Raw genomic sequence first — 124771 nt, forward strand, 5'->3', positions numbered from 1 at the left:
TAATCCTCATTTTGTACCTGTTACTTCAATCACTGCAGCATTACCCTTAGCACTTGTTATTGTACTTCTGTGCAACTTCAGTTTATTATTATTAAATGTTTTCCACAAATGTTTCATTGTAATTCTATTTAAATGAGTTCTGTCCTTTAGATAGCACTTAGTACAGCGCTTCACTCCATAACTGCTCAGTACATATTTTGTGGTCATGAGAAACATCTCTAAAAGAAAAGTTTCTGCAAATGTAGTTTATAAAGCCAGTAATCATGGTATCAGCAGGCCACCGTGCTGAGGAATTTAACTTGGTTAAAAGTCTATCCAGCTTGTTCAAAGTTTAGTAACATGAGTCTTCTGGTTTCAGGAGATTTCTCTTTCCCAATTTATATGATAAGAATGTATGTAAATTACTAAGTTAGCCCAGGATAAATTATTGCTTCGAGGTTTTGAGGGTTTTCAAACTCCTAAGGACAAAAGGAAACTGTTTGTATATGAGGTAATCATAGGTGAGGTTTCTCTGTAAACTGTGCTTTGGAGGCAGCTCATGAGAAGCCATGGCTGGGGCCAGGACTCAGGTTTGTTTTTTTTTTTTGTAATGGAATTTTTTTTTCTTTTGGCTATGCCACGCGACTTGCAGGATCTTAGTTCCCCGAACAGGGATTGAACCCGGGCCCTTGGCAGTGAAAGTGTGGAGTCCTAACCACCGGACTGCCAGGGAATTCCCCAGGACTCAGGTCTTGATGATTCCTAGAAGAGTCAGAGCTATGCTGAATGTCTCAGCGATCATACATGCCAGTTACCCTGATTTTCATAGAGGTGTTAAATGGCTTGCACTTTTCAGAGTAGCAAATCCACTATTAAAAGCAACCAGGACATGGGCTTCCCTGGTGGCGCAGTGGTTGAGAGTCCGCCTGCCGATGCGGGGGACACGGGTTCGTGCCCTGGTCCGGGAAGATCCCACATGCCACGGAGCGGCTGGGCCCGTGAGCCATGACCGCTGAGCCTGTGTGTCCGGAGCCTGTGCTCCACAACGGGAGAGGCCACAACAGAGGCCCACGTACCGCAAAAAAAAAAAAAAAAAAAAAAAAAAAGCAACCAGGACATAGTTCAGGCTTAGTAGCAGACTTGCCTTCTGAACCCTTAGAAGCTGTCTGAAACCAAAAATGAAATGATAAACATTAGCTCTTACCATTTTCAGTGCTTGTTATGTGCCAAACATCGTGCTCGGGGCCTGCCCCCGGGGTGGCCAGGAAGTCTCACAATCACAGAGCCCTTCCTTTGCATTTAGACTTGTGACAAGGCCAAATGAGACGACATAAATACATTCACAACTGAGAGACATACAATAATTAACTTACAGTCCCCTGCTGGGGAGAGACGCCCGCTGGGGGAAGCGCAGGGCAGGGGCCCCGTCCTCCCCAAAGCTTGGGTCTGCAGCTAAGTGGGTACGCGTCGCCTCCTGTCCATGTCTGTTTCCCCACTTGCACCAGAAAATACTACAGTACTGCACCATCTCTGGATGGCTGAATCTGAAGATGTGGAACCACAGACAAGGAGGAACTACATATAGGAGGGATGACTGTGAAGTTACACAGGGATTTCCCATGGCAGGGAGGGTTGGCCCCTAAACGCCCTCCCCACACCATGTTCAAGGGTCAACTGTGTATCAGACTTTTCCTTTATTGTTAGCACGTTGTGCATCCAGTTGAAGACGTCTTTCCTGCTCCTGGATTATAAAGGTATTTTCCTGGGTTGTCGTCCTACAGTGGCCTTTCCCGTTTAGGCTTTCAGTCCACCTGGACTTGACTTCTGAATATGGTGTGAGGTGGGGGGCAAGTCTCATTTGTCTGTCTGTCAAACCGTCCCAGCACCAGATTAACTTTTCAGTTACATCAGCAACTAATTGCTTTATTTTAAAAAGTAATAGAAAAAAAAAGTAATAGAAACACTCCTACTAAAGTTAGTGAAGTACAAACCACTTCTTTCTTATCTATAGGCAATGTGAAGATTTTTGTTTTTTTTGTTGTTAGGGAAAGAAACCATTATAAAAAAACATTTACACTACTTTATTTCACTTAAACATTCGTGTGTCAGGATATTTTTATTTCATCATAAATGATTACTTAAATCACTGGCATAAACATTCCTGAATTTTGAATCACTTTAATTATAAATACTAAATATAAACTTTAAAAAGCTAGAAAGACAATTTCAACACGTTTTACATGAAAAACTTAAAACATGCGGTCTTTATTTTCTTTCCGTTCTTACTTTTCCTGGATGTTCTCAAATAAAGATAAGCAAATGACTTAAAAAAAAACAAAACTTGCAGTCCACTAAGGATCACATTTAAAGGAAACTTGGTAATTAGCTTATTAACTTTATCATTGCATTTACATTGTGTTATGTTCTGCTTTCCCCAGTGAAGAGTTTAGAAAATCTACAAATATTTAAATATTGCCACAATTTTTAATGTGGGATCCTCTAAGAACAGTGATTTGTACCCCTCTCAAGCTCTTAGGAGACCCTAACTGCTAAATGTATCTATTATAGGCACTATATGTTTATTCCTCACAACTGCCATATAAGGTAGGGACTATTATTGTTTTAAAGACTACGAATTTTAAGTAGTGGTTGACAAATCACACAGCTAATAAATGACGGCCTGGACACAAATCTAGGACTAACTCAGTCCACCATTTTATTCACCACCATATAATGCCTGCTGTATTGGCCTGGCCTTTTTAGTTAGGACTAATGATAACGTGACAGGTTTAAAGGCAACTCCTTAAGCAGAATTTGTACACCCAAGCGAGTAGTGTCTCATCTTTCAAAGCAATCATCATGGAGAATGATACTTTTACTCCAGTGACACTAATGTTGCTTAGAGCTCTTTTGAGACTCTTATTTGTTCATTTGTTCCACAAATATTTGGTGCCTACAAAAGGTACTTTATCAGGGCCTGGAAATAAAATGGTAAGCAAAACCAGCAACAGTCCCTGCGCTCATGGACCAAAGAGGCTAGTATGGAGACAAAAGAAGAAATATAAAATTGCAAATGTGACAAAGTGCTGGAAGGAAGGGTACAAGAAGACCTGTAGATGATGTGTTGTGGTCAAATAAAGCTTCCCTAAGAAAGTGATGCTGAAGGTAAGATCTGTAAGATGATCAGGAGTTACCAAGGTAAAAGAAGAGGGAACACAGAGGTCACTGAGTGTGCAAAGGCCCTGTGGAGTAAGGAGCAGGATGGAGAAATTGTAGGGGAGGCTAGATCATGCCTGGCTGTGTAGGTCTTGTAAGAGAGTTCTGAAATTGTCCCGAGAGCCGTAAGACTTCAGATGGGGATAACGTGACCAGTCCTGTGTTCTAAGAGTATCGCTCTGGCTGCATCTGAGGAGAGCTGAGTGGATACTGGGAGATAAGTCCCGAAATGACTGCTGTGTTCCAGGCTAGTGATGATGGCAGCTGGGCTAAGAGTACTGGTGATAGTGTAGATGGAGAGAAGTGCATGAATTCAAGGGAAAAAAATTTTAATTGGCAAGTTGTTTTGTAGATTCTCAACGGTAGCAAGTGAATCTGGTTTTTGGAACTAACAGTAATTCAGAACCAAATCTGCGCTAACACCTGATGTGCTTGCTTGCTCGCTCAATCTGGCTTTGATAGTTTTCTTTGGAGCTCCAAAAATGTGTTAGGCAGTGGCAGCATCATTTAAATGAATGTACAGCTGACCCCAAATGACTACTTTGAATTATATAGATTTCTTCTTCCTTACACAAAAATAAAATTCAAATATATTCTTAGGCACAGTTCTTGCCATCAACACATGATGGCACTGAAAGACACGGACAATGCTTAATTAAATATGTGCAAAACCATGTATAATTTATTTTATTTTATTATTTTTTTAACGTCTTTATTGGAGTATAATTGCTTTACAATGACGAGGTATAATTTAAGTGTGACCAGTTAGCCTTAAGAAATGTAAAAAATGCTTACCTAAGTCTAGGCAGAATATATTAAAAAATAAACCCTTGGGCTTCCCTGGTGGCGCAGTGGCTGAGAGTCTGCCTGCCGATGCAGGGGACACGGGTTCGTGCCCCGGTCCGGGAAGATCCCACGTGCCGCAGAGCGGCTGGGCCCGTAAGCCATGGCCGCTGAGCCTGTGCGTCCGGAGCCTGTGCTCCGCAACGGGAGAGGCCACAACGGTGAGAGGCCCGTGTACCGCAAAAAAATAAAAATAAACCCTTCTCTAGGTCTATATAGTAAGCCAAGTAACTTACTTGCTTAGTGTTTTCCACAGTGATGGGAAAAACAACCCTAATGATATTTTAATTCAAAATGACTTGGTAATTAATCGGTACCGTTTTTCCTAAAAATATAATTTAGTGGAAATGATAATTTTTAAAAACTTTTTAAATGGAATACTTATCAACTTGTATTAATTAAATGAAAATGTAGATCATATTAATTTTCATAGATCAATTTATTTAGAATTACAAATATTAAGAATAAAAGATTTATGCATTTCTTAATTAACATAACAGTTTAGCTAAATATAAACTCTGCACTAAAGTTCTGCAGTGGCACAATACCAACAAAGAATATGGAAGCATTTTTAAACTATACAAAAATTTCAAATGGAAAATAATCTTGTTTCAGTTTTATTATACATTAACATATAAAAAGTCTCATTTTATGAGACATCTAAAAGAATCAAAGCCACTTCTACAGCTATATCTTAAACTCCAAATCTGAAAACAATTCATTTTATTTTGACTTTATAATATTCTATATTAAAACAGAGAAAATTCCAAATACACACTTTTTACAAGATTAACATCTTAGGCAGGGTTTTCCTTAAAAAACCAAAAACCAAAAAAGCCCACAACCAAATACAAACCTTTTTCTCTTCTTCCTAGCACTGGCTATTACATTTGTTTTCCTTATAAAATCTTTTTACTTTAAAAATTGTGTAACTGTTGGATTTTAACCAGTAATCTGGTTCAAGAGTTGTGCAAATAAACAAAAAATATGAAAATAGTGTGTTATCAGTCTTTTTCTTTTAAAAAATAAATCCCATAACAACAGCACATCTTCCCCTGAATTGACGGGAAGAGACATGCCAAATCCATTTGCTGAAATTAAGCATCTAGCAGTAATGTTTCTTTCCTGCTCCTTCATTTTCTTTCAACAGACAAACAACAAAGGTCTCTTTTATAAATTATGATAAATTAAAATATTTATTATTATAAAATGATCTATAGAACCATGTCACATTGCAAGTATATATCATATATACTTGTAAAGTCCATATTTCCCACCTATATTCCAGTGGCTTCCTAAAAATGAGGACTTCCCATATCTCATGATGTTATCTTTTGAAGACTGAGGTGGTGATCAACTAAATGAACTGGAGTTGTAATTTTCTAGATGGAATTTCCACATTGCCATGCATAATGCACAAAAAGACCATGTTTCTTCACGTTCTCCATTGTAGTAGTTGTCTGCATGGGTTGGGTTGAATTCATGCACGTTAAAAAGATGGTCAACATATTCTTCCATGAAATTATATTATGTTCAGACATTTTCAGTTTAAAAGTACTTGCTAATAAACATATGTAACATAAGCAGTGCTACTGCAGCTGAATAATAAAAGAAAAATAAATATAATGCTGGTCAGCAATGCTGGTTTAAGAAGCAGTACAGTATATTAAAATGCCTTATTTGGAGATTTAAATTTCCCTTGTTTTCCAGCAGTTAGGTTATTTGGTGTTGGAAGCCTATATAAAGGAAGAGAACTTCTCAAAAACAATGTCCTATGCAGTTGGAATAATTAAATCTTCTATTCAGTCTCTGTTGGTGTTATTTGCTGCAAAGGCATGTAAGTTTCCCATCTGGCTCAGGCCACTCTGAATATGTGCAACATGAATTTCTACATTATTCTGAAAGCAACTAAAGAAAGAAGAAACATGGTTAACTACATTATCTCACAAAATGAAGAAAAACAATTTTTAAAAAAGGTAGAGCTGAATTGCTGTTAGGAAATAGCTAAGATAATGACCCCAGGTAAGTAAGAAATCTTCCCTTTACATTAGCCATAATTCTACTTCAGTAGTAATTGAAAAAGTATATTTGAAAGAAGCAAAGAAGCCACAGGAGTACTGGAAAGAGAGGACGAATCTCTCTTTGGGGAAGACTTCTAAGTTGAAATCCATGCTAAACCCAAACCTAAATATTATATGTCTTCTGATTCCTTTGTATAAAAAAATCCATCTGAAAATTCTACTCTGTCAATAGACTGGATATAACCGAAAAGCTCGTTTACAATTTATTTCAAGGATAAAAATCATATGAATACTTCATAAATATGTAAAAGTCTTAAAGCTTATACTGGAAATCACTATGAATTTAATATAAAAATAATTAGAATACATCTAATGAATTACCTGATATTAGAAGCATCTATTGTACTCTTGATATCATTTAATGAATCTGTAAGTGATTTAAATTCAAAGGAATTCAGGTCTCCTCCTTCTGCCAGACACTAAAGGAAAAAATATTTCAAAATTTAATTGAATTATAGTTCAGATACAGACAAACACCCTGCTCTAATATACAGTTTAATTTTTTAGCAACAAATTAGCATAGTTTGTTTAAGTGTCAAAATTAAGAAAATATTCTTAATATTTTCTCCGAAAAGTTCTCCGAAATTTACCTTAATTTGTAATAAAATAGCTGTAAGCCTGGAGATTAAGTCTGTCAGATTTTCATTTTCAACACAGGGCTGCCCTGTAGAGGAATTTGCATGCCGAACAATTTCCTGTGCTTCTTCCTCACACCTTCGTCTCATATCTGTCGGCTGATCTGCAGGCTGGAGCCCTTGGTCTGGAGCAAGCTGAATACAGATGATTAAAACATAAAATGTACATTCATAAGGCCATGATAATTTCTGTGTGTTTGTGCCCTGTTTTCAGGTTAAGATTTTTATAAATCTAGCATTTATAACAAAAATGATGCTCACTCTTTCCTTAGAGGTTTTTTCTCCTCTAACTGTATTTTTTTTCTGATTTGTTTTATATTTTTGGTAACTTTTAATTTTGAGATACTTTAAAACTTCTAAAAAAGAATAGAACAAAAACTCTTGATAACCTTTTACCCAGATTCACTAACTGCTTATGGTTTACTGTTTGACTTAACATTTGATCTTTCTCTGTCTGTATATAATTTTTTTTCTCTTAACTATTTGAGAATAAGTTGCAAACACTGTGCCTCTTTACCCCTAAATACTCCAGTTTGTATTTCCTAAGTCCAAGGATATTCTCTTACATAACCACAGTGCAGTGATCACAATCAGGAATTTAGCACTATTTATAATGCCATTTTCTAACAGTCTATATTCAGATTTCATCAACTGTCCCAACACATAGCTAGTTTTCCCCCTGAAAACGTTTGGTTGTCCTGTTTCTCTAGACTTCTTTACTCTGGAACAGTTCCTCGGTCTTTCATGACCTTGATATTTTTGAACAGCACCAGCCAATTATTTTGCATAATATCCCTCAGTGTGGGTCTGTCTGTTTCCTTTTGATTAGACTAAGGTTATACACCTTTGGCAGGAACACCACGAAAGTGATGTTGAGTTCTTGTCAGTGCATGGTGATCAGGAGGCGCACGATGTTTATCTGTGCCACTACTGCTGCTGGTATCTCTGGTCACCTCGGTTAAGGTAGCCATGTGCCTCCTAATCATCCCAGAGAGCTTCCTTGATCATTCTTAGAGCAGCACACTGCTCCACCATGGGACGTGCCATAAGTTTAGCCAACTCCCTATGTATGGGCATTTAGGTTTTTCTAATATTTTGCGATTATCAGTAACACTGCAGTGAAGAACCTTGTCTTCTAACACTTAAAAGTTTTTTTTAAAATTGAAGTATACATAAACATATAAAAGGATACAAATCCTAAAGTGTATGGGTTAATGAATTTTCACAGATCAAACATGAGAAATCAGCATCGAGATTAAAATGGAACATCACCAGCCCCTCAGGGACCAACTGTCATCTTCCAATATAATACTCCAAGGGTAACCACCATCCTGACTTCTAGTATTGTATGTTGGCTTTTGCTGGCTTTTGACTTTTACATAAATGGAATCATGCATTATATATTCTTTTGTGTCTGACTTTATCTGTTCAATATTTACATATGAATAAATATGTTCACATATGTGTGAGTTCATCCATAGTGTTGTGAGTAGTTGAGTTCATTCATTCATTTTTTTTCTAAGATTTTTTTTTGATGTGGACTATTTTTTTAAAGAAGTCTTTATTGAGTCTGTTACAGTATTGCTTTTGTTTTATGTTGCTTTGGTTTTTTGGCTGCAAGGCACGTGGGATCTTAGCTCCCTGACCAGGGGTCGAACCTGCACCCCCTGCACTGGAAGGCAAAGTCTTAACCACTGGACCGCCAGGGAAGTCCCAGAGTTCATTCATTCTTATTGCTGAGAATTCCATTGTATATTATATGTCAGTTTACTGATTCATTCTAGTATTGATGGGTATTTGGGTAATTACTAATTTCTGGCTATAATGAACAGTGATGCTATGTATATTCTAGTGTATATCTTTTGGTAAATACATGTTCACATATATTTGGTATATATTTAGAAGTAGACTTGCTTGTTCTTATTTTAAAATCAATATTGTACTTCTGTAAGAACTTTGTGAAAATTAAATCATTTTACTCCATTAGGAAATGAGCCTATCACATATGGCCTTGCGTACATAATGAGATACAAAAAGACTGGTGAGCAATCCACTTCTGCATGTTTTGTTATATGTTATCTTGGACTGCTTGGTTTGCACCTCTTGTGGATGGTTGCTAGTCCATGGGGAGAACTCTATTTGCTAGGACACACATATTGCTATGTAGGTAAATGACAATTACCCGGAAAATAAAAATAAATGATAATGGATGGCTAAAGGAATGAGCAAAATATACTCAGAGTTTAGATACAGGTAATCACAGTTCATTTCCCTCAGTTCTATTCAAGTGGATTGATAACATCACCAATGGCAGATCTCTGGGACTTATCTATGAGGCTAGTGTCATAAAAAACTATTTAAGAATCTGATATCACAAATAGAGATGGCTTTAAATAAACCCATGCACTTATGGTCAATTAATTTACAACAAAGAGGCAAGAATATACAATCGAGAAAAGGCAGTCTCTTCAATAAATGGTGCTGGGAAAAATGGACAGCTACATGTAAAATAACGAAATTAGAACATTCTCTAACACCATATACAAAAATAAACTCAAAATGAATTAAAGACCTAAAGGTAAGACCAGATACTATAAAACTCCTAGAGGAAAACATAGGCAGAACACTCTTTGACATAAATTGCAGCAAGATTTTTTTGGATCCTCCTACAGTAATGGAAACAAAAGCAAAATAAACAAATGGGACCTAATTAAACTTAAGAGCTTTTGCACAGCAAAAGAAACTAAATAAAACAAAAAGACAACCTACTGAATGGGAGAAAATATTTGCAAACAATGCAACCAACAAGGGATTAATTTCCGAAATACACAAACAGCTTATACAGCTCAATATCAAAAAGCAAACAACCCAATAAAAACATGGGCAGAAGATCTAAAGAGACATTTCTCCAAAGACGACATTCAGGTGGCCAACAGGAACATGAAAAGATGCTCCATATTTCTAATTATTAGAGAAATGCAAATCAAAACTACAATGAGGTATCACCTCACACTGGTCAGAATGGCCATCATCAAAAATTCTATAAATAATAAGTGCTGGAGCGGGTGTGGAGAAAGGGGTACCCTCAGACACTGTTGGTGAGAATATAAATTGGTACAGCTAGTATGGAGAATGGTATGGAGGTTCCTTAAAAAACTAAAAATAGAGTTACCATTTTGATCCAGCAATCCCACTCCTGGGCATATATCCAGAAAAGATGAAAACTCTAATTCAAAAAGATACATGCACCCCAATGTTCACAGCAGCACTATTTACAACAGCCAAGACATGGAAACAACCTAAATGTCCATCAGCAGATGAATGGATAAAGAAGATGTGGTATAATATAAGAAAAAAACAAAACAGAACAAAACAAGAAGATGTGGTACATACATACAATGGAATATAACTCAGCCATAAAAAAGAATGCAATAATGCCATTTGCAGCAACATGGATGGACCTAGAGATAATCATAAGTGAAGTAAGTCAGACAGATAAAGACAAAGATCATATGATATCACTTAAACATGGAATCTAAAAAAATGATACCAAAAAAAGATTAAAAAATGATATAAATAAACTTATTTACAAAACAGAAATAGACTCACAGACACAGAAAAGGGGACATATAAAGGGTTACCAAAGGGTTTCCCAAGGGGTGGGGGAAGGATAAATTAGGAATTTGGGATTAATAGATATACACTACCATATATAAAACAGATAAACAGTAAGGACCTACTGTATAGCACAGGGAACTACAGTCAATATCTTGTAATAACCTATAATGGAAAAGAATCTGAAAAAGAATATATATAATTATATATATAATATATATATAAAATTCAGATACATATATATATGTATCTGAATTACTTTGCTGTACACCTGAAACATTGTAAATCAACTATACTTGAAAAAAAAAATAAGAGTGGCTTTATTGGAAACATACAGCCTCTAAGAAAGCAAATGCAGGAGCACACTAAACTCATCACAATCATCTAATTCTTACCTTTCAGTAAGAAACTAAATTTTAGGTGAACTTGTTGAACCACCTTCATATATATAATTATATGTGCATGATAATGATAACAATAATGATAATTCACAAATAACCCTATAATCTATGTGACTGAACTTCAAGAATCTATAGTTCAATGTAAAGTTTATTTTTTTAATTTTTATTTATTTTTTAAATTGTTTTGGCCACGCCGCATGGCTTGCGGGATCTTAGTTCCCTGACCAGGGATTGAACCTGGGCCCTCGGCAGTGAAAACACGGAGTTTGAACCAGGGAATTCCCAAATATAAAGTTTAAAAAGGACCAAACAAAATTATATACACAGCATGATCATAACTTTGTGAGAAAAAGCATGTATGGTAAAAAAAAAAAATTAGGAGGAAGTAAACCAAAATATAGTCTTTGGGGTAGTGGAATTAAAAGAAATTATTTTTCTGGATGTTTCTAAATTTCAGGAGAGTTATAATATAATAATTTGTAATTCAAACAAACAGAAAACCAACAGAATTGATAGCTCACTGTGTATAAAGCACTCTTCAATACTGATGCTGTAAGGAATAGAAATATATATAAAATATGGTTCTGCTACAGGATCTTGGCTTAATTTGGATTTTCTAAAATGTGATGTAACAGTATTAAGCTTCAGATAAGAGTGGAAAACAAAAAAAAAAAGACTGGAGGTCACAATCCCCTCAAGGGAAATTCATACAAATTACCTACCTCATAGCAGTACTGTTGAACTTTATGCAAAACTTTGTTTAGGTCCTTGTTCAGTTGTTCAAGCTCTAGAACAATTGTTGCATATCTCCGCTGAAATTCAATGCCAATGGGCATGGAATATGATTTCTGAGAAGAAAAAAAAAAGTCAGATTTTGATAAATTTTTTTTTAACAATGTGATTTCAATTTCTAACAGGACATTGGACTTACTCAAAATAGACTAAAAGTAATTAAAACAGTCTGTACTCAATGTTATACTTCTTAAATGTGATAATGGTATATTGCTATTTAGGAGATGGTTCTTAGGAGTGTCATGATGCCTGTCATTTACTCTTTTTTTTAAAAAATATATTTATTTATTTATTTTTGGCTGCGTTGGGTCCTTGTTGCTGTGCGCAGGCTTTCTCTAATTGCGGCGAGCGGGGGCTACTCTTTGTTGTGGTGCGCGGGCTTCTCACTGCAGTGGCTTCTCTTGTTGCGGAGCATGGGCTCTAGGCGTGCAGGCTTCAGTAGTTGTGGCATGCAGGCTCAGTAGTTGTGGCACAAGGGCTTAGTTGCCCCGCGGCGTGTGGGATCTTCCCAGACCAGGGATCAAATCCGTGTTCCCTGCATTGGCAGGTGGATTCTTAACCACTGTGCCACCAGGGAAGTCCCTGTCATTTACCTTTTAAAAAACAGAGATCGTGTGTGTGTGTGTGTGTGTGTGTGTGTGTGTGTGTGTGTGTGTGTCTATACATATATATATATATATATATAGAGAGAGAGAGAGAGAGAGCGAGCACGAGAGAGATTAAATGAAGCAAAATTGTTGAATCTATATATGTTATATAAATCTTTCAACTTTTTATAACTTTATCATTTTTAAAAATAAAAAGTTGGTAAAAAATTATATATATTCATTTGAAGTGTTCTAGTTACTAAATCTCAATTGATTCTCCACCTGGAATCAATTCAATATAGCACAATGGATAAAAGCATGGGTGCTAGAATCAGATTATATGTTCAAATTCCAACTCCATTATGTACTAGCTGTGTGACCTTAAGCAAGTTCCTTAATTTCTCTGTGCCCCTGTTTCCTCATCTTCAAAACGGGGATACAAGAACATCTACCTAATGAGATTATGGTAAAGATTAAATGAAATAATATATGCCAGTATATTGCCTTCCACATAGAAAATGTTCAGTAAATATTAACTCTTATCATCACTGCTATCATTTCATATTTGCTTCCTACCAGTAAGTGTAAATGGACTTGGATTCCATTTCCTTTCCTCTCTTCATAACACCTCCAATAAACTACACTATCCATTCTGCTCCAGCTACAAATGCTGCAATGAGACGTCTTCAGTCAAGCCAAGTTTAACTACACCTTTTTTCAGAGGATTTCTGAGAAAGCAGATCATCACGTACCAGGGAAACAAGTACAGTTAAGAAGGGAAAAGTATACCTAGACTGATAGGGATAAATTACTTACACTAGCACTAAATCACAGTATTATAATTGTTTAAGCTAACAGAAACCTTAGAGATCATCTTGTTCAGCCTTGTCATTTTACAGATGAGAAAACTGAAGTCCAGGAAAGTTAAATGCTTTGCTTAACAGCACACACTATTAATAATGTACCAGGCACTGTTCTAGTGTTTAACAGAATCTCAATGAATCCTTACAACCATCCCATGAGAAGGGTACTATAATTATTCCCATTTTACATATGGAGGAATCTGACGTCCATGTACCACAGCCAATAAGTGGTAAGCACACTGGATCTGAAGCTAGACTGCATCAGTCAGAATTCCTCCGGCACTTCTCTAAGAGGTGGGTCAAAAAGGATCTTGCTGTGATTTATGTCAGTGTTCTGCCTATGTTTTCCTCTAATAGTTTGATAGTTTCTGGCCTTACATTTAGGGCTTTAATCCATTTTGAGCTTATTTTTGTGTATGGTGCTAGGGAGTGTTCTAATCTCATACTTTTACATGTAGCTGTCCAGTTTTCCCAGCACCACTTATTGAAGAGGCTGTCTTTTCTCCACTGCATATTCTTGCCTCCTTTATCAAAGGTAAGGTGACCATATGTGCGTGGGTTTATCTCTGGGCTTTCTATCCTGTTCCATTGATCTATATTTCTGTTTTTGTGCCAGTACCACTGTCCTGATTACTGTAGCTTTGCAGTATAGAAGTGGAAATAAAAACAAAGATAAACAAATGGGACCTAATGAAACTTAAAAGCTTTTGCACAGCAAAGGAAACCATAAACAAGACCAAAAGACAACCCTCAGAATGGGAGAAAATATTTGAAAATGAGCAACTGACAAAGGATTAATCTTCAAAATTTACAAGCAGCTCATGCAGCTCAATAACAAAAAAACAAACAACCCAATCCAAAAATGGGCAGAAGACCTAAATAGACATTTCTCCAAAGAAGATATACAGACCGCCAACAAACACATGAAAGAATGCTCAACATCACTAATCATTAGAGAAATGCAAATCAAAACTACAATGAGAGGGCTTCCCTGGTGGCGCAGTGGTTGAGAGTCCACCTGCCAACGCAGGGGAAACGGGTTTGTGCCTTATTCTGGGAAGATCCCACATGCCGCGGAGCGGCTAGGCCCGTGAGCCATGGCCGCTGAGCCTGCGCGTCCGGAGCCTGTGCTCTGCAACGGGAGAGGCCACGACAGTGAGAGGCCCGCGTACCGCAAAATAAATAAATAAATAAATAAACTACAATGAGATATCATCGCACACCAGTCAGAATGGCCATCATCAAAAAATCTAGAAACAATAAATGCTGGAGAGGATGTGGAGAAAAGGGAACACTCTTGCACTGCTGGTGGGGATGTGAATTGGTACAGCCACTATGGAGAACAGTATGGAGGTTCCTAAAAAACTACAAATAGAACTACCATACGACCCAGCAACCCCACTACTGGGCATATACCCTGAGAAAACCATAATTCAAAAAGACTAATGTACCACAATGTTCACTGCAGCTCTATTTACAATAGCCAGGAGATGGAAGCAACCTAAGTGTCCATCATTGGATGAATGCATAAAGAAGATGTGGCACATATATACAATGGAATATTACTCAGCCATAAAAAGAAACGAAATTGAGTTATTTGTAGTGAGGTGGATGGATGTAGAGACTTTCATGCAGAGTGAACTAAGTCAGAAAGAGAAAGACAAATACCGTATGCTAACACATATATATGGAATCTAAGAAAAACAAATGTCATGAAGAACCTAGGGGTAAGACAGGAATAAAGACACAGACCTACTAGAGAATGGACTTGAGGATATGGGGAGGGGCAAGGGTAAGCTGTGACAAAGTGAGAGAGTGGCATGGACATATATACACTACCAAACATAAAATAGATAGCTAGTGGGAAGCAGCCGTATAGCACAGGGAGATCAGCTCAGTGCTTTGTGACCACCTAGAGGGGTGGGACAGGGAGGGTGGGAGGGAGGGAGACACAAGAGGGAAGAGATATGGGAACATATGTATATGTATAACTGATTCACTTTGTTATAAAGCAGAAACTAACACACCATTGTAAAGCAATTATACTGCAAAAAAGATGTTAAAAAAAAAAAACAAAAAACAATTCCTCCGCCACTGGGTCTGATGCAGTGGAAGAGAAGGAAGGGAAAGAATGTCAGAAGGAGATTAGGGAAGGGATAAGTCATTTAAAAAATTAATTATTTTGGGGGCTTCCCTGGTGGTGCAGTGGTTGGGAGTCCGCCTGCCGATGCAGGGGACATGGGTTCGTGCCCTGGTCCAGGAAGATCCCACATGCCGCAGAGCGGCTGGGCTCGTGAGCCATGGCCGCTGAGCCTGTGCGTTTGGAGCCTGTGCTCCGCGACAGGAGAGGCCACAACAGTGAGAGGCCCGCGTACCGCAAAAAAAGAAAAAAAATTATTTTTTATTTTGTAATTATTTTTTAAGCTGAGGTACAATTGACATACAACATTCTATTAGTTTCATGTGTACAACATAACGATTCTATATTTGTATATATTGCAAAATGATCACTACAATAAGTCAGTTAGCATCCATCACCAGTTACAGAATTTTTTTCTTGTGATGAGAACTTTTAAGATTTACTCTCTTAGCAACTTTCTAATGTGCAGTACAGTATTATTAATAGTTTGGTCTGCAGCTTTCCAGTCACTTTCTCAAGGCATTTTATACACATATATGTATAGCTTTTTTTTGTTTTTGTTTTTGTTTTACGGTACGCGGGCTTCTCACTGTTGTGGCCTCTCCCGTTGTGGAGCACAGGCTCTGGACGCGCAGGGTCAGCGGCCATGGCTCACGGGCCCAGCCGCTCCGTGGCATGTGGGATCTTCCGAGACCGGGGCAAGAACTCGTGTCCCCTGCATCGGCGGGCAGACTCTCAACTGCTCTACCACCAGGGAAGCCCTGTATAGCTTTTTATAAAAATGAGATCCTACTATAAATATTATTCCACAATTTGTCCAATTACTTAATGTGTCTTAGAGAGTTTTCCATGTTGATATAGACAGATCTAGCTTGTTGCTTTTAAGAACTACATAGTGTGGGACTTCCCTGGTGGTGCAGTGGTTAAGAATCCGTCTGCCAATGCATGGGACACGGGTTCGAGCCCTGGTCCAGGAAGATCCCACATGCCATGGAGCAACTAAGCCCGTGTGCCACAACTACTGAGCCTGTGCTCTAGAGCTCGCGAACCAAAACTACTGAACCCGCATGCCACAACTACTGCAGCCTGCATGCCTAGAGCCTGTGCTCACAACAAAGAGAAGCCACCGCAATGGGAAGCCCGCACACTGCAACAAAGAGTAGCCTCTGTTCGCTGCAACTAGAGAAAGCCTGTGCATGGCAACGAAGACCCAACACAGCCAAAAAATAAATAAATAAATTTATTAAAAAAAAAAAAAAAACTACATAGTGCTCCAGAAGAATGGCTGTCCCATGATTTATTTAACCACTCCTGTTTAGATGGACATATTGTTTCTACCTTTTTTTTTTTTTTTGCTATTACAAGCAATGCTGCAATAAACATTCTTGTATGCACACCTTTGTGCATATGCACATGAATGTTCATTTGCAATAACTAAAAACAGTAAACAATCCAAATGTCCATTGACGGATAAACAAATTGTGCTACAGCCATACAATGAGATACTACTTAGCAATAAAAAGGAACAATATTGTGCGAACTTTGAAACGTGCAACCAAGAGGGTGAATCAAAACTCATTATACTGATTGAAAAGAGCCAGGCAAAAAAAGAGTACATATTGTATGATTCCATTTATATAAAATTCTAGAAAATACAAATGAATTTATAATGATAGAAATTAGATCAGTAGTTGCTGGAGCCTGAAGTAGAGGGAGGGATGGATTACAAAGGGCTTGGGAAATTTGGTGGGGGGAAGGGAGAAGATAGAAATATTTGTTATCTAGCTTGTGGTGATGGTTCCATGGACGCATATGTCTATGTATACACACACAAATATATCCCATCAAATTGTACATTTTAAACAGGTATAGTTTATTGTACATCAGTGATACCTCAACAAAATGATAATGGGAAAAAGCTACCCAGATCCAACAATGGAACATTGCTAGCACCCCAGAAGCCCTCCATGTGTCACCTTACAATCAATTCTCTTTCATCTCTCTCCAAAGTAACCATTATCCTGACATCAAACATTATAGTTGAGTTTTTGAACTTTATATAAAATACAATCATACAATATATGCAGTCTTTTGTTACTGGCTTCTTTCGGTTAACATTAAGTTTGTGACATTCATCCACACTGTTGTGTGTATCTGTAGTTAGTTCATTCATTGCTGTATATTATACCTTTGTAGAAATATGATATATTCACCCATTCTACTGTTCTATTTGTTGTTGGGCATTTGGCCTGCTTCTAGGTTTTGGCCAATGTGAACAGTGCAGCTATGACATTTTGTACTTTGTTCAATTTTAGTAGATAGATCTAAATAGTTTCCCAAAGTGATGGAATAGGAAAGTTCTGGCTGCTTCATATCTTCACCAATCTTTAATACTGTAGTCTTTGAATATTAGCCACTTCAGAGGGTGTGAGTGGTATCTCACTGTGGTATTAATCTGCATTTCTCTGATTACTACTGAGGTTACTACTTTTCAAAAAATTTTTTGCTAATTTGAATATCCTCTTTTTAAAAATATCTGTTCAATTTTCTTTCCTGTCTTCTATTGGGCTGCATATATTTTTCTTATTGACTTAGAGTTCTTTATATATTCTGGATACAAGCTTTTTATCAATTATATGTGCTGTAAATATTTTCTTCCATTTTGTGGCTTGCCTTTTCTTGTAGTTGTATCTTTCGATGAACAAAGGTTTTTAATTTTAATGTAGTTCAATTTATCAATCTTTTCTTTTACGGTTATTGTTTTCTATATATTTCATTAAAAAAATTCTTATCCCAAGGTCTTAAAAATATTCCCCTATAGGGCTTCCCTGGTGGCGCAGTGGTTGAGAGTCCACCTGCCGATGCAGGGGACACAGGTTCGTGCCCCGGTCCGGGAAGATCCCACATGCCTCAGAGAAGCTGGGCCCGTGAGCCATGGCCGCTGGGCCTGCACGTCTGGAGCCTGTGCTCCACAACGGGAGAGGCCACAACAGTGAGAGGCCCGCGTACCGCAAAAATAAATAAATAAATTAAAAAAAAAATATTCCCCTATATTATCTCTAGAAGCTTTATAGTTTTGCCTTTCACATTTAGATCTAAAATGCCAGTTGTCTGGCTATGTTATGAGATTTACCCCCTCCCCATACTGATAACCAACTGATCCAGCACCATATTTCAAAGGCCTTTCTTTCTTCACTGTTCTGCAGAACCACCTTTGTCATAGATCAAGTGTCTGTACACGTGCAAGTCTATAACTGGGCTCTGTATTCTGTTCCATGGTCTTTTTGCCCATGTTGCGCCAGTAGCACACAGTCTTCAATAACTCTAGTTTTGTAATAAGTCTTGATATCCAAGAGTAAGTCATCCTACCTTATTGCAGTTCCACATAAATTTTAGAATCAGCTTGTCAATTTGAACGCACTTATACACACACACACACACACACACACACACACACAGGTGGGATTCTGATTGAGATTACATTCAATCTATGGATAAATTTGGTGGAAAATGACCCCTTTACAAAAGATAGTGTCTGAAATCATGAATATGAATATCTTGCTTTTTATTTAGGTCTTCTTTAATTTCTCTCAACATTTAATAGTTTTCTATATAGAAGTTTAATATATCTTACGCTATATTTATATCAAGGTATGTAGTTTTAAATGGTATTTTTGAAATTTCATTTTATAACTGCTTATTGCTGATATATAGAAACACAACTGCTTAAATAAAAAAACTGACCTTGAATGTAGCAACTTTGCTAAACTCACTTATTAATTCTAATAATTTATCTGCAGATTCTTTTACATTTTCTAGGTACATAACCACATTATCTGTGGATAAAACGGTTTTATTTCTTCCTTTCCAATCTTTATAGCTCTTACTTCATTTTCTTGCTTTGTTACACTGGCTAGACCCTCCTGTGTACTACTGAATAAAAACTGCGATAGTAGGCCTCCTTATCTCATTCCCAATCTTAAAGAGAAGGTTTTAACACTCACTAATAAGTATGATATTGGGAATTCCCTGGTGGTGCAGTGGTTAAGAATCTGCCTGCTAATGCAGGGGACACAGGTTCGAGCCCTGGTCCGGGAAGATCCCACGCGCTGCAGAGCAACTAAGCCCATGCACCACAACTTCTGAGCCTGTGCTCTAGACTTGCGAGCCATAACTACTGAAGCTCGCGTGCCTAGAGCCCGTGCTCCGCAACAAGAGAAGCCACCGCAACGAAAAGCCTGCACACCACAACGAAGAGTAGCCCCTGCTCGCCACAACTAGAGAAAGCCCGCGAGCAGCAACACAGATCGAACAGCCAAACAAACAAACAAACAAACAAAAACCCTGTACCTGAATGTTCATAGTCACCTTATTCATAATAGCCAGTGTGGAAGCAATCCAAATGTCCCTCAATGATGAATAAATAAATAAAATGTGGTATATCCATACAATGTAACATTATTTGGTAATAAAAAGAAGTACTGGGAATTCCCTGGTCATCCAGTGGTTAGGACTTCATGCTTCCACTGTCAGGAGCTGGGTTCGATCCCTGGTTAGAGAACTAAGATCCCACCCACAAGCTGCACAGCCAATAAAAAAAAAAAAGTACTAATACATGTTACAACATGGATGAGCCTTCAAAACATTATGCTATGTAAAAGAATACAGTCACAAATGATCACATTTACATTAAATGTCCAGAATAGGGGGACAGAAATTAGATTAGTGATTGCCTAGGTTTGGGGTGGGGGGTGGTTAGAGGTGAAATGAGGAAAAAATACAGGGTTTCGTTTTTGGGATAATGAAAATGTTTTTAAATTGATTATGATGATGCCTGCACAACCTGTGAACTGAACTGTAAACTAAACACCACGGAACTGTCCACTTACTGTAAATGGGTGAATTGTATGGTATGTGAATAATACCTCAATAAGGCTGTTATTTTAAAAACCTGCCCTTTTAAATAAGTTACTATAATTAAGCGTGGTTTCCTAACAATCCCTCCTATATAATCAGCTAATGTGCTTTAGGTCAGGGGTCCCCAACCCCCAGGCCATGGACTGGTACTGGTCCGTGGCCTGTTAGGAACCAGGCTGCACAGCAGTGGTGAGTGGCAGGCAAGCGAGCCAAGCTTCATCTATATTTACAGCCGCTCCCTATTGCTCACATTACCGCCTGAGCTCCGCCTCCTGTCAGATCAGTGGCAGTGTTAGATTCTCATAGGAGTGCGAACCCTGCTGTGAACTGTGTGTGCAAGGGATCTAGGTTGCACACTGCTTATGAGAATCTAATGCCTGATGATCCGAGGTGGAGCTGAGGTGGTGATGCCAGTGCTGGGGAGCGGCTGCAAATACAGATCATCATTAGCAGAGAGGTTTGACTGCACAGAGACCATAATAAATCAATTGCTTGCAGACTCATATCAAAACCCTATCAGTGAGTGGCAAGTGAAATCAAGCTCAGGGCTCCCATTGATTCTGCATTATGGTGAGCTGTATAATTATTTAATTATCTATTACAATGTAATAATAATAGAAAAAGTGTACAATAAATGTAACGTGCTTGAATCATCCTGGGACCATCCCCCGCCCCCCACCCCTGGTCCAGGGAAAAACTGTCTTCCACAAAACCAGTCCCTGGTGCCAAAAAGGTTGGGGACCGCTGCTTTAGGCTGTCACATACAGGTTGAATGTGGCACACAAAATGGACTTTTTTTTTTTTTCTTGGATGTATTCTACTTTCAGGACTAGTTAACTAGTAAGGAGATTTCTGCAGAGATGCATAATCTCAAAAATAAAAGAGGACTAACAAACATGATATGACAATTCTGACAACACATTCAGGGCAAGAAAACACCAACTTTCACAGTGGTGGATGGAGAGAGGGAAGGAGTACAGAGAACACAGTATTCAGAGTTTTCCAAAGCCACTAATACATGGTTTTAAAAATGGTTAAGACAGAACTCTCAGGGATATCCCCTTTTCCACTCTTGAATTATTATTAATGTCCATGTATGACAAGTCAAATTTCCAAAGTGGAAAAGCAATTATTAGAGACTGAGACTGCTAGTTCAATATCTAATAGTGTTGAGGCAATTCAAATCTATTTTAATAAATTCCACATGCACTATTAATTTCTATGTGGATGCTTTGTATATGTATTTTTAAAATATTTTAATAATCCAAAATAGAAAAGGCATATTGAAGTCAATAAGCTTAGACAAACTTTCACTGACTTTAACATACTACGTAATCTGGACAAGAAAAGGTAGTACAAAGCTTTAACTCTGAATGAACTTGATAAAAACTTCTCAGGTGTATGGCTGAGAAATTTGTCCTTGCTGTATCATAAAAGTGACTAAAGTATTTTAAAATCATTTTCCTCCCTTTGCTTTACAAATTGAAAGTCTGAACATCTAATTTCATATTTTGACAACTGTGGCTGTAGTTTGCTTTTGCTGAGTAAAGTATTAGATAAACAATTAAGTTTTCCAAAATTAAAGGAGACTTTATCAGACCAATGTTCCATTTTTTAAATAAATTCCATCAGAAAATATACTGGACAAAGTAGTATGTCCAGTTCTTTGAGATGAAAAATAGTGAACTACTCAGGTCATTTTGGTAAAAACAGAACAGAAATTAGCTATCAGCTTCAAAATTAAGTTAAATTAATTGAATAAAATTAAATATTTGTTAGGGCAGAGGCTGGGTAGGGATAGGGTAGATAAAATTACTCCTAGTCAGTGCTAAAATCACTTGGGATTAATGTAGATATTAAATTAGTTCAATGTCACTAACCTGATGTGTCACAGAAAATTAGGAAAAAATGTATACCAAGAAAATCTGTAATCCATAAATATGACAGAATTGCTATACTTCTGAAGGTTTTTTAAAATAATAGTTCTGGATATATTAAAAACAAAATCTCCTTACAATACCTGGAGTCTTTCTTCTGCAAAGAAGGAATTAAACTAATTGAATAATCTGTATTTGTCCCTGAAATACTCTGCAAAATTCCAACTCACAAATAATATACAAAACAGAATAAATAATAGGTCTGTTAAGATTAAAGGATATAACTTGATTTTTACTACCTCTACAAGGCTGTACATATATTACATCAACATAATAGAAATGGCATAGTCTCTGAAGATACTTTCCACACTTTATTTACTTTTTAAAACTAATCTCAAATCACATACCATACACCTATTTCCTTTTTGATGATTCCACTTAAACTTAAGGGTACGGTTTGTTAAAGCTTATGAACAAAATAATTATCATGTTTATTGCATGTTATACAAAGGAGCTACTCTGAATAGAAATCCATCCTTCTCCACCATTTGTTTTGTTTTGTTTTGTTTTTTTGCGTTACGCGGGCCTCTCACTGTTGTGGCCTCTCCCGTTGCGGAGCACAGGCTCCGGACGCGCAGGCTCAGCAGCCATGGCTCACGGGCCCAGCCGCTCCGCGGCATGTGGGATCTTCCCGGACCGGGGCACGAACCCGTGTCCCCTGCATTGGCAGGCGGACTCTCAACCACTGCGCCACCAGGGAAGCCCCACCATTTGTTTTTAATGAATACAGGTATCAAACAATCCTGAACATACTTCTGATACTACTAGCAGTTAGCAACTCTTCAAAAATCAACACAATTAGCAACAGCATTCATTTTACCTGCTACCTTAAACAATTTAAATTTCAACTCTTTTGCCAAGGAAGCATGTGATTTAGGCTTTTTCTTCTTTTGGAAACAGTTTTATTCTAAAGCATTCTGATACGTCTTCCCTTGATCTTATCCTGTAAACCTGAATTCCAGGTTTATGTTTAAATGACAGTGCCTGGATATGAGAAAAAAAATAGAGTGGTACATTTTCCTCCTGTTGTCTGAAAACATAATGAGTGTACATGTTTTAAATATTTTATTAGCAATGAATGACCATATCATGTTTACCAGTTGGAATAGTTTTATTAAATGTTTGAGTGCTTTGCACTGTAATAATGAAGACAGTAAGCTGGAGATCCTCTAAAATCAATTGTTGTCTGTTTGTTCTATGGATGTCTGTGGAAGTTTCATATTTTCTTTGGACATCATTAGACTTCCTAGTTCTTGAAGTAATGTTTTAATGCTATATGAATTATGACATTTTGCTTAACACTGGTATGTTCTGTGAATCTACCATCCCAATGGAAATATTCTATCCATATTAAATTTTCTTGTAAATCTAACTAATGGAGAGTTTCTGGATATCTAGGTCATTCTAGCTTCCAGGCTTTATATTCTGTTTTCATAATTTGTCTGTGGAGACCATCATCATCTTCGGTGGCTCTAGACTTCAGTTATTTATTTCTGAATGTTAAACTCGCCTTGCATTCCTGGAATAAATCTATTGGCTGTGATGATGTACCTTTTTGTTTTTGTTTTTGTTTTGTTATTGCAGTATGCGGGCCTCTCACTGTTGTGGCCTCTCCCGTTGCGGAGCACAGGCTCCAAGACGCGCAGGCTCAGTGGCCATGGCTCACGGGCCCAGCCGCTCCGCGGCATGTGGGATCTTCCCGGACCGGGGCACAAACCCGTGTCCCCTGCATCGGCAGGCGGACTCTCAACCACTGCGCCACCAGGGAAGCCCTGATGTACCTTTTTAAACATACTAACAAATTCCCATTTTTAAATATTTTGTTTAGGATTCTGTCACCTACATTCATGAATGAGATTGGCTAGTAGTTATTCTTTTGTCGTATCTTTGTTAAGTTCTGATATCAAATTATTCAAGCATTACAAAATGGATTGGAAAAGGCTTCTTGTTTTTTCCTATTCTCTAGAAAAAGTTTTTGAAAGTTGATGGTAATGGTAAACACCTGGTTGAATTCACTGGTATGGAAGAATTCATTTGGGGTTGTAGGATCTTTGTGGTCAAGTTTTAAATTACAGATTCATTTATAAGGTAGTGATAGGCTTATTCAGACTTTCTAGTTTTTATTATATCAATGTTAGCAAGTTGTATTTTTCTAGGAATTTGTCTCCATCTCAATTTTCAAACATATTTACAGGTACCTGTTTATAATATGTATTAGTCTGCTCAGGCTGCTATAACAGAACACCATGGACTGGGTAGCTTAAGTAACAGAAATAAATTTTTTTGTAGTTCTGAAGGCTGTAAGTTCAAGGTCAAGGTGCTGGCAGGGATGGTGTCTGATGAGAACTTTCTTCCTGGCTTGTAGATGGCTGTTTTCTCATTGTGCCCTCAGATGGCCTTCCTTCTGTGCACACATGAGAAATCTCTGGTGTCTCTTCCCTTCTTCTTATAAGGACACCAGTCCTATTAATCTGAGCCCCAACCTATGGCCTCATTTAACCCAAATTACCTCCTTAAAGGCCCTATCTCTAAATACAGTCATATTGGGCTTAAGGCATCAACTTCTGAATTTGGAGGGGACAAAATTCAATCACACAAAATTCAATAACACAGTATCCTCTCAAGATCTTATTCATGTCTGTAGGTGATATTGTGATGTCCCCTCTTTCTTTCTTCCGTTTTTTTTTAAAAAATAATTTATTTATTTTTGGCTGCGCTGGGTCTTCGTTTGCTGTGTGCGGGCTTTTCTCTAGTTGTGGCGAGCGCGGGCTACTCTTCGTTGCGGTGTGCAGGCTTCTCATTGTGGTAGCTTCTCTTGCTGCGGAGCATGGGCTCTAAGTGCATGGGCTTCAATAGTTGTGGCTCGCGGGCTCTAGAGCGCAGGCTCAGTAGTTGTGGCGCACGGGCTTAGTTGCTCTGCTGCATGTGGGATCTTCCTGGACCAGGGCTCAAACCCATGTCCCCTGCATTGGCAGGTGGATTCTTAACCACTGCAACACCAGGGAAGTCCAGTCCTATTTTAGATTTGTTTTCCTTTTTCTTAAAAAAAATTTATTTATTTATTTTTGGCTGTGTTGCGTCTTTGTTGCTGCATGTGGGCTTTCTCTAGTTGCAGCAAGCGGGCTTTCTCTAGTTGGAGTGAGCGGGGGCTACTCTTCGTTGCGGTGAGCAGGCTTCTCATTGCGGTGGCTTCTCTTGTTGTGGAGCATGGGCTCTAGGCACGTGGGCTTCAGTAGTTGTGGCATGCGGGCTCAGTACTTGTGACTTGCAGGCTCTAGAGCACAGGCTCAGTAGTTGTGGCACACGGGCTTAGCTGCTCTGCGGCATCTTCCCAGACCAGGGATTGAACCCGTGTCCCCTGCATTGGCAGGAGAAATAACCACTGTACCACCAGGGAAGTCCCTAGGTTTGTTTTCTATTTCATTATTTTTCTCTTTGGATTTAATTTGTTGTTCTTATTCTAACGTCTTGAGATAGGTGCTTAACTTACTGATTTTCCAGTCTTTCTTCAATTTAAACATGTTTTTTATTCTAAAATAGTCATGGCTGCATACGAAGATTTTGATATATAATTTTCAATACCACTAAATTAAAAACATTTTCTATTTCCTGATAATTCATTCTCTGATCTATGGTTTATTTAGCACTGCATTCTGTAATTTTCAAGCATGAGTTTTTTCTTGGTATCCTTTTGTTATTAACTTCTAAGCTTATTTGCACTGTGATCAGAGAACTTATTCGGGCGAATTCTAATCATTTTGCAATTTGTTGAAATTTGATTTAGGACCAGAATACAATTAATTTTCTTTTTTTTTTTTTTTTTTTTTTTGCTGTACGCGGGCCTCTCACTGTCATGGCCTCTCCCGTTGTGGAGCACAGGCTCCGGACGTGCAGGCTCAGCGGCCATGGCTCATGCACCCAGCCACTCCACGGCATGTGGGATCTTCCTGGACCGGGGCACGAACCCACGTCCCCTGCATCGGCAGGCGGACTCTCAACCACTGCGCCACAAGGGAAGCCCTACAATTAATTTTTGTAAATATTCCATGTGGGCTTGAAAATAATAGGTATCCTGAAGTTGGCAGGTATAATTGTCTATATATGCTAATGAGATCAAGTTTGTTAACTGTGTTTTTCAAGTCTATGTTCTTTTTAAAAAATTTTTATTTATTTTATTTTTGGCTATGTTGGGTCTTCGTTGCTGTGTGCGGGCTTTCTCTAGTTGTGGTGAATGGGGGTTACTCTTTGTTGTGGTGCGCAGGCTTCTCACTGCGGTGGCTTCTGTTGTTGCAGAGCACAGGCTCTAGGCACACGGGCCTCAGTAGTTGTGGCACGCAGGCTCAGTCGCTGCGGCACATGGGCTTAGTTGCTCCGCAGCATGTGACATGTAATATTCCAAGTAATATTCCACTGTGCGTGTGTGTGCGCCAAGTAATATTCCATTGTGCGTGTGTGTGTGCACGCGCACGTATATGTGTACACACATACATACAGACTACATCTTCTTTATCCATTCATCTGTTGATGGACACTTAGGTTGCTTCTGTATCTTGGTTATTGCAAATAATGCTGCTATGAACATTGGAATGCATGTATCTTTTTGAATTATTGTTTTTGTTTTCTTCGAATATATAACCAGGAGTGGAATTGCTGGATCATATGGTAGGAGTTGGGTTTTATTTTTCCTCCAGTCTGGCAATCTTTGCCTTTTATTCAGGAAATTTAGTCTACTTATACTCAATACTATTTATCAATATATTTAGACTTAAATCTATTTTCCTTCTATATGTCCCACCTGTTAGGTGTCATTTTTTTCTTTCTTTCCTTGCCTTCTCTTAGACTGAATGAACATTTTATTGTTCCATTCCCTCACCCACCTTCTCCTGATTAGTTTGGTAGTTATTCAACTTTTACTATTATTTTAATAGGTACCTTAGAGATTAAAATGTACATCCTTGATTTATCAAAGTCTATGTGTATACACACCCCTTACTCTGACCAAAAGACAACTGTTGTACTTTTAAACCTTTATATTTTAAATGCCACAAGATACTATTTTATCATTTTATATGGTGTCACTTAGACTAATCTACATATTTATCCTTTTTGTTGTTTCTCATTCCTTTTTGAAACTTCAAGTATCTTAAAAAAATAAGTTTTTCTTTCCTGCTTGAAGAAAACCTTTATTATTTTCTTAAGTATAGGTATTCTGGTAACAAATTCTATAATTTGTCTGCAAATGTCCTTATATTAACTTTACCCTTAAAGGAATTTTCACTGGATATAGAACTAGGTTGGCAGTAATTTTGTTTCTGCCCTATAAAGATGTCATTCCATTCTCTTCCATCCTCTGTGGTTTCTATGGAGAAGTCACCTGTCAAACAAATTGTTACTCTTTTGAAGGTACTTCCTCTCTTCCATTCTACTCTGGGTACTTTAAATACTTTTCACTTTGTGTTTAGTTTTCAGCAGTTTTACTATGATGTGTCTAGGAGTCATTACCTTTTTATTTATCCCATTAGGATTCATGGGGGGTTCTTGAATTTGTGGCCTGTTGTCTTTCAACAGTTTTGGAATGTTCTCAGCTCTTAAAATATTCCTTCTGTCCCATTCTCTTTCTCTTCTCCTTCTGTTACTCTAGTAGACATATTAGACTCCCCACTATATCCCTTATTTATCTTATCCTCTCTTCTGAATTTCCTATCCATCTTTCTCTCCTTGCTTAAGTCTGGATATTTTCTTCTGATCTGTTTTCAATTACTAGTTCTCTCTTCAGCTGTTCCTAATCTGCTGTGGTTATATCTACTGAGTTTTTTTTTTTTTTTTAAGATGCTGGGGGTAGGAGTTTAGTACTTTATGTATTTATTTTTGCTGTGTTGGGTCTTCGTTTCTGCGCGAGGGCTTTCTCTAGTTGTGGCAAGCGGGGGCCACTATTCATCACGGCGCGCAGGCCTCTATCACCACCTCTCTTGTTGCGGAGCACAGGCTCCAGATGCGCAGGCTCAGTAGTTGTGGCTCACGGGCCTAGTTGCTCCGCGGCATGTGGGATCCTCCCAGACCAGGGCTCGAACCCATGTCCACTGCATTAGCAGGCAGATTCTCAACCACTGCGCCACCAGGGAAGCCCCAACTGAGTTCTTAATTTTGATTATTGTAGTTTATATCTAGAGTTTCATTTGGTCCTTTTTGTTGTTGTTGTTTCCAGTTCTCTTCTAAAATTCTCCATTTTGTCTCATCTCTTTAAACAGAACAAGCATTTAATCTATGTCTAAAAATACCAATCTCTGTAATTTGCCCACTGTTCATATTTTCTTTTGATTTTTGTTAGAGTTATCTTGTCTCCTATTGTGTCTGGGATTTAAAATTGAGTATTAGACACTGTATGTTAAAAACTGTAGAAATAATTTCAGGTCTAGTATGATATTATATTCCTCTAAGAGGATTTATATTTACTTCTAGTGGGCTGCTTGGGGTCCTAGTGTTCCATAATCATCTTAATTCAATTTCAAAGGTAAGATTATTTGAAGCTGGGCCAGTGTACACTTTTGGGGTTCCAACCCAGAACATGGAAGGTTCACCAGCTTCCCTCAACGCTTGCTAGTTCTCTGGACTCTAATTTTTGTCCTTCCCACCCTTGTAAGACTTTTGAGAACACCACTCAGTTTCTCAGCCACCTTTTCTGCAACTTGCAGAAGCCCCTAAGGAAAAAGGAATCCTAAATGACAGGTCCCCCCTTCTGAGTTTACTTCTTTTCCTAGATTCTATCCCTATAATTCTTTAATACCTTACTAATGCTCCAGTTTCTTCAAACAGCTTATTTTCATATTTTATTACAGAGGAAATAGCTATTCTCAACTATCTGGATTAGGAAGACTAATCCAAATTATCTAGTCTACCATTATCAAAAGCAGAAGCAGCATTAACTTTTCCCAAGCAGTATGCTGAAATTCTTTAGAGAAGTGTCTGTTACTTTCTCTCCCTTTAACTTGGGTAAATACCACATTTACATTCTGTCATTGGGATGAAGAGGGGAATGTGGAAACAGAAATGGAATGAATTCATTTTAAAGTACTGCATCTCACTTTTGAATTCCTCTATCATATTTGCAACTATTGGCCTGGAGTCTCTTCAGGGTTCCAACATGCAGACTCTTTTAGCCAAGGTTTTTATTTCATCCAACAACATATAAGAAAAATTTTAAAAATCTTTCAGACATTGTTAAGCAGTCTGTTTCCATGTATTCTATCTACTTTTTTTTGTACTTCTTATTTTACATGGAATTGTAAGGGATGGGAAGAAAACACATGTTCACTCTACCATCCTAAATCAGAAGTACAATTAAATCTTTAAAATGCTCATACATTTTGACCCTGCCATTGTACTTTCTAAGAATTTATCTATTTTTTTAATTTTTAAGTTTTATTTTTTTATACAGCAGGTTCTTATTAGTCATCAGTTTTATACATATCAGTGTATATATGTCAATCCCAATCACCCAATTCATCACATCACCACCACCACCACCCTGCTGCTTTCCCCCCTTGGTGTCCATACGTTTGTTCTCTACATCTGTGTCTCAATTTCTGCCCTGCAAACTGTTTCATCTGTACCATTTTTCTAGGTTCCACATATATGCATTAATATACGATATTTGTTTTTCTCTTTCTGACTTACTTCACTCTGTATGACAGTCTCTACATCCACCCACATCTGAACAATGACCCAATTTCATTCCTTTTTATGGCTGAGTAATATTCCATTGTAAATACATACCACACCTTCTTTATCCATTCATCTGTCAATGGGCATTTAGGTTGCTTCCATGACCTGGCTATAGTAAATAGTGCTGCAATGAACATTGAGATGCATGTGTCTTTTTGAATTATGGTTTTCTCTGGGTATATGTCCAGTAGTGGGATTGCTGGATCATATGATAATTCTATTTTTAGTTCTTTAAGGAACCTCCATACTGTTCTCCATAGTGGCTGTATCAATTTACATTCCCATCAACAGTGCAAGAGGGTTCCCTTTTCTCCACACCCTCTCCAGCATTTGTTGTTTGTAGATTTTCTGATGATGCCCATTCTAACTGGTGTGAGGTGATACCTCATTGTAGTTTTGATTTGCATTTCTCTAATAATTAGTGATGTTGAGCAGCTTTTCATGGGCTTCGTGGCCATCTGTATGTCTTCTTTGGAGAAATGTCTATTTAGGTCTTCTGCCCATTTTTGGATTGGGTTGTTTTTTTAATATTGAGATGCATGAGCTGTTTATATATTTTGGGGATTAATCTTTTGTCCGTTGATTCGTTTGCAAATATTTTCTCCCATTCTGAGGGTTGTCTTTTCGTCTTGTTTATGGTTTCCTTTGCTGTGACAAAACCGTTTAAGTTTCATTAGGTCCCATTTGTTTATTTTTGTTTTTATTTCCATTACTCTAGGAGGTGGACCAAAAAAGATCTTGCTGTGATTTATGTCAAAGAGTGCTCTTCCTATGTTTTCCTCTAAGAGTTTTATAGTGTCTGGTCTTACATTTAGGTCTCTAATCCATTTTGAGTTTATATTTGTGTATGGTGTTAGGGAGCATTCTAATTTCATTCTTTTACATGTAGCCGTCCACTTTTCCCAGCACCACTTATTGAAGAGACTGTCTCTTCTCCACTGTAGTTCCTTGACTCCTTTCTTATAGATTAGTTGACCATAGGGGTGTGGGTTTATCTCTGGGCTTTCTATCTTGTTCCATTGATCTATATTTCTGTTTTTGTGCCAGTACCATATTGTCTCGATTACTGTAGCTTTGTAATATAGTCTGAAGCCAGGGAGTCTGATTCCTCCAGCTCCGTTTTTTCCCCTGAAGACTGCTTTGGCTATTTGGGGTATTCTGTGTCTCCATACAAATTTTAAGATTTTTTGTTGTAGTTCCGTAAAAAATGCCATTGGTAATTTGATAGGGATTGCATCGAATCTGTAGATTGCTTTGGGTAGTAGAGTCATTTTCACAATATTGATTCTTCGAATCCAAGAATATGGTATATCTCTCCATCTGTTGGTATCATTTTTAATTTCTTTCATCAGTGTCTTATAGCTTTCTGCATATAGGTCTTTTGTCTCCCTAGGTAGGTTTTTTCCTAGGTATTTTATACTTTTTGTTGCAGTGGTAAATGGGAGTGTTGCCTTAATTTCTCTTTCAGATTTTTCATCATTAGTGTATAGGAATGCAAGAGATTTCTGTGCATTAATTTTGTATCCTGCAGCTTTACCAAATTCATTGATTAGCTCTAGTAGCTTTCTGGTGGCATTTTTAGGATTCTCTATGTATAGTATCATGTCATCTGCAAACAGTGATAGTTTTACTTCTTCTTTTCCAATTTGTATTCCTTTTATTTCTTTTTCTTCTCTGATTGCCGTGGCTGGGACTTCCAAAACTATGTTGAATAATAGTGGTGAGAGTGGACATCCTTGCCTTGTTCCTGATCTTAGAGGAAATGCTTTCAGTTTTTCACTACTGAGAATGATGTTTGCTGTGGGTTTGTCGTATATGGCCTTTATTATGTTGAAGTAGGTGCCCTCTATGCCCACTTTCTGGAGAGTTTTTAGCATAAATGGGTGTTGAATTTTGTCAAAAGCCTTTTCTGCATCTATTGAGATGATCATATGGTTTTTATTCTTCAATTTGTTAATATGGTGCACATTGATTGATTTGCATATATTGAAGAATGCTTGCATCCCTGGGATAAATCCCACTTGATCGTGGTGTATCAACCTTTTAATGTGTTGTTTGATTCTGTTTGCTAGTATTTTGTTGAGGATTTTTGCATCTATATTCATCAGTGATATTGGTCTGTAATTTTCTTTTTTTGTAGTATCTTGGTCTGGTTTTGGTATCAGGGTGATGGTGGCCTCACAGAATGAGTTTGGGAGTGTTCCTTCCTCTGCAATTTTTTGGAAGAGTTTGAGAAGGATGGGTGTTAGCTCTTCGCTAAATGTTTGATAGAATTCACCTGTGAAGCCATCTGGTCCTGGACTTTTGTTTGTTGGAAGATTTTTAATCACAGTTTCAATTTCATTACTTGTAATTGGTCTGTTCTATTTCTTCCTGGTTCTATTTCTTTTTCCATTTCTTCCTGGTTCAGTCTTGGAAGGTTATACCTTTCTAAAAATTTGTCCATTTCTTCCAGATTGCCCATTTTATTGTCATAGAGTTGCTTGCAGTAGTATCTTAGGATGCTTTGTATTTCTGCAGTGTCTGTTGTAACTTCTCCTTTTTCATTTCTAATTTTATTGATTTGAGTCCTCTCCCTCTTTTTCTTGATGAGTCTGGCTAATGGTTTATCAATTTTGTTCATCTTCTCAAAGAACCAGCTTTTAGTTTTACTGATCTTTACTATTGTTTTCTTTGTTTCTGTTTCATTTATTTCTGCTCTGATCTTTATGATTTCTTTCCTTCTGCTAACTTTGGGTTTTGTTTGGTCTTCTTTCTCTAGTTCCTTTAGGTGTAAGGTTAGATTGTTTATTTGAGATTTTTCTTGTTTCTTGAGGTAGGCTTGTATAGCTATAAACTTCCCTCTTAGAACTGCTTTTGCTGCATCCCATAGGCTTTGGATCATTGTGTTTTCATTGTCATTTGTCTCTAGGTATTCTTTGATTTCCTCTTTAATTTCTTCAGTGATCTCTTGGTTATTTAGTAACATATTGTTTATCCTCCATGTGTTTGTGTTTTTTACGTTTTTTCCCCTGTAATTGACTTCTAATCTCATAGCATTGTGGTCAGAAAAGATGCTTGATATGATTTCAATTTTCTTAAATTTACTGAGGCTTGATTTGTGACCCAAGATGTGATCTATCCTGGAGAATGCTCTGTGTGCACTTGAGAAGAAAGTGTAATCTGCTGTCTTTGGATGGAATGTCCTATAAATATCAATTAAATCTATCTGGTCTATTGTGTCACGTAAAGCTTCTGTTTCCTTATTTATTTTCATTTTGGATGATCTGTCCATTGGTGTTAAGTGAGGTGTTAAAGTCTCCCACTATTATTGTGTTACTGTCAATTTCCTCTTTTATAGCTGTTAGCAGTTGCCTTATGTATTGAGGTCTCCTATGTTGGGTGCAAATATATTTATAATTGTTATATCTTCTTCTTGGATTGATCCCTTGATCATTATGTAGTGTCCTTCCTTGTCTCTTGTAACATTCTTTATTTTAAAGTCTATTTTATCTGATATGAGTATAGCTACTCCAGCCTTCTTTTGATTTCCATTTGCATGGAATATCTTTTTCCATCCCCTCACTTTCAGTTTGTATGTGTGCCTAGGTCTCTTGTACACAGCATATATATGGGTCTTGTTTTTGTATCCATTCAGCAAGCCTGTGTCTTTTGGTTGGAGCATTTAATTCATTCACATTTGAGATAATTATACATATGTATGTTCCTATGACCATTTTCTTAATTGTTTTGGGTTTGTTTTTGTAGGTCCTTTTCTTCTCTTGTGTTTCCCACTTAGAGAAGTTCCTTTAGCATTTGTTGTAGACCTGGTTTGGTGGTGCTGAATCCTCTTAGCTTTTGCTTGTCTGTAAAGCTTTAGATTTCTCCATCGAATCTGAATGAGATCCTTGCATGGTAGAGTAATCTTGGTTGTAGGTTCTTCCTTTTCATTACTTTAAGTATATCATGCCACTCGCTTCTGGCTTGTAGAGTTTCTGCTGAGAAAGCAGCTGTTAACCTTATGGGTGTTCCCCTGTATGTTATTTGTCATTTTTCCCTTGCTGCTTTCCATAATTTTTCTTTGTCTTTAACTTTTGCCAATTTGATTACTATGTGTATCGGTGTGTTTCTCCTTGGGTTTATCCTGTATGGGACTCTCTGTGCTTCCCGGACTTCGGTGGCTATTTCCTTTCCCTTGTTAGGGAAGTTTTCGACTATAATCTCTTCAAGTGTTTTCTCTGGCCCTTTCTCTCTCTCTTTTCCTTCTGGGACCCCTATAATGCAAATGTTGGTGCATTTAATGTTGTCCCAGAGGTCTCTTAGGCTGTCTTCATTTCTCTTCATTCTTTGTTCTTTATTCTGTTCTGCAGCAGTGAATTCCACCATTCTGTCTTCCAGGTCACTTATCCGTTCTTCTGCCTCAGTTATTCTGCTATTGATTCTTTCTAGTGTAGTTTTCATTTCAGTTATTGTATTGTTCATCTCTGTTTGTTTGTTCTTTAATTCTTCCAGGTCTTCGTTAAACATTTCTTGCATCTTCTCTATCTTTGCCTCCATTCTTTTTCTGAGGTCCTGGATCCTCTTCACTGTCATTATTCTGAATTCTTTTTCTGGAAGGTTGCCTATCTCCACTTCATTGAGTTGTTTTTCTGGGGTTTTAACTTGTTCCTTCATCTGGTACATAGCCCTCTGCCTTTTCATCTTGTCTATCTTTCTGTGAATGTGGTTTTTGTTCCACAGGCTGCAGGACTGTAGTTCTTCTTGCTTCTGCTCTCTGCCCTCTGGTGGATGAGGCTATCTAAGAGGCTTGTGCAAGTTTCCTGATGGGAGGGACTGGTGGTGGGTAGATCTGACTCCATGAATTTATCTTACAAATAGACACAAACAAATGCACAAAACTATACAAACAAGGACATTTACTGTAGCAGTATTTTAGTATAATCATGGAAATAACTTAAATATCAATTAATAGATTATTTAAATTATGGTATAATACAGAAAATTTAAGAGACTGAGATAAGTTAATATATAATGATATAATTTCATTTTTGTTAGAAAATAATTTTCAAAGCAACTCGGAAACAGACTCTGACCTGTCAGGGTGGCAATGGCCACTGAGCAGGGAGGAAGTTCTGCCTCGCACTCTGCGTGCAGGCTTTAGCTCCTCCAACAGCAGTCACACTTCCTATCAAGGTGACAGTGGCCAGTACACCCTCAGGAAAGATGTGGCTGTCATCCACATAAAATTTAGCCTTGAAACCAAAGACACTGGGCACATGCAGTCTACAAAGGGACACTCCCACATAAAAACACCCCTTCAAGACCACAATAGATAACCATTTCACCCAAATTCACAGAGACAGAGAAAGTAAAATGAAAAGGCAAAGGAACTACTCTCAATTGAAAAAGCAAGAGAAAACCCCTGAAAAAAAAATAATGAAACAGAGATAATCAGTCTATCAGACAATGAACTAAACAATTTGGTAATATGGGAATTCCCTGGCGGTCCAGTGGTTAGGACTTGGCGTTCTCACTGCCAGGGGCCCAGGTTCCATCCCTGGTAAGGGAACTAAGATCCTGCAAGAATGGGATCTTAGTTTGCGTGGTGTGGCCAAAAAAAAAAAAAAATTTGGTAATAAAAATGCTAACTGAATTAAGAGAAATGATCTATAAGCACAGATCATTTTAACAAGGAACTAGAAACTATAAATAAGACCCAATCAAAAATAGGTCATTCAATTCCTGAGATAAAAGCACTCTAGAAGCAATGAATAGCAGACTAAATGACAGAACACATAAGTGATATGGAAGACAGAATAATGGAAATCACCCAATCAGAACAGCAGACAGAAAGACAAATGAAAATAAACAAACCAAAAAACAAACAAACAAACAAAAAAAAACAAAAGCAACATGTGAGATCTTTGGGATAATATAAAACGCGCCAACATTCACATTATGGGGTTTTCAGAGGGAGAAGATAGAGAGAAACTGTATTTAAAGAAATTACGGCTGGAAATTTCCCAAATCTAAAGAAGTAAACAGATATCCAGGTACAGGAAGCACATAGGGCCCCAAACGAGGTGAATCCAAACAGACCCACACCAAAACATATCATAATTAAAATGGCAAAAGTTAAAGATAAATAGAAAATTCTAAAGGCAGCAAGAGAAAAACAGAATCATATATAAGGGAATGTCTAAAAGCCTATCAACTGATTTCTCTGCAGAAATTCTGAAGGCCAGAAGGGAGTGGCATGATATATTCAAAGTCCTAACAGGGAAAAACCTGCAACCTAGGATACTCTACCCAGCAAGATTATCATTTAGAATAGAAGGAGAGATAAAGAACTTCTCAGACAAGCAAAAACTAAAAGAATTCACCATTACTAAACCTAGCCTAAAAGAAATGTTGGAGGGTCTTCTCTAAATGGAAAAGAAGTTAACAGTCTATAGGAAAGGGGAAATCCCAACAGAAAAGGCAAATAGTTAGGATTGAAGATCACTTAAATAAGACAGTATCTAGATTAAAAAAAAATTATAAAAGCAACTATAACTACAATAAACAGTAAAGGGATAAGCATGAATGTAAAATATGACATCAAAAAACAATATATGAAGGGGAGTTCCCTGGTGGTCCAGTGGTTAGGACTCAGTGCTCTCACTGCCAGGGCCCCAGGTTTGATCCCTGGTCAGGGTACTAAGATCCCACAACCCGTGCAGTGTGTGTGTGTGGGAAAAAAAAAAATATATATATATATGTATTTATATATGACATATATTTTTTTATATATATATATATATATATATGTGAAGGAGGGGAGTGAAAACTGTAGGACTTTTCAGAATGTGTTTGAACTTAAATGTTTATCAGTTTAAAGCAAGTAGACATAATTATAGGTCAACATATATGAACCCCATTGTAACTACAAATCAAAAACCTACAGTAGATACACAAAAACCAAAAAGAAAGGAACTCAAGCATACTAAAAAAGAAAATCATCAAACCAGTACAGGAGAAACAAAAAGAAGAAATGAATGAAGAAGAACTACAAAAACAACTGGAAAACAAGGATTAAAATGGCAATGAGTACATACTTATCAATAATTACTTTAAATGCCAATGGACTAAACCCTCCAAAAGACAGCGTGGCTGACTGGATTAAAAAAACAAAACCCTTCAATAAACTGCCTAATAAACTCACTTCAGGGTAAAAGACACATACAGACTGAAAGTGAGTGGATAAAAAAATATTTCATGCAAACAAAAATGACAAGAAAGCAGGGGCAGCAATACTTATATCAGACAAAATAGACTTTCAAAGTTTATAACAAAAGGTAGCAAAGGGCATTATATAATGATAAAGGGATCAAAACAAGACAGGATATAACATTTGTGAACATACATGCACCTAATATAGGCGCACCTAAATATATAAAGCAAATATTAACAGACATAAAGGGAGAAATTGACAAAAATATAATAACAGTAGGGGACTTTAACATCCCATTTACATCGATGGACAGATAATCCAGACAGAAAATCAACAGGCAAACAGTAGTCTTAATTGACACATTAGACCAGTTGGACTTAATTGATAGCTACAGGAAATAACATCCAAAAATAGCAGAATACATATACATTCTTTTCAAGGGTACATGGAACGTTCTCCAGGATAGATCACATACTAGGTCATAAAACAAGTCTCAAGAAATGTAAGAGGATAGAAATTATATCAAGCATTTCTCCCAAGCACAACAGTATGAAACTATAAATGAACTACAGAAAGAAAACTAGGAAAGAACAAACACACTGAGACTAAACAATATGCTACTAAAAAAAAAAAGGGTCAATGATGAAATCAAAAAGGAAATTAGAAAATACCTCAGGACAAATGAAGATGAAAACACAGTTTTCCAAAATCTATGGGATACAGCAAAAATAGTTCTAAGAGAGAAGTTCATAGTGATAGAGGCCTTCCTCAAGAATAAGAAAAATCTCAAACAACCTAACGTACCATCTAAAAGAATTAGAAAAAGAAAAACAAAGTCCAAAGTCAGCAGAAGGAAGGAAATAAAAAAGATCAGAGAGAATAAATAAAATAGAGACCAAAAAATCAACAGAGAAGATCAATGAAACCAAGACCTGGTTATTTATAAAGACAAATAAAATTGATAAACTTTAGCCAGGCTCTCACTAAGAAGAAAAGAGAGAGGACCCAAATAAACACAGTACTATAGAGAAACAAACAAACAAAATGACAGAGAATACTATGAATAGTTATATGCCAACAAACTGGATAACCTAGATGACATAGACAAATTTCTAGAAAGATAGAGCTTGCCAAGACTGAGTCAAGAAGAAACAGATAATTTGAAGACTAATCACTAGGAGTGAAATTGAATCTACAATTAAAATACTCCCAGCAAACAAAAGTCCAGGACCAGACAACCAAACATGTAAAGAAGAACTTATACCTATCCTTCTCAAACTATTCCAAAAATCTGAAGAGGGGGGAACGCTCCCAAATTCATTTTATGAGGCCCCACCATTACCCTGATACCAAAATCACACAAAGACTCTACAAAAAAGAAAAATTACAGGCCAATATCTTTGTTTAATAGAGATGCAAAAATCCTCAACAAAATATAAGCAAACCTAATCCAATGATGCATAAAATGGATCATACACCATGATCAAGTTGGATTTATCCCAGGGTCACAGGATGGTTCAACATACGCAAATTAGCCAATGTGACATACCACTTAAACAAACAAAAAATGAAAATCACATGATTATCTCAACAGACGCAGAAAATGCATTTGAGAAATTCAACATCCATTCATGATAAAAATGTTCATCAAAGTGGGTATAGAGGGAACAAATCTCAACATATATGACAAACCCACAGCCAACATAATACTCAAAAGTGAAATGCTGAAAGCCTTCCCGCTAAATTCAGGAAATAGTACTGGAAGTCCTAGACACAGCAATCAAAAACAAAAGGAAATAAGGTACACAAATTGCAAGTGAAGAGCTAAAACTGTCATTATCTGCAGATGACATGATACTCTATAGAGAACCCTAAAGTCTAGGCCCAAAAACTATTAGAACTAATAGATGAATTCAGAAAGGCTGCAGGATACAAGACTAATATACAGAAATATGCTGCGGTTCTATATACTAATAATGAAATATCAGAAAGTAAAAAACAATCCTGTTTAAAATTGCACCAAAAACAAACAAATAAACTCTAGGAATAAACTTCACCAAGGAGGTGAAAGACCTATACTCTGAAAACTATAAAACATTGAGGAAGATGATTCGAAGAAATGGAAAAATATTCCATGCTACTGGGTTGGAAGAATTAACATTATTAAAATGGACATATTAGCCAAATCAATCTACAGATTTAATGCAATCCCTATCAAAATACCCAGGACATTTTTCACAGAACTAGAACAAATTATCCTAAAATTTATATGAAGCCACAAAAGACCCTTAATTGCCAGAGCAATCCTGAGAAAAAGGAACAAAGCTGGATGTATAACCCTCCCAGATGTCACACTATACTAAACTATAGTAAGCAGAACTGCATGGTATTGGCACAAAAATAGACACATAGATCAATGGAACAGAATACAGTCCAGAAATAAACCCAAGCACCTGCGATAAATTAATCTACGACAAAAGAGGTAAGCCTATACAATGGAGAAAAGACAGTGTCTTCAACAAGTAGTGCTAGGAAAATGGACAGCCACATGTAAAACAGTAAGAGTAGAACATTCCCTTTCACACCATATACACAAAAACAAAACAAAACAAAACAAAACAAACCCTTAAAACAGTTTAAATGTAAGCCCCAAAACCATAACACTCCTAGAAGAGAACAGAGGCAGAGCACTCTTTGACAGAAATTGTAGCAATATTTTCTTAGATCAGCCTCCTAAGGTGAAAGAAATAAGAGCAAAAATAAACAAATGGGGCCTAATTAAACTTAAAGATTTGCATAGCAAAAGAAACCACTGACAAAAGAAAAAGACGAACTATGGAATGGAAGAAAATATTGGCAAATGATGCGGCTGACAAGGGGTTCATATCCAAAATATATGAACAGCTCATACAACTGAGTATCAAAAAAAAACAAGCAAACAATTCAATCCAAAAGTGGGCATAGGATCTGAATAGACATTTTCCCAAAGAAGACATGCAGTTGGCTAACAGGCACGTGAAAAGATGCTCAACATCACTAATTATTAGAGAAATGCAAATCAAAAGCACAATGAGGTATCACATCACACCGGTCAGAATAGTTATCATCAAAAAGTCTACAAAAGACAAATGTTAGAGAGGATGTGGAGAAAAGGGAACCCTCATACACTGTTGGTGGGCATGTAAATTGGTGGGCATGTAAATACTCCACAAATGGAGTATTAGTTGGTCATAAAAAACAATGAAAAAAAGCCATTTGCAGAAACATGGATGGACCTAGAGAATGTTATGCTTAGTGAAATAAGTCAGACAGAGGAAGACAAATACTGTATAATATCACTTATACGTGGAATCTAAAATGCAATACAAATGAATGTGTATGCAAAACAGAAATAGACTCACAGATATAGAAAACAAAATAGGGGTTACCGAAGGGGAGAGGAAAGCAGGAAGGGATAAATTAGGGACATGGGATTAACAGATACAAATTATCATATAAAAAGTAGATAAGCAACAAGAATACACTGTATAGCACTGGGAATTATGCCCAGTATCTTGTAATAACCTATAACGGAATACAATCTGACAAAAATACTAAATCAATATGCTGTATACCTGAAACTAAGACAAAACTGTAAATCAACTGTACTTCAAAAAACAAAACATATGAAAGTATATGCATAGAAGAAGAAATCCATATGCTAAGCATAAAAACGTATTTATATCATATACTAAACTAAATAGTTTTACAGTATTTCAATTTTTATAATGGTAATTATTTCTAATCATAAATAAATTATACAGCCTATCAAGCCAGTTAGATTTCTACAGAGATCCCACATACCAAGAAGTCAAACCAACATCAAAACAGGCCTTTTTTAAAAAGTACGTAACGCTAACTAGGCTAAGGCAAGTCCAGTACTTTAAGGTGTGAAACCTAGATACAGGGAAAGGTCCTAGCTAGTGATATGAAAGTTAAATAATTTGATTATGCACCAAGGTGGAAGAGATGATAAAATGATCAGAGGAAATGTAGTGGGGGAGCATTGAAAAGGCATAGAATAAAGGGCAGAAGTAGAACTGATGGAAACCAAGATAAGAATTAGAGTCCAGTAGGAAAGAAGCAAACACATAATATTTTTACATTTAGGATATATAATGGCAATATGTTACGGCTATTTTTTTTCAATCTTTGATAGGCTGTGTATTTGACAATACTAATTTTATATCATGCCTAAATGAGTTAAACTGGAACTAAGAAGCCTGTTCTGGTACCTGTACTACTAAATAGCAGCATAATCTTAGTCCAAAATCCCTTGATATCTTTGGTCTTCAGTTTTCAATTCCATAAAAATGATGGGTTCAAATTAGATAATTCAAAGTCATGTTCAGATTAAAAAATTCCATAATCCTAAAAGGATTGTTCCTCATTCAGTTAGGTAACTACTTGTCCAGCTATTTACCCACACCTACCCCTCACACCATTCCATACAAGAGATGACTAATGTTACGACAACTCCTTATTCCTGCATTCATGACAGACATTGGTAATTAGCTACAGCCCTTGGCTCCCAAGCCCAATCACGGAGCTCTCTCTTACTTTCATACATCCTTGCAACCATTTTCAATCAATTGGAGATGGTACTTGAGATAAAATCTATTCACCATCCTATAAATCCACAAGCAAGTTATGACTTTCAATACAATTAAAAAACTTCCTTAGTATTTTCTACATTTTAAGAAACTCTGATAATTCTCTCCTATGAATAAAATTGACTCATATTTTTGTACTCATTAGATTAATAAAATAGGATATAAGCTCCATCAAGATAACCTGAAGATACCAGCCTATGTATTTCCTGATTTATTTATTCTGAATCACTTTTAATGACCGCTGCTAATATGACTTCCTTAGTCAGAGGCACCAGTGCTAGGAATTCTACACTCACGCAAACTGTCAAAGAACCTAATATATATCCATTAATCCTATTCAATGGCATAAGGAGGTCTGGGGTAATGAACTGTATTGCATTGCTAATTTACTTAGCGTATGTTCAGTATAACAAGAGATAGCGAGAGCAAATCAGGATTTAAAAGTAACATTTATCTCAAGGTTTTCTTCCACAAAATATTTTAAAATCTTTAGATATAGAAGCTGCCCACCATTTTAAAATGAGACAAACAAACAAAGAAAAAAAATATCCTTACCAGTTTTTCTGCTTCTGTGTTCATTTCCCTTAATTTCTTGATATGTTCCTTTTTAATCATGAGAATTTTTGATAATCTGGTCTATAGACAATGAAGAAGAGATGTTTTGGAATAAACACAGGCACTTAAGTATATCATGTAGATGTCAAATTTCTAAGTTTTCACCAAGATATTTTAGCAGATTTTAGTGTTTCAATATAAATATAGCACAGACACTATTTTATAAGTCAGACTGGCTGAGAAGAAGATATTTTAAAATCCACTGTAACCAGGATATGTCAAAACGATTAAGGAGTCAACCTGAATAAGCTTTCACTGGTCCAATATGGAACAATGTGTGGACCAATCATAATAATAACTACAGTTAACTGAAGCACAAATACATTAAAATCCATGAGTTCAGACTGATACTTAAACAAAATTAACCATTGTTGGAGAATACTAGTGACCATACTCATAAACTGGAAAACAAAGACAAAGAGTCAAGCATTTATCCTGCCTATACTGTACAAACTATATGCCATTAGGTAACCAAATAATAGATTAGGGGAAGTTTTTCCTTACAGAACTATTTCAGCTACTAAACAAAGAACAAGAATAGCACCATTTTGCAATCCTAATGAATGAATTGACCTACGCAGTGATAATTAGTACCAGCCAACATTATATAAAAAAAGGGATAAAATAATATGGGTATCCTATTAGAACACAAAACCACACATAAAAGTAGTCACATAAAAGCAAGTACACCAATCAAATAAAAAACCCAAATCAAATCAAACCTTTATATTCAATGAGCAATTTACATGAAATATAAAAGACAAAAGAATATGTTGGATGTTATCACAAGGATTCAGTCAGCAAAATCCAGACTGTGGGAGACTCTATGGACAAATAATCTAGTTTCTTCAACAAATAAGTTAATGGGGAAAAAGTACAGTCAACATTTAAGAGACAACTGGAGAACTGGAATGCTGACTGGATATGTGACGATATTAAGACTTTTTTGTTAACTTTTTAGATGTAATAATGATAATATAGTTATGTCTCTTAAAAAAAAAAGGGCCCTTACCACTTAAAGGTATATAACGAAATATTTACAGATAAATGATATGACGTCTGATTTCTCAAAACAGAGAATGTGAGTGGGAGTATAGCTGAAACTGAACTGGCCAGGAGTTGTTGATAACTGTTATAGCTAGATAATGGGTACCTAGAGGTGCATTATACAACTGTCTGCTTTTTTCTTTTCTAATTAATTAATTAATTAATTTTATTTATTTCTGTGTTGGGTCTTTGTTGTTACACACGGGCTTTCTCTAGCTGTGGCGAGTGGGGGTTGCTCTTCGTTGCAGTGCATAGGCTTCTCATTGCGGTGGCTTCTCTAGTTGTGGAGCACGGGCTCTAGGTGCACGGGCTTCAGTAGTTGTGGCACGTGGGCTCAGTAGATGTGGCTCACGGGCTCTAGAGCACAGGCTCAGTAGTTGTGGTGCACGGGCTTAGCTGCTCTGTGGCATGTGGGATCTTCCTGGACCAGGGCTCGAGCCCGTGAACCCTGCATTGACAGGTGGATTCTTAACCACTGTGCCACCAGGGAAGGCCCCTGTCTGATTTTATATGCATTAAACTTTTGATAATTAAAAAAAATCTAAAAACTTGACCTAAGTTGATAGAGGCAGAGGGAGAGCCTGGTGAGATATGTTACATACTTATTCACACAGACCCTCATTAGTATCTCCAGAGCTCTGGACTGGTGCCCTGTCTCTAGTTGTTGGGGTTTTATGGAAATTTGTGTGATTCTTCAGAGTTAGAAGCAATAAAAGATGGGATGAAGGCAACAGTCTCTCTCCCATTTTCAGTTCTGTGTTTCTTCTTTTTTTAAAAATTAATTAATTAATTAATTTTTGGCTGCCTTGGGTCTTCGTTGCTGTGCGCGGGCTTTCTCTAGTTGTGGTGAGCGGGGCTACTCATTGTTGCAGTGCGTGGGCTTCTCATTGTGGTAGCTTCTCTTTGTTGTGGAGCACAGGCTCTAGGTGCTCAGGCTTCAGTAATTGTGGCTCACGGGCTCAGCAGTTGTGGCTCATGGGCTCTAGACCACAGGCTCAGTAGTTGTGGCACACGGGCTTAGCTGTTCCGCGGCATGTGGGATCTTCCCGGATCACGGCTCGAACCCGTGTCCCCTGCATTGGCAGGCGGACTCTTAACCACTGCGCCACCAGGGAAGTCCCTTCTTGCTTGTTTTTGATAGAAAATCACGCTGTTTCCTTTTCATTCTTTTCAAAACTGAGTCCTCTCTAAAAAGTGGATCAGTCTTTTAGATTCCTCAAAATCCCTAACCCCAGGAAAGAAAAAGTTTCCTCACTAAGAAAATTCATTGTAAACTATGAATTATAAAACTTGCAAAAAAATGTTTATTTTGTTATAAGAAAGAAAACAGTAATAGAAAAAGACAAAAACATATCTCACAGCTTAACAAGAGCAAATCTGAGTTTCATAAAACTTTACATATTACAAAAGACAAGTACATAAAAGGACTTTTATTTTTATCAGCTAGATAGCTTAAAAAATGAAAGCAGTGTTTTAACTAGGCTTTTACACATAGATTTTGAAGTTAAAATTAAGCACTGCAATCAAACATCTAAGCATCAATAAAAACATCAATACTTTAGAAGTAGCGTACTAGTATTTAGCCCCTGACTCCCTCTGCTGGTGTATCGATGGATCTCTCTCTCCCTCTCTCTCTCTCTCTCTCCCCAGCCCCTCTCTCCCACTCCCTGACCCCCTGGTTCTTCCCCCCATCTCCCCCTACACACACTTGCCCATATATGACATATTAGCTCTGTTTTTACTTCCACTATTTAAAAGAAAGAATTTCTTTAAAACAGAAGTGTCCTATGTGTGAAAATGATAAGCCTTGGCTCTTTTCATATTTTTAACTTTTCATATAAAAGTATCTTATCTACCTTTGGAAGTTAAAAGGTGTAATTCTGTATTCCAAGGATAATTAACAACATACAAGTAAGGAATAAAAAATGCTATACACATACACACAAATGACAAGACTTTTCCTCAAAATAACATTGATTGTAAAAGGTAACACTGTGAATATTTTAATGGATTACGCTATAAACGTTTTTATTTATAAAGACTCCATCCCAAGCCAAGTAGTTTTTCTTTTCAAACAAAAAGAAAAGAAACAAATCAAACATTATTAGACTATGATTCAAACTAAATAAAAGAAAATAAAAAGGAAATAAAACACTAAATTACTGATAAAAAAACAAACTAAATATTTAATCTAATTTTCAAAACAACAGCACATTATATTCTTAAGAGTCAGGCTATTCAAGAAAATTGTTCTATATAATAATTCTATACTTGTTTCGATTTAGCCTTAGATTTCTTTGTGCCTAATCAATAAGTACTTAGCAAATGAAAAGCTATTCCTAGTCTCAGAAAAGAAAGAAAGTTCCTCCTAACCAGAGAGCTGGCCAACACATCACAATTGCTGAGGTGACTGATAATGGCAGGATGCACTGAGATTACTAAATAAAAACCTTTATACTTATACAATTTATGAACAGTTAACCATTCAGTTTCACAGAGCATATACTAGAAGGTTAGAGTCCTTAACACAGAAAAATAATAAGAACCAAACCCGAGAAAAGCCCAACAAAAATAGATCTGTAAGTCTTTTTTTGCTATTATAACTTATTTTCAAGCTTGTTGGAAAATAACAGAGTTCTTAAAACTAACACAATGATTTTTAAAAGTATAAAAATATTTGGTCCTAGAAAAATTTTCAACTTTAATAACACAAAAGTCATTGAGTTTTTTTTAACAAATAAACAAAATATTCAGAGCAATTCTTACCACTTGGATAAGGAACTCTACTGGAAAACCACCTAACGTTTCTGTGTCAGAGCCAGAAATTTTACTTCTCCAAGGTGACTGTCCTAATAAGGGGTCATTATCCTGTGGGAATAAAAGGGAATTATTTAACCATTGACTTTTCAAAAGGAAGTATCTATTTTTTTAACTAATTAATTAATTAATTTATTTTTGGCTGTGTTGGGTCTTCGTTGCTGCGTGCAGGCCTTCTCTAGTTGCGGCGAGCGGGGGTTGCTTTTCGTTGTGGTGTGCAGGCTTCTCATTGTGGTGGCTTCTCTTGCTGCGGAGCACAGGCCCTAGGTGCGCGGGCTTCAGTAGTTGTGGCACGCGCGCTCAGTAGTTGTGGCTTGCCAGCTCTAGAGCGCAGGCTCAGTAGTTGTGGTGCACAGGCTTAGGTGCTCCGTGGCATGTGGGATCTTCCCGGACCAGGGAACGAACCTGTGTCCCCTGCATTGGCAGGTGGATTCTTAACCACTGTGCCACCAGGGAGGTCCCAGAAGTATCCTTTTTTTAAAAAAATTTATTTTATTGAAGTATATTTGATTTACAATGTTGTGCTAATTTCTGCTGTACAGCAAAGTGATTCAGTTATGCATATATATACTTTTTTTTCATATTCTTTTCCATTACGGTTTATCACAGGATATTGAATATAGTTCTCTGTGCTATACAGTAGGAAGGAAGTATCTTATTCTTAAATAAAGAACAAATTCTATTATAATTACTACTCTATTAAAAATCCTACAAAAAGGAAAATATTTCCAGAGTTGAAGCAACTATTTTATTTACTTTATTACTTTTTATTTAATATCTGATAACTCAAAATAATGTGGGCACCTCCTGAAGTTATTGTAATAGATGTGTATTTCATAAGAACATAGTTTACATTCATAATAATCATTTAAACTACTGGTGACATCTAAAAAATATTACTTACTGTAATTGGTGACTGGAGAGGAGGAGTATAATGTAACCGTGGTGGAGTCATAAAAAATCGAGAAGGTCGCTGTTTTTGTCCAAAGGCAGCAATAGGCATCGTCTCATGAGGCTCATTACTCTTTGGGAAAAGAAAATAGTCCCCAAAACTTGAAGAACTTTACCAATCATTTTAGCTTTATAACAGTTCTATTTTATCATAAAATATATTAACCTACAAAGATCAAAGGGCTAGAACTTCAGTCAGAGTATGGATACTACTCTGTTACTAAGAGGTTGAGTTCATAAAACAGAAGAAAGTGATCTCTTGAAAGAAAGGAAAGTGATCTATGGCCACCCTTGGTTGTCTCTGTGTTAAAGACTATCTGAATATTACCCACTGTAATTAAAGGCAATTCTTATCTGGCCAGGGAGAAATGTTTGGGTGATCTCATAAAGGAAATTACATTAATGAAACAGAAAAGTAATTTTTCTTTTTTGAAATGGGAGGTTTAAAGATTTCCTCCTTTAATGAAAAAAACTAAGACTGGTATACCTTGCTCTACACTTAGTCCAAATTTCCTTTCTCTCCTACTCCTCTCTAAAAGTACATTTGATAAGGAAACCCTTACAATAAGCAGAGAGTCACAGTTTTTTAAAAAGTATAGATCAGAAAAAAAAGATTCTTCTATTTTTGCACTAAGGAGATAAAGTAATTTTGATTTTTAATTGTAAGTTCACAACCCTTAAAAATCAAGTTTATAACAAAGAAATGGAAAAAGGGGAGGCTAAATGTGAACAATTTAATTTCCATAATGCTTAGAGGCAAACAGTTTTGTTATAAAAAGTTCATTACTCATTAAAAAAAACTATTAGAGTTATATTTATCCTTTATATTTTAACTTATTAGAAAGGTATATAATTTCCATGACATTGCTAAATCAAGCATGATCATGAAATAATGGTCCAGTAGTTTAATGGACTGTATCAGAAGTTCAAACGATGTGGATTCCAGTCTCAATAGGGCAAGAATCCAGCTTGAAAGCCTTGAATAAATTACCTAACATACTTATGTCTCAATTTCATCATGCAAAAAGTGGGGGTAATTAACAACCACCCTGCATACTCTGAGGATAAAATAGGAACATATAAAAATATATATTTTAGGGGCTTCCCTGGTGGCGCAGTGGTTGAGAGTCTGCCTGCCGATGCAGGGGACACGGGTTTGTGCCCCGGTCCGGGAGGATCCCACATGCTGCGGAGCGGCTGGGCCCGTGAGCCATGGCCGCTGAGCCTGCGCGTCTGGAGCCTGTGCTCCGCGGCGGGAGAGGCCACAACAGTGAGAGGCCCGTGTACCGCAAAAAAAAAAATATATATATATATATATATATATATATATATTTTTTTTTTGAAGTGCAAGATGTTAACATACTTTTAAAGTCATTTTGCAAGAGGACTATACCAACAGCTGAAATGAAAGTGTTGTGTAGCTTATTCCCTAAGATTAGTTAGTCAAGAGTGATCAGTTGTGTCACACTAAATTAGGTAGACAGATGCTAGCTTCTGGAAAATGTGGAAGACTTTAGTTCTGCTCCAGGAGTCTAGTAAGCAGGGCTGGAAACCCCTCAAGATCTCTTCCTCTGTGACGTGAAATTCTGATTCTATCATAAATACAACCCCTAAGAAAACTCTACAACACATATTTAATAGGCATAAAACACGTGTATTATGAAACAATACTTACAAGAACTTCATAGTCAGGGATAGTATGAGTTCCAAGCCCTGCCCTATCAAAAGTTACTCTATAAGTAGCATTAAGAGTATCCACAGCATCTATCTGTCCAGTGAACAGACCATCATGAACACCACGTAATCGTGCTGAAAAAAGAAACAAAAAGGCATTATGATATTTAGGAGATACAAAAAACTGTTACATACAAAACTGCTCCAAGCATGTAATTCAAAGTGGAGAAAGTATAGTACTGTTGTCTATTAAAGTTTCAAAAAAAGCATGTACTTTATTTTAGGCTTAAAGGAACAACAAAAAAATTTTTTGAAACAGAGAACAAAACTATAAATGGTGATCCCTAATTTGATATATGAATGAAATCATATATCTACTAAACTAAGGGGAAAATACTTTAACATCATATCATTGCTTTAAACCTCGAATTGCAAAAAAAAAAAAAAGTCAACAAATTTGGTCATTATACTCATGAATGAAACACTAGTAGTTCAACTGAAAAACAAAAAGAAAAAAGAAAAGAAAGACAAAGGTGCTATGCAGAAAAGATTTACTAGGTTTCAGACTGCTAACCTTAGAAAGGGTTGCCTATAATGTTGACTTCCGGGTACTTGAATTTTGGGAGTGTTCCCATTGTTCGCATACTAAGAAAGAGTGGTTTACTGTGCCTAGACTGTGCAAACAATGTGGTTACCTGCTTTCCAATTCTTGTATGTGTTGGGCAGAAGGTGCCTACGTAACCGGCCCCCTGTAAAAACCTTGGGCATTGAGTTTCTAATGAGTTTCCCTGGTACACAACATTTCACAAGTGCTGCTACAACTTGCTGCTGAAGGAATTATGCAAGTCTTGTGTGACACTACAGGGAGGGGACTCTTGGAAGCTTGCACCTGTTTTCCTCTGGACTTTGGCTCCATGTACTTTTCCCTTTGCTTATTTTGCTTTATATCCTTTTCTGAGATAAGCCATGGCCATGAGTACAACTATGTGCCAAGTACTCTGAGTCTTTCTAGTGAATCACCAAACCAAACCTGGGGGTGGTCTTGGGGATCCCTCACACAGATGAATTCTTGTGTCACTATTTAAATCCAGTCTGAAGTAACATAAGGAAAATCCAAGCAAACATCCAGCATGAGTGAAAAATATAAGAGCAGTAGCATTTAAGGCATTAAACTAGGCAAAGTGACACATTTTATACACACAAAAACGTATAAAGATAGTATTTATCTTTTAATTTTTTTTGGCCATAGTGTGTGCCATGTGGGATCTTAGTTCCCCAACCAGGGATCGAACCTGTGCCCCTGCATTGGAAATGTGGAGTCTTAACCACTGGACCGCCAGGAAAGTCCCAATGATATCATTTAAATAAAATACAAATATTCAATGCAAAACTGTTTAAAAGGATCAACTGATAAAAACTCAATTGTAGAAGACTGAAATATCATTCTCTTATGGTTACCAGGGGGGAAGGGTGGAGGGAAGGGATAGTTAGGGAGTTTGGGATTGACATGTACACATGGCTATATTTAAAATGGATAAGCAACAAGGACCCACTGTATAGCACAGGGAACTCTGCTCAATGTTATGTGGCAGCCTGGATAGGAGGGGAGTCTGAGGGAGAATGGATACATGTATATGTATGGCTGAGTTGCTTTGCTGTGCACCTGAAACTGTCACAACATCGTTAATCAGCTATACTCCAATAAAAAATAAAAAGTTAAAAAAAATATCATTCTCAGTCTTTGACAGACCAATTAAAGGAAAAGTAAACAGGTATACAGAAGATACGAGTAATAAAGTTGAATAAACAAACGTAAATATAGAAAAGGACCTCCAGTTATGGCAGCGTGAAGAGGTTGGTGATTCTTCTCTGCAAAAGACTTGTATAAACCTGTACAAGATTGTCAAAGACAACCATTTCAGGGTACTAGAAATGGGCCAAATGCAGAAAACAATTAAGAAATGATTACTGTTGAAAAGCTGCTAGAGCTTCAGTTAAGGACAAGTGAACTCAGTGGCCTTTCTGCAAGAGGCTATTCACACTCTACCACCACCAATAGCTTGGCTGGTAAAAAGAGTTTTTCTAGTGTATGGTTGGTCATGGAAACAGTGTTGTTTGTTGCCAGAGGGGCAGACAGGATGTGGACCAGTGGGTAAAAACCCGTGACTGTGCTAGTTAAGAGTGGAAAACTCGATCAGGAAGAATAAGAAAACCCCACAACTCTGCAAGCCTAAGAGGTAGTCCTGTCTGAGGTGACTGGCAGAATAGCTAGGAATTTAACAGGGAGATCCTGGAAACTAGAAAGCCATAAAAAGACTGAAATAAACTCTCCATAAATTCTTGCCTAAGTGGAAAACTATGTGATTGGGTGGGAAAGACCTAAGAAAGTCTGGTAAAAAGTAAAAGCTAAGGATGACCTGAAAACGGACAGCAACTTTGTATGTGTTTCCCAAGTCCACACAGAGATCAGTCTGAGGCCTTTCTGGATTAAGATGTTTGAGTACAATCTCTGCCTAAGTCACTGGTTGGCCACTAAGTTATGCAGACACAGGAACATTCCCTAGGAAGCAAGCTTAAAAATAAATAAAAGAGTAAAAAAAACTGAGCAGAGACATCAGTGGTTGCATAGGAAGTTACTAAAGTAAAAACAATTCTCAAAAAAATTACAGAGTTGCTACAATATATTATCTAAAATATCTAGTTTTCAACCAAAAATTACTAGATATGTAATGAAATAAAAAAGCATGATTCTTACTCAGGATAAAAGTACAGTAAGTAGAAACTGACACAGATGATACATTAGCAAAGTCTTCAAAAGTAGATTTTATAAATATGTTCAGAGAATTAAAGACAATGACTCAACAGGGAATTTCAAGAAACTATACAAAAGAACCAAATAGAAACTTTAGAGTTAAAGAGAAGATTTGAAGAAAAGAATCAGGGAATATTTTAGATAATATATTGTAGCAAGTCTGGATTCTGATCTATTAAAGAGAGATCAGGGCTTCCCTGGTGGCGCAGTGGTTGAGAGTCCGCCTGCCAATGCAGGGGACGCGGGTTCGTGACCCGGTCCGGGAAGATCCCACATGCCGCGGAGCGGCTGGGTGGGCCTGTGAGCCATGGCCGCTGAGCCTGTGCTCCACAACGGGAGAGGCCACAACAGTGAGAGACCCGCATACCGCAAAAAAAAAAAAAAAAGAGAGAGAGAGAGATCAACAGAAATTATCCAATCCAAAGAACACAGAGAACAAAAGATTGAAGAAAAATGAAGGGAGCCTCAGAGAGCTGTAGGAAGATGTCAAGTGCACCAACATATTTGTAACGAGAGACCCAAAGGAAGGAGAGAGAGAAGGTGAAAAGGAAATTGGAAGAAATTATGGCTAAAAATCTCTCATATTTGATTTAAAAAATTAAGCTACTAACCCATGAAACTCAATAAACCCCAAATAGGATAAATATAAAGAGTATCAAACCTAGACACATCATAGTGAAATTTCCAAAATCCAAGGATAAAGAGAGAATATTCAAGAGAAAAGCTTCCAGAGAAAAATGACTCATCACATGTAGGAGAAGAGCAACACAATTAACAGGTACATCTCATCAGAAACAATGAAGGTCAGAAGGCAACAGAGTGACATATTCAATGTGCTAACACGAAAAAAACATCAAGCAAGAATTCTATATCCTGTGAAATTATTTTTCACAAATGCAGGAGAAATGGAAACATTCTCAGATAAAAACAGAGAGGATCTGTTGCTACTAGACACGTTAGGAAGAAATACTAAAACACATTCTTTGTGATAAAAGGAAATAATACCAGACAGTAACTAAAATCCACAGCAAGAAAAGAAAAACACCAGAAATGGTAAATATGTGGGTGCATATAAAAAACGGTGTGTACAAAATACACACACACACACACACTTTTTTTTCTATTCTCTTCATTTCATTTTTAAAAAGTAAGATTACTTAAAGCAATAATTATAATACTATATTCTCAGGTTTATCATAGATATTAATGTAACACGTTTGATGACAGTAAAAAGGAAGTAGGAGAAAATGGAGCTATATTGGAGTAATTCTGCTATATTTTATCAGAATTAATTCAGTATTAATCTTAATTAGATTATGATATGTTAAAACTGCATATTGTACTTCCCAGAGCAACTAACACACACATACACACAAAACCCTCAAAAATACGTAAAAATAACAGAGAAATTAAAATTGTATACTACATTTGTATACTAATATACAAATACTAACTATATAACTATAATAAGTAAAATTTGTATACTAATTGTATCCTAAACAGTATTTGTTTAACACAAAAGAATGCAGGAAAGGAGGTAAAGGAAAATAACGGATATGAGACATATTGTAAACAAATAGCACAACGACAGGCATAAATGCAAGCATATCAATTATTACATAAAATGTGAATAGACTAACCACTAATCAAAAAGCAGAGGGTGAAAGGGGTCAAAAGGTACAAACTTCTAGTTATAAAATAAGTAAGTCTATATAAAATACATAACCAATAAGGACCTACTGTACAGCATAGAGAACTACACTCAATATCTTGTAATAACCTGTAATGGAGAAGTATATGTATATACACACACACATGCACACACACACACATATACACATATAACTGAATCACTCTGCTGTACACCTGAAACTAACACATTGTAAATCAACTATATTTCAATAAAAAATTTTTTTTAAAATTGTAAATGTACAATAAACAAACAAAAAAAGTCATGGGGAGGTAATGTACAACATGGTGACTATAGTTAATAATATTGAATCCTGTATCTGAAAGTTGCTAAAAAAGTAGATCTTAAAAGTTGTAACATTTTTGGTAACTATGTGTGGTAATGGATATTAACGAGACTTACTGTGGTGATCATTTCACAATATATACAAATATTGAATCATTATGTTGTACTGCTGAAACTAATACGATGTTAATGTCAATTATACCTCAATAAAAAAATACAATTAGATAAAAATTCCTTAAATTTTTAAAAAGGCAGAGGTTTGCAGACTGACTTCAATAGAACAAGACTCATCTATAAGCTGTTTATATATTTCTACATGTGTCTGAGACACACTTTAGATTCATAGATTCAAATAGGTTGAAAGTAAAGGATGGAAAAAGATTTACCACAGTAACAACAGAGTACTGGAATGGCTATATTAATGAAAATTTAAAATAAGGGATACTACTGGAAACAAAGAGGGACATTTCACAATGATAACAGGGTCAATGTATCAGGAAAATATGACAAATATAAATATATATGCACCTTAACAGAGCACCAAAATACCTGAAGCAAAATCTGATGAAATGGTAAAGAGTTCAACAATTATAGTTAGAGATTTTAATATTAATCTTTCAGTAATTGATACAACAATAAAACAGAAAATCAATAAGAATATGGAAGACATGTACAACACTATCAACCAATTTGACCTAACTAACATATACACAATGCTCAACCCAACAGCAAAATACAGTCTTTTGAAACATACATGGGGCATTCTCTAAGACAGACCAAATGTTAGGTCATAAAACAAGTCTCAACAACTTTAAAAGAAGTAAAATCATACAAAGTGCTTTCTCCAACCGCAACAAAATGAAATCAGAAATCAGTGAGTCTTCACCAAGCAGGCCTGGTTATGCAAAATAAACTGAGAGAATACTTATAATACGAAAAGTATAAGAACTCAAATATAATTTGGAGGGAGGAACATCTTATGTTCTGGCATATACTGTATACTTACATACATCAAACTTTAGAGGGAGATTTATAAAACTTTAGGGGAAACTCACTTTCTACACTTCTGTGTTTTTTTCTTCTTCTTTTTTTGAGAATGCATTGCCTTTATAAATCAAGAAAAGAAGATATTTCCATATTTTTATATGGATGTCATTTATGTCCCTCTACCACAGATCAATATTTGAAGTCAGGCTCCCCTATTATTACAGGAGTATCTATCTGTTCAAGTGATGGCTACATTCTATCCAGTTTTACTTAACTGGCTCAAAGACTTTTAAAAATACTTAAACTTTTGTCTCTAAGGCAGCCCTCTCCTTAACAGCCATTTCCAGATTACTGGTGCTGACAATGCAAAGCTAAAAAAACAAAAGCAGCAACCTAAGTTAGTATACATGGTCACTAAGGGATGAAAAGCAGATTCTCGGTCAGAATGCCAAGTTCAGGAAAGTAAGAAAAAAAATGCTGTTGCGGTTATCAGCATTATCCTAAGGCTCTGAGAATATTTTACAATAAGAAAAAAATTCAGAAACATCCTTTAGGTAGGGTAAATCCTATCAATCCATAAATCCTATTAGCTGATTATCTCAGGACAATGTCCATTTACACCTGTTATCCTACTTCAGTTATTAACAGCACCTCCTATTCTACTTTCAGAAGATGCTTACTTGGGTGATAAATTATATGGTCACTCTACTTCTTTGACCGTTTATAAGGTCAAATACGCAATGCAAAAAAAGACAATTTTTCAAGCACAACAGAAGGTTTGCTGGGAATCTGGTGAACATACCTAATGGCATCCAAAAATCCAAGTTTAGAAAGTAATTTCATTATAAACAAACATCAAGGGACAACTTTAAATATTATTGGTCAGAGCCTCAGCTTTGGGCCAGGATTCAGAATTTGGGTTAACCAGCAGCTGTCAAATCTTAACTCTACATTTACTTCTATAAATCACATCTTCCATATCTTCCAAATCACATCTTCCATATTGTCCTTGATGACTTCCTTTCCCATAACCCTTTGACTTAGATAAACTACTTAGATAAACTACATTACTTTTAGGACAGTTCTGAATTTTACAATTTCTTAACAAACCAATGATTTTAAAATCTCTTTTTATACCCTGACTTCTCTGACTACACAGAGTTCTAGAACTATTCACAGCAATGGACACCTGATGAACAACTTCCTGTACAATGTGGTTTAAGTATCATGTCCAGACGTTTCCCCAAGACTTTTCCACTATTCAAATTTTCCATCATTTTGGTGTTTGTCAAAACACTTGCGTTCTTAACTCTGTAACTAAGAATCACTTGTCGTCACTTTACCTGTCTTCTTTGAGCCTACTGCAAAATCTTAAATATAGTTACTTAAAAAATTCCTTTGTTGTTGTTATTGAGGAAAAGTCTACTACTCCTTCTTTACTAAAAAATTTCTTCCCAGAAAGGAATGTGGAATTTTGTTTGTTTATATACTTTTCTTTTCTAGGTAAAATTTACATACAGTAAAGTGAAAATGTAAGTGTATAATCCTGTAAGTTTTGACAAATGAAATCATCCATCTTTAAAGTCACGGAATATTCTTACTATCCCAGAAAGTTCCCCCTTCCTAGGCAATCCTTTCTTCAGGAGCAACCTCTTTTCTGATGATATTTTTCTACCATAAATTAATTTTGCCTATTCTACAACTTCATATAAACGGAACCATACAATATGCATTCATTAGTTTTCAGCTTCTTTTGCTCGTCATACTATCTGAAGTTAATCTATATGTCAGTAGTTAGCTCCTTTTTATTGTCAATTTATATCCCAATGTAAGAAAATATCATGTTATGTTTATCCATTCGCCTGTTGTTGGGTTGATTCCAGGTTCTGACTATAAAATTAAAACAAAGATGCCATAAACATTCTTGTATATATCCTTCTGTGAACAGCAATTTTCATTTCTCTTACTTAAATATCTTGGAGCAGAACTGCTGGATCACAGGACAGACATAAGTTTAATTTTATTAAAAACTGTCAAAGTGGTATACCATCCTATCAACAATGTATATGAATTATGGTAGCTCCACATCCTTGTCAACATTTGATGTTATCAGTAGTTTCAATTTTAGCCATTCTGGTGTGTGTAGTGGTATTTCATTATGATTTTAATTTGCACTTCTTTGATGACTACTGATGTTGAGTGCTTTTTCATGTGCTTATTGGTCATTCATACATCTTCCTCTGGGAAGTCTCTACTCAAGTGTTTTGTCTATTTTTTGAATTGGATTACTTATGTTTTTATGACTAAATAATAGAGTTCTTTATGTTTTCTAGATATAGTCCCTTTTCAGATATATGATTTGGAAATATTTTTTTCCCAGTATATGGCTTGCCTATTTATTTTCTTAATGTTGGCTTTTAGTGGGCAGAAGTTTTAAATTTAAGTTAAACCTAAAAATCACCTTTATTTTTCTTTTTTGATAATTAATTTTTTTGTCAGATCCAAGAAATCTCTGCCTACTTACAGATCACAAGATATTTTCCTGTGTTTACTTATAGAAGCTTTATAGTTTTGGCTTTTATGTTTAGCCCTTTGGTCCATCTTAGATTAAGTTTTTTGTATAGCATGAGGAAAGGTCAAGGTTCATTTTATTTCCAAATATATACCTAGTTGATCAATCATTATTTATTGAAATGCCCTTCCTTTCCATTGAAATGCTTTGGTACCTTCAGAAAGTCAACTGGACATATGTGTGGATCTATTTCTGGATTAAACTATCCTTCCCATTTTCACAGACATTAGAATAAGCACAACAATTTCAAAAAGAAAAAAGGAAAAGAATAGAAAAAGAGAAAGAAAAAGAAAAGGGCTGCTGTGATTTAGACTGTTTACCTCTAAGATCAGTCTTGGCAGAGCTGACATTTTTAACAATACTGAGTTTTCCAATCCATGACATGTTTTATCTCTCTAATTATTTAGGTTTTTTATGCTATTGTCAATAGTGTCATTTTTTAAAATGTCATTTTCCAGTTGTTGCCTTATTATACAGAAATACAACTAATTTTCATATTGATTTTATATCCAAAGACCTTGCAAAAAAATTCATCTCATTAATTCTAGTCCTTGATTTGTGGATTCCTTAGGATTTTCATATGGGTAATCATGTCATCTGTGAAAAGAGACAGTTTTATTTCTTCCAAACTTTATGATTTCTATTTTTTTTCTTGTATTATTTCACTGTATCTAGCAGAATACTGTATACAGATCCTAAGTGTATCCTTGCATTGTTCCCCGTCTTAGTGGCAAAGCATTCAAAATTTCACCATTAAGTATGTAGTTGCACATAGATTTTTTTCATATATTAACTTTGTCAGGTTGAGGAAGTTCCCTAGTTTTTGAGAGTTTTATCATGAGTGGGCATTAATACTGTCAAATGACTTTTTGTTATCTATTGATAGGACCATGTGGTTTTTCCACTTTATGCTACTAAATATGGGGAATTACATTAGTTGATTTTTAAAAACAGACTTTCTTTTTAGGAGCAGTTTTAAACACAAAGCAAAATTTAGAGGAAACTACAGAGTTCCCATACATGCCCTACCTTTACTCTCCCTAAGAGCTTCCCCTACTATCAACCCATATAGCTCCTGCCTGACACACCCAACAGGCTCTCCCACTATCAACATCCCACACCAGAGTGGTACATTTTGTTAGCTGATGAACCTACACTGAAACATTATTATCACCCAAAGTTTATAGTTTACATTAGGGTTCACTCTTGGCGTTGCACGTTCTATAAGTTTTGACAAACGTATAAGGGCATGTACCTGCCCATCATTACAGTATCACTCAGAGCAGTCCCACTGCCCTAGAAAACCTCTGTGCTCCACTTATTAATCCCTCTTCCCACTAGCCCCTGGTAATAACTCATCTTTCAACTGTCTCCATAGTTTTACCTTTTCTAAAATATCATACAGTTGGAATCATTCAGTATGTAACCTTTTCAGATTGGCTTCATTCGCCTAGTAATACGCACTTCAGGTTCCTCCGTCTCTTTTCATGGAATTTTGTTATTATTATTATTTTTAGGCCATGCCACACAGCCTGTGGGATCTTAGTTACCCAACCAGGGATCGAACCCAGGCCCCCAGCAGTGGAAGCGCAGAGTACTAACTACTTGACCACCAGGGAATTCCCTCTCATTTCATTTTAGCTTCAAATAATATTCCATGTCTGGATGTATCAGTTTATTCATCTAATGAAGGACATAGTGGTTCCTTCCAACTTTTGGCAATTATGAATAAAGCTGCTATAAACATCCATGTGCAGGTTTTTGTGAAGAAGTAAGTTTTGAACTCATTTGGGTAAACACCAAGGAGTGTGACTGATGGACTGTGTGGTAAGAATATGTTTAATTTTGTAAAAAATTGCCAAACTGTTTTCCAAAGTGGCCATACCATCTTGCATTCCCACCAGTAATATATAAGTTCCTGTGCTCCACATTCTCGTTTGGTGTTGTCAAGTTCTTGATTTTGGCTATTCTAATAGGTGTATAATGGTATTTCATTGTTTTAATTTGCATTTCCCTGATGACATATGATGTGGCATATCTTTTCATGTGCCTATTTGCCATTTGTATATCTTTTCTTTTTTTAAAAACTGAAGTGACATTAATTTATAAGATCATATAAGTTTCAGGTGTACATTATATTTTGACTTCTATATATATTACAGCATGCTCATCACCAAAAGTTTAGTTTCCATCCGTCACCATGCAACAGACGCCCTTTACTCATTTTGCCCTTCTCCCAACTTCTTCTACTCTGGTAACCATACTACTCTGTTCTCTGTATTTATGTTTGTTTTCATTTTGTTTATTAATATTCTACATACGAGTGAAATCATATGATATTTGTCTTTCTTTTTTTGTCTTTTCTTTTTCTATTTGTCTTTCTATTTCACTTTGCATAATACCCTCAAGATCCATCCATATTCTCACAAATGGCAAGATTTCATTTTTTCATGGCTGAGTAGTATTCCACTGTATATTTTATACACACACACACACCCCCCACATCTTTATCCATTTATCCAACAATGGGCACTTAGGTTGTTTCCATATCTTGGCTATTATAAATAATGCTGTGATGAACATAGGGGTGTATGTAACTTTTTGATTTGGTGTTTTTGTATTCTTTGAACAAATACTCAAAAGTTAAATAGCTGGATCATATGATAGTTCTTTTTTGTGTGTGTGTTATAGTTCTATTCTTAATTTTTTCAGGAATCTCTGTACTTTTTGCCATAGTGGCTGCACCAGTTTATATTCCCACCAACAGTATGAGAGTATATCTTCTTTGGTGAGGTACCTGGTCAGATCATTTCTCCATTTTTTAATCAGGTTGTTAGCTTTCCTATTTATTAAGTTTTAAGAGTCCTTTGCATATTCTGGATAACAGTCCTTTATCAGATATGTCCTTTGCATATATTTTGCCCCAGTCTGTGGCTTCTCTTCTCAGTCTCTTGACATTGATTATTTTTTCAATTATTTTGTTGTAGTAAAATACACTAAAAAGTTATCATCTTAACCATTCTTAAGTGTAGAGTTCAGTGGTATTAAATATTAATAACATTGTTCAATCATCACTCATATCTATAACCCTTTTCATCTTGTAAAACTGAAACTCTACACCCATTACAGTAACTCCCCATTCATCCCTCCCCCCCAGCCCCTGGCAACCACCATTCTACTTTCTGTCTCTACGACTATTTCTATTGTAAGCAGCTCATATAAGTGGAATCACAGGGTACTTGTTTTTTTCTGACATTTCACTTATCAATGCCCTCAAGATTCATCCATGTTGTTGCAAATGGTAGGATTTTCTCCTTTTTTATGGCCAAATAATATTCCATTGTATATACAGTTGACCCTTAAACAGCACAAGTTTGAACTTCAGGGGTCCACTTACACACAGATTTTTTTCAGTTGTAAATACTACTGTACTGCATGATCCATGGTTGGTTGAACCTGCAGATATGTAACTGCAGATATGGAGGGCTGAATGTTTGTGAATTTTAGACTGCACGGGAGATCAGCACCCCTACTCCCCGCATTGTTCAAGGGTCAACTGTATACACCATATTTTCTTTCTCCATTCATCTGTCAGTGGACACTTAGGCTGTTTCCATGCCTTAGTTATTGTAAATAATGCTGCAACGAACACGGGGCTGCATGTATCTTATGGAGATAGTGAGTTTGTTTCCTTTGGATAAACACCCAGAAGTGGAATTGCTGGATCAGGTGGTATTTCTATTTTTAATTTTTTGAGGACCTTCCTTACTGTTTTACATAGTGGCTGCACTGATTTACATTTCCACTACCAATCCACAGGGTTCTCTTTTCTCCACATGCTTTCCAACACTTGTTATTTCTTGCCTTTTTGATAATAGCCATTCTAACAGGTGTGAGGTGCCATCTCACTGTGGCATTTCCCTGATGATTAGTGATGTTGAGCATCTTTTCATGTACCTGTTCGCCTTCTATGTGTCATGTTTGGAAAAATGTCTATTCAGCTCCTCTGCCCATTTTCTAATCAGGTCGTCTTTTTGTTGTTGAGTTATATGAGTTCCTTACATATTTTGAATATTAACTTCTTATCAGATATATGATTTGCAAATCTTTTCTCCCATTCCGTAGGTTGCCTTTTTATTTTGTTGATTGTTTCTTTGGCTGTGTAGAAGCTTTTTATAGCTTCTTGCTATACTCGCTTGCCTACTTGCTATACTTCTTGCCTACTTGCTGATTGTTGCTTCTATTCCTTTGCTTTTGGTGTCATCTCCAAAAAAAAAAAAAAAAAAATCATTGCTAAGACCAATGTCAAGGAGCTTTTCCTTTGTGTTTTCTTCTAGTAATTTAATAGTTTCAGGTCTTACATTTAAGACTTTATTCCACTTTGAGTTAATTTTTGTGAGAGGTGTAAGACAGGAGGCCAGTTTTATTCTTCTGCATGTGAATATCTAGTTTTCCTGAGACCATTTATCGAAGAGTCTGTCTTTTCCCCATTGAGTATTCTTGGTTGCCTTGTCAAATATCAGTTGACCATATACTCATGGGGTTTTTTGGGGGGGGTTCAATTCTGTTCCATTTGTTTATGTGCCTATTTTATGCCAGTCTCATACTATTTTGATTACTATAGTTTTGTAATATAGCTTGAAATCAAGACATTTGAGTGTTCTAACTTTGTTCCTCTTTCTCAAGATTGCCTTGGTTAGTCAGGTCTTTTGTGGTACCACATAAATTTTAGGACTGATTGTTCTATATCTGTAAACAATGCCACTGTAATTTTCATAGGGATTGCACTGAATCTATAAATGGCTTTAGGAAGTATGAACTGTTTAAAACAATATTAAGTTTTCCAATCCATGAACATGGGATATCTTTCCTTTTATTTTTGCCTTCTTCAATTTCTTTCATCAATGTCTTGTAATTTTCAGTGTACAGATGTTTTACATCCTTGGTTAAAATTATTCCTAAGTATTCCATTGCTTTTGGAGCCATCATGAATAAGACTGTTTCCTTATTTTCTTTTTCAGGTATTTTGTCTTTAGTGTATAGAAACACAACCGACTATTGTATGTTGGTTTCATATCCTGGCTTTACTGAATCCATTTACCAGTTCTTATAGTTTTTTGTAGAGTCTTTAGGGTCTTCTCTATATAAGATCATGTCATCTGCAAACAGAGATAATTTTACTTCTTCCTTTTGGATTTGACACCTTCTTTTTCCTTGCCTGACTGCTCTGGTTTGGACTTCCAGCACTATATTGTCACACTTGTCTTGTTCTTGATCTTTAGAGAAAAAGCTTTCACTCTTTCCCTGTTGAGTATGATGTTAGCTGTGGGCTTGTTCTTTAGCTTCTTAAGGTAAAAATAGAAATTTATACCTTTTTAAAATGTATATAAGCATTTTCTTCTGATGTAAGTATTTAAAAATGTAAAAGTTTCCTCTATATACTTCTTTAGCTGTACCCCACAAATATTTATATTTGGTATATTTATTATCTTTCAATTTAAAATATTTGCGATTTTCCCTTGAGATTTTCTCCTTTTACTTATGAATTATTTAAAGTATGATGTTTCATTCCCAAATACTTGGATATTTTCAGACATCTTACTGTTTCAATTTCTGATTAAATTCTGTTGTGCTCAGAGAAATTCTGTACACTGTATATGATTTCAATCTTTCAAAATTTACTGACATGTGTTAATAGGCCAGCATATGATTTATGTTGACAAAGCCTAAGCACGTGCAAAGGTTATATATTCTGCAGTTTTGGGGTACACTGTTCTAAAAATATCAATTAGATATCATGATTGGTAGTGCTGTTCTTTTTTTTTTAAATTAATTTACTTTATTTTTGGCTGCATTGGGTCTTCATTGCTGCGTGTGGGCTTTCTCTAGTTGCAGTGAGCAGGGGCTACTCTTCATTGCGGTGCGCGGGCTTCTCATTGCGGTGGCTTCTCTTGTTGCAGAGCACGGGGTCTAAGCATGCGGGCTTCAGTAGTTGTGGCCTGCGGGTTCTAGAGCACAAGCTCAGTAGTTGTGGCACACGGGCTTAGTTGCTCTGCGCCACGTAGGATCTTCGCAGACCAGGGCTCAACCCCGTGTCCCCTGCATTGGCAGGCAGATTCGTAACCACTGTGCTACCAGGGAAGCCAAGTAGTGCTATTCTAATTCTCTATAGTTGTACTGATTTTTTTTCCTGTTCTCAATTACCGGTAGAGAGTTGTTAAAATCTACAACTATAATTGTCGACCTGTATATTTCTTCCTTTAGTTGTCTTACTTTTTGCTTCAAGTATTTTGAACTTCTGTTATTAGGGGCCTACTAATAAATATATATTAGGATTTGTTGTGTTCTTCTAATGAAGTGCTCTTTCAATCATTATCAAGTATCTCCTCTCTCTGGTAATACTCTTTGTCTTGAATTCTATTTTGTCTGATGTTAACATAGCCACTTCAACTTCCTATTGTTAATATTTGATTGGCATATCTTTTTCATTCTTTTGCTTTCAACCTGTCTGTGATTTTTAAAATTCAAGTACAACTCTTGAAGACAGCACATACAGTTGACCCTTTAACAACATGGGGATTAGGAGTGGTGATATCACCTGAGCAGTTGAAAATCTGTGTATAACTTTTAACTCAAGAGTATAACCCAAAACTTAACTACTAATAGCCTACTGTTGACTGCAAGCCTTACAGATAACATAAACGGCAATTAACATGTATTTTGTAAGTTATATGTACTATACACTGTATTCTTACAAAAAAGTAAGCTAGGGATAAAAAAAGTTATTAAGAAAATCATAAAGAAGAGAAATACATTTATAGTACTGTATATTTTTATCAATACCATAAGTTTACATCGCCTGTTTACAAGATGAATCATGTCTCAGTACCTACATCAATATTGTCTTATATGATATTACAAAATGCTTTACATGTTGCGCATATTACTAAAACTAGATATCAAAAAAAAAGAAAAGATAATGTGAAAAAGAAATTCATCTTTATTTACAGGTACAATGATTCATGTATTGATAATGAAGAAAAAGCAATACAAATTGCTTTATAGTAGTCTAGTGTAATCAATATGATGGCTTCATGGTAGCCTGGCATATACATTAATGAATGAATCATTATAAAAATTTTATGGCATACAGTTTTACTGTCATATTCATAATACAGTATTAAAACACTTTCATTTTTAAAAAATTGAGGTATAGTTGAATTACAATATTAGTTTCAGGTATACAACACAGTGATTCAAAATTTTATAGCTTATACTTCATTTAAATTTATCACAGAATATTGGCTATATTCACTGTGCTGTACAATACATCCATGTAGCTTATTTATTTTATACTTAGTAGTTTGTACCTCTTAATCACTTACCCCTATCTTTCCCCTCCCCTACCCCGCGCCTCACTGGTAACCACTAGTTTGTTCTCTACATCTGTGAGTCTGTTTCTGTTTTATTAGTAACATAGGTTACTTCCATATCTTGGCTATTGTAAATAATGCTGCTGTGAACATTGGGTTGCATGTATCTTTTCAAATTAGAGTTTTCATCTTTCCTGGATGTACACCCAGGAATGGAATTGATGGATCATACGGTAGTTCTATTTTTACTTTTTTGAGGCACCTCCATACTGCTTTCCACAGTGGATATACCAACTTACATTCCTGCCAGCAATGTACAAGCACTCCCTTTTCTCCACATCCTTACCAACATTTGTTAATGGTGGTCTTTCTGATGACATTCATTCTGACAGGTGTGAGGTGATATCTCATTGTGGTTTTGATTTGCATTTCTCTGATGATTAGTGATGTTGGTTATCTTTTCATGTGCCTGTTGGCCATCTGTATGTCTTCTTTGGAAAAATATCTATTCAGGTCTTCTGCCCATTTTTTAAAATCAGGTAGTTTTTTCAATATTGAGTTGTATGAACTATTTATATATTTTGGATATTAACCCCTTATCAGTCATATCATTTGAAAATATTTTCTCCCATTCAGTAGGTTGTCTTTTCATTTTGCCAATGGTTTCCTTTGTTGTGCAAAAGCTTTTAAGTTTAATGAGGTCCCATTTGTTTATTTTTGCTTGTTTCCCTTGCCTTAGGAGACAGATCCAAAGAAATATGGCTACGATTTATAACAAACTGTGTCCTGCCTCTGTTTTCTTTTCTTTTTTTTTGCAATATAAAATAAACAGTTTTATTTTTGATGTGTCTCCAGCCATCGATCAATGGCCATTTTCAGAGTCCTATTTGGATAAGTACCACTGAAGGAAGAACAAGATTTGTCATGGGATTTGTACGTTTCTTTTTGCTGATCCAATTTTCCATTGCTTCCTTTTCGTATGAATAGCCATCTGATGCAATGACAGGATCTTTCATAAGCTCCCTAGTTATTGGACATATAAATTCATCAGGAATTCCAGAAGAAAGGGTTTTCATCTTTGTCCTGAGCTCTTCAATTTTCTGCAGAACTTTACTACACAGCCCTAGAGATTCAATTTTCAAATCATCAGCTAGACTTTCTTTTGTAAGATTCAACAGTTCTCGCCCATCAATGTTATTCATTTTGAAAATACCAACAAGGTCTTTTAAATCTTGTGCACAAAGCCAGTTTGAGACATCATCGTCCTCTGACCAATCTTCAGTAAATTGCTTTGGTTGATCTTCTGCAATCCTTGCTTGGCAAGGTGTTTCCAGGTCAAACTGCCAGATATTCACTGTTTTGTCCATTGAACCAGTAGCAAGTAAAAGGATATTGGGTACAAAGGCACAAGTTGTGACATACCTGGTGTGCTGAGTCAAGGTGTGAAGTATATTCTCAGTATTAGTATCATACACTATGACAGACTTATCCACTGATCTAAGGTATGGGTAAAAGAAATAACCCAAATTTTGATCTGGCAATCCTGACCACATGATGCCAGTCGAAAGAACTGAAGACCTTGTTCCCCACCAGAAACTGGCTGTGAAGAAAAATCACAGCAGGTAATTCCAAGATCATGTGCTTTTTCACTATGCAGACACCTCATTTTATCATCCCACACTGTTAAATCTCCACACGAGGAGCCAGTGACAAAGAGGTTTCCATTAGGAGAAAATGCACAGGCCACCAAGGAGCCATCCTTAACACTAGCACATCTATATAACTTGTATGACTGTGCATTCCACAAAACAACAGTTCCATCAGCTTCCCCGGATATCAAACAAGTGGAGTCTGGGGAAGACCAGCAAACCCTCACGGGGCTACCACTGGGCTGTTCCATCACTGCCAAAGTCTGTCCGTTTTGAGTATCCCATAAGACAGTGGTACCATCTGTTGAAAATGAAGCCAAAATATGCCCTGAAGCAGAGAAACAGCAGCAGTGGACAGCAGAGGTGTGAAACTTCAATGGAGAGTGTGGCAATTCACTGAAGTCACTCAGGGAGTACAGGCGAATTGGTTTGTCCAAGGAGCAAGTGGCCAATAGGGAAGAGGAGAAGGCACAGCAGTTGACATCATCATCATGATCTGCTAACGTGTGAATTAGTTTCACCATGTTCTTTATTTGAAGTGAAATATCCTGGTGTGGGCATCCACTTAAACCTCAGCCGTCAAGCCAAACACTCAATTTCCGGTCATATCCCGGATCAACTCGCCAGTGCGAACACATGCATACCCATCTAATGCAAGGCAAACCGGAGATGTGCCAAGAATCCTCCAACATAAAGCTCGAGACCTACTCCCACCGTGCCCACGCGGGGACCAAGGATTTGCCCAACTCTTGAGAGCCAACCAGGCCTCAGTGAACCGAGCGACCCACGGCAGGAGCACGGCCGGTGGGGAGCAGGGCCTTCCGAGTGCGGGGACCGGCGCTCGGGTTGTGGGGGAGGGGTGGAAGCCAGCTGGGGCTTTCATGCCCCGCCGTGAGGCGTCGCCCGGCTCCCAGACCAAGACCGCAAAACCATGCATTGCTCTGGTCAAGGTCTCAGCAGGTCCCTGTCGTGCGCTTAGAACCTGACGCCGAGAAACGGAGGGTTTCGACACCTTGAGCAGGGAAGCTCGGCGGGCTGACCCCAGTCAAGGTCCTCCGCCTGCCTCCGCCACTGTTAAACTGGCCCATGGGCACTGCCCCTTTCACCTCAAAGACCCACGACACCTGGGATCAGCGCTCAGATGCCGGCAAGTGGCGCAGGGCACGTGACACGCAGGTGAGGTGGGCCTGTTTTCTTTTTTTTTTAAGTAGTTTAATTTAATTTATTTAAAACTTCATTTTAAAAAATATTTATTTATTTATTTTTGGATAGTTACAGAAGTCAAGGGATCTCGACTTTTTTTTGGCTGCGCAGCATGTGGGATCCTAGTTCTGTGACCTGGGATCAAACCCGCACCGCCTGCACTGGAAGCATGGAGTCCTAACCACTAGACCACCAGGGAAGGCCCTGCCTATGTTTTCTTCTAGCAGTTTTTTGGTTTCTGGTCTTACATTTAAGTCTTTAAACCATTTTGAGTTTATTTCCGTATGTGGTGCGAGAAAATGTTCTAATTTCATTCTTTTACATGTAGCTGTCCAGTTTTCCCAGCACCACTTATTGAAGAAACTCACTTATTGAAGAAACTGTCTTTTCTCCACTGTATATTCTTGCCTCCTTTGTTGTAGATTAATCGACCATAAGTGTGTCAGTTTACTTCTGGGCTCTCTAGTCTGTTCCATTAATCTATGTGTCTGTTTTTTTGCCAGTACCATACTGCTGTGATTACTGTAGCTTTGTAGTATACTCTGAAATCAGGGAGTGTGATACCTCTGTTCTGTTCTTTCTCAAGATTGTTTTGGCTATTCAGGGTCTTTTGTGTTTCCATACAAATTTTAAAATGATTTGTTCTAGTTCTGTGAAAAATGCCATTCGTATTTTGATAGGGATGGATTGAATCTCTAGATTATCTTGGGTAGTATCGTCATTTTAACAATATTAATTCTTCCAATCCAAGAACATGGTATATCTTTCCATCTGTTTGTCTCATCTTTGATTTCTTTCATCAGCGTCTTATAGTTTTTGGAGTACATGTCTTTACCTCCTAGGTTAGATTTATTCCTAGGTATTTTATCCTTTTTGATACAATTGCAAATGGGATTGTTTCATTAATTTCTCTTTCTAATAGTTCAGTGTCAATGTATAGAAATGCAAGAGATTTCTGTATGTTAATTTTGTATCCTGTAACTTTACTGAATTCACTGATGAGCTCTAGTAGTTTTTTGGTGGTGTCTTCAGGATTTTCTATATATTGTATCATGTCATCTGTAGACAGTGACACAGCGACAGTTTTACATCTTCCTTTCCAATTTGGGTTATATTATTTCTTTTTCTTGTGTGATTGCTGTGGCCAGGACTTCCAATATTATGTTGAATAGAAGTGGCAAGAGTGGGCACCTTTGTCTTGTCCCTGATCTTAGAGAAAATGCTTTCAGCTTTCTATTGTTGAATATGATGTTAGCTGTGGGCTTATCATATACGGCATTTATTATGAAGTATGTTCCCTCTATACCCACTTTGTGAAGAGTTTTTATCATAAATGAATGAATTTTGTCAAAAGCTTTTTCTGCGTCTATGTAGATGACTGTATGATTTTTTATTCTTTAATTTATTAATGTGGTGTATCACATTGATTAATTTGTGGTTATTGAACCGTCCTTGCATCAACTGGGATAAATCCCACTTGATTATGATGTATTATCCTTTTAATGTATTGTTAGATTTGATTGTTAATATTTTGTTGAGGATTTTTACATCTATGTTCATTAGTGATATTGGCCTGTAATTTTCTATTTTTGTGGTATCTTTCTCTGGTTTTGGTATCTGGGTGATGGTGGCCTTGTAGAATGAGTCTTGAAATCTTCTTTTCTCTGCAATTTTTTGGAATAGTTTGAGAAGGATAGGTGTTAACTCTTCTCTAAATGTTTGGCAGAATTCACATATAAAGTCATCTAGTCCTGAACTTTTGTCTGTTGGGAGTTTTGGGGTGTTTTTTTGTTTTGTTTTGCTTTAAATTACTGACTCAATTTCATCACTGGTAACTGGTCTGTTCATATTTCCTATTTCTTCCTGGTTTGGTCTTGGGAGATTGTACAGTTCTAGGAATTTGTCCATTTTTTTCTAGGTTGTCCATTTTAGGGGCATATAGTTGTTTGTAGTATTCTTTTATGATCCTCCAGTGTCAGTTCTGACTTCTCCTTCTTTCTGGCCCTCTTTTTTTCTGGGCGAGTTTGACTAAAGGTTTATCAATTTTGTTTATCTTTTCAAAGAACCAGCTCTTAGTTTCATTAATATTTTCTTTTTTAAGTCTCTATTCCATTTATTTCTGCTCTGGCCTTTATGATTTCTTTCCTTCTAATAACTTTGGATTTTGTTTGTTCTTTTTAAGTTCCTTTAGGTGTAAGGTTAGGTTGTTTATTTGAGATTTTTCTTGTTTCCTGAGGTTGGTTAGCATCGCTATAAACTTCTCTCTTAGAACTGCTTTTGCTACGACCCATAGATTTTGGATTGTTATATTTTTGTTTTCACTTGTCTCCAGGTATCTTTTGATTTCTTCTTTGGTTTCTTCAGTGATCCACTGGTTGTCCTTGCTCCATGGGGTGAACCCCTACAATCGTAATTATTCTCATTTGTGGGTTGCCCACCCTGGGGGTATGTATAATGATTATAAAGCAACTCCACCCCTCTTACCCATCTCACTGTGATTCTTTCTGGTAGTTTCCAGTCTTTCTCATCAACAGTTGTTCTGTAAATAGTTGTAATTCTGGTGTGCCCATGAGAAGAGGTGAGCTCAGGGTCTTCCTTCAATACAAGTCTTTTTTTTTTTTTAATTGACGTATAGTTGATTTACAATGTTGTGTTAGTTTCTACTGTACAGGAAAGTGATTCAGTTATACATATATATATATATATATATATATTCTTTTTTATATTCTTTGCCATTAATCGTTTACAGCAGATATTGAATATAGTTCCTAGTGCTATACAGTAGGACCTTGTTGTTTATCCACTCTATATGTAATAGTTTGCATCTGCTAATCCCAAACTCCCAATCCATCCTTCCCCCAACCCCATCCCCTTGGCAACCACAAGTCTGATCTCTATGTCTGTGAGTCTGTTACTGTTTTGTAGATAGGTTCATTTGTGTCATACTTTAGATTCCACATATAAGTGATATCATATGGTATTTGTCTTTCTCTTTCTGACTTCCCTCACTTAGTATGGTAATCTCTAAGTCCATCCATGTTGCTGCAAATGGCATTATTTCATTCTTTTTTATTGCTGTGTAGTAGTCCATTGTATATATGTACCACATCTTCTTTATCCATTCATCTGCTGACGGACATTTAGGTTGTTTCCTTGGCTATTGTGAATAGTGCTGCTATGAACATAGGGGTGAATGTATCTTTTTGAATTATAGTTTTGTCCAGATATATGCCCTGGAGTGGGATTGTTGGATCATATGGCAACTCTACTTTTAGTTTTCTGAGGAACCTCCATATTGTTTTCCATAGTGGCTGCACCAACTTACACTCCCACCAACAGTGTAGGAAGGTTCCCCTTTCTCCACACCCTCTACAGCATTTGTTATTTGTAGATTTTTTAATGATGGCCATTCTGACTGGGATGAGGTGGTACCTCATTGTACTTTTGATTTGCATTTCTCTAATAATTAGCAATGTTGAGCATCTTTTGATGTGCCTGTTGGTCATCTGGATGTATTCTTTGGAGAAATGTCTATTTAGGTCTCCTACCCATTTTTCTATTGGGTTGTTTGTTTTTTTGTTGTTGAGTTGTATGGGCTGTTTGAATATTTTGGAAATTAAGCCCCTGTAGGTCACATCATTTGCAAATATTTTCTCCCATTCTGTAGGTTGTCTTTTTGTTTTGTTTATGGTTTCCTTTGCTGTATAAAAGCTTGTAAGTTTGATGAGGTCCCATTTGCTTATTTTTGCTTTTGTTTCTATTGCCTTGGCAGACTGATTCAATACAAGTCCTGCACACAATATTCCACATGATGAATAATACTTAGGTCATGATGATGATGACACAAATACATCTCATACAGTTCTTGCCATGCAGTGATTAGATTTTCAGAGGAAGACACTCACACACCTACACAATAGATAAGTTTATTAACTGTATGGAATGATGATTATTTACTATTCACTAAGTGGAAATGAATCATCATAAAGGTCTTCATCCTCACCATTTTCATGTTGAGTAGGCTGAGGAGAAGAAGGAAGAGAAGTTGCTCCTGCTGTCTCAGGGGTGGCAGAGGTGGCAGAGGTGGAAGAGGTGGAGGAGGTGGAAGGGGAGGGAAGACAGTCAGGCACACTTACTGTGAATTTATGGAAATACATCATAATTTCTACTTGACTTTTTGCTTTTTCATTTCTCTAAAAATGTTTCTATATGGTACCAATCCTTCTTCCACTATTTGCTTTAGTTTAAGTGACCCTATCATAGAAGGGTCTATGCTATAAAAAAAAGCAAAAGCAGTCTTGAAAATTGAAAGTCTTCTCCCCAACTGTCTAATGTCAATTTGTTTTCTGACACTGCATCTTCTATGTCTTCTTCTTTATTGGCTGGCACTGATTCAGAAGCACTCATCTCCGTGTCTTGAAGCCCTTTACCTCCAACCTCTTTTTTTTTCCTCCACCTCTACAATCTCTTTCCTTTACTGGCTCTTTCAGGCTTTTTCTATAACAACAGTGACATCTTCAGTGATATAATCCTTCCAGATTTTCATGATGTTTTCTCTATTAGAGTTCTCTTCCATAGCATTGACAATCTTTTCCATAGAGTACCATGTGTAATGAGCCTTAAAGGTACTTAAGGCTACAGGCTGAATTATAGATGTTGTGTCTGGGGGTAAGTAGACCACTTCAATGCCTTTGGAGTCAAACTCATGGGGTTCTGGGTAGCCAGGGGCACTGTCCAATATCAAAAGAACTTTAAAAGGCAGTTCCTTACTGCCAAGGTACTTCCGGACTTCAGGGACAAACCATCAATGGAACTGATCCAGAAAAAGAATTTTTGTTGCCCAGGTCTTATTGCTGTACAACCAAAAGACGGGCAGCTGGTGTTTATTTTTTCCCTTCAAGGGTCCAAGATTAGCAGCTTTTTTAAATTTAGTTAAATTTTTTATTGAAGTATAGTTGATTTACAATGTTGTGCCAATCTCTGCTGTACAGCAAAGTGACATAGACATTCTTTTTTTTTTAATATATATTCTTTTCCATTATGGTTTATCACAGGATATTGAATATAGTTCCCTGTGCTATACAGTAGGACCTTGTTGTTTATGGCTGGCAGCTTTATACATAAGGGCAGTCTTGATCATAAACCCGACTGCATTTGCAAAACAGTAGTTAGCCTATCTCTTTCTGCTTTATTTTTTTATTTTTTAAATTTTTGGCTGCGTTGGGTCTTTGTTGCTGCACGAGGGCTTTCTCTAGTTGCAGCAAGTGGGGGCTATTCTTCATTGCGGTTCGTGGGCTTCTTACTGCGGTGGCTTCTCTCGTTGTGGAGCACGGGCTCTAGGTGCACGGGCTTCACGAGTTGCAGCATGCGGGCTCTGTGGTTGTGGCTCGTGGGCTCTAGAGTGCAGGCTCAGTAGTTGTAGCACACGGGCTTGAAAGATCCCTGGACCAGGGATCAAACCTGTGTGCCCTGCATTGGCAGGCAAGTTCTTAACCACTGCTCCATCAGGGAAGTCCACCCTTTCTGCTTTAAATCCTAGTGCTTGCTTTATTTCCTTACTAACAAGGCTTTTTTGTTTTGTTTTGTTTTGTTTTACCAGAATAGGGCACTTACGTCTGCATTAAAAACCTGTTCAGGTAGATATCCTTTCTCCTCCATGACTTTCTGAATGGCATCTGGGAAGCTGTTTGCTGCCTCTCGGTTGGCAGAAGCTGCTTCTCCTGTGATCCTGACATTTTTTAAGCCAAACTTCTTTTTAAAATTATCAAACCATCCTTTGCTGGCATTAAATTCTCCAGCTTTAGATCTTTCACTCCCTTTTGCTCTGTCGTCATATAAATGACTTTGCTTTTTCTCAAATCATATTGGAGTCCACAGGTATGCCTTTCTTATATCAATCCTGTACCCACATAAAAGCTGTATTTTCATTATGAGGTAAAAAGATATTTCAAAAAAATGCTAGGTATTCATGCCTGCTGGCATAGCTGCAGCTATAGCTTCACCAATTTTCCTTTTCTTTTTTTTTACAATGGTCCTTACACTGTATTCATTTATTTATCTTGAAATAGTGGGCAATCACAGATGAAGACCTCAATCTACAGTACATATCAAGCAATTCAACTTTTTCTTGTAATGTCATGACTTTTCTCTGCTTCTTAGGAGCAATTCTAGCATCACTATGGCACTTCATATGGGCTCCATGGTTTATGGTCTTCCACTAAACACAATGAAAAATACTTGAGAACTGCAAGAGATCACTTTTTACAACGATATGCAATTTACTGGAGATGAACTGATCACATGGAAATGATTACTGTCACACAGCATTTTTAGCAGATACTCACAACACTTGAGCTCACTGCAACAGCATTGGGAGGTTGCTACAAAATTTTTACAGTAGTACAGTGTATACTACAGTTAGTTTTATGAAGCTATGATTTAATATGGCATCTTTATGTTTGCTTACATTTCTCTCAATGGCAAATGTATGGACTGTGTTTGAGGAAGTAAGTTTTGATAAATTTTACTACCATAAAATATGGTAGTAAATGATAAAATAGACTATGTCTACATATATCTTGTGCATTCATGACATATCTAACTTTTAAATTTTTTTCAATATTTCACGGCTAAGCAATTCATCTGCAAGTTCTTTCAAGTTGTCACAAATTTCCAAAAAAATTTCCAGGGTGTTATTGAAAAAAAAATCCACATATAAATGGACTCACACAATTCAAACCCGTCAAACCCATGTTGTTCAATGGTCAACTGTAGTTGAGTTTGACTTCCTTTTTAAAAAAAAAAAAAAAAAAAAAATCCAGTCTGATAAGCTCTACAGTGTAGTGTTTAGTTCATTGACATTTAATGTAATTTTAAAAGGGCTAGATATAAGTCTACCATCTTGCTATTTATTTTCTACTCCTCTGTTGTTTCTTTCCTGTCATCTTTTCACTTAACTGAGTATTTGTTAGTTTGTCAAATTTAATTCCTCTACTGGCTTTTTAGGTATACCTCTTAACACTTTTTAAAAAGTAATTCCTTCAACTGGACAGCCAAATGCAAAAGAAACTAGACCACTACCTCACATCATATACAAAAATCAACTCAAAATGGACTAAAGACCTGAAAGCAAGACCTCAAACAATAAAACTCCTAGAAATAAACATATGCAGTATGCTCTGTAACATTGATCTTAGCAATATCTTTCTGGATATGTCTCCTCAGGCAAGGGAAACAAAAGCAAAATTGAACAAATGGGATTATATAAAACTAAAAAGTTTCTGCACAGCAAAGGAAACCATCAGCAAAATGAAGAAACAAATGGAAGATATTTGCAAATCATATATCCATTAATTGGCTAATATCCCAAATATATAAAGAACTCATACAACTCAACAACAAAAAGACACACAACCCAATTAAAAAATGGGCAGTACAGCTGAACAGGTGATTTTCTAAAGAAGACATATAGATGGCCAACAGGCACATGAAAAGATATTCATCACTAATTGTTAGGAAAATGCAAATCAAAACCACAATGACTCACTATCAAAACAAAACAAAACAAACCCCAAAACAACCCAACCAAAAAACAGGCAGGGGACTTCCCTGGCGCAGTGGTTAAGAGTCCACCTGCCAATGCAGGGGACACGGGTTCGAGCCCTGGTCCAGGAGGATCCCACATGCCATGGAGCAGCTGGGCCTGTGGGCCACAACTACTAAGCCTGCACTCTAGAGCCCTTGAGCCACAACTACTGAGCCTGTATGCCACAACTACTGAAGGCCGCACGCCTAGAACCCATGCTCCGCAACAAGAGAAGGCACCACAATGAGAAGCCCGCACACTGCAACGAAGAGAAACCCCCACTCGCCGCAACTAGAGAAAGTCCACGTGCAGCAGCAAAGACCCAATTCAGCCAAAAATAAATAAATAAATGAATGAATAAATAAATAAATTTAAAAAAATAGGCAAGTGATCTAAATAGACATTTCTCCAAGGAAGACATCCAGATGGCCAACAGGCACATGAAAAGATGCTCAACACTGCTAATTATTAGAGAAATGCAAATCAAAACTATAATGAGGTATCATCTCACACGGGTCAGAATTGCCATCATCAAAAGTCTACAATAAAAAATGCTGGAGAGGGTGTGGAGAAAAGGGAACCCTCATACACTATTGGTGGGAATGTAAATTGGTGTAGCCACTATGGAAAACAGTCTGGAGGTTCCTTTAAAAACAAAAAATAGAGTTATCATATGTTCCAGCAACCCCTCTCCTGGGTATATATCCAGAAAAGATGAAAACTAATTCGAAAAGATAATGCACCCCAATGTTCATAACAGCATTATTTACAATAGCCAGGACATGGAAACAACCCAAGTGCCCAGCAACAGATGATTACTTTAAGAAGATGTGAGATTTTATATATATGTATAAAACACACAGGAATATTACTCAAGCATAAAGAAGAGTAGAGTATTTACAACAACATGGATGGACCTAGAGAATATCACAGTAAGTGAAGTAAGTCAGAGAAAGATAAATATTATATGATATTACTTATATGTGGAATCTAAAAAGTAATACAAATGAATCTATATACCATACAGAAACAGACTCATAGACATAGAAAACAAACTTATAGTTACCAAAAGGGAAAGGGAGGTGGGGGGGGGTATAAATTAGGAGTATGGGATTAACAAAACTACACATAAAATAGATAAGCAACAAGGATTTACTGTACAGCACAGGGAATTATATTCAATATCTTATAATAACCTATAATGGAAAATAATCTGAAAAAAATATGTATAATTAAATTACTTTCCTATACAGCTGAAACTAACACAATATTGTAAATCAACTGTACTTCAATTAAAAAAAAACCACAGTGAGATATCACCTCACATCTGTTAGACTGGCTATTATCAAAAAGGCAAGAAATAACAAGGGTTGGCAAGGACAGGAGAAAAGGAAACCCTCATACACTGTTGGTGGGAATGTAAGTTGGTGCAGCTACTATGAGAAACAGTGTGGCGATTCCCCCCCAAATTAAGACTAGAACTACCACATGATCTACCTATCCCACTTCTGTGTATTCAACCAAAGAACACAAAAACACTAATTCAAAAAGATATATGCACCCCTATGTTCATAGCAACATTATTTAGAATAGCCAAGATATGAAAACAACCTAAGTGCCTATCAATGAATGAATGGATAAAGATATGCTACACACGGGCTTCCCTGGTGGCGCAGTGGTTGAGAGTCCGCCTGCCGATGCAGGGGACACAGGTTCGTGCCCCAGTCCGGGAAGATCCCACATGCCACGGAGCGGCTGGGCCTGTGAGCCATGGTTGCTGAGCCTGCGTGTCCAGAGCCTGTGCTCCGCAACGGGAGAGGCCACAACAGTGAGCGGCCCGCATACCACAAAAAAAAAAAAAAAAAGATATGCTACACACACAGACGCATACACGCACTGGAATACTACTCCACGGTAAAAAAAAGAGTAGTGATTACCAGAGGGAAAGGGGTGGGACAGGGGAGGGTGAAATGCGTAAAGGGGATCAACTGTATGGTGAGAGACAGAAACTAAACTTTTGATGGTAAGCATGCTGTAATGTAAAGAGAAGATGAAATATAACGTATACATGAAACTTATAAACCAACGTTACCTCAATAAAAGATTTTTTAAAAGTAATTCCTTTACTAGTTCTCAAAGTACGGCCCCACACCAGCAGCATCAACACCACTTGGAAACTTCTTGAAATGCAAATTCTCAGGCCCTACCCCTGACCTTCTGAATCAGAAACTCTGGAGTGGAGGCCAGTAACCTGTCTTTTTAAAGCCCTCCAGGTGATCTGACGCACACTAAGGTTTCTGAACCTCAATATTCTAGGGATTATAATATTCACTCCTTACTTATTACACTCTACTTCAGTTAATACTGTATACTCTCACTACAAATTTAAGAAACAAACACAACAGTTCCATTTTACACATATATTTACTATTTCTGGTGCTGTTACTCTGTAGTCAAGGTTCCATCTGGTATCATATCCCTTCAATCTGAAAAGTTCATTTGACATAGCATCTAGTGTTCTTTTCCCATAAGAAGTCAGCTGCTGTTTGTATCACTGTTCCTCATATAATGTTGTTTTTCCAATGAATGCTTTCAAGATTTGCTCTGTATTTTTTCTGTATTGTGTCTAATTATGGGTTATGTATACACGTGGGTTATATGCCTTGGGGTTTAGAGTACTGTGGATCTGTACTTTTATTTTTTTTAAATCGAGTTGGAGGAAGGTGGCCAAAATGGCGGAGTAGGAAGTCCTTGAGCTCACCTCTTCCCATCGGCACACCAAAATTACAATATTTACAGAGCAACTATTGATGAGAAAGACCAGAAGACAAGCAAAAATGATCTTCTACAACTAAAGATGCAAAGGAACCACGACCAGACAGGTAGGAGGGGCAGAGACACAGTATAGTCAAGAACAATACCTCCACAAAGGGGAGGATAATAACAATTGTAGAGGTTCTCCCCAAGGAGCAAGGTATCTGAACCCCACGTGGGGCTCTCCAAACTGGAAGTCCTGCACTAGGACGACAAACACCAGAACACCTTCCTTTGAAGGCCAGCAGGGCTTACATTCGGGAGAGCCAGAGGGCTATGGGAAATAGACTCCATTCTTAAAGGGTGCACACAAAATCTTACAAGTTCTAGGACGCAGAACAGAAGGAGTAATTCAAAAGGCGCCTCGGTTAGACCCACCTGCTGATCTTGGAGAGCCTCCCTGAGAGGCAGGAGCCAAGTGGAGCTTACCGGGGGGAAAGAGACACTTGTGGCAGCCATTTCTGGGAGCTTGTTCAACCACGAGGACACTGGTGCTGGCAAGCGCCATTTTTTAATCCTCCCTCTAGCTTATTAGGGCTGGGACTCGGCCCCGCCCAGCAGCCTGTCTGCACCAGTAATGGGACACCTCAGGCCAAGCAGCTGGCTGGGCGGGGACAGAGCCCCACCCACCAGCTGGCCTGGCTGGGAGCCCCTGAGCCCATAGCCACTTCAGGACCTGGACTTATCCACCAGAGGGCCCAGGACCAGCCACTGACACCAACGAGCCTCACTAGCCCCAGGTCCCCAGGACCCTGCACCAGAGACCCTGGGACCTGGCTTTGCTCACAAGTGAGCCCGCATTAGCCCCAGGATCAGCCTCACCCACCACTGGGCAGGCACCAGCCACTGGGTCCTGGCCCAGCACAACAGAGACCAACGCACTAACTCAGGGAGTTCCAGGGCCCTGCAGCCAGAGACTTTGGGACTGGCTCCACCCACCAGTGAGCCGGCACTAGCCCCAGGACCCGGGCTCACCCACCAGTGGGTGGGTACCAGCCTGGGGACCCCCTGGGCCTCAGCCCTGCCCACCAGTGGGCAGACACCAGGCCCTGCGGCTAGAGAACCCAGGCCCCAGCTCTGCCTACAAGGGGGCCGGCACCAGCGCAGGGATCTGATCCCCTGCGCCCTGTCCCACCCACCACTGGGTAGACAGCAGCCCCAGGACCACCACAGACCTACAGCCTGCTGTGTCTGGATGCAGCCCACAGACCAGCAGGCCAGCACTAGCTCCAAGACCCACTGAGCCCTAGTCCCACACACCAGCAGGCTAATGCCAGCTCTGGGACACCTTGGGCCCCTCAGCTAGCCGCCCCAGGAACTGCTCCTGTCCACCAGTGATGGGACACTAGCCCAGGGAATAGCGGGGGCTCTGGCCTGCCAACCAGCAGGCTGACAGCAGGCCACCAGACATATTGGGCCCCTCAGCCAGCAGCCTCAGGACCCAGCTCCACTAACCAGCGGGCTGATAACCAGCTTTGGGATATCCCAGGCCCCTACAGACAGCCGTGCCAGGAACTAGCGCACCCACCAGCACTAGATCTGGGACACACCCCGAGCCCAGCTCCACCCACCAGTGGGCCAGTACTAGTCCGAGGAACCCCCCACCCACTCCTGCAGCCAGCCACCTTGTGCCCCAGCCCACAGACGGAAGCCTTCCACAAGGCAGGGCCTAGCAACCAACCTGAAGGAGGGCCAGCCACACCTATCAGACTGCCCACAGTAGTCAGGCCGCCACAACAGAAGGACCCAGGCAGCCCACACGGGGCGCACCCCTAGAGCACATAGCTCTGGTGACCAGAGGGGAGTGCGCTGCTGGGAAGCACAGGAGGTCTCCCACAAGAGGCCACTTCTCCAAGGTCGGCAAATGCAATGGATGCAAGTCAAATCATTATGACCTACACTTTACGGTGTGTATGTCAACTATATCTCGAAAAAACTGAAAGAAAAAATCAAGTCTTTTTTTTCCCACATGCCATTGTGCCTTTCTTCTCCTTTTAAGAACACTAATTACATGTATGTTATTTGCATAATATTGTCCCACAGGTCTCTGAGGCTCTATTAATGTTTTTTCCATTTTTTCCTCCATGTTTTCACAATGGATCATTTATACTGATTTATTCTGAAGTTCACTTACCCTTGGTTTTGCTATTTCCAATATGCTTTTAAGCCCATTCAGAATTTTTCTTTTCAGACACTATACTTTTCAATTTTAAATGTGTTTTATCTAAGTAATTTCCATCTATCTACTGTGATATCCCCATTAATTATGACCATATTTACATTTAAGTTCTTGAACATGTTTTATAACAGATATTTTGAAACTAATTCCAGCATCCCAGCATCTGTTTTCTATTGATTGCTTTTGGTCTTTACTACAGAACCTGTTTTTATGTTTCTTCATAGGTTTAATAATTTTTTATTGTATGCTGACACCTCCTCTAAACCAAACAGAAACCTTCAAAAGCTCTAGTAGTTGATTCCTACAAACTTTTCTCATATCTTGACATATCCAGTCCCACCTATTCTGCATTGTGACATGAGTACCTACTTACTGACACTGTAAAATTTTCAGTCTTATCAAATAATACTGCCAATCCTTAAATGCTGTAGCACTTAACTTTTAAGGATTTCCTAATTGGGTCTACGTGTCACTCTATTCACGCCAGCATTTCTCTGATTAGTAGTTATATTGTGGACTTTGTACTTATTTATATGGGGTTTTTAGAACTAATATATTTTTTCAGGAATGCTATCTCTCCCTCACTCTATCTCCACCCCCACTCCCAGACTAATTTTGTAAAGAGAGAGACCATATATATCATCTGTAACTTCTATACATGGTAGGTTATGACTAAATGCATTCTTCTCTTTTCCAAATGCATTTTATATGCATGATACAGTCTCTTCCTTATTATCTACCTTTCCTTTCATTACCCTTTTTTTTTTTTTTTTTTTTTTTTTTATTTATTTTTGCAGTACGCGGGCCTCTCACTGTTGTGGCCTCTCCCGTTGCGGAGCACAGGCTTCGGACGCGCAGCCTCAGGGGCCATGGCTCACGGGCCCAGCCGCTCCACAGCATGTGGGATCTTCCCGGACCAGGGCACGAACCCGTGTCCCCTGCATTGTCAGGCGGACTCTCAACCACTGCGCCACCAGGGAAGCCCTCATTACCCATTTTTACAATATAATGGAAACATGTACCACTTTTATATCCAGAAAATAATAATATAAATATGTAATTCAATGTTCCCTTTCCTCCAGAAAATATTCTCTGATTAATCCAACCATTTTTCAAACTCTTCCAGTACTATTACTACCCTACCTACCCACTTAACACCTTGTTATTTCTTGTATTATATAAATTGTAATTTTAGATCACCAAATTATTAAGGATTAACTTAAACTTGAGGTTTTGGTGGTAATTTCCCTCAGTGTTGTAACTGAAGTGAACACACAGAATCACCACCTACAAATTGACAGAATTTACATCTTTACAAAACTACCTACTGAATAATTTAGTTTTATTCAGTCATTAGAAATGGAGTACTTCTAAACTCAAAGATCACAAGAACAATGGTGTTTGTGAACTAACCAGGTAAAAATGGTTAGAAAAGAAAATCAATGAGTGGAAGCAAAAACAGAATTCAAAATGTTTAAAATTTAAACATTATACTTATTTTCAATTTCATCTTTGTAGCAGTTTGCTTTAGTTTATGTTGTGGCAGACATTGCTTTGAAAAGGTACACTTTTATCCAATTTCTTTAAAAAACAGACTTCACAGATTAAGAAACAGTAACCTCTACAGAATATTGCTATAGAATTATAGTTTAAGCTTTCTAATATAAAAGCCATTTGTCTAATAAACGTTATCTTGGTGAAAAACTGCAAGTCAAAATAGTAATAAGCTTATCTTCACCTACCTGTAACTTTGGTTCCAATAACCAGGGGCAAAGGAATTTCATCTGGGAGATCCTTGAACTGTGAAACATCCGCAACTTTCCTTTGCTGTAAGAGCCTTATTTTCTGCCGTTTCTGTTTTAATGCTGATCTCTCTTCCTCAAAAAATGCAGAAGAACATCTAGAATAAATTATAAAAATCATATAAACTGATAACTGTCCTATATAAAAACTTCAAGTCAGACCATTCATCTCACTACTCCCTTTATTATTCTCATTCTTTTAAGTACTATATTTAAAAATGGGTTCTTAGCAATAATAATTTTCTCTTCAAAGTAAATTACCTTTATATCTTTTTAAGAACAGGACCTTGCAAGACTGAAAGATACATAAGCAAGTCTAGATTATTCCTTCCTCAAAGCAGGAGGATTTGTTCACCATCCTTTGACAAAACTGCACCTGGATCCCAGGTCTCCTCTTAAGAACAATGTTCAGTTTCAATACTCTATTCAAAAGAACATGATATTTTCCCTGTGACCCAGTGAACCTATCTGTACAGGAATTAAAGATGAGACTTGCCACCGTGTAAACTTTTAATCATATTTCCTGTCTTGAAGTATGAATACTGAATATACTCTTACCTTTAGGGCCTGTCATATTTCTATTTTTAAATTCTAGGATGAACCAAAGGTATTTAAACAAAGCTTTCAGGCCACGAAATATACATCCATGTCACTACAGTCAAGATAATGAACATACAAAGACATTAATCAGCCCCCTAAAGTTTCCTTGTGCCACTTTACTATCCTTCCTTTGCTTCCTCTCATTTCTATACTCCTACTTCTCAAGCAATCACTAAGTTGCTTTCTGTATTAAGTTTATATCTTCTAAAGTTTTATATAAATGGAATCATCTAGTATATACTCTTTCTTCAGGCTTCTTTCATTCAGCATAATTATTCTAAGATTTGTCCATATTGGTGTATGTATCAGTGGTTCATTTCTTTTTATTGTGACACATCCTATTCTATGGATATAGCACCATTTGTTTATCCATTCACCTGTTAGTGGACTTATGGGTTATTTCCAGGTTTTGGCTATTACGACAAAGTTGATATGATCATCTGTGTGTGGGCTTCTGTACAAACATATGCTTTCATTTCTCTTGATTAAAGTAGTGGAAGGGCTGGGTCATACGGTCAATGTGTGTTTAACACTTTAAGAAATCAAAGAATCCAAATATCACCAAAGAAGATATACAATTAGCAAATAAGCATATGAAAAGATGCTCCACACTATATGCCACCAGGGAAATGCAAATTAAATGAGATATTACTACACACTTATTAAATTGCTAAAATCTGGAACACGGACAACTTCAAATGCTGGTGAGGATGAGGAACAACAGGAATTCATTCATTTCTAGTGGAATGCAAAATGGAAGACAGTTTGGTAGTTTCTTACAAAACTAAATATACTCTTACCATAAAATCCAACAATCATGCTCCTTGGTTTTTACTCAAATGAGTTGAAAACTTATATCCACACAAAAATCTGCATAGATGTTTACAGAATCTTTATTCATAATTGCTAAAACTTGGAATCAACTAATCTTCAGTAGGTAAATGAATAAACAAACTGGTACATCCAGAGAATGGAGTATTATTCAGTACCAAAAAGAATGAGCTATCAAATCATGAAAAGACATGGAGGAACCTGAATGCATATTACCAAGTGAAAGAAGCCAATCTGAAAAGGTTACATTCTGTGTGATCCCAATACATGACATCCTGGAAAATGCAAAGCTATGAAGACAATAAAAATATCAGTGGTTGCTGGCAGTTGTGGGGATGCGGAGAGGGGTGAATTGGTAGAACACAGAGGATTTTTAGGGCAATGAAAATACTCTGTAAAATATAATAATGATAGATATATGTCACTAAACATTTGTCAAAACCCACAGAAGGTATAATACCAAGAGTGAAGTCTAATGGAAACTATGGACTTTGGGTGGTTATGATGTGTTGGTGCAGGCTCTTCAGCTGTCACAAATGTACCACTCTGATGGAGGACACTGATAGTGGAGGAGGCTATGTATGTGGGCGGGGGGGGGGCAGTAAACCAGAAATCTCTGTATCTTCCTCTCAATTTTGTTGTAAACCTAAAACGACTCTTAAAAAATTAAGTCTTTTAAAAAAGAAAGAAAGGAACTGCCAAACAGTTTTTTCAAAGTGGTTATACAATTTTATATTCCCATCAGCGGTGTACAGGAGTTCAAGTTTCCCCATAGCCTCACCAACACGTGGTAGGCTTGGTCTAGTAAATTTTCAACACTGGTTTTAATTTGCGTTTTTCTAATGACTAATTATGTTGAATATCCTCTCATTGGTTTATTTGATATTCTTATATCATTGGTGAATCATCTGTTCAAATCTTTTGCCAATTTGTTAAATGGGCTGTTTGATTTTTTTTTTTCAGCTGTGCCGTGCAGCATGAGGATTCTAGTTCCCCAACCAGGGATCAAACCCGTGCCCCCTGCAGTGGAAGCATGGAGCCCTAATCACTGGACCACCAGGGAATTCCCGTTTGATTCTTTTTTTTTTTTTTTTTTTTTTTTTTTTTTTGCAGTATGCGGGCCTCTCACTGTTGTGGCCTCTCCCGTTGCAGAGCACAGGCTCCGGACGCGCAGGCTCAGCGGCCATGGCTCACGGGCCCAGCCACTCCGCGGCATGTGGGATCTTCCTGGACCGGGGCACGAACCCGTGTCACCTGCATCAGCAGGCGGACTCTCAACCACTGCACCACCAGGGAAGCCCCCATTTGATTCTTAATACTGAATTTTCAGAGTTCTTCATACATTCTGGATATAATATACACTTTCAGCAATCAAATTTTATTTAGATAGTATTTTTGCATAGTTAATACATTCATAGGCTTCTAATTTAAAAGATTCAAAAGGCACTGAAAACTCTAATACCTCTGTCCCTCGGTTTCCTGTCTTCCAGAGGATCATGACTGTAAGTTTTCTACATGTCCTTCATTGATACTTTAGGAATACACAAGCAAAAACTGCTTATGTTCCCTTCTTATTTTCCCCAAATAGCTACAATATGCTCTGTTGTGTATTTTGCTTTCTTAAAGTATCTTAGCAATCACTTCTATATCAGTACATTAGAAAACTTCTCTGTTTTTTGGTGGGTTCTTTTGGCCACACCACACAGCATGCGGGATGCTGGTTCCCCGACTAGGGACTGAAACTGCGACCGCTGCAATGGAAGCGCAGGGTCTTAACCCCTGGACCTCCAGGGAAGTCCAACTTCCTCTGATTTTAAGTTAAATGAGTTCAGAGTTTTCTACTATTTTGAGGTACCATACTTTAATTAATCATTCCTCTATTTATGGACACTTAGGTTTTTGCCAATCTTTTGCTTCTACAAATACTACTGTACGTGTCATTTTACCCATGTACAAGTATTTCTGTGATCTAAATTCGCAAAAGTACTAGGTTACAGGGTATGGAAATTTGAAAATTTGACAGATATTACCAAATTGCCCTCCACAGAGGTTATATAAATTTAATCTCTCACCACCAATAGTGACTTTTTCACCACACCATTGCCAAACCCAACATATTAAAACTTTATGAACTCCATTGATCTGATAGTTAAAAACAGTATTCTGATTTTATATTTGATTTTATATTTCTCACTATGAGTAAGATTGAACTGTTTTCATCTGTTCAGAAGAGCCATTTCTTTTTCCTTTCTTATGTACTGTCATATAAACAGATACTTTTATTATAGGTTATTTGACTTTTTTTAATTGATTCATACATAGTTCTTCATATATTTGGAAATTAGTCCTTTGTTGTAAGAATTATAAATATTTCTGTTATTGTCTTTTGACTTTGTTTATGGATTTTCTGTAGGGGGGCAATGCAAAATGTTTTCATTTTTATGAAGTCAAATTTATCGATATTTTCTTTTATGGTTCCTAGCTTTGGGGCCTGTTAGAAAGATCTTCTCCAATTCAAGATTAAGCAAAACTCTCCTACAGGTTCCCCTAGTGGTTTTACTGTTTCATTTTAAAAATGTGAATCTCTGATCCTTTTCAAATGTTTCCTGGTATAAAGTATGAGATATGAAACCAACTTGTGTTTTCTTAGATTGCTTCAGAGTGGTCTCAGTATCCATTAAATAAGTAATTTAACCCCTCTCTCCCTATGTGCTTGAGATGCAACCACTGTTATCATGTATTAAATTCCTATAGACATCTTTGATTCTATCTGGACTTTCTCTTTTTTTTTTTTTAGTTTTAATTTTATTGGAGTATAGTTGATTTACAATGTTGTGTTAGTTTCATGGGCTTTCTCTCCTTTTTTTTTTTCCTCTCCTTTTTAATTCATCTTTCTATGCATGTACCACTACAACACCATTTTGATTATGATCACATTATATCTATTTTAATAGGTGATAATACATACTACATATGTATGTATGATACTACATAGTCTCCCTTTATTACCTTGCTTCTTCAGAATTTTCCTGGATCTTCCTGCTTGATTTCTCTTCTTCTATGTGAATTTTAGAATTAATTGATCTAGTTTAAAGTAAAAAAAAGGGGGGGGGGCCTACTGATATTTTTATTGGGACTGATTTTAGAATGCTGAGTATCCTAATCCAAGATCATCTATGTCTTCCCATTTCCTCATTTGTATCCTGCACATTTCTTGTTAAGCTCCTTCTTGGTATTTTACTTTACTTTTTTTTTAGGATATTTGGAAAAGTACATTGTATCAATAATTTGTAGTGTACCTCAACTTCCTCAGAGAAAAGAAAAACTATAAACTTTTGTTGAAAATAAAGACTTCATTTCAACTATTAATTTACCTTGATGAAGTAAAGAACTATAAAATTCAACAATGTTATGGTAACATAAGAAAGGATAAATTAATAAGAGAAATATTATGATTTTATGAAATATTATATTAGAATTATGACAAACTGCAGAATTATAACTAAACAATAAAATAAGGTGTGACTAATATCTCATTCTGACAATAATTAGAAACAGTGTGGCTTAATTTACTCAAACATGTAAAGTCACAGCAAAAGGCCCCCAAATGGCCTAAAGTAATTAACAAAGACCATAAATTACCTGTATGAAACACACTAACATATCACATTTTGATTTGTTCTTATAAATGAGGGAGATATTTAAAACATCAGCAGCAATGTCATCTTTCCATACAATGGGATAAAATAAAATATTACCAGTTCAATGAAAAGTTCTCCTTGAATTTCATTACTATCTACAGAAATCAGGAAAACTAAATTCCATACCTACTTGTCCAAGTCACTTTATAATTCCAAGTCTTCTCTGAATTTCCCCACCATTTAAACTGAAAAAGTCTTACACATGCTTTTACTAGGCAGACAGACATGAGACTAATGATGTAGTATATTGCAAAATTTCTCTCCAAAGTAATATAAGGTTTTCTGATGTGTTAAGAAAGCAAGATAACACTAGAAAAGGAAAAGCAGTTTAACACGAAAAGTAATTCTCAGGAAGTAACATATTGGATACATTCACTTGATTTGTTCCTACATAAAATAAAACATGCATTTGTGGAAAGGCTCTTGAGGTGATAAGAGTTTTACAAAAGGTAATAACAATGTATGCGGGGAGAGAGGGGGAAGATGGCAGAAGGGTAAGACGCAGAGATCACCTTCCTCCCCAAAGATACATCAGAAATACATCTACATGTGGAATAACTCCTACAGAACACCTACTGAACGCTGGCAGAAGACCTCAGACCTCCCAAAAGGCAAGAAACTCCCCCACGAACCTGGGTAGGACAAAAGAAAAAAGAATAAACAGAGACAAAAGAATAGGGACGGGACCTGCACCAGTGGGAGGGAGCCGTGAAGGAGGAAAGGTTTCCACACACTAGAAGCCCCTTTGCGGGTGGAGACTGCGGGTGGCGGAGGAAGGGAGCTCCGGGGCCGCAGAGGAGAGCGCAGCCACAGGGGTGCAGAGGTCAAAGCGGAGAGATTCCCGCACAGAGGATCGGTGCCGACCAGCACTCACCAGCCCGCGAGGCTTGTCTGCTCACCCGCGGGGGCAGGCGGGGCTGGGAGCTGAGGCTCGGGCTTCGGTAGGAGCCCAGGTAGAGGACTGGCTGCGTGAACACAGCCTGAAGGGGCTAGTGAGCCGGGAGGGAGTCCGGGAATGGAGCTGCCGAAGAGGCAAGAGACTTTTTCTTCCCTCTTTGTTTCCTGGTGCGCGAGGAGAGGGGATTAAGAGCGCTGCTTAAAGGAGTTCCAGACACGGGCGCGAGCCGCGGCTAACAGCGCGGACCCCAGAGACGGGCATGAGATGCTAATGCTGCTGCTGCCGCCACCAAGAAGCCTGTGTACAAGCACAGGTCACCATCCACACCTCCCGTCCGGGGAGCCTGTGCAGCCCGCCACTGCCAGGGTCCCGTGATCCAGGGACAAGTTCCCCGGGAGAACGCACGGTGCGCCTCAGGCTGGTGCAACGTCACGCTGGCCTCTGCCGCCGCAGGCTCGTCCCGCACCCTGTACCCCTCCCTCCCTGCAGCCTGAGTGAGCCAGAGCCCCCGAATCAGCGGCTCCTTTAACCCCGTCCTGTCTGAGCAAAGAACAGACGCCCTCCAGCGACCTACATGCAGAGGCGGGGCCAAATCCAAAGCTGAGCCCCGGGAGCTGTGCGAACAAAGAAGAGAAAGGGAAATCCCTCCCAGCAGCCTCAGGAGGAACAGATTAAATCTCCACAGTCAACTTGATGTACCCTGCGTCTGTGGAATACCTGAATAGACAACCAATCATAACAAATTGAGGAGGTGGACTTTGAGAGCAAGATTTATTATTTTTTCCCCTTTTCCTCTTTTTGTGAGTGTGTATGCTTCTGTGTGAGATTCTGTCTGTATAGCTTTGCTTTCACCATTTGTCCTAGGGTTCTATCCGCCTGTTTTGTTTTTTTTTTTTTTTACTTAGAAAATTTTTTTTTCTTAATAATTTTTTATTTTAATAACTTTATTTTATTTTACCTTACTTTATTTTCTTTTATCCTCTTTCTTTCTTTCTACTTTTTCTCCCTTTTATTCTGCGCCGTGTGGATGAAAGGCTCTTGGTGCTGCAGCCAGGAGTCAGTGCTGTGCCTATGAGGTGGGAGAGCCAACTTCAGGACGCTGGTCCACAAGAGACCTCCCAGCTCCATGTAATATCAAACGGCAAAAATCTCCCAGAGATCTCCATCTCAACACCAACACCTAGCTACACTCAACGACCAGCAAGCTACAGTTCTGGATACCCTATGCCAGACAACTAGCAAGACAGGAACACAACCCCACCCATTAGCAGAGAGGCTGCCTAAAATCATACTAAGTCCACAGACACCCCAAAACACACCACCAGACGTGGACATGCCCACCAGAAAGACAAGATCCAGCCTCATCCACCAGAACACAGGCACTAGTCCCCTCCACCAGGAAGCCTACACAACCCACTGAACCAACTTTAGCCACTGGGGACAGACACCAAAAACAACGGGAACTACGAATCTGCAGCCTGCAAAAAGGAGACCCCAAACACAGTAAGATAAGCAAAATGAGAAGACAGAAAAACACACAGCAGATGAAGATAAAAACCCACCAGACCTAACAAATGAAGAGGAAATAGAAAGTCTACCTGAAAAAGAATTCAGAATAATGATAGTAAAGATGATCTAAAATCTTGGAAATAGAATAGAGAAAATGCAAGAAACATTTAACAAGGCCCTAGAAGAACTAAAGATGAAACAAGCAACGATGAACAACACAATAAATGAAGTTAAAAATACTCTAGAAGGGATCAATAGCAGAATAACTGAGGCAGAGGAACGGATAAGTGACCTGGAAGATAAAATAGTGGAAATAACTACTGCAGACCAGAATAAAGAAAAAAGAATGAAAAGAACTGAGGACAGTCTCAGACACCTCTGGGACAACATTAAATGCACCAACATTCGAATTATAGGAGTTCCAGAAGAAGAAAAGAAAAAGAAAGGGACTGAGAAAATATTTGAAGAGATTATAGTTGAAAACTTCCCTAATATGGGAAAGGAAATAGTTAATCAAGTCCAGGAAGCACAGAGAGTCCCATACAGGATAAATCCAAGGAGAAACATGCCAAGACACATATTAATCAAACTGTCAAAAATTAAATACAAAGAAAACATTAAAAGCAGCAAGGGAAAAACAACAAATAACACACAAGGGAATCCCCATAAGGTTAACAGCTGATCTTTCAGCAGAAACTCTGCAAGCCAGAAGGGACTGGCAGGACATATTTAAAGTGATGAAGGAGAAAAACCTACAACCAAGATTACTCTACCCAGCAAGGATCTCATTCAGATTTGATGGAGAAATTAAAACCTTTACAGACAAGCAAAAGCTGAGAGAGTTCAGCACCACCAAACCAGCTTTACAACAAATGCTAAAGGATCTTCTCTAGGCAAGAAACACAAGTTAAGGAAAAGACCTATAATAACAAACCCAAAACAATTAAGAAAATGGGAATAGGAACATACATATTGATAATTACCTTAAATGTAAATGGATTAAATGCTCACACCAAAAGACACAGACTGGCTGAATGGATACAAAAACAAGACCCATATATATGCTGTCTACAAGAGACCCACTTCAGACCTAGAGACACAGACTGAAAGTGAGGGGATGGAAAAAGATATTCCATGCAAATAGAAACCAAAAGAAAGCTGGAGTAGCAATTCTCATATCAGACAAAACAGACTTTAAAATAAAGACTAGGGCTTCCCTGGTAGTGCAGTGGTTGGGAGTCTGCCTGCCGATGCAGGGGACACGTGTTCATGCCCCGGTCTGGGAGGATCCCACATGCCACGGAGCGGCTGGGCCTGTGAGCCATGGCCACTGGGCCTGCGCGTCTGGAGCCTGTGCTCCACAACGGGAGAGGCCACAATGGTGAGAGGCCCGCGTACCGAAAAAAAAAATAATAATAAATAAAATAAAGACTATTAGAAGAGACAAAGAAGGACACTACATAATGATCAAGGGATCGATCCAAGAAAAAGATTTAACAATTGTAAATATTTATGCAACTAACATAGGAGCACCTCAATACATAAGGCAAATACTAACAGCCATAAAAGGGGAAATCAGTAACACATTCATAGTAGGGGACTTTAATACCCCACTTTCACCAATGGACAGATCAACCAAAATGAAAATAAATACGGAAACACAAGCTTTAAATGATACATTAAACAAGATGGACTTAATTGATATTTATAGGACACTCCATCCAAAAACAACAGAATACACATTTTTGTCAAGTGCTCATGGAACATTCTCCAGGATAGATCATATCTTGGGTCACAAATCAAGCCTTGGTAAATTTAAGAAAGTTGAAATTGTATCAAGTATCTTTTCTGACCACAACGCTATCAGACTAGATATCAATTACGGAAAAGATCTGTAAAAAATACAAACACATGGAGGCTAAACAATACCCTACTTAATAACGAAGTGATCACTGAAGAAATCAAAGAGGAAATCAAAAAATACCTAGAAACAAATGACAATGGAGACATGACAACCCAAAACCTATGGGATGCAGCAAAAGCAGTTCTAAGAGGCAAGTTTATAGCAATACAATACTACCTTAAGAAACAGGAAACATCTCAAATAAACAACCTAACCTAACAACCTAACCTTGCACCTAAAGAAACGAAATTGAGCTATTTGTAATGAGGTGGATGGACCTAGAGTCTGTCATACAGAGTGAAGTAAGTCAGAAAGAGAAAAACAAATACCGTATGCTGACACATATATATGGAACTTAAGAAAAAAAAATGTCATGAAGAACCTAGGGATAAGACAGGAATAAAGACACAGACCTACTAGAGAATGGACTTGAGGATATGGGGAGGGGCAAGGGTAAGCTGTGACAAAGTGAGAGAGTGGCATGGACATATACACGCTATCAAACGTAAAATAGGTAGCTAGTGGGAAGCAGCCGCATAGCACAGGGAGATCAGCTCGGTGCTTTGTGACCACCTAGAGGGTTGGGATGGGGAGGGTGGAAGGGAGGGAGATGCAAGAGGGAAGAGATATGGGAACATATGTATATGTATAACTGATTCACTTTGTTATAAAGCAGAAACTAACACACCATTGTAAAGCAATTATACTCCAATAAAGATGTTAAAAAAAAAAAGATTGTACTATGAAATAGCATGTTTCTAGAAATTATAAAACGTATTTATGTTTGTCACACCACAAAATGTTAATAAAGTTCACAATTGTTTAATTCTTTGTTTTCACTAAAAAATTAAAATTTCAAAGGATAAAAAAAACAATGTATGCATAACCTTATAGCTTCATTAAATGATTTTTAGTGCATTCTTAAATATTTTTTGGAACATAGTGGAGCATAGATAATATAACAAAATTATGTTCAAAGCCTGTGACCTAAACAAAAAGGAAATTGTGCATTTAATTATAAGATACGTTAAGTATAAAAAGCGCCTACATTAATGATGGTCAGTAGGATATATTTAACATATAACTATTCTGGAAAGTTGTGTTTTGGTACTAGTCCTTCTGAAGATGAAAAAGTCAATATGGTAATGATACTACCAACTAATTTATTAATTTTATTTTAAATAAAAACATTATTTTTACCTCCGTGGTTTCCCCATAAGCCGCCTGATTTTTCCCCATTCTACTCTTGTTAACTTTCTTGTTTTCAAATTAGGAAAAGATTCCTTTAGACAAACACAGAAGTCATTGTCGCCTTCAAAAAGTGGTCTGTAAAACAGAAATGGTATTTTAATAGTTAATATACAATGTGTTACTTAAGAGCCATAAAATTCAAAATATGCATTCCAATTTTCAACATATTAATCACAAGATGCCAAACTTTCACCTCTACCCAAAACAGGCACAAATTCCAAATGTTAAATTTAAACTAGATCCTTTGCATTTATGAAACAAATAATGTGTAAAAGTTACTCAAGAAATACTGTCTGTGCTTGAGACTCCAAGAGACACTGATTTTTGTTAAAAATCTCCTATAGGAGTCTATCCTTCCAGAGGTTATCTTGGCAGTATCATTATATCTGGTGAGGATAAACAATGTTAGCTACAAAGTATCTTTGTCCCAAAAGTAATATCATCACCAGGGAGTTCTCTTTGAGAGTAAATTCATTTTAGAAAACTGGGGGACTCCAGAGGGTTAGATTAGTTCTTGGGAAATCAAGGACTCGGATCATACTAGGACACCCTGAGAGCTGTCTTAAGCCTATGAAAAAATCTGTGGACAAAAATAAAACAATTTTATTCATGAGTTTGGAAAACCAGGAACCAGTCTCAGCAATGACACATGAAATGTCTTGGGCTTAAATATGAATGTTCATGAGATTCACAAGGTTCAGAGTATGCAACTGGTGAAAGCAGAGAAAGGAAATAAAGATAAGCAGTCAGCAAAGCAAGCACCACTGACTGGCATGGATTAGATATGATTAGATTGTGGTGGATGAGAAATCAGAATTTTTCCTCAATAAATTCTGTTGTTGAATAATTGGATTTCACCCAAACCTCTTACTATGTTCTACTTAAACATTTACATATAACTAAAATGCATGAATATCATCCCCCAAATAGAAAGACTCATTAAAATCTTCCTGAATCACTTTTACCATTAATAACTGTTTCTCTACTATTATACTAGCATTTAAAATCTCAAGATTTATAAAACAAGTTCCATTCACTGCAAATAATGGTGCTTTGTTTTTAGGGTATCTCCACTCCACAGTCTTTGTAAATTATAATATGGAGATTATACTTTCACTTGATTTTTCAGAAAAACATATAACAACTTCTTCCCCAAAAGGGGGAGGAGGGAAGAAAACTATGAAAAATGGAAATGGATCAAACTAGAATGAGGAATAGAAAAAGAAATTCAGGAAAAAAATAGAATCAAAATAGACCTCTAGAAAAGGTTGAGGCTTTGAAAGATTTTTTTTTTTTTGTGGTACGCAGGCCTCTAACTGCTGCGGCCTCTCCCATTGCGGAGCACAGGCTCTGGACACACAGGCTCAGCGGCCATGGCTCACGGGCCCAGCCGCTCCGCGGCGTGTGGGATCCTCCCAGACCAGGGCACGAACCCGTGTCCCCTGCAACGGCAGGCGGACTCTCAACCACTGCGCCACCAGGGAAGCCCAGGTTGAGGCTTTTAACATTTGAAAATCTTAAACTTCCGGTTCAAATGATACTTGTGATATGAGCCATGATACATACTTATCTATATTTGAGTAGAACCATTCATATATGCACCACTTATGTGCTTTGGGAAGCTTGAGTAAGTTACGTAATCGAAAACCAATCTTCTGTGAGGCCTTCTTATCTGGTGTTGACATTGTTGCTGTAAATTTCTGTACAATAAAAAAAAGAAATTAATTACAGTTCCATTAAGTAAAAATGAACATCTGTAACAGTGAATACATTTGTAAAAAGCCAGATTATGGTAGGTACTCAAAAAGATTCAACAATATACAAAATGAAAATTTTTGTTATTATTTAACAAATATACATTCTGATTATTTCCTACAAAGTTAAAGCCTCCAATTTCATAACATATTTTGACAAGGAGGGTGAAATATTTGCCCCCGCCATGTTTGCACTACAGTGTAATTTCAATTTAGGTATGTAGGAAGAAGATACTTTTGAAAAATATTTCTAGAGTTCTAGGTCCAGAAAAGACAAGTAAGGACTCTGACACTATTATGAGAGACAGAGTGAGAGCGAGAGAAAGAACCTGAAGAAAATATCACTCATTTGTATGAACTTTAAAAATGTCTAGAAAGATGTTCTGTACTCATGGATTGGAAGAATATTGTTAAAGTGTCCATAATACCCAAAGCAATCTACAGATTCAATGCAATCCCTATTAAAATTTCAATGGCATTTTTCACAGAAATAGAACAAGCAATACTAAAACTGTTATGAAACTACAAAAAAACCTGAATAGCCAAAGTAATCTTGAGAAAAAAGAACAAAGCTGGAGGCATCATGCACCCTGATTATAAACTATATTACAAAGCTACAGTAATCAAAACATGATGGAACTAGCATAAAAACAGACACATTAGGGTTTCCCTGGTGGTGCAGTGGTTGAGAGTCCGCCTGCCGATGCAGGGGACGCGGGTTCGTGCCCCGGTCCAGGAAGATCCCACATGCCATGGAGCGGCTGGGCCCGTGAGCCATGGCCGCTGAGCCTGCACATCCGGAGCCTGTGCTCTGCAACGGTAGAGGCCACAACAGTGAGAGGCCCGCGTATCACAAACAAACAAAAAAAACAGACACACTAGAGCAATGGAACAGAATTGAGCCCAGAAATAAATGCACGCATATATGGTTAACTGATATTTGACAAGGTAACCAAGAATACTCAATGAGGAAAAGACAGTCTCTTCGATAAACGGTGTTGGGAAATGGTTTTCATGTGCAAAAGAATAAAACTGGCTTCCAGTTTTACACCACTCATAAAACTTAACTCAAAATGGATTAAAGCTGTAAATGTAAGACCTGAAACCATAAAATTCCTAGAAGAAAACATAGGGAAAAGTCTCCTTGACACTGTTCTTGGCAATGATTTTTTGGGGATGATACCAAAAGCAAAGGTAACAGAAGCAACAATCAACAAGTGGGACTACATCAAACTAAAAAGCTTCTGCATCGCAAAAGAAACAAAATGAAAAGGCAGCCTACAGAATGAGACAAAATGTTTGCAAATCATATATCTGATAAGAAATTAATACCCAAAGTATGTAAGAAACTCATAGAACTCAACAACAAAAAGACAACCTGATTAAAAAATGGGCAGAGACGCTGAAAGACATTTTTCCAAAGAAGACACAAATGGCTAACAGGTACATGAAAAGGTGCTCAACATCACTAATCATCAGACAAATGCCACAGTGATATATAACCTCACACCTGTTAGAATGGCTATTATCATAAAGGCAAGAAATAACAAGTGTTGGAGAGCATGTGGAGAAAAGAGAACCCTGTGAACTGTTGCTGGAAATGTAAATTGGTGCAGCCAGTATGCAAAACAGTATGGAGGTTCCTCAAAAAATTAAAAACAGAAGTACCACATAATCCAGCAATTCTAACTCTGGATGTTTATCCAAAGGAAATGAACTATCTCCAAAAGATACATGCAGCCCCATGTTTGTTGCAGTATTATTTACAATAGCCAAGACATGGAAACAACCCATGCATCCACTGACGAATGAAGAAAATGTGGTGTATAAATAAATAAATAAATAAATAAATATATATAATATTATTCAGCCATAAAAAAGAAGGAAATCTTGCCATTTGTGACAACATGGATAGGCCTTGAGGACATTATGCTAAGTGAAATAAGTCAGACAGAGAAAGACAAACACCATATAATTTTACTTATATGTGTGACCTAAAAAAAAATTACCTCCCTCCCCACAAAAAACCCAACTCAGTAGATACAGAGAACAGACTGGTGGTTGCCAAAGACAGGGGTAGGGGGGCAAATGAAATGGATAAAGAAAGGTCAAAAGATACAAACCTCCAGTTGTAAAATAAATAAGTCATGAGGATGTAATGTACAGAATGGTGACTATACCATACTGTATACCTGAAAGTTGCTAAGAGAATAAATTTTTAAAGTTCTCATTACAAGAAAAATATTTTTGTAACTATGGTAATGGACGTTAACTATAGTAGACTTACTGTGATGATCATTTCACAATATATACAAATACTGAAATCATCATGTATACCTTAATATAATGTTGTCAATTACATTTCATTTTTTAAAAAGCTTAAAAAACACCATCAGAACATCAAAAGAATACAACACAACCAAGTGGAATTCATTCATGTCAAGAATACAAGGATGGGTCAGTATTAGAAAACTATTAATGTAATCTGTCATTATTAATAAATCAAACAATAAAAGTCATATGATCACCTCCACTGATGCTAAAAACACGTGATAAAATTCAATATCCATTTAAAAAAAACACTTAATGGAATATAAAAGTAGACAAAATGACTAAAAAAACATGATATACCAGAAGTTAAATGATACAACTAAAGTAGTACTTGAAGGGAAATTTAATTCATTGGGTAAATGCTTATATTAGAAAAAAGGAAAAATTTCAAATAAATAACTTATCCTTCCACCTTAAGAAACTAGAGAAAGAAGAAAACTCAAAGCAAGCAGAGGAAGAAAATAATAAAAGTTAGAGCATAAATAATAGAAAGAAAAAATAGAAAACCAATAGAGAAAAATCAATAAAACCAAAAGTTCTTTGAAAAAAATCAACAAAATTGACAAACCTTTAGCAATACTGACCAAGAAAATAAAAACAGATGAACACTTTCTTAACCTTCAAAACACATTTCTCCCCATTCCAATCGAAAGGTCAGTATCGGACTTCCCTGGTGGCACAGTGGTTAAGAATCCGCCTGCCAATGCAGGGGACAAGGGTTTGAGCCCTGGTCCGGGAAGATCCCACATGCTGTGAAGCAACGAAGCCCATGCGCCACAACAACTGAGCCTGCACTCTAGAGCCCGTGAGCCATAACTACTTAGCCCTCATGCCACAACTTCTGAAGCCTGTGCGCCTAGAGCCCGTGCTCCGCAACAAGAGAAGCCACCGCAATGAGAAGCCCGCACACTGCAAAGAAGAGTAGCCCCCGCTCGCCACCAACTAGAGAAAGCCCGCGTGCAGCAATGAAGACCCAACACAGCCAAAAATAAAATTAATTAATTATTTTAAAAAAGGTCAGTATCATATTCAATGTTAAAATTCTAAAAACATTCTCATTAAAGTGAGGAATATGACAAAGATGTTGATTATACCCCTATTTATTTATTTATTTATTTTTGCGGTACGCAGGCCTCTCACCGCTGTGGCCTCTCCTGCCGCAGAGCACAGGCCCCGGACGCGCAGGCCCAGCGGTCATGGCTCACGGGCCCAGCCACTCCGCGGCATGCAGAATCCTCCCAGACCGGGGCACGAACCCATGTCCCCTGCATCGGCAGGTGGACTCCCAACCACTGCACCACCAGGGAAGCCCTATACCCCTATTTTTGACACTGTTTTGATGGAATTAGCCAATTAAACAAAAGGAATAAAATTGTAAAGGAGAAGACAAAATTACCATTATTTTCAGGTGATATGACTCCCCCAGAAAACTCAAGAAAATCAACTATAACCATTAAAAGGAATAAATTAATAAAGTGGGAGAAAACAAAGTTGTTATACAAAAATCTCTATTTAAAAAAAATCATTATCGACTCAACTGCCCCAGAGCCTGAGGGGAGGGCGGACTCACTGAAGCTGCTGGCTCTGGAGGGGCCCCACCAGCCAAACCCGCGACAGTCTTTGGGACCCCAGGGGCAGTTGTTTCAACAAGTAACTTAAAGACAAAATGGAAAAACAAGGAGGTTTGTGCCTGAGATCATGTTGATGTGAAACCAGGGATGGCTACGTTGTGCCAGCTCATTCATCCTGGGGTAAGCTAGCTGCCATGTCATGAGGATACTCAAGCAGCCCTCAGGAGAGATCCATGTGGCAAGGAACTGAGGCCTCCTACCTACAGCCACGAAATCAAATTATCAATGCCTGAAGGAGACTGACCAGAGTCCCAAGGACACAGGAAATATCAAGGTCATTACACAAACATCAGCCCCACAGAACCCCTAAAGCCCAGATCCTGAAGAAGCAAAAGAGGAGATAAACTGCCTCAAAAGGGATATTGGTTATGTATACTCCCTGCAAGAGTACATAACAGGGCTTGTTTCCACTGATGATGACAAGAGATGCTACAACGGTACTTTAAGTTTTCAATATAATGGAAAATAAACCAAAAAAAAAAAAAAAAAAACCCATTATCGGGACTTCCTTGGTGGTGCAGTGTTTAAGAATCCACCTGCCAATGTAGGTGACACAGGTTTGAACCCTGCTCCAGGAAGAGCCCACATGCAGCAGAGCAACTATGCCAGTGCACCACAACTACTGAGCCTGTGCTCTAGAGCCTGTGAGCCACTACTATTGAGCCTGAGTGCCACAACTACTGAAACCCATGCACCTAGAGCCCATGCCCAACAACAAGAGAAGCCACTACAATGAGAAGCCCGCACACCGCAACGAGAAGCCCACACACCACAACGAAGAGTAGCCCCTGCTCGCCGCCACTAGAGAAAGCCCATGCACAACAACAAAGACCCAACACAGCCAAAAATAAATAACTAAATAGATAAATAAATAGATAGATAAATAAATCATTATCTTTTCTATATATCAATGAGAACAAATCAAACAGAAGAAATATCCTGTTTATGACAGCAAAAATAACAAGAACAAAAAGTATTAAACACCTAGGAATATACTTAAGAAATGTGCAAGATTGACATGGAAAAAAATGTTAAAGTCTACTAAGGGGTACTAAGGCTTGAATAAGTAGAACTACAACCAGTTCTTGGATGGGTAGTACCAATGTTACACGTCATAACCCCAAAATTAATTTATAATATTAGTTCAACATCAATGAAAATCCCAACAGAATTTTTTTCCTAGTCAAGTTGATTCTGAAGTTCATATGGAAAAATAAATGTTCAAGTACACTTAGGAAAATCTTAAAAAAGGATAAGTAATAATGTTATATCAGAAATTAAAACACAATATAAAGTCACATTAAAACAATTTGAAGGACTTCCCTGGTGGCGCAGTGGTTAAGAGTCCTCCTGCCAATGCAGGGGACATGGGTTCAATCCCTGGTCCGGGAAGATCCCACATGCCATGGGAACAACTAAGCCCGTGCGCCACAACTACTGAGCCTGTGCTCTAGAGCCCACAAGCCAAAACTACTGAGCCCATGTGCCACAACTACTGAAGCCCGTGTGCCCTAGAGCCCATGCTCCGCAACGAGAAGCTACCACAATGAGAAGTCCACATGTCGCAATGAAGAATAGCCCCCGCTCACCACAACCAGTGGAAAGCCCATGCGCAGCAACGAAGACCCAATGTGGCCAAAAAATAAATTAAAAAAAAAAACTTGACACAAGCACATACAGAGACATGCTAGACATAAAGAGATAGAAAGTCTAGAAATAGGGGTTTCCCTGGTGGGTCAGTGGTTAAGAATCCGCCTGCCAATGCAGGGAACATGGGTTCGATCCCTGGTCCAGGAAGATCCCACATGCCACAGAGCAACTAAGCCCATGCCACAACCTCTGAGCCCACGTGCCACAACTACTGAAGCCCTCGTGCTCTAGGGCCCATGTACCACAACTACCAAAGCCTGCGCTCTGCAACAAGCCACCGCAAGGAGAAGCTCACACACCAAAATGAAGAGTAGCCCCCACTAGTAGCCGCAACTAGAAAAAGCCTGCGTGCAGCAACGAAGACCCAACGCAACCATAAAATAACAAACAAACAAACAAAAACTTAAAGAAAAGAAAGAAAGTAACTTGGTCTTCCGCATTTGAATTCTTAAAAAAAAAAAAGTCTAGAAATAATCCCAAATATATAGAGGAATACAGCTTGTCATGCAGCAGCATTATAAACCAATGTATAATGGATTGGGGCTTCCCTGGTGGCGCAGTGGTTGAGAGTCCGCCTGCCGATGCAGGGGACATGGGTTCGTGCCCCGGTCGGGGAAGATCCCACATGCCGCGGAGCGGCTGGGCCCGTGAGCCATGGCCGCTGAGCCTGCACGTCCGGAGCCTGTGCTCCGCAACAGGAGAGGCCACAACAGTGAAAGGCCCGCGTACCGCAACAAAAAAGAAAGAAAGAAAAAAAAAGATGGATTGTTCAGTAAATGTTACACAGGACAAACAAGTAGTCCTCTAGGAAAAAAACTCGGTTGCCGGCTTACCTCATTCTTCACTCCAAAATAAATTCCAGATGGATTGAAGATTTAAACATATTTTTTTAAAAATGAAATAAGAAATATAGAGGGAATTCTAAAACTATAAATGTTAGACTAGGGAAGGTCTTTCTAATCATAAAATCAAAAAGTCATTAAAAGGAAACACAGCTATATTTGACCCTTAGAATTTTTTTCAGTCCTCTATGGTGAAAAATATAGAAACAAAGCAGAAGACAAACTACAAACTGTGAAAAAAATTATAACCAGTATGAACAGCCAAAGGGCTAATATTCTTAATATATATAAAATTCTTACAGACTAACAAGAAAATGACCAACAATCTAATAAAAAACAGGAGAAAGACAAACAGTTTTGAGCTAAGGAAAGAAAGTTTGTAAACATATATGAAAAGTATCTCACTGTCACTCATAGATGACATGCCAACTAAAACAAGTGAGATGCTATTATGAGATTAGCAAAAATCTAGATGTTTAGTTATATACTGAGTTAGCAAGCATTAGGTAAAATAGGCACTGTGATATATTACTGGTTGAAAGTATAAGCCAGTACAATTTCTTTGGAGAATAATTTGGCACTACTTTAAAAACTTTAAATGTGCATATCCTGTGATCCAGCAATTCCACATTTTAGCCATCTGCCCTAGAAAAACACTTGCAAATTTATACAAATATGTTTGGGATGTTCACTACAGCATTGTTTGTAATAATGAAAACTTAGAAACCACTTGAATGCCAATAAAATAAATAAATTATGGTATAAGATTGACTACTACAAAACAGTAAAAAGAAATGAAATATTGAAGCGTGTCTAACTAAATCAGTCAGCGTGGCCAGATCTCAAAAATAGACTTTTGATTTCACTGCAGGGGGCCTGGGTTTGATCCCTGGTCAGGAAACTAAGACCCCTGCAAGCCGCGAGGCAAAAAACCCCCAAAGAACAAACAAACCAAAACAAAACAAAACAAAAAAAACACTTTTGAGTGAAAAAATAAAGAATGATGCCTGATACAATATCATGAAAATAATACTACTAATGTAATTTTAAAACTACATACACCAAACAATACCATATATTTTCTATGAATACATATATAAAGGTTTAGAAGTATTAAAAAGATCTAAAAGGATAATCAAACTACAGTGGTTGGTTACCAGTGGAAGAGGGAAGCAGATCTGGAGGGTGGGTGAAGGTCAAAATTAACTTTTTATTTTTTAGTATAAAACTTTACTTAGGAAAAATTGTAGATTTATAGAACAGTTGCAAAGATAATACAGAGGTTCCACATGCCCTTCATCCAGCTTTCCCTAATGTTAACGTCTTGTATAACCATGGTTTGTCAAAACCAAGAAATTAACATTCGTATAATACTATTAACTAAACCACAGACTTTATTTGGATTTCTCCAGTTTTTCCATTAATGTCCTTTTTTTGTCCCAGAATCCAATTCAGGATACCACATTGTACTTAGAAAAGTAACTTTTTAATGTAAAAAAAATTGTATGTCATGAGTCATTTAGCATAAATAATAACCAAATTATTATAAAGTATTATTATCAGAAAGAGTGCTATTTTTATTTCTACTGAGTTATTGACCCAAATTCTAAAATAGCATATTGGTGGCTCATTGCATATAAAACTGTATTAAAGATTCCTCTGTTGAGTATGAGGAAATATATTCAATCTGTTAGTGGAAATATAAATTATTACAACTTTTATAAATAGATTATTAAGTAGTATCTTTCAAAGCTTAAGTGTAAATACCCTTGTAGCAATTACACTTCTAAGGGTTTATTCAACAAATGGAAAATGGACAGTGACTGCTACTGATTTATTTTGAGATGATGAAAATGTCCTAAAATTGGTTGTGGTGATAGTTGCACACCTCTGTGCATATATTAAAACGACTGAATTGTATGCTTTAAATAGGTAAATTGTATGCTATGTTAACTGTATCTCAATAAAGCTACAACAAAAAAGTAGACCTCTGAAGACAGGCTGCCTGCCATTTAGTATCGGCTTTCACTTATTAGCTTTGTGATCTTGAACAAGAAACTTCTCTGTGGACTTCCCTGGTGGCGCAGTGGTTAAGAATCCACCTGCCAATGCAGGAGACATGGGTTCAAGCCCTGGCCCGGGAATATCCCACATGCCATGGAGCAACTAAGCCCGTGCGCCACAACTACTGAGCCTGCACTCTAGAGTCCGAGAGCCACAACTACTGAGCCCACGTGCTACAACTACTGAGCCCACGTGCTACAACTACTGAAGCCCACGGGCCTACAGCCCATGCTCTGCCACAACAGAAGCCACCACAGTGAGAAGCCTGCGCACCACAATATAGAGTAGCCCCCGCTCACTGCAACTAGAGAAAGAAAGCCCACACGCGGCAGCGAAGACCCAGTGCAGCCAAAAATAAATACATTAAAAAAAAAAACAAAAAAAACCTTCTCTGTGTCTGTTTTCTCACCTGAAAAATGGGAAATAAGAAAATAGTAACCTAACTCATGGGGGGTTTGAAGATTAAATCAAAGTAATACATATGAAGTGCTTAGAACAGGATCTGGCACATACTAAGTACTGAATAAACGTTGTTTTTTAATAGTTTTCCAGCTCTGAATAGTGCTCTTTAAACAAACACACAGATAGAATACACCAGATTTGAGGCTGTGACTAGGAGAGTAAGAGAACAACGCATATCATGTAACTGAAGATTGAAACAACTAGGCATGTTAAGACTAGAAAAGAGAAAACTTAGAGGATATAAAAATTTTTCACATAGTTAAAGAAGTCTCGTATCATGTCTGTCCTACGTTATATTTGTTCTGTATTGCTCACAAGTAGAAAGGCCTTTGTGAAATAGTCCCAGAAGGAATGATATGCGCCTGGGGAGGAGGGCTTTGGATAGACTTAGGGAAGGATGGTTTCATAGTCACAAAGATCAGAGTTTTCTGTATGTTTGAAAATTTTCCTAGTAAATAGTTGGAGGGAAAAAAAAAGAACTTAAAAAAAAATCCACGGGCTTCCCTGGTGGCGCAGTGGTTGAGAGTCCGCCTGCCGATGCAGGGGACACGGGTTCAGGCCCCGGTCTGGGAAGATCCCACATGCCACGGAGCGGCTGGGCCCGTGAGCCGTGGCCGCTGAGCCTGCCCATCCGGAGCCTGTGCTCCACAACGGGAGAGGCCACAACAGTGAGAGGCCCGCATACCGCCAAAAAAAAAAAAAAAAAAAGTCCACACCTCTGGAAATTTAAAAAATCTAAACAGCGTTAAAGCATCCAAATTATCCTAATAACACAGCTCTTCTAAAATCAATACAAGAAATAGTTGTTGACTATTCTTGTATTCATTCAACCTTGTATCCGACATCTACTGAGCCAAGCAACGCACACTGTGTGTTAGTTTTAACTGGGTCAAATTTTTAAATTGAATTTTAGATGCTTATGCACACTTGTCCTTGATGTTAAAAAATTCATATATTTTTGTTCATTTTACAGAGAACGAACATATTTTACTATTTTTTTCGTATTTTACTATTTGAAATGATTATAAAGGTATGTAAAAGTTCTTTGGGGTTTTTTTTGTTTTTGTTTTTGGTAAGGGCATATTGCTGGTAATACCTTTAATTAATTTGATGCCAAATCCTTGGTTGAGAAAATTACCTGTACTGTGATACATCCTACTGGAAAATGTTATAAAACTTCTGAAAAAAAAATGAATGGGAAGTAGGGAATAACTATATCAAAAATTATACATTTCATAGGAGAAAATTATTGTATTCTTAAGGTTAATATTTCCTTATCTAATTTTCATTCATTGCTTTGATTCTTACATGTCCACTATAATTTTTCTTTAAAAGATGTCAAAAATGAAAAAGGAGATATGATTTCATGCTCTATATTTTCCTCTTTTGGATAAAGGAAGTCTTCAACATACTTCACTCAATGACAAAGTAAAATGAGTTTTCCCCTCTGATTTCCATGCAAACGCCAAGCTGATTCCAATTTGCCAAATCCATTTGCTGAATGTCCACTATCTCCATGCTTAAAAAAAGAGTGTGCATGGGAATTCCCTGGCGATCCAGTGGTTAGGACTCCATGCTTCCACTGCAGGGGGCACAAAATCCTGGTTCAATCCCTGGTCAGGGAACTAAAATCCCACATGCCTTGTGGTGCGGCCAAAAACAAAAAAAAGAAGAAGAATGTGCATCTGTAAGACTGAGGACTGGCTTTCTACACTGGCTTAAAGTCCATCAATAAAATAATGCCCTGTTTTAGGTAATTAAAATAGGAGCTGAGCTGAAGTACTGATTTAAAGAACTTGTTACTCAAAATGTCATAGAACAATAAATATAAACTTTATTATACTGAGCGATTGCTCACTTCCTTTCAATGAAACAAAATTTTAGCACACACATACCTGTGGAACCATTGCCACCCTCTGATTTCTTTTAGGTGACCTTGTATTTATTTGTCTGTCATCTTCATCAGAAAAGAGCCGACTTCGTTTTGAATTTCTGAAAGGCTATGATAGAAATTTTTTTATTTAATGAAAAGGCCAAACACCTGCCATTTTTGTTCCAAAACACAATTCTATACTTCGAAAATACAGCTAACTCCGAATTATCAGCAATATTGAAGGATGAAGAACGGGTAATAAAAAGCACACAAATAATTTCAGATTTTAGAAAGTAGAAAGATACATATGTATGTAATTTGTTTAGAAATGAAACATCTAGCTGTTAATTAAAACTAGAACCCAAGTCTTCTTCGTATAGTACACTGGCAGTCTTGAATGTTGAAGATAGGAAAATTAAGCTCTGGAAATTCTAGTTCTCATTATGTTGGTGCTTGGATTAATACCAACCAGTTGGGTGTTTCACCTGATAGGTCTATTGGATAGGGCTGGGTTGGGACAAAGTTACTGGATCACTTTAGAGAGTAAATCTAAATGTATATAATATTATACTAGATCCGCTGTCAAAAACTGTTGACAAATCTCCATTTGCAAATAAAAATACAAGATACCTATAACAGATACTTAATAAGTGCATGCAGAACTAAAAAATTTTAAGCATCCAAAGTACATCACACACTTAAGGATTTATAATATGAAAAATTTTACAGTCCATCCTAGGTTCAGAGGCTTAATAGGGAAGAACAACAGAAATAATATCCCAATAGCACCCACATCATTTTTCAAATCCTTCTCCCACCCTTCAAGACAGTCCCATGCTTACTTAGAACTGAAGCCGGTGCAGCGGGCTAGCAACATATGGGAAGCATCCAACTGGGTCAAGGCTAGAGGTATGGACCGGTGAAATTAAACCCACTGAGAGTCTCAACACTGCAGAGCCCTGACAGGAAGTCCCTTCTACCCTGCTCCCCTCCTCTGACCATGGGCATAGAGGAGGAAGAGAATGATGCTGACAGAAATGCTAACAGCGCGGAGAGTCCTGTACACTCACTGTGGCCAGCTGCCCAGGCTACTGACAGCTACTGTCTAACCTAGCTCCAGGCTTGTTTCATGATTGACCCCTAAAATTTCCTGGCTACCTGGCTGGACAGGGGAGGAAGAGAGGCCCCGGAAATTGTTAGTCACGCCAATTATATGCTCATCTCTACTTCCCAGCCCTAAATGCATTTATCCTTGACTTACACAAGATTTCAGTATCCTACCACTTATTTATATATCTTTTTGTAGGGACCAGAGCCAGGTACAATCTTTTTATTTAAAAAAAATCTATTAAATTATTAAAAATCTATATTAAAAGTAAGATTTCAGGTTGTTGGAGTTTTTTGGGTTTGCCTATTTAAAGAAACTACAATTACTTAACAAATGCTTAATGATGAACAGATTATCACAGGCTATAGATTATTTATCTAGGTATGATCAAATACTGTTCAATGACACTTAATGACACAAATGCTTGGAGTTGGGGAAAACCCTTGGAAAATTTTTATAGTGCTGTAAGAATGTGCACGTGACAGTAATACAGACAATTTAGCTATCATATTCTAAAGAGTAAGAAAAACTAATTCCTTACCATTTCCACAGCAGAGCCTGTATTCCTGCCTTTCCAAACAGGTGTTTTTTGTAAAGAGCTGTACTTTTCATTCCATGTGTTAGATAAGCTTCCCTCTGTAATAAATAATTATTAATGATATTTAAGTTTAGTTCAACGGATTTCATACTATAAACATGGCCTTTTTAATAACAGCAATATATCTGAAATATTTACGAATACGGAAAAAATACACTGACCATAATAATTTTAGTTTACTACAAATAAAAAAAATCTTTTCTGTATTTTTTTGTCAAACTCGCTAAATAATCTGACAAGGCAGTGCTACTTGAAAGTATTACATTTTCATATTAAAACATGTGTGGCTTATTTCATTTTGTTTTTCAATAATTCCTCTATTCTTATTTGCCAAGAACTACCTCAGTACAATTTGACTGAAAGCAGGCAAGGAAAAATGCGAAAAGCTCCTTTAACCTTGAATTTAGAACATATTTCTGCTTCAACGTGTAAAACACTTGATATCCAAAAATGAAATATGTGGGGGTTTTTCCCTTAATTCAAATAAACGTCTTCAGAGTTGTATGCAACCAGAAAAAATCCGATCAAGTTACCGATTAAGCGTGTTATGAAAATAAAGAAGGCGAGTTTAATGTTTACAAAAAGGATATGTTTACTTAGAGAGAGATATAGAAAACTGGAATGAATATACACAAGATAGTTTTATTTCCTTCTAATTACCTGAAAGCATTTTCTAATTTTTGTATAAAAAATTTATATCACTTCTTTAAAAAGAGAAATGGCTTTAATATTGGGAGAAAAAAATTAGTGGAATATTTTTTCAGACATACATTTTAATAAGTACAAAAGGAAAGAGATGGGATGGGGTTGATCCTGCTAGGCAAATAAATTAGGGTAATCCTGGAAGATAAGTGTTCTCAAGCCAGAAGGACTCAATTTGGTAGATCACCAATCCAAAGTATAATACGGTAGCTTTAAAAACTGAAAGTACTAATGAACCTTTGAGAAGATCTACATTGGTTCCAAATTTACTTATCCAGTAGAATCTTGCTCAAGAGGTAAAATCTCAAAATAAATTATATTAAAAGGATAGGTCTAACGTACTTACACAAAGAAACAGCAAGACCAAGGAACATGTCTAACTTTTTCTCAGAAAAAAATACTATCATTCTTTTATTTCAAGAGACTTGCATTACTACTTATAAGACAAGAGTCTTAAAAAACAAACAATTATGTAAAAATACAGCTTAGCCCAGTTGTTTAATAAATGATTTAACTCTAGTAAGAAATGTCTGGAACATTTAGTTAGAAAGTTCTTTAATCAATAATTCTAGGGGGAGAAAACCAAGGGCAGATTCCCCATATGAACTTATTATCACCAGTGAAAACCAATATTTAAAAGCTATAATGAATCATAACTTAGAAAGAAAAGAGAAATACTATATCCAAATAAATTTAGTGAAATAAATTCCTAGTTTGTGTCATACCTAAAAGAATCATGCTATGATTCTTACCTTTTAAACTGACAAGGGCTTTCGCTGAAGAGCCTACAATGAAAACAAATCAGTATTACTTCATAATCAAAGTGAGAGAAAAAGAACTTGGTTTAGGGTTAAAAGTGATCCATTTAGTTTTAGTAATGTTGAAGTGACAGTGGAATGTACAATTAGAAATAACTAGTAGGGCTTCCCTGGTGGCACAGTGGTTGAGAATCCATCTGGCAATGCAGGGGACATGGGTTCGAGCCCTGGTCTGGGAAGATCCCACATGCCACGGAGCAACTAAGCCCGTGCGTCACAACTACTGAGCCTGTGCTCTAGAGCCCGCGAGCCACAACTACTGAGCCCACGTGCTGCAACTACTGAAGCCCACGTGCCTAGAGCCCGTGCTCCGCAACAAGAGAAGCCACCACAATGAGAAGCCTGCACACTGCAACGAAGAGTAGCCCCCGCTCGCCGCAATTAGAGAAAGCCCGTGCACAGCAACAAAGACCCAACACAGCCAAAAATAAATAAATTAAAATAAATAAATTTATTTAAAAAAAAAAAGAAATAACTAGTAGACAATTCAAGCTATTGACCAAAACTCAGACAATGTAAGGAAGAACTGGAGATATTTGGGAGTCTTGTTTGAAGCTGTGAGAACTGGAAACCTTCCCAAGACAGAAAAATGTAGAAAGAGAGGTAAGAGGAAGAGTAGGGACAGAAGTGATTTGGGATCCTTATCCAGAAGTGTGCTGGAGAAGGAGAAGAGAAAGGGAATTGACATTTATTGAGGCAAAGATCAGAAGTGGTAATAGAGTGGAGAAAACAGAAAATGGAAATGATCCAGGGACTGTCATAGCAGACAATAAGTCCCTTGGAAGTCTAGAATGCAGGTATGTGCAACACTTAAAGATCCAAGCTGGATTAGGGAGCTGGAGGGGTTCACTGACTAAAACATCAGTGCATATTAGAATAACCAGGAAGCTCCCCATACATGCAGAAACTGTGCGATTAATAAAGGCCCTCAGGGGATTCTGTTGCAGGTACCCCTCAGGCCCATTTCGAGAAACACTGGGCTACAGGTTCTGGTGTAAATAAAGGATAGGATCTATAGGTGAGGGGAAGTAGGAGAACTGATAGGGAAAGAAGTTTTTATGAGAGAGGGGGAGCACTAAATTGAAAATCTCAGAATTGCATAGGTATACTGCAAAGAAGTTCAAGTCATTTGAAAAATAATAAAGTATGATCTCTCTCACTTACATGTGACACCTTAAAAAAAGCAATAAAAGGGAATTCCCTGGCAGTCCAGTGGTTAGAACTCCACACTTTCACTGCCAAGGGCCTGGGTTCAATCCCTGGTCGGGAACTAAGATCCCACAAGCTGCGTGGCATCGCCAAAAAAAAAAAATAATAATAAATTTTTTTTAATTAAAAAAACAAAAAACCCCCACCAAACTCACAGAGAACAAATTGGTGGTTGTCAGAGGCAGGGGGTGGGGGACAGGCAAAATAGGTGAAGGGGGTCAAAAGGTACAAACTTCCAGTTATAAGATAAATAAATTCTGGGGATGTAATGTAAAGCATGATAACTATAGTTAACAATACTGTATTATATATTTGAAAGTTGCTGAAAGAATAGATCTTAAAAGTTTTCATCACAAGAAAACAAAATTGTAACTGTGTGGTGATTAGTAGTTAGTAAGTAACTAAACTTACTGTGGCAATTGTTTTGCAACATATACAAATATGAAATCATTGTGCTGTACACCTAAAACTAATACAATGTTATATGTTAATTATATCTCAATAAAAGAAAATAAACTAACGGGAAAAAACCTTTCTATGCTTCAAAATAGAAATTATTCACATAATTATTAATGAGTAAAATCTCCCTCTTTAAATTTAAAAAACTGTTTAGAACACCTTTTCTTTCTTTTACTATAGTCAAATTATTATTTATCATTCCTCATTTTTAAATTTGTTTTATTTTAGAACCAGCTATTTCTCATCTCAGTTACTCTGACATCCGTTTATGTTTAAAAAAATGTAATCTAAGACCAGGCAGTAGTGATGTTATTTGAAAGGTTAGCCTTTTACTTACATTGAGAAAAAACAGATTTGTAAGTGGCTTGTTAAAAATGTCTGTCAACATCTGTAAGGAGCCAGTCCAGTATGACATTACACAAAACACAAAAATAAATAAATAAAAGATGATCTCAGGGAATAAAGTAAGATAGAAGAACATGAACTAAGTACAAAAATCAGAGACGACAGATTAATTCTCCTTGGTTTTTAACAAAAGCAGCAATGATTTACAACTCACATAAATGGACAACAGGCGTTAAACGAGAAGAAACAGATAAAGTATCATGGTTCTGGCTATGAAACATTTTTATGTATCTCAGATCTCTAAACCTCAACTGACTTCTCTGCAAGGCAGTATGAGAGGCTTGTCGGACAACCCACCAACATCAAAGCCACTCTTGCTTTCCCCCTACTCTCCTGCCTAGATGTGGAGAATGGTTAACAGGACACGTTAACAGCTTCTGTATGGCAAAGTGAAGTTTAATGACCAAAGGCAGTAAAGTTGTAGGGGGAAAAGTGGGGGAGAGAGCCCATAAAGCCTTGCTAAGAAGCCTCAAAAAATACAACACAACTGGGAAAGCAGCAGTAGTAGACAGGGCACGACGTGTCAGTGTAGCTACCAAGAAAAACATGGTTCATTTGAGAAAAAGTGGTAACCATTCATTCATTCATTCAGTGAATATGTGTAGAGTGCTGCCTGCATCCTGGCACCTGCTCTAGTCACTGCGGGTATGGACAGCACGCAAAACAGACAAAGTCCATGCTCCTGATGCTCTTTACATTCTAGCGAGGGGGAAACAGACAGACAGACAGACAGACAGACAGACACACACACACACACACATACCACGGGACGATAAGCACTACCGGAAAAAAAATAAAGCAGGATAATAAGGATAGGGAATGTGGGGTGGGAGTTGGTGGAGGGAAGACTATGTCTCTATAAGGTGCTCATGATTAGCTTCTCTGAAACGTGATATTTGAGCAGAGATCTGAAGGAAGAGGAGTGAGTTGTAAGGATATTCATTCCAGCTCCAAGAAGGCAGGGACTGTATCTTGCAGACTCTGACCTACCACCTTTAACCTTCTTCCCTTCTTGAGAGAGAGTATAGCATAGTGGTTAATAACAAAGATGGAGACTAGCTGTGTTTGAATCTTGGCTCTGCCACTGTCTTACTGTGTTATCTTAAGCAAGTTACTTAACCTCTCTGTGCTACTTATTCTTCTTTTGTAAAATGGGGATTAAATGAGTTAGTATATGTAAAAGTGCTTAGAGAAAAATGCACATAGTACAGGACTAATTTTTAGACCATGCTTATTGTTTGTATTGCTTTGATCAATCAAAAAAAAGAGATTCGGTTAAGAACATGTATTTTACAGGCAGGTGAATTCAATTAAGTTAGACTCCTGCTTTAACTGGGTATGTTCATTCATTCTACATACATTCACTGAATACCTACCACAGCACCATTCCAGGGACTGGGGTTAACTGAAGGAAAAGCTAGACAAGGCCTCTGTTCTCAGGGAAGTTTACACTGTAGTGGGAGGAGACATGCAATAAACAAGTATATAAAATGACAGCTACACTGGTGGCAGCTGCTGTAAAGGAAGTAACCAAGGGATCGCAGCGTGGGGAGTAAGTAACTTTACACAGGGTGGGTAGGGAAGGCTTCTCTGAGGAGGTAACATGTGAAAAGGTCTAGCCATGAGAGGACAGGGGGGCAAAGCAATGAGTCAGGCTGGTAGAAACAGCAGGTAAAAAAGCCCCGAGGTAGAACATTTAGAATATTCTAGGAAGGGTGGGGGCATTATGTTTGGGAAGTCACTGGCAAGAGAAGGGTGGTTATGAAAGGAAGAACAGAGAAGTAAGCCAGCTGTCATGCATGGAACTGGAACGCAAGCATGAAGAAAAACAGAAATGGCACCTTCTCTGGTGGGGCTTCTAACCAAAGCTGACCAAACAATCACAGTAACAAACATAAAGCTGCAACTGTGACAGCTGCCACTAAGAAATTACACAGTGGTGTGAAAAGATTTAATAAGAAGATGTATTATTTGTCAGGGAGGACAGAAGCTTAAAATGGGATCTAAAGGATAAGCAGCACTTAACTGGAAGTGAGAGGAAGGAAGAGCATTCCAGGTAGAGAGAACAGCATGTGCAAAAAAGAAAGCCTAGTGAGTATAGGGAATGAAAAAGGTCCAATTTAGTTCAAAGGGATAGAATGAGAGGAAGAGTGGTACAAAATGTAGCTGGAGAGGTGGGGAATGGCCAGACCACAAAGGGTCTTGTAGTTAGTAAAGTGTTTTCAGCAATAGGATGACATAACATACATTCTGAAAGGATCACTCTGGCTGTGTGTAGGTTGGGGGGGGAGGGTTTGGGTGGTGGATTGATGGGAGGCTGAAGCGATTAATGCAGAAGAGATGGTGACAGCTTGGACCAGGATGAAGGTGAGAAGTAGGTAAAACCGAGAGACATTTAGAAGGTAAAAGTTACAAGATTCAGTAAAGGCTTAATTATGGGAAGTGTGGAAGACAACCTCAATCTAGGTTTTAGATGACTGCACAGCGGAGCCATTCATTACGACCGGAACCACTGGAAGTATCTCTGTACTGCAGTAGGATTATGAGGTAGATCTTGAACCCATAAAGTCTGAGGGGCCTCTGAGGCATCTGAGAGAAGATGTGAAATGGGCAAGAGATATTAAGCACAGAAGCCCAGAGGAAAGATCTGGGCTGAAGATAGCCTCAGCTACCTCATTAGTAAGAGTACTTACCTCAACTGGAATGAGGATTAAATGAGCAAATGTATACAGTACGCTTTGCACAGCACCTGGTTCATAGTACTAACTAGATAGTAGCTTTTATTATTGTTAATGTTATACTGACTACTGGATAACTTACAAACTAGTCCCCTTGACTAAAACTGGCAAAGAGACATATCGCTACTTCTAGTATCAAAATGAAATCACTTCTGCTGCAGTTTCATTAACCATGCCTCTTACCCTACATTCAATTCCATATAAATTAAGCATTCATATATACCTGATTTATACCACTGTGTGACAAACCAGGTAAAGCAATCCCTGCTTTCAACCAGCTGTGGTCAAGCTAAACAAGACATATATCGCACAAGCTAAGGTGCACGCCCACACACACCCTAGTGTACCAGAGATGTCACAAAGCAATATAAGTGATTATCTTATATAGCTTGAGAGTGTAGTTGTAATTTGAACCCTAGTATGAGTCCCAAGTGTCTGCAAAGAACCAGAGTAAATCCTCAATAAAAGTTTAATGATAATGAGCAAATATTCTAAATGACAGTTATCTAGTGGGTGGGACTTCCAAGCGGTGATAAAACATCTTTACGACAAAGAGATCAAGGACTTCCAGATGACGAGCACACTGTGTTTAGCAGGCCCACCTTTATTTAGAAGCATCCTAAATCACAATCGACTGTATTCTCCAAATAAGAAACAATAAAATTCATTGGTGGTCTACGGCTATGCCTCATCCAATACAGTAGCCGCTAGACACACATGACTATTTAAACTTAAATTAACAAAAATCAAACGAAATTTAAAAGTCATTCTGGCCACATCTTAAGAGTTCCATAGCCACATATGGCTAAGTGGCTACCCTACTGGACATCGCAAAACACAACATTTCCATCACTGAGAAAGTTCTACTGGAATTCCGCGCTGGTCTAGAGCAAATTTAAAACACAAACTCTCTTAATACAACTTTTCACCAGTCTGGCAACTTGAACTTTCAACCTTACAGCACATTAAGAATATACGACCCCACAAGGAAAACAGAATTCGCTGTGTTCAGTTCTCACTTTAAAAGTGTCTTGCACAGATAAATTTAACAGTTGTTTCTATTACACTAAAAACTCTCACAAATGATATATATACATAAACCGAATAGTGAGTGTGCATCAGGACCCATTTGTAATTAACTGAAAGATGTGCCTTTATCTTTTATACTTTATATCAATACAATATTGTAAATTACAAAATTAAGTTCTATTGTGCTTAAACTACAGAATTAGTGCTTTTACTTACTAGACACAAGTGAGCATCCACGTCTGAGGTGGCAGAATGAGTAAACGTGGTTAAAGGAGGCAATGCACAGGGTGGGTGTCAGGAAGAGTACTGAATATGCCTGTGGTGATGGTCACATCCATGCGTAAAGGTACCCCCGTGATTCCTAAGACACATACGCAGAGAAGAAAGTCTGCGGGATGGGGGCTGCCTGAACACTTGTGTACCCAGTCTGGATTATCTCTGGAAAGGTCCACAGCCACCTGTGGTCCCAGGGGAAGGGGTCAGCCCTTTGACACGGAAATGCTTCCAGGGGTGGACACACCGGAGGAGGGAGGGGAGGGCAGTGATGATCATAAGTGCCCTACAGCGGCAGGAACTGTCACAGGACAGGATCAGAGGCCGGGACAAGAAGGAGAGCTGTGACCACCCCCTCCCCAGCCCGAGCCCTTCCCGGCCCCCAAAAGCGAGTTACATAACCCCGCCAGGCGTCTCTCCGCGCCGGGCGAGCGGTGCAGGCGGGGAGGACAGCCCCCGCGGCCGGCGGTCGCTCTTCCCCCACCGCGGCCGGGGGCCCGAGCCGGGCCAGGAGAGCAGCCACCGCCTCCGCCCCGCCCGGGTTGGGCCCCCGGGCTTTCGGTTTCCGGCCCTGGCTCTCACACAACCCCACAAACCAATACACAGACACCATAACAAAGGCGGCGACGCGGCGGCAACACCGGGGTGGAAGGACTAGGGGACCACAGCGGGGCTGGCAGTCAGCCCACTTGCCCGGCAGAGGGCACGGCCGCCCGTCCCGGCCGGATGCAACCCGGGGACAGGCGGACGGCGGGAAGAGTGGGGGTGCTTTGAGGTGCTACTCACTCTCGTCAGGCAACTGGTCGAGCTCCGCCATCTTGAACGAGCCGCGCCGCTTTTTCAAAGGCTGCCCGCCGCGGTGCATTGTGGGGCGGAGACTGTCTTTGCGAGGGAGGTTCGAATGCGGAGCTCGCTGCCCGCGGTGCGGCGCACCGCGGCGCTACTCCCGCCGCTGCTGGCTGAGGCGGGCCCGGCTCCGCCCGCGCCTGCCCTGGGAGGGGGTGCAGCCGAGTGGGGCCGCGCCTCGCCCCTCCGCTCCCGCCCCCGGCCGGGCCGGAGGGAGGGGGAGGGAGGCCGCGCCGCCAGGCCCGTCTCGCGCCGCCCCTACCTGGGCCCGGCGCCGGAGCGCGGGGAGAGCGGGGAGAGCGGCGCGAGCTGCAGTGTCCCGCCCGGCCCGGCTCCCGGTCCGCGCCGCCCGCCCCCTCCGGGGCTCGCTCCCGGCGCGCGTTTCGAGTCTCGCGCTGCAGCTGCGGGAACTGTAGGCTGTTTATTCCGAGTGGGGAAAAGGAGGGAAGGTGGGAAGGAGGCCCCGGCCGGCTGAGGAGAGGGCAGGGGGGCAGGGAGGCGGCACCCGTAGGCCCGGCGCGGGGAGAAGCCCCAGGTTCTCGGCCTCATTTCCCTAGGGGGTTCTACCCGAAGTAAAATTTTCGCGGCTCTCCAAGCCCACGTTTCTCCGGCGTCTCCATCCCCTCCTTTCTCCGGAGAGCTGGGGGAGGGCCGGGGAGGAGGGCTCAGGCCGCGGCAACCCCACAGCTTGCCCGCCCAGGACTCGCGGTGCCCGCAGCCCCTCGGGAGCCTGGGCCACCCCTCCCGAATGCCGGAACCGGAGTTGCGTGGAGCTCGGAGGAGAGACCTTGAGAGGTCATGAAGTTAGTCATTTAGGTCGGCTCTTTCACCCATTCACACTAGACCATGTAGTGAGCTGGGAGAGAATTACAGAAACAAAAACCGAGAGTGACACTTAAAAGATGATGAAGTACCCTGATCGAAATGTTATGAGAACACAATGAGAATTCATCCAGTTTTGAAAGAAGCCCAGGGAAAGATTTCACAATTCCTGTCTATAACAGCGTCCAGTAATAAACCACTCTTGCTTTTCAGCAATTCATCTGACAAATGTTATTGAGCTCCAGTCCTTTTTTTCCAGGGATGTAAGGGGGCGGGCGGGGCGGGGCGGGGGGGTGATAGTTAAGCAATGAGAGTACAACACGGGTGAACTCCAGGAACTAAAAAGTTAAAAGGTGGTAGACAGATGAGGACAGCAGAACACACAGGCCGGCCCAGGCTAAGGAGCTGAACTTGCTAAGAGCACTGGAGCAATGGATGGTGGGGTTTTAAAGTATAGGGCTGGCATGTTTCCGTTTGTGTTGTAGAACACAAATGTGGGAAACGAATTGGAGTGTGACAAAATGAGAGTTCTGGAAACCAGTCAGGAGGAAGCTTGTTGGGGCAGGCAGGCAAAGGAGAGGAGAGATCTGTACCAGCCACCCTAGAGTTTCAGAGGATGGACTCTGGAGCCCCAAGTCTTGGCTGGAATTCTGGCTGCTAGTTATATAATCTCAGGCAAGTTTGTTTATTAATTCTCTGTGCCTCAGTTTCTCACGTGTAAAAGGCAGATAATAACAGGGTTGTTTTGAGCATAAATGCCTTGGTAAACATAAAGACCCTGTAATAGTTCCTAGAACACATTTTGGCTCAAATATTAGCTATTGCCACCACCACTTTGGAATGGGAAGTATCACTGGATGCTAACTTCGTGCCTTGGGTAACTGGGTACCGCCACTCACTGAGGTTGGAGGTGAAGCAGGGTGTGAAGGAGAGGGGGATGAAAAATTAAATTTTACAAAGTAATCCTTCATAGGTAACTTAACCCCTCCTGTGCCTTCTAATCACATTCTGATCTATCTTATGTGACGATGAAAAACAACTGATGGCAAACCAGGTTTTATCTTAAGGCAGTTTTCGTACACACACAACAGCAGGTCTGCTGTTTAAACAGATATTTTTACGCTATTTCTCTGATCATCTGCATTTTAAAGAAGGACCCTAAATGAGTCTTCTCACACTCTGAAGCCTGAAGCTGTATCCCAGCCTCAGATCTACCACTTATTAGCTGTGTGACTGCAAACAAAGCACTTTATTATTTTCAGTGAGGGTCTTTATTGGATATTTATGAGGGAGATTTTTATAATCTTTGGCTTACTTGATCCTCCCAACAATCTGGTAACTTGTTCAAGGGCAACATTGACCGGGTGATAGAATCAGGAATCCGGCCCCTCTCAGAGCCTCAGTTTCTCCCTCTGTGATGTTAGGATAACACATCCATCACAGGGTTGTTAAATTTCCTCGAATTGTGTATTCCAATTTAAAATGACATGATTGTATGTGTCATTGTTTGCTTAAAGAAAAAAAAAAACAAATTTTGACAAGGTCACTAAAGTCATGAAAATAAATCATAAGGGAAATAAACATAACCACATTTTAGGGACTTATTTGGTCATTTTCAGTCCCATGGCCCATTTATCAAATATTGAGTTATTTCTGTGTTAACTTGTGTGCTTCAAAGGACACTATCAAGAAAGCAAAAGACAGCCTTCAGAATGGGAGAAAATATTTGCACATCGTATACCTAATAAGGGACTTGTAGCCACAATATATAAAGAAATCTTACAATTTGCTAATAAAAAGACAACCCAATTCAAAAATGGGCAAAGAATCCAAAGAAGATAAAAAAGCCAATAAGCACATGAAAAGATGCTCAACATCTTTAGTCATTAGGGAAACACAAATCAAAACCACAATGAGATATCATTTCACACCCACTGGGGTGGCTATAATCAACAAGACAGATAATAACAAGTGTTGACAAGGTAGTGGAGAAATTGGAATCTGTGTATAGCTTGTAGGAATGTAAAATGGTGCAGCTACTATGGAAATAGTATGGCAGTTCTTCAAAAAAATTAAACAGCATAACCATATGATCTAGCAATTCCACTTCTGAGTGAGTATATAGCCAAAAGAATTGAAAGCAGGGTCTTGAAGAAATACTTGTACAACCATATTCATAGACGCATTATTCACAATAGTCAAGAGGTGGAAGCAACCCAGGTGTCCATCAATGGTGAATGGATAAACAAAATGTGATATATACATACAATGGGATATTATTCCTCAGCCTTAAATAGGAAGGAAATTCTAACATATGCACAATATGGATTAACTTTGAAGACATCATGCTAAGTAAAATAAGCCAGTCACAAAAAGACAGATATTGTATGATTCCACTTACATAAGGTACCTAGAATAGTCACATTCATAGAGACAGAAAGGAGAACGGTGGTTGCCAGGGATTGGGAGAGGGGGAAATGGGCAGTTACCGTTTAGTGGGTATGGAGTTTATTTTGGAAAGATAAAGTTCTGAGATGGATGTGGTAATGTTTGCATAGCAGTGTGAATGTACATAATGCTACTGAACTGTACATTTAAAAATAGTTTAAATGGCTAATTTTACATTATGTATACTTTACCACTATAAAAAAAATACAGTCCTGGCAGTCCAGTGGTTAGGACTCTGCGCTTTCACTGCCGAGGGCCCGGGTTCGATCCCTGGTGGGGGAACTAAGGTCACACAAGCCTCGCCTGCAGTGCAGCCAAAAAAAAAAAGTACACATTGCACAAACAGGACGCACAATGGGATCTCATTTACAAGTATATATGCATAGACTAAAATCCAGAACGAAAGATATACAGTGGTGGCTGTCTCTGGGTGGTAGGATTATGGGTGATTTTTTTTTCTTTATATCTATAGTTATTCTTTTTCTACAGTAAGATTTTTGTTACTTTCATAATAAAAGTGGTTGTTGAAAAAATTGGTATATAATATAATAATAATAATAATAATGGAATATTATTCAGCCGTAAAAAGAAATGAAGTACTAATACATGCTACGACTAGATGAACCTTGAAAACATTATGCTAAGTGAAAGAAGCCAGACACAAAAGACAACATATTGTATGATTCCATTTATATAAAATGTCCTGAACAGGCAAATCCATAGAGACAGAAAGTACAATAGGTTAATTGCTGCCTAGGGCTGGAGTTGGGAGGTGGGGGAGGTGGGGGGAGAATTGGGAGTAACTGTTAAATGATACAGTGTTTCTTTTTGGAGTGAGGAAAGTGTTCTAAAATTGACTGCAGTGACGGCTGCACACCTCTGTGCATGTACTACAACCCACTGAATTTTAAAACGGATGAATTTTATGCTATGTGAATTATATCTCAATAAAGCTCTTACGTGAAAAATCTTACTTTTAGACTTTTTGGGTTTTGTCTCAATCTAAAATCTTTGGTAGTCACTTTTTGTAGAATCCGTTTCTTAGTCACTTAATGAAGATGCAAAATCAACCGCACTCTGCTGGGCAATTTTATTTTTATTTATTTATTTATATATTTTTAATGAATTTATCTTTTTTTTTTTTTGCGGTACGCGGGCCTCTCACTGTTGTGGCCTCTCCCGTTGCGGAGCACGGGCTCCGGACGCGCAGGCTCAGCGGCCATGGCTCACGGGCCCAGCCGCTCCGCGGCTTGTGGGACCTTCCCGGACCGGGGCACAAACCCATGTCCCCTGCATCGGCAAGCGGACTCTCAACCACTGCGCCACCAGGGAAGCCCTGAATTTATCTTTTTTTTTAAACATCTTTATTGGAGTATAATTGCTTTACAATGGTGTGTTAGTTTCTGCTTTATAACAAAGTGAATCCGCTATACATATACATATATCCCCATATCTCTTCCCTCTTGCATCTCCCTCCCTCCCTCCCTATCCCACCCCTCTAGGTGGTCACAAAGCACCGAGTTGACCTCCCTGTGCTATGCAGCTGCTTCCCACTAGCTATCTATTTTACATTTGGTAGTATATATATGTCCATACCACTCTCTCACTTTGTCCCAGCTTACCCTTCCCCCTGCCCGTGTCCTCAAGTTCATTCTCTAGTATGTCTGCATCTTTATTACCATCTTGTGCTGGGCAATTTTAAATGATAGCTGCAAACAAAAGACTGATATCAAACTGCTTTCCTTCCCACTTTGTCTTTTCTGCCAAACAGTCTACTTACTATTCTGCAAACTATGCTGGAAAGAAACTGCTTTTCCTGTTGGACCCAAGTGGCTACAGGAAGGTGCAGACTGAATTCCTGACAGATCCTGTTTTTTAGAATGAACCTTAGGGGGGGTCATCAAACACCAGTTTCTCCTCAGACCCAGATGAAAGTGTCATTTGGTTAAAAAACAACAACAGCAACAACAGAGGAGGGGATTATTAAGCCTGTTTCCAGGACTGTAGTGCGAATTAAATGAGATCACTTATGTAAAACACCTGGCCCACATCCCAGCACATAAACACCAGCTCCCTGCCACTCTTTCCTACATCTTATTTCCCTAAATTGTACCAAGAAGGAACTAAGTGTTGTTAGTTGTATTTCTGAGAAACTACTTCTAAAGACATTATGCTCAGCAAAGTTTAGTGGTGTATCCCAGGTTATTTAAGGAGGCCTCTGTTTTTCAGTCTGCAAAATGGAGCCAAGCCTAAGGAAAACCATCACTTCCTTGAAGGAATAAGAGCAACCTCTTTCACCAGGTATCTTTAGTAACAAACTATGAAAACGTTGTAATAGATCAAACCATGGGAGGGAAAGTAGAAAGACATATTTCCCACACAAATGAACACACTCCATCATTGTCCAGAATTTTCTAAATGAATTGGGGGACATCAGCTAAGGAGCACATGAGACCAGACTACCCAAGAAGGAGTGCCTTGTCATCAAAGCTCCCCAGCCAGAAAGATGGCTTCATGCAGTGGATTTATGGATTCCAACCCGGAAAGACTGCCCCTTCAGGACATGTATGTGTCCATGGCATGTAAGAAAACATTGAATTGGATAATCACTGATTTTGCTTTCTCTTCTTAACCCCCAGATTCTAAGCAATTCAACAGGGTGAAATTATCCATCAGTTGATCAGCACATATTTATTAAGCACCTACTGTGTGGCATAAATTAGGCAACATTCAATGTGACATAGTGCCTACCCTTACAGATTGTACAGTCTAATGGAAAACACAGATTCTTTAGGAGATTACAGTAGCATGATGAGTGCTACCTTGAGGTTGAGGACAGGATGCTATAAGAGAATAGAGTAGGGAGGGGCGGGGAGCAGGAAAGTTTTCTCAAGGAAATGGTCTCTAAACTGAGACCTGAAGAATGAGTAGAAGTTAGGGAAAGGAAGTGGAAGAAGAAAGTAGTATTATTATTCGCAGAGGGTCATGTACAAAGGCCCAGAGGTGAGAATGTAAATGACTTTTATTCCAGGAACTTTAAGTAGCACAGGATGGCTGGAGAGTAAGATATGGCAAGAGGAAAAACCTGAGAAATAAACTGGGTCACACAAGAGTCAGGGGGAGCTTTGAGAAACTTTTCCTGAAGTGGGTTTTGCTAGCTATGGAGGTAGGTGCCTTACAGATGTCCAGGCTGTCGGTTGACGGCCCCAGCTGCTGCACCCTAAGATGTGCTCAGCATTTGTGCTGATGCCATGCTCTCCCCAGCCTGCTGCTCCTAGCCAGTGACTGAGCATGGCAGAGCTGCTAGCGCCAGGCCATTTGTCCTCAACATGGGCCTCCCATAATGTACAATCTTGGCTCTGGGGCTCCTGCATGGCATGGTCTGGATTGGCTGCGTGCTTACGTACAGAGCTGCCTGCAGCATGTGACCCTCGGCAACACTGTTGAACACAATAAAGGATGTTCTGTGACCATTGGTCTGTGTTTGGGGTGCAGGATATACCAGCTTGTCAGCATTAATAGTTGTTTCTTTGGTGGAGCCTCAGGGATTTCAATGATTGGGGCTGGTAGTGGAGCTAGAATATGCCTACACCGTCAGCTCACTCCAACAGATTCCCACAATGAGTCAATTTTGGACTCCTTGGTACACAAGCCAATGGTGGTTTGAGACCTGGAGACAAAGCGCATCCTGTGCGATCCAGCAGTGGGAGGACAAAGAAGCCTGTGCCTGAGATCTCCAGCCCCCTTCCTTGCATAACTTCTACTGTATCCGTTGCCTGTAAAACAAACAAACAGAAACACTGTTCTGTGCTAAGAGTGGAGCCTAATGTAAACTGTGGACTTCAGGTGATAACAATGTGTCCATGTGGGTTCATCAGCTGTAACAAATGTACCACTCTGGTGGGGGACGCTGAAAACGGGAAGCCGTGCTGTGGGACGCGTGTATATAAGAAACCTCCTTCCCTTCCATTCAATTTTGCTACTAAAATTGTTCTTTAAAAAAAGTCTAAAAACACACAAACAAAAAATGCAGGTAGGGCTTCCCTGGTGGCGCAGTGGTTCAGAGTCCGCCTGCCGATGAAAGGGACGCGGGTTCGTGCCCCGGTCCGGGAAGTTCCCACATGCCGCGGAGCGGCTGGGCCCGTGAGCCATGGCCGCTGAGCCTGCGCGTCAGAAGCCTGTGCTCCGCAGCGGGAGAGGCCACAACAGTGAGAGGCCCGCGTACTGCAAAAAACAAAAAACAGAAAAAAACGCAGGTATATAAGAAACCTTCTTCCCTTCCATTCAATTTTGCTACTAAAATTGTTCTAAAAACACACAAACAAAAAACCATGAGTATAAACCGTTGGAGTCCTGTGAGTCCTTTCAGCAATCAAACGTGTAAGGTGTTTAAAGCATAATTAGCACAGCCTCCCCACTGGCCTGGCCAAGATATCCTCAGAGCTGCACTGCAATTGGAAGCTCCTCCTATGAGATGCTCCTTCCCTTCCCTTCCCTTCCCTTCCCTTCCCTTCCCTTCCCTTCCCTTCCCTTCCCTTCCCTTCCCTTCTCTTCCCTTCCCTTCTTTTCCCTTCCTTTCCCTTCTCTTTTATAAGTGTCAGACCTGCAATCTGGTCTGAGGCTCTCCCCACAACCTCATGATCCCTCTCTGCTATATCTTTCAAAAGTGTTTCCCCAAATAAATCTTCTGCACATCTGATTCTATCCTGACATCTGCTTCTCAGAGAACCTGAACTGGAACAGTAGGTATGAGGAAATGGTCTGGAAAAGCAGGTGGTACAATGGATTTTGAACTGGATAGCTCGTCACCTGGCTGGCAGGGACTATCCCAACCCAAGTGGAATGTGGAGCGTAATGCCTGCCACATGGTGACTGAAGATTCCATCTGTGGTGTCCTGGGAAATATCCCAGGGCAGGGGAACACACCTTTGCTTGTGCCATGACTCAGGCATTGAAAGAAAAGGGGGAAATAGTGCTTATGAGGACAGTGGAGTTGGCTGGTTATTACTAAATTGCACTGACGTCCTATATAGGGATAATGAAAAAAAAAAGTTATCAAACACCTAAACACTCAGTGGAGAGCCAGAGGGCCTCTTTGGTAGCTTATAAGGAGGCCTTTGTCACCTCCTTGAAGCGTGAACACAGCTAAGGGGCAAGAGCAGGACTTAATAGCTTGAGCTCCAGAGACATTTAATCTCTCTGCCAAGGCAAGTTTGTTATGCTAAGGTTAGAGTCCTAGTTGAGAAAACCTGAGGTCCTTTGACAGTGACACATGGAAAGGAGACTTTTAGGGGGATGCCCCTGAGGATCTGGCTCTGCAGACTCTCCGGAACCTTCAGAGTTGCAGAGGTGTCCAGCCCTCCTTTAAGAGCTAGCACTCCTCCCATGCAGGAAGACACTGCAGAATCTTCTCTCTGACAAAACAATAAGTTTCTGACTCAGGAGTGATGGGAATGATGCATGGCCTATTGAAAATAACAGAGGCCAGATGGCAGTACTTAATCATGGGAAAGCAGGGGGCTGCATTTACCATAAAAATTGGCAAGGTTGGGGCTTCCCTGGTGGCGCAGTGGTTGGGAGTCTGCCTGCCAATGCAGGGGACGCGGGTTTGTGCCCCGGTCCGGGAAGATCCCACATGCCGCGGAGCGGCTGGGCCCGTGAGCCATGGCCGCTGAGCCTGCACATCCGGAGCCTGTGCTCCGCAACGGGAGAGGCCACAACAGTGAGAGGCCTACGTACCGCCAAAAAAAAAAAAAAAAATTGTCAAGGTTGAAGGGACAGCCAAGGGGAGTTGACCCACAGGGACATGTGGAAATGGAAATAGTTAATAGGACATGGTGTCTCTAGGGGCAAAATAGATGGGTAGCCAGCAAAGCAGGTACTTAATATCTACAATCAAGACAAGACTGGAGGAGTAGGAATAGGAGGGCAGTCACCCTAATGAAAGGCCTTGATGCCTTGCTCACTTCCCAGACCTGAGTCAAATTTCGGATCTGGAACTCATTGATTGAAGAGCTGGCCAGGACCCTAGGAGGGAGCGCCCTGGAGCAGTGTGGCAAGTGTACACTGGAATGATTCCTAGTTGTTCCTCAAAGGGACCTATATATTCAGGTGACTGTACACTGAGGAAAGGGGGATACCCAGATGTTTCAAGGACTATCGAACACATATCTGAGTTTGATAGTCATAGGCCTGAAGTCATCATCAACCTCCTTTAAAGTTGGGGTATATGGGGTAGAGACAGGAAGTCATAAACGGAGTCCTGGCTTCCAGTAAGTCCAGTGGGTCTGTGGACTCACTTGGTGATCATTTCCTCAGTCCCTGAGAGTAGAAGTTGGCAGTTAGAGGATCCCCCTCATTGGGTCCTTGGCCTGTGGGATAAGAAGAGC

The 124771-nt window shown here is 38.4% G+C and overlaps 2 protein-coding genes across 3 annotated transcripts; both read right to left on the reverse strand.

Moving 5' to 3' along the window:
- Positions 1–5719: 5719 nt before the first annotated feature.
- Positions 5720–115131, reverse strand: LIN9 (lin-9 DREAM MuvB core complex component; the record flags this gene model as incomplete). The annotated part of the gene is made up of 15 exons (XM_082833270.1): positions 5720–5946; positions 6441–6538; positions 6710–6889; positions 11493–11618; positions 42128–42208; positions 46001–46102; positions 46956–47075; positions 48678–48811; positions 81568–81725; positions 92270–92395; positions 93887–94020; positions 104950–105054; positions 106577–106671; positions 108088–108120; positions 115053–115131. 15 exons carry the CDS (start codon positions 115129–115131, stop codon positions 5841–5843), a joined length of 1677 nt encoding a protein of 558 aa, XP_082689396.1. The 3' UTR covers positions 5720–5840.
- LOC309979138 (WD repeat, SAM and U-box domain-containing protein 1-like) lies at positions 65228–66568 on the reverse strand (the record flags this gene model as incomplete). Of its 2 annotated transcripts, none has more annotated exons than XM_082865764.1 (2): positions 65228–65710; positions 65986–66568. In XM_082865764.1, 2 exons carry the CDS (start codon positions 66566–66568, stop codon positions 65271–65273), a joined length of 1023 nt encoding a protein of 340 aa, XP_082721890.1. In that variant the 3' UTR covers positions 65228–65270. The 2 variants fall into 2 exon arrangements, with proteins under 2 accessions (XP_082721890.1, XP_082721889.1); XM_082865763.1 differs by having other exon boundaries at positions 65228–65706; positions 65889–66568.
- Positions 115132–124771: the final 9640 nt, after the last annotated feature.

This window comes from Leucopleurus acutus, assembly GCF_964270905.1.
Source record: "Leucopleurus acutus genome assembly, chromosome: 2".
In the NCBI taxonomy this organism is placed as follows: domain Eukaryota; kingdom Metazoa; phylum Chordata; class Mammalia; order Artiodactyla; family Delphinidae; genus Leucopleurus; species Leucopleurus acutus.